Source organism: Perna viridis, chromosome 6 (genome assembly GCF_037379345.1).
Source record: "Perna viridis isolate PV_CMFRI_1.1 ecotype Kerala chromosome 6, ASM3737934v1, whole genome shotgun sequence".
Taxonomy (NCBI): Eukaryota; Metazoa; Mollusca; class Bivalvia; order Mytilida; family Mytilidae; genus Perna; species Perna viridis.
In genome coordinates, this window is record NC_142450.1 from 43236280 (window position 1) to 43380458 (window position 144179).

General features: G+C 32.6%; 3 protein-coding genes and 1 pseudogene across 13 annotated transcripts; 1 reads left to right on the forward strand and 3 right to left on the reverse strand.

Moving 5' to 3' along the window:
- Positions 1-30730: 30730 nt before the first annotated feature.
- On the forward strand, positions 30731-37895 carry LOC148615076 (uncharacterized). The gene is made up of 4 exons (XM_088589752.1): positions 30731-30926; positions 32196-32681; positions 33146-33311; positions 35905-37895. The coding sequence occupies exons 1-4, from the start codon at positions 30863-30865 to the stop codon at positions 36023-36025; spliced, it is 837 nt and encodes a 278-aa protein (XP_088445878.1). The 5' UTR covers positions 30731-30862; the 3' UTR covers positions 36026-37895.
- A 4185-nt stretch (positions 37896-42080) lies between these two features.
- LOC148615077 (uncharacterized) lies at positions 42081-72178 on the reverse strand. 5 transcript variants are annotated; one of them, XR_015923831.1, is made up of 15 exons: positions 71641-72176; positions 65033-66202; positions 64224-64470; positions 62920-63123; positions 62005-62289; positions 61690-61790; positions 56925-57082; positions 55960-56268; positions 55456-55572; positions 52521-52643; positions 49338-49430; positions 46550-46697; positions 45721-45798; positions 43742-43857; positions 42081-43382 (listed from the first exon to the last, which is right to left on the reverse strand). XR_015923831.1 is itself a non-coding variant. In XM_088589749.1 (15 exons), the coding sequence occupies exons 2-15, from the start codon at positions 66186-66188 to the stop codon at positions 43266-43268; spliced, it is 3261 nt and encodes a 1086-aa protein (XP_088445875.1). In that variant the 5' UTR covers positions 66189-66202; positions 71641-72178; the 3' UTR covers positions 42081-43265. The 5 variants fall into 5 exon arrangements, 2 of the variants coding, with proteins under 2 accessions (XP_088445875.1, XP_088445876.1); XM_088589749.1 differs by lacking the exon at positions 49338-49430 and adding an exon at positions 48520-48621 and having other exon boundaries at positions 71641-72178; XM_088589750.1 differs by lacking the exon at positions 49338-49430.
- Positions 72179-72642: 464 nt separating this feature from the next.
- Positions 72643-73566, reverse strand: LOC148615078 (uncharacterized; annotated as a pseudogene).
- A 7062-nt stretch (positions 73567-80628) lies between these two features.
- On the reverse strand, positions 80629-119357 carry LOC148615079 (transient receptor potential cation channel subfamily A member 1 homolog). 7 transcript variants are annotated; one of them, XM_088589753.1, is made up of 25 exons: positions 119224-119357; positions 111280-111570; positions 110244-110415; positions 108229-108323; positions 107042-107068; positions 104175-104375; positions 103331-103549; positions 101886-102175; positions 101265-101451; positions 100573-100680; positions 99875-99963; positions 99240-99386; positions 98840-98951; positions 98285-98421; positions 97744-97865; positions 97147-97299; positions 96011-96108; positions 93594-93763; positions 93086-93224; positions 90939-91070; positions 90327-90527; positions 88275-88469; positions 87088-87156; positions 86612-86791; positions 80629-86249 (listed from the first exon to the last, which is right to left on the reverse strand). In XM_088589753.1, the coding sequence occupies exons 1-25, from the start codon at positions 119332-119334 to the stop codon at positions 86058-86060; spliced, it is 3837 nt and encodes a 1278-aa protein (XP_088445879.1). In that variant the 5' UTR covers positions 119335-119357; the 3' UTR covers positions 80629-86057. The 7 variants fall into 7 exon arrangements, with proteins under 7 accessions (XP_088445879.1, XP_088445884.1, XP_088445881.1 ...); XM_088589758.1 differs by lacking the exon at positions 119224-119357 and adding an exon at positions 114795-114910; XM_088589755.1 differs by lacking the exon at positions 119224-119357 and adding an exon at positions 114739-114848.
- Between the last annotated feature and the right edge of the window lie 24822 nt (positions 119358-144179).

Here is a 144179-nt window from a genome sequence, read left to right on the forward strand (position 1 = left end):
CTCTGGACTTTACCTTAACTTTAACCTGCAGAAGACTATATATCAGCATGATTCTACATATGTCAGCTCACAATCCTCAGAATGGCATGTGGGGTTAGCAGACTTGCAGTGCAGTACTGGTCACCGGAAGTGAAGGGTCTATAAATAGCATGGGAAATCCCAGTGTTTTCACAAGATAGGGGTATATTTAAAAATCATTATGGAGATTAGGCTTCACATCACAAGAAGCAAAATGCACCTATAAAATGTACAGAAATGTTTTTCCTTTCAGAAACTGTTTAAATTTTTTAAATAAGATGAGAACTTTTTTCACAGCACTATGAGGAACAGGGGTAATTTCTGCGTAGGACTATTTTTGCGTACGTTCCAAATGCTCATTGGTTGAATTGGTGGTCTGTAACCTAAAGAGTCACTTTTTGTCTTAGAAAAAATAAATAACTATACAGGTATCTTCCTACACACATACTGAATGCATTTGCAAAGTTTCAGTGAAATGTGACAAGCACTTTTTTAAATATTTGATTTTTAAATATAGGGTAACCAAGTTGTGCGAGCAAAAAAGTGACAATATTCTACCATACTTAAATGTATTAAATATTTGCAAAGAACTTTTTCTGACTTTTCAAATAAAAAATATCAATCACAACTTGTTTTTTAACAATATTAATGAAAAAATAGTTTTAAAAGTAATCATTTTCTGAGAAATTGGTCTATTTTTAAAAAATTATTTCTGACATGCCTCCCCCTTTTTCTTGATCACATGTCAAAAATCCTAAATCTTTAAATTTTCACAAAAGGTGATATATTTGGCTTTAAATTTGTAAATACAGTGTTTTCACATTAAAACATGACCAGTAAAGGGCACCTAAAGCAAAAAAAGTGCTCAATAATGGATTTTCCATGTTGCCATAGGGGAATGCTGATATGGCCTTAACCACAGTAATGAAAGTGAGTTTTTCCTCATTTCTAACCTAATTTTTGCTCAAATCTACACAAAACTTGATTTCAAGTGCTTATTACCACCATATTTAGGTAAATATAGCCCTCAAAGTTTAATATTTGATATTTTTACTAAATTTTCTACACTTTTTACAAGATAGGACATAAAAATCAGCCAAAAAGACCAATTTTCAATAATTTGGACCTATAACTTAAAAAAATGCATATTTTGAAGGATTTTTGTAGTGTATTCCTCTCATGGCAAAGTTAACAAGATCTTCAAGTAGTTTAAAGCTATTTCAAAAAACTTTTCATTTTGCCATGGCTTCTCCTTAAGGCTAAAAACCACTAATTCCACTTTCCATAGGCTTCTATGCTAATTTCACAATATTCAATGGCTTCTCTGGACTTTACCTTAACTTTAACCTGCAGAAGACTATATATCAGCATGATTCTACATATGTCAGCTCACAATCCTCAGAATGGCATGTGGGGTTAGCAGACTTGCAGTGCAGTACTGGTCACCGGAAGTGAAGGGTCTATAAATAGCATGGGAAATCCCAGTGTTTTCACAAGATAGGGGTATATTTAAAAATCATTATGGAGATTAGGCTTCACATCACAAGAAGCAAAATGCACCTATAAAATGTACAGAAATGTTTTTCCTTTCAGAAACTGTTTAAATTTTTTAAATAAGATGAGAACTTTTTTCACAGCACTATGAGGAACAGGGGTAATTTCTGCGTAGGACTATTTTTGCGTACGTTCCAAATGCTCATTGGTTGAATTGGTGGTCTGTAACCTAAAGAGTCACTTTTTGTCTTAGAAAAAATAAATAACTATACAGGTATCTTCCTACACACATACTGAATGCATTTGCAAAGTTTCAGTGAAATGTGACAAGCACTTTTTTAAATATTTGATTTTTAAATATAGGGTAACCAAGTTGTGCGAGCAAAAAAGTGACAATATTCTACCATACTTAAATGTATTAAATATTTGCAAAGAACTTTTTCTGACTTTTCAAATAAAAAATATCAATCACAACTTGTTTTTTAACAATATTAATGAAAAAATAGTTTTAAAAGTAATCATTTTCTGAGAAATTGGTCTATTTTTAAAAAATTATTTCTGACATGCCTCCCCCTTTTTCTTGATCACATGTCAAAAATCCTAAATCTTTAAATTTTCACAAAAGGTGATATATTTGGCTTTAAATTTGTAAATACAGTGTTTTCACATTAAAACATGACCAGTAAAGGGCACCTAAAGCAAAAAAAGTGCTCAATAATGGATTTTCCATGTTGCCATAGGGGAATGCTGATATGGCCTTAACCACAGTAATGAAAGTGAGTTTTTCCTCATTTCTAACCTAATTTTTGCTCAAATCTACACAAAACTTGATTTCAAGTGCTTATTACCACCATATTTAGGTAAATATAGCCCTCAAAGTTTAATATTTGATATTTTTACTAAATTTTCTACACTTTTTACAAGATAGGACATAAAAATCAGCCAAAAAGACCAATTTTCAATAATTTGGACCTATAACTTAAAAAAATGCATATTTTGAAGGATTTTTGTAGTGTATTCCTCTCATGGCAAAGTTAACAAGATCTTCAAGTAGTTTAAAGCTATTTCAAAAAACTTTTCATTTTGCCATGGCTTCTCCTTAAGGCTAAAAACCACTAATTCCACTTTCCATAGGCTTCTATGCTAATTTCACAATATTCAATGGCTTCTCTGGACTTTACCTTAACTTTAACCTGCAGAAGACTATATATCAGCATGATTCTACATATGTCAGCTCACAATCCTCAGAATGGCATGTGGGGTTAGCAGACTTGCAGTGCAGTACTGGTCACCGGAAGTGAAGGGTCTATAAATAGCATGGGAAATCCCAGTGTTTTCACAAGATAGGGGTATATTTAAAAATCATTATGGAGATTAGGCTTCACATCACAAGAAGCAAAATGCACCTATAAAATGTACAGAAATGTTTTTCCTTTCAGAAACTGTTTAAATTTTTTAAATAAGATGAGAACTTTTTTCACAGCACTATGAGGAACAGGGGTAATTTCTGCGTAGGACTATTTTTGCGTACGTTCCAAATGCTCATTGGTTGAATTGGTGGTCTGTAACCTAAAGAGTCACTTTTTGTCTTAGAAAAAATAAATAACTATACAGGTATCTTCCTACACACATACTGAATGCATTTGCAAAGTTTCAGTGAAATGTGACAAGCACTTTTTTAAATATTTGATTTTTAAATATAGGGTAACCAAGTTGTGCGAGCAAAAAAGTGACAATATTCTACCATACTTAAATGTATTAAATATTTGCAAAGAACTTTTTCTGACTTTTCAAATAAAAAATATCAATCACAACTTGTTTTTTAACAATATTAATGAAAAAATAGTTTTAAAAGTAATCATTTTCTGAGAAATTGGTCTATTTTTAAAAAATTATTTCTGACATGCCTCCCCCTTTTTCTTGATCACATGTCAAAAATCCTAAATCTTTAAATTTTCACAAAAGGTGATATATTTGGCTTTAAATTTGTAAATACAGTGTTTTCACATTAAAACATGACCAGTAAAGGGCACCTAAAGCAAAAAAAGTGCTCAATAATGGATTTTCCATGTTGCCATAGGGGAATGCTGATATGGCCTTAACCACAGTAATGAAAGTGAGTTTTTCCTCATTTCTAACCTAATTTTTGCTCAAATCTACACAAAACTTGATTTCAAGTGCTTATTACCACCATATTTAGGTAAATATAGCCCTCAAAGTTTAATATTTGATATTTTTACTAAATTTTCTACACTTTTTACAAGATAGGACATAAAAATCAGCCAAAAAGACCAATTTTCAATAATTTGGACCTATAACTTAAAAAAATGCATATTTTGAAGGATTTTTGTAGTGTATTCCTCTCATGGCAAAGTTAACAAGATCTTCAAGTAGTTTAAAGCTATTTCAAAAAACTTTTCATTTTGCCATGGCTTCTCCTTAAGGCTAAAAACCACTAATTCCACTTTCCATAGGCTTCTATGCTAATTTCACAATATTCAATGGCTTCTCTGGACTTTACCTTAACTTTAACCTGCAGAAGACTATATATCAGCATGATTCTACATATGTCAGCTCACAATCCTCAGAATGGCATGTGGGGTTAGCAGACTTGCAGTGCAGTACTGGTCACCGGAAGTGAAGGGTCTATAAATAGCATGGGAAATCCCAGTGTTTTCACAAGATAGGGGTATATTTAAAAATCATTATGGAGATTAGGCTTCACATCACAAGAAGCAAAATGCACCTATAAAATGTACAGAAATGTTTTTCCTTTCAGAAACTGTTTAAATTTTTTAAATAAGATGAGAACTTTTTTCACAGCACTATGAGGAACAGGGGTAATTTCTGCGTAGGACTATTTTTGCGTACGTTCCAAATGCTCATTGGTTGAATTGGTGGTCTGTAACCTAAAGAGTCACTTTTTGTCTTAGAAAAAATAAATAACTATACAGGTATCTTCCTACACACATACTGAATGCATTTGCAAAGTTTCAGTGAAATGTGACAAGCACTTTTTTAAATATTTGATTTTTAAATATAGGGTAACCAAGTTGTGCGAGCAAAAAAGTGACAATATTCTACCATACTTAAATGTATTAAATATTTGCAAAGAACTTTTTCTGACTTTTCAAATAAAAAATATCAATCACAACTTGTTTTTTAACAATATTAATGAAAAAATAGTTTTAAAAGTAATCATTTTCTGAGAAATTGGTCTATTTTTAAAAAATTATTTCTGACATGCCTCCCCCTTTTTCTTGATCACATGTCAAAAATCCTAAATCTTTAAATTTTCACAAAAGGTGATATATTTGGCTTTAAATTTGTAAATACAGTGTTTTCACATTAAAACATGACCAGTAAAGGGCACCTAAAGCAAAAAAAGTGCTCAATAATGGATTTTCCATGTTGCCATAGGGGAATGCTGATATGGCCTTAACCACAGTAATGAAAGTGAGTTTTTCCTCATTTCTAACCTAATTTTTGCTCAAATCTACACAAAACTTGATTTCAAGTGCTTATTACCACCATATTTAGGTAAATATAGCCCTCAAAGTTTAATATTTGATATTTTTACTAAATTTTCTACACTTTTTACAAGATAGGACATAAAAATCAGCCAAAAAGACCAATTTTCAATAATTTGGACCTATAACTTAAAAAAATGCATATTTTGAAGGATTTTTGTAGTGTATTCCTCTCATGGCAAAGTTAACAAGATCTTCAAGTAGTTTAAAGCTATTTCAAAAAACTTTTCATTTTGCCATGGCTTCTCCTTAAGGCTAAAAACCACTAATTCCACTTTCCATAGGCTTCTATGCTAATTTCACAATATTCAATGGCTTCTCTGGACTTTACCTTAACTTTAACCTGCAGAAGACTATATATCAGCATGATTCTACATATGTCAGCTCACAATCCTCAGAATGGCATGTGGGGTTAGCAGACTTGCAGTGCAGTACTGGTCACCGGAAGTGAAGGGTCTATAAATAGCATGGGAAATCCCAGTGTTTTCACAAGATAGGGGTATATTTAAAAATCATTATGGAGATTAGGCTTCACATCACAAGAAGCAAAATGCACCTATAAAATGTACAGAAATGTTTTTCCTTTCAGAAACTGTTTAAATTTTTTAAATAAGATGAGAACTTTTTTCACAGCACTATGAGGAACAGGGGTAATTTCTGCGTAGGACTATTTTTGCGTACGTTCCAAATGCTCATTGGTTGAATTGGTGGTCTGTAACCTAAAGAGTCACTTTTTGTCTTAGAAAAAATAAATAACTATACAGGTATCTTCCTACACACATACTGAATGCATTTGCAAAGTTTCAGTGAAATGTGACAAGCACTTTTTTAAATATTTGATTTTTAAATATAGGGTAACCAAGTTGTGCGAGCAAAAAAGTGACAATATTCTACCATACTTAAATGTATTAAATATTTGCAAAGAACTTTTTCTGACTTTTCAAATAAAAAATATCAATCACAACTTGTTTTTTAACAATATTAATGAAAAAATAGTTTTAAAAGTAATCATTTTCTGAGAAATTGGTCTATTTTTAAAAAATTATTTCTGACATGCCTCCCCCTTTTTCTTGATCACATGTCAAAAATCCTAAATCTTTAAATTTTCACAAAAGGTGATATATTTGGCTTTAAATTTGTAAATACAGTGTTTTCACATTAAAACATGACCAGTAAAGGGCACCTAAAGCAAAAAAAGTGCTCAATAATGGATTTTCCATGTTGCCATAGGGGAATGCTGATATGGCCTTAACCACAGTAATGAAAGTGAGTTTTTCCTCATTTCTAACCTAATTTTTGCTCAAATCTACACAAAACTTGATTTCAAGTGCTTATTACCACCATATTTAGGTAAATATAGCCCTCAAAGTTTAATATTTGATATTTTTACTAAATTTTCTACACTTTTTACAAGATAGGACATAAAAATCAGCCAAAAAGACCAATTTTCAATAATTTGGACCTATAACTTAAAAAAATGCATATTTTGAAGGATTTTTGTAGTGTATTCCTCTCATGGCAAAGTTAACAAGATCTTCAAGTAGTTTAAAGCTATTTCAAAAAACTTTTCATTTTGCCATGGCTTCTCCTTAAGGCTAAAAACCACTAATTCCACTTTCCATAGGCTTCTATGCTAATTTCACAATATTCAATGGCTTCTCTGGACTTTACCTTAACTTTAACCTGCAGAAGACTATATATCAGCATGATTCTACATATGTCAGCTCACAATCCTCAGAATGGCATGTGGGGTTAGCAGACTTGCAGTGCAGTACTGGTCACCGGAAGTGAAGGGTCTATAAATAGCATGGGAAATCCCAGTGTTTTCACAAGATAGGGGTATATTTAAAAATCATTATGGAGATTAGGCTTCACATCACAAGAAGCAAAATGCACCTATAAAATGTACAGAAATGTTTTTCCTTTCAGAAACTGTTTAAATTTTTTAAATAAGATGAGAACTTTTTTCACAGCACTATGAGGAACAGGGGTAATTTCTGCGTAGGACTATTTTTGCGTACGTTCCAAATGCTCATTGGTTGAATTGGTGGTCTGTAACCTAAAGAGTCACTTTTTGTCTTAGAAAAAATAAATAACTATACAGGTATCTTCCTACACACATACTGAATGCATTTGCAAAGTTTCAGTGAAATGTGACAAGCACTTTTTTAAATATTTGATTTTTAAATATAGGGTAACCAAGTTGTGCGAGCAAAAAAGTGACAATATTCTACCATACTTAAATGTATTAAATATTTGCAAAGAACTTTTTCTGACTTTTCAAATAAAAAATATCAATCACAACTTGTTTTTTAACAATATTAATGAAAAAATAGTTTTAAAAGTAATCATTTTCTGAGAAATTGGTCTATTTTTAAAAAATTATTTCTGACATGCCTCCCCCTTTTTCTTGATCACATGTCAAAAATCCTAAATCTTTAAATTTTCACAAAAGGTGATATATTTGGCTTTAAATTTGTAAATACAGTGTTTTCACATTAAAACATGACCAGTAAAGGGCACCTAAAGCAAAAAAAGTGCTCAATAATGGATTTTCCATGTTGCCATAGGGGAATGCTGATATGGCCTTAACCACAGTAATGAAAGTGAGTTTTTCCTCATTTCTAACCTAATTTTTGCTCAAATCTACACAAAACTTGATTTCAAGTGCTTATTACCACCATATTTAGGTAAATATAGCCCTCAAAGTTTAATATTTGATATTTTTACTAAATTTTCTACACTTTTTACAAGATAGGACATAAAAATCAGCCAAAAAGACCAATTTTCAATAATTTGGACCTATAACTTAAAAAAATGCATATTTTGAAGGATTTTTGTAGTGTATTCCTCTCATGGCAAAGTTAACAAGATCTTCAAGTAGTTTAAAGCTATTTCAAAAAACTTTTCATTTTGCCATGGCTTCTCCTTAAGGCTAAAAACCACTAATTCCACTTTCCATAGGCTTCTATGCTAATTTCACAATATTCAATGGCTTCTCTGGACTTTACCTTAACTTTAACCTGCAGAAGACTATATATCAGCATGATTCTACATATGTCAGCTCACAATCCTCAGAATGGCATGTGGGGTTAGCAGACTTGCAGTGCAGTACTGGTCACCGGAAGTGAAGGGTCTATAAATAGCATGGGAAATCCCAGTGTTTTCACAAGATAGGGGTATATTTAAAAATCATTATGGAGATTAGGCTTCACATCACAAGAAGCAAAATGCACCTATAAAATGTACAGAAATGTTTTTCCTTTCAGAAACTGTTTAAATTTTTTAAATAAGATGAGAACTTTTTTCACAGCACTATGAGGAACAGGGGTAATTTCTGCGTAGGACTATTTTTGCGTACGTTCCAAATGCTCATTGGTTGAATTGGTGGTCTGTAACCTAAAGAGTCACTTTTTGTCTTAGAAAAAATAAATAACTATACAGGTATCTTCCTACACACATACTGAATGCATTTGCAAAGTTTCAGTGAAATGTGACAAGCACTTTTTTAAATATTTGATTTTTAAATATAGGGTAACCAAGTTGTGCGAGCAAAAAAGTGACAATATTCTACCATACTTAAATGTATTAAATATTTGCAAAGAACTTTTTCTGACTTTTCAAATAAAAAATATCAATCACAACTTGTTTTTTAACAATATTAATGAAAAAATAGTTTTAAAAGTAATCATTTTCTGAGAAATTGGTCTATTTTTAAAAAATTATTTCTGACATGCCTCCCCCTTTTTCTTGATCACATGTCAAAAATCCTAAATCTTTAAATTTTCACAAAAGGTGATATATTTGGCTTTAAATTTGTAAATACAGTGTTTTCACATTAAAACATGACCAGTAAAGGGCACCTAAAGCAAAAAAAGTGCTCAATAATGGATTTTCCATGTTGCCATAGGGGAATGCTGATATGGCCTTAACCACAGTAATGAAAGTGAGTTTTTCCTCATTTCTAACCTAATTTTTGCTCAAATCTACACAAAACTTGATTTCAAGTGCTTATTACCACCATATTTAGGTAAATATAGCCCTCAAAGTTTAATATTTGATATTTTTACTAAATTTTCTACACTTTTTACAAGATAGGACATAAAAATCAGCCAAAAAGACCAATTTTCAATAATTTGGACCTATAACTTAAAAAAATGCATATTTTGAAGGATTTTTGTAGTGTATTCCTCTCATGGCAAAGTTAACAAGATCTTCAAGTAGTTTAAAGCTATTTCAAAAAACTTTTCATTTTGCCATGGCTTCTCCTTAAGGCTAAAAACCACTAATTCCACTTTCCATAGGCTTCTATGCTAATTTCACAATATTCAATGGCTTCTCTGGACTTTACCTTAACTTTAACCTGCAGAAGACTATATATCAGCATGATTCTACATATGTCAGCTCACAATCCTCAGAATGGCATGTGGGGTTAGCAGACTTGCAGTGCAGTACTGGTCACCGGAAGTGAAGGGTCTATAAATAGCATGGGAAATCCCAGTGTTTTCACAAGATAGGGGTATATTTAAAAATCATTATGGAGATTAGGCTTCACATCACAAGAAGCAAAATGCACCTATAAAATGTACAGAAATGTTTTTCCTTTCAGAAACTGTTTAAATTTTTTAAATAAGATGAGAACTTTTTTCACAGCACTATGAGGAACAGGGGTAATTTCTGCGTAGGACTATTTTTGCGTACGTTCCAAATGCTCATTGGTTGAATTGGTGGTCTGTAACCTAAAGAGTCACTTTTTGTCTTAGAAAAAATAAATAACTATACAGGTATCTTCCTACACACATACTGAATGCATTTGCAAAGTTTCAGTGAAATGTGACAAGCACTTTTTTAAATATTTGATTTTTAAATATAGGGTAACCAAGTTGTGCGAGCAAAAAAGTGACAATATTCTACCATACTTAAATGTATTAAATATTTGCAAAGAACTTTTTCTGACTTTTCAAATAAAAAATATCAATCACAACTTGTTTTTTAACAATATTAATGAAAAAATAGTTTTAAAAGTAATCATTTTCTGAGAAATTGGTCTATTTTTAAAAAATTATTTCTGACATGCCTCCCCCTTTTTCTTGATCACATGTCAAAAATCCTAAATCTTTAAATTTTCACAAAAGGTGATATATTTGGCTTTAAATTTGTAAATACAGTGTTTTCACATTAAAACATGACCAGTAAAGGGCACCTAAAGCAAAAAAAGTGCTCAATAATGGATTTTCCATGTTGCCATAGGGGAATGCTGATATGGCCTTAACCACAGTAATGAAAGTGAGTTTTTCCTCATTTCTAACCTAATTTTTGCTCAAATCTACACAAAACTTGATTTCAAGTGCTTATTACCACCATATTTAGGTAAATATAGCCCTCAAAGTTTAATATTTGATATTTTTACTAAATTTTCTACACTTTTTACAAGATAGGACATAAAAATCAGCCAAAAAGACCAATTTTCAATAATTTGGACCTATAACTTAAAAAAATGCATATTTTGAAGGATTTTTGTAGTGTATTCCTCTCATGGCAAAGTTAACAAGATCTTCAAGTAGTTTAAAGCTATTTCAAAAAACTTTTCATTTTGCCATGGCTTCTCCTTAAGGCTAAAAACCACTAATTCCACTTTCCATAGGCTTCTATGCTAATTTCACAATATTCAATGGCTTCTCTGGACTTTACCTTAACTTTAACCTGCAGAAGACTATATATCAGCATGATTCTACATATGTCAGCTCACAATCCTCAGAATGGCATGTGGGGTTAGCAGACTTGCAGTGCAGTACTGGTCACCGGAAGTGAAGGGTCTATAAATAGCATGGGAAATCCCAGTGTTTTCACAAGATAGGGGTATATTTAAAAATCATTATGGAGATTAGGCTTCACATCACAAGAAGCAAAATGCACCTATAAAATGTACAGAAATGTTTTTCCTTTCAGAAACTGTTTAAATTTTTTAAATAAGATGAGAACTTTTTTCACAGCACTATGAGGAACAGGGGTAATTTCTGCGTAGGACTATTTTTGCGTACGTTCCAAATGCTCATTGGTTGAATTGGTGGTCTGTAACCTAAAGAGTCACTTTTTGTCTTAGAAAAAATAAATAACTATACAGGTATCTTCCTACACACATACTGAATGCATTTGCAAAGTTTCAGTGAAATGTGACAAGCACTTTTTTAAATATTTGATTTTTAAATATAGGGTAACCAAGTTGTGCGAGCAAAAAAGTGACAATATTCTACCATACTTAAATGTATTAAATATTTGCAAAGAACTTTTTCTGACTTTTCAAATAAAAAATATCAATCACAACTTGTTTTTTAACAATATTAATGAAAAAATAGTTTTAAAAGTAATCATTTTCTGAGAAATTGGTCTATTTTTAAAAAATTATTTCTGACATGCCTCCCCCTTTTTCTTGATCACATGTCAAAAATCCTAAATCTTTAAATTTTCACAAAAGGTGATATATTTGGCTTTAAATTTGTAAATACAGTGTTTTCACATTAAAACATGACCAGTAAAGGGCACCTAAAGCAAAAAAAGTGCTCAATAATGGATTTTCCATGTTGCCATAGGGGAATGCTGATATGGCCTTAACCACAGTAATGAAAGTGAGTTTTTCCTCATTTCTAACCTAATTTTTGCTCAAATCTACACAAAACTTGATTTCAAGTGCTTATTACCACCATATTTAGGTAAATATAGCCCTCAAAGTTTAATATTTGATATTTTTACTAAATTTTCTACACTTTTTACAAGATAGGACATAAAAATCAGCCAAAAAGACCAATTTTCAATAATTTGGACCTATAACTTAAAAAAATGCATATTTTGAAGGATTTTTGTAGTGTATTCCTCTCATGGCAAAGTTAACAAGATCTTCAAGTAGTTTAAAGCTATTTCAAAAAACTTTTCATTTTGCCATGGCTTCTCCTTAAGGCTAAAAACCACTAATTCCACTTTCCATAGGCTTCTATGCTAATTTCACAATATTCAATGGCTTCTCTGGACTTTACCTTAACTTTAACCTGCAGAAGACTATATATCAGCATGATTCTACATATGTCAGCTCACAATCCTCAGAATGGCATGTGGGGTTAGCAGACTTGCAGTGCAGTACTGGTCACCGGAAGTGAAGGGTCTATAAATAGCATGGGAAATCCCAGTGTTTTCACAAGATAGGGGTATATTTAAAAATCATTATGGAGATTAGGCTTCACATCACAAGAAGCAAAATGCACCTATAAAATGTACAGAAATGTTTTTCCTTTCAGAAACTGTTTAAATTTTTTAAATAAGATGAGAACTTTTTTCACAGCACTATGAGGAACAGGGGTAATTTCTGCGTAGGACTATTTTTGCGTACGTTCCAAATGCTCATTGGTTGAATTGGTGGTCTGTAACCTAAAGAGTCACTTTTTGTCTTAGAAAAAATAAATAACTATACAGGTATCTTCCTACACACATACTGAATGCATTTGCAAAGTTTCAGTGAAATGTGACAAGCACTTTTTTAAATATTTGATTTTTAAATATAGGGTAACCAAGTTGTGCGAGCAAAAAAGTGACAATATTCTACCATACTTAAATGTATTAAATATTTGCAAAGAACTTTTTCTGACTTTTCAAATAAAAAATATCAATCACAACTTGTTTTTTAACAATATTAATGAAAAAATAGTTTTAAAAGTAATCATTTTCTGAGAAATTGGTCTATTTTTAAAAAATTATTTCTGACATGCCTCCCCCTTTTTCTTGATCACATGTCAAAAATCCTAAATCTTTAAATTTTCACAAAAGGTGATATATTTGGCTTTAAATTTGTAAATACAGTGTTTTCACATTAAAACATGACCAGTAAAGGGCACCTAAAGCAAAAAAAGTGCTCAATAATGGATTTTCCATGTTGCCATAGGGGAATGCTGATATGGCCTTAACCACAGTAATGAAAGTGAGTTTTTCCTCATTTCTAACCTAATTTTTGCTCAAATCTACACAAAACTTGATTTCAAGTGCTTATTACCACCATATTTAGGTAAATATAGCCCTCAAAGTTTAATATTTGATATTTTTACTAAATTTTCTACACTTTTTACAAGATAGGACATAAAAATCAGCCAAAAAGACCAATTTTCAATAATTTGGACCTATAACTTAAAAAAATGCATATTTTGAAGGATTTTTGTAGTGTATTCCTCTCATGGCAAAGTTAACAAGATCTTCAAGTAGTTTAAAGCTATTTCAAAAAACTTTTCATTTTGCCATGGCTTCTCCTTAAGGCTAAAAACCACTAATTCCACTTTCCATAGGCTTCTATGCTAATTTCACAATATTCAATGGCTTCTCTGGACTTTACCTTAACTTTAACCTGCAGAAGACTATATATCAGCATGATTCTACATATGTCAGCTCACAATCCTCAGAATGGCATGTGGGGTTAGCAGACTTGCAGTGCAGTACTGGTCACCGGAAGTGAAGGGTCTATAAATAGCATGGGAAATCCCAGTGTTTTCACAAGATAGGGGTATATTTAAAAATCATTATGGAGATTAGGCTTCACATCACAAGAAGCAAAATGCACCTATAAAATGTACAGAAATGTTTTTCCTTTCAGAAACTGTTTAAATTTTTTAAATAAGATGAGAACTTTTTTCACAGCACTATGAGGAACAGGGGTAATTTCTGCGTAGGACTATTTTTGCGTACGTTCCAAATGCTCATTGGTTGAATTGGTGGTCTGTAACCTAAAGAGTCACTTTTTGTCTTAGAAAAAATAAATAACTATACAGGTATCTTCCTACACACATACTGAATGCATTTGCAAAGTTTCAGTGAAATGTGACAAGCACTTTTTTAAATATTTGATTTTTAAATATAGGGTAACCAAGTTGTGCGAGCAAAAAAGTGACAATATTCTACCATACTTAAATGTATTAAATATTTGCAAAGAACTTTTTCTGACTTTTCAAATAAAAAATATCAATCACAACTTGTTTTTTAACAATATTAATGAAAAAATAGTTTTAAAAGTAATCATTTTCTGAGAAATTGGTCTATTTTTAAAAAATTATTTCTGACATGCCTCCCCCTTTTTCTTGATCACATGTCAAAAATCCTAAATCTTTAAATTTTCACAAAAGGTGATATATTTGGCTTTAAATTTGTAAATACAGTGTTTTCACATTAAAACATGACCAGTAAAGGGCACCTAAAGCAAAAAAAGTGCTCAATAATGGATTTTCCATGTTGCCATAGGGGAATGCTGATATGGCCTTAACCACAGTAATGAAAGTGAGTTTTTCCTCATTTCTAACCTAATTTTTGCTCAAATCTACACAAAACTTGATTTCAAGTGCTTATTACCACCATATTTAGGTAAATATAGCCCTCAAAGTTTAATATTTGATATTTTTACTAAATTTTCTACACTTTTTACAAGATAGGACATAAAAATCAGCCAAAAAGACCAATTTTCAATAATTTGGACCTATAACTTAAAAAAATGCATATTTTGAAGGATTTTTGTAGTGTATTCCTCTCATGGCAAAGTTAACAAGATCTTCAAGTAGTTTAAAGCTATTTCAAAAAACTTTTCATTTTGCCATGGCTTCTCCTTAAGGCTAAAAACCACTAATTCCACTTTCCATAGGCTTCTATGCTAATTTCACAATATTCAATGGCTTCTCTGGACTTTACCTTAACTTTAACCTGCAGAAGACTATATATCAGCATGATTCTACATATGTCAGCTCACAATCCTCAGAATGGCATGTGGGGTTAGCAGACTTGCAGTGCAGTACTGGTCACCGGAAGTGAAGGGTCTATAAATAGCATGGGAAATCCCAGTGTTTTCACAAGATAGGGGTATATTTAAAAATCATTATGGAGATTAGGCTTCACATCACAAGAAGCAAAATGCACCTATAAAATGTACAGAAATGTTTTTCCTTTCAGAAACTGTTTAAATTTTTTAAATAAGATGAGAACTTTTTTCACAGCACTATGAGGAACAGGGGTAATTTCTGCGTAGGACTATTTTTGCGTACGTTCCAAATGCTCATTGGTTGAATTGGTGGTCTGTAACCTAAAGAGTCACTTTTTGTCTTAGAAAAAATAAATAACTATACAGGTATCTTCCTACACACATACTGAATGCATTTGCAAAGTTTCAGTGAAATGTGACAAGCACTTTTTTAAATATTTGATTTTTAAATATAGGGTAACCAAGTTGTGCGAGCAAAAAAGTGACAATATTCTACCATACTTAAATGTATTAAATATTTGCAAAGAACTTTTTCTGACTTTTCAAATAAAAAATATCAATCACAACTTGTTTTTTAACAATATTAATGAAAAAATAGTTTTAAAAGTAATCATTTTCTGAGAAATTGGTCTATTTTTAAAAAATTATTTCTGACATGCCTCCCCCTTTTTCTTGATCACATGTCAAAAATCCTAAATCTTTAAATTTTCACAAAAGGTGATATATTTGGCTTTAAATTTGTAAATACAGTGTTTTCACATTAAAACATGACCAGTAAAGGGCACCTAAAGCAAAAAAAGTGCTCAATAATGGATTTTCCATGTTGCCATAGGGGAATGCTGATATGGCCTTAACCACAGTAATGAAAGTGAGTTTTTCCTCATTTCTAACCTAATTTTTGCTCAAATCTACACAAAACTTGATTTCAAGTGCTTATTACCACCATATTTAGGTAAATATAGCCCTCAAAGTTTAATATTTGATATTTTTACTAAATTTTCTACACTTTTTACAAGATAGGACATAAAAATCAGCCAAAAAGACCAATTTTCAATAATTTGGACCTATAACTTAAAAAAATGCATATTTTGAAGGATTTTTGTAGTGTATTCCTCTCATGGCAAAGTTAACAAGATCTTCAAGTAGTTTAAAGCTATTTCAAAAAACTTTTCATTTTGCCATGGCTTCTCCTTAAGGCTAAAAACCACTAATTCCACTTTCCATAGGCTTCTATGCTAATTTCACAATATTCAATGGCTTCTCTGGACTTTACCTTAACTTTAACCTGCAGAAGACTATATATCAGCATGATTCTACATATGTCAGCTCACAATCCTCAGAATGGCATGTGGGGTTAGCAGACTTGCAGTGCAGTACTGGTCACCGGAAGTGAAGGGTCTATAAATAGCATGGGAAATCCCAGTGTTTTCACAAGATAGGGGTATATTTAAAAATCATTATGGAGATTAGGCTTCACATCACAAGAAGCAAAATGCACCTATAAAATGTACAGAAATGTTTTTCCTTTCAGAAACTGTTTAAATTTTTTAAATAAGATGAGAACTTTTTTCACAGCACTATGAGGAACAGGGGTAATTTCTGCGTAGGACTATTTTTGCGTACGTTCCAAATGCTCATTGGTTGAATTGGTGGTCTGTAACCTAAAGAGTCACTTTTTGTCTTAGAAAAAATAAATAACTATACAGGTATCTTCCTACACACATACTGAATGCATTTGCAAAGTTTCAGTGAAATGTGACAAGCACTTTTTTAAATATTTGATTTTTAAATATAGGGTAACCAAGTTGTGCGAGCAAAAAAGTGACAATATTCTACCATACTTAAATGTATTAAATATTTGCAAAGAACTTTTTCTGACTTTTCAAATAAAAAATATCAATCACAACTTGTTTTTTAACAATATTAATGAAAAAATAGTTTTAAAAGTAATCATTTTCTGAGAAATTGGTCTATTTTTAAAAAATTATTTCTGACATGCCTCCCCCTTTTTCTTGATCACATGTCAAAAATCCTAAATCTTTAAATTTTCACAAAAGGTGATATATTTGGCTTTAAATTTGTAAATACAGTGTTTTCACATTAAAACATGACCAGTAAAGGGCACCTAAAGCAAAAAAAGTGCTCAATAATGGATTTTCCATGTTGCCATAGGGGAATGCTGATATGGCCTTAACCACAGTAATGAAAGTGAGTTTTTCCTCATTTCTAACCTAATTTTTGCTCAAATCTACACAAAACTTGATTTCAAGTGCTTATTACCACCATATTTAGGTAAATATAGCCCTCAAAGTTTAATATTTGATATTTTTACTAAATTTTCTACACTTTTTACAAGATAGGACATAAAAATCAGCCAAAAAGACCAATTTTCAATAATTTGGACCTATAACTTAAAAAAATGCATATTTTGAAGGATTTTTGTAGTGTATTCCTCTCATGGCAAAGTTAACAAGATCTTCAAGTAGTTTAAAGCTATTTCAAAAAACTTTTCATTTTGCCATGGCTTCTCCTTAAGGCTAAAAACCACTAATTCCACTTTCCATAGGCTTCTATGCTAATTTCACAATATTCAATGGCTTCTCTGGACTTTACCTTAACTTTAACCTGCAGAAGACTATATATCAGCATGATTCTACATATGTCAGCTCACAATCCTCAGAATGGCATGTGGGGTTAGCAGACTTGCAGTGCAGTACTGGTCACCGGAAGTGAAGGGTCTATAAATAGCATGGGAAATCCCAGTGTTTTCACAAGATAGGGGTATATTTAAAAATCATTATGGAGATTAGGCTTCACATCACAAGAAGCAAAATGCACCTATAAAATGTACAGAAATGTTTTTCCTTTCAGAAACTGTTTAAATTTTTTAAATAAGATGAGAACTTTTTTCACAGCACTATGAGGAACAGGGGTAATTTCTGCGTAGGACTATTTTTGCGTACGTTCCAAATGCTCATTGGTTGAATTGGTGGTCTGTAACCTAAAGAGTCACTTTTTGTCTTAGAAAAAATAAATAACTATACAGGTATCTTCCTACACACATACTGAATGCATTTGCAAAGTTTCAGTGAAATGTGACAAGCACTTTTTTAAATATTTGATTTTTAAATATAGGGTAACCAAGTTGTGCGAGCAAAAAAGTGACAATATTCTACCATACTTAAATGTATTAAATATTTGCAAAGAACTTTTTCTGACTTTTCAAATAAAAAATATCAATCACAACTTGTTTTTTAACAATATTAATGAAAAAATAGTTTTAAAAGTAATCATTTTCTGAGAAATTGGTCTATTTTTAAAAAATTATTTCTGACATGCCTCCCCCTTTTTCTTGATCACATGTCAAAAATCCTAAATCTTTAAATTTTCACAAAAGGTGATATATTTGGCTTTAAATTTGTAAATACAGTGTTTTCACATTAAAACATGACCAGTAAAGGGCACCTAAAGCAAAAAAAGTGCTCAATAATGGATTTTCCATGTTGCCATAGGGGAATGCTGATATGGCCTTAACCACAGTAATGAAAGTGAGTTTTTCCTCATTTCTAACCTAATTTTTGCTCAAATCTACACAAAACTTGATTTCAAGTGCTTATTACCACCATATTTAGGTAAATATAGCCCTCAAAGTTTAATATTTGATATTTTTACTAAATTTTCTACACTTTTTACAAGATAGGACATAAAAATCAGCCAAAAAGACCAATTTTCAATAATTTGGACCTATAACTTAAAAAAATGCATATTTTGAAGGATTTTTGTAGTGTATTCCTCTCATGGCAAAGTTAACAAGATCTTCAAGTAGTTTAAAGCTATTTCAAAAAACTTTTCATTTTGCCATGGCTTCTCCTTAAGAGTCACTTTTTGTCTTAGAAAAAATAAATAACTATACAGGTATCTTCCTACACACATACTGAATGCATTTGCAAAGTTTCAGTGAAATGTGACAAGCACTTTTTTAAATATTTGATTTTTAAATATAGGGTAACCAAGTTGTGCGAGCAAAAAAGTGACAATATTCTACCATACTTAAATGTATTAAATATTTGCAAAGAACTTTTTCTGACTTTTCAAATAAAAAATATCAATCACAACTTGTTTTTTAACAATATTAATGAAAAAATAGTTTTAAAAGTAATCATTTTCTGAGAAATTGGTCTATTTTTAAAAAATTATTTCTGACATGCCTCCCCCTTTTTCTTGATCACATGTCAAAAATCCTAAATCTTTAAATTTTCACAAAAGGTGATATATTTGGCTTTAAATTTGTAAATACAGTGTTTTCACATTAAAACATGACCAGTAAAGGGCACCTAAAGCAAAAAAAGTGCTCAATAATGGATTTTCCATGTTGCCATAGGGGAATGCTGATATGGCCTTAACCACAGTAATGAAAGTGAGTTTTTCCTCATTTCTAACCTAATTTTTGCTCAAATCTACACAAAACTTGATTTCAAGTGCTTATTACCACCATATTTAGGTAAATATAGCCCTCAAAGTTTAATATTTGATATTTTTACTAAATTTTCTACACTTTTTACAAGATAGGACATAAAAATCAGCCAAAAAGACCAATTTTCAATAATTTGGACCTATAACTTAAAAAAATGCATATTTTGAAGGATTTTTGTAGTGTATTCCTCTCATGGCAAAGTTAACAAGATCTTCAAGTAGTTTAAAGCTATTTCAAAAAACTTTTCATTTTGCCATGGCTTCTCCTTAAGGCTAAAAACCACTAATTCCACTTTCCATAGGCTTCTATGCTAATTTCACAATATTCAATGGCTTCTCTGGACTTTACCTTAACTTTAACCTGCAGAAGACTATATATCAGCATGATTCTACATATGTCAGCTCACAATCCTCAGAATGGCATGTGGGGTTAGCAGACTTGCAGTGCAGTACTGGTCACCGGAAGTGAAGGGTCTATAAATAGCATGGGAAATCCCAGTGTTTTCACAAGATAGGGGTATATTTAAAAATCATTATGGAGATTAGGCTTCACATCACAAGAAGCAAAATGCACCTATAAAATGTACAGAAATGTTTTTCCTTTCAGAAACTGTTTAAATTTTTTAAATAAGATGAGAACTTTTTTCACAGCACTATGAGGAACAGGGGTAATTTCTGCGTAGGACTATTTTTGCGTACGTTCCAAATGCTCATTGGTTGAATTGGTGGTCTGTAACCTAAAGAGTCACTTTTTGTCTTAGAAAAAATAAATAACTATACAGGTATCTTCCTACACACATACTGAATGCATTTGCAAAGTTTCAGTGAAATGTGACAAGCACTTTTTTAAATATTTGATTTTTAAATATAGGGTAACCAAGTTGTGCGAGCAAAAAAGTGACAATATTCTACCATACTTAAATGTATTAAATATTTGCAAAGAACTTTTTCTGACTTTTCAAATAAAAAATATCAATCACAACTTGTTTTTTAACAATATTAATGAAAAAATAGTTTTAAAAGTAATCATTTTCTGAGAAATTGGTCTATTTTTAAAAAATTATTTCTGACATGCCTCCCCCTTTTTCTTGATCACATGTCAAAAATCCTAAATCTTTAAATTTTCACAAAAGGTGATATATTTGGCTTTAAATTTGTAAATACAGTGTTTTCACATTAAAACATGACCAGTAAAGGGCACCTAAAGCAAAAAAAGTGCTCAATAATGGATTTTCCATGTTGCCATAGGGGAATGCTGATATGGCCTTAACCACAGTAATGAAAGTGAGTTTTTCCTCATTTCTAACCTAATTTTTGCTCAAATCTACACAAAACTTGATTTCAAGTGCTTATTACCACCATATTTAGGTAAATATAGCCCTCAAAGTTTAATATTTGATATTTTTACTAAATTTTCTACACTTTTTACAAGATAGGACATAAAAATCAGCCAAAAAGACCAATTTTCAATAATTTGGACCTATAACTTAAAAAAATGCATATTTTGAAGGATTTTTGTAGTGTATTCCTCTCATGGCAAAGTTAACAAGATCTTCAAGTAGTTTAAAGCTATTTCAAAAAACTTTTCATTTTGCCATGGCTTCTCCTTAAGGCTAAAAACCACTAATTCCACTTTCCATAGGCTTCTATGCTAATTTCACAATATTCAATGGCTTCTCTGGACTTTACCTTAACTTTAACCTGCAGAAGACTATATATCAGCATGATTCTACATATGTCAGCTCACAATCCTCAGAATGGCATGTGGGGTTAGCAGACTTGCAGTGCAGTACTGGTCACCGGAAGTGAAGGGTCTATAAATAGCATGGGAAATCCCAGTGTTTTCACAAGATAGGGGTATATTTAAAAATCATTATGGAGATTAGGCTTCACATCACAAGAAGCAAAATGCACCTATAAAATGTACAGAAATGTTTTTCCTTTCAGAAACTGTTTAAATTTTTTAAATAAGATGAGAACTTTTTTCACAGCACTATGAGGAACAGGGGTAATTTCTGCGTAGGACTATTTTTGCGTACGTTCCAAATGCTCATTGGTTGAATTGGTGGTCTGTAACCTAAAGAGTCACTTTTTGTCTTAGAAAAAATAAATAACTATACAGGTATCTTCCTACACACATACTGAATGCATTTGCAAAGTTTCAGTGAAATGTGACAAGCACTTTTTTAAATATTTGATTTTTAAATATAGGGTAACCAAGTTGTGCGAGCAAAAAAGTGACAATATTCTACCATACTTAAATGTATTAAATATTTGCAAAGAACTTTTTCTGACTTTTCAAATAAAAAATATCAATCACAACTTGTTTTTTAACAATATTAATGAAAAAATAGTTTTAAAAGTAATCATTTTCTGAGAAATTGGTCTATTTTTAAAAAATTATTTCTGACATGCCTCCCCCTTTTTCTTGATCACATGTCAAAAATCCTAAATCTTTAAATTTTCACAAAAGGTGATATATTTGGCTTTAAATTTGTAAATACAGTGTTTTCACATTAAAACATGACCAGTAAAGGGCACCTAAAGCAAAAAAAGTGCTCAATAATGGATTTTCCATGTTGCCATAGGGGAATGCTGATATGGCCTTAACCACAGTAATGAAAGTGAGTTTTTCCTCATTTCTAACCTAATTTTTGCTCAAATCTACACAAAACTTGATTTCAAGTGCTTATTACCACCATATTTAGGTAAATATAGCCCTCAAAGTTTAATATTTGATATTTTTACTAAATTTTCTACACTTTTTACAAGATAGGACATAAAAATCAGCCAAAAAGACCAATTTTCAATAATTTGGACCTATAACTTAAAAAAATGCATATTTTGAAGGATTTTTGTAGTGTATTCCTCTCATGGCAAAGTTAACAAGATCTTCAAGTAGTTTAAAGCTATTTCAAAAAACTTTTCATTTTGCCATGGCTTCTCCTTAAGGCTAAAAACCACTAATTCCACTTTCCATAGGCTTCTATGCTAATTTCACAATATTCAATGGCTTCTCTGGACTTTACCTTAACTTTAACCTGCAGAAGACTATATATCAGCATGATTCTACATATGTCAGCTCACAATCCTCAGAATGGCATGTGGGGTTAGCAGACTTGCAGTGCAGTACTGGTCACCGGAAGTGAAGGGTCTATAAATAGCATGGGAAATCCCAGTGTTTTCACAAGATAGGGGTATATTTAAAAATCATTATGGAGATTAGGCTTCACATCACAAGAAGCAAAATGCACCTATAAAATGTACAGAAATGTTTTTCCTTTCAGAAACTGTTTAAATTTTTTAAATAAGATGAGAACTTTTTTCACAGCACTATGAGGAACAGGGGTAATTTCTGCGTAGGACTATTTTTGCGTACGTTCCAAATGCTCATTGGTTGAATTGGTGGTCTGTAACCTAAAGAGTCACTTTTTGTCTTAGAAAAAATAAATAACTATACAGGTATCTTCCTACACACATACTGAATGCATTTGCAAAGTTTCAGTGAAATGTGACAAGCACTTTTTTAAATATTTGATTTTTAAATATAGGGTAACCAAGTTGTGCGAGCAAAAAAGTGACAATATTCTACCATACTTAAATGTATTAAATATTTGCAAAGAACTTTTTCTGACTTTTCAAATAAAAAATATCAATCACAACTTGTTTTTTAACAATATTAATGAAAAAATAGTTTTAAAAGTAATCATTTTCTGAGAAATTGGTCTATTTTTAAAAAATTATTTCTGACATGCCTCCCCCTTTTTCTTGATCACATGTCAAAAATCCTAAATCTTTAAATTTTCACAAAAGGTGATATATTTGGCTTTAAATTTGTAAATACAGTGTTTTCACATTAAAACATGACCAGTAAAGGGCACCTAAAGCAAAAAAAGTGCTCAATAATGGATTTTCCATGTTGCCATAGGGGAATGCTGATATGGCCTTAACCACAGTAATGAAAGTGAGTTTTTCCTCATTTCTAACCTAATTTTTGCTCAAATCTACACAAAACTTGATTTCAAGTGCTTATTACCACCATATTTAGGTAAATATAGCCCTCAAAGTTTAATATTTGATATTTTTACTAAATTTTCTACACTTTTTACAAGATAGGACATAAAAATCAGCCAAAAAGACCAATTTTCAATAATTTGGACCTATAACTTAAAAAAATGCATATTTTGAAGGATTTTTGTAGTGTATTCCTCTCATGGCAAAGTTAACAAGATCTTCAAGTAGTTTAAAGCTATTTCAAAAAACTTTTCATTTTGCCATGGCTTCTCCTTAAGGCTAAAAACCACTAATTCCACTTTCCATAGGCTTCTATGCTAATTTCACAATATTCAATGGCTTCTCTGGACTTTACCTTAACTTTAACCTGCAGAAGACTATATATCAGCATGATTCTACATATGTCAGCTCACAATCCTCAGAATGGCATGTGGGGTTAGCAGACTTGCAGTGCAGTACTGGTCACCGGAAGTGAAGGGTCTATAAATAGCATGGGAAATCCCAGTGTTTTCACAAGATAGGGGTATATTTAAAAATCATTATGGAGATTAGGCTTCACATCACAAGAAGCAAAATGCACCTATAAAATGTACAGAAATGTTTTTCCTTTCAGAAACTGTTTAAATTTTTTAAATAAGATGAGAACTTTTTTCACAGCACTATGAGGAACAGGGGTAATTTCTGCGTAGGACTATTTTTGCGTACGTTCCAAATGCTCATTGGTTGAATTGGTGGTCTGTAACCTAAAGAGTCACTTTTTGTCTTAGAAAAAATAAATAACTATACAGGTATCTTCCTACACACATACTGAATGCATTTGCAAAGTTTCAGTGAAATGTGACAAGCACTTTTTTAAATATTTGATTTTTAAATATAGGGTAACCAAGTTGTGCGAGCAAAAAAGTGACAATATTCTACCATACTTAAATGTATTAAATATTTGCAAAGAACTTTTTCTGACTTTTCAAATAAAAAATATCAATCACAACTTGTTTTTTAACAATATTAATGAAAAAATAGTTTTAAAAGTAATCATTTTCTGAGAAATTGGTCTATTTTTAAAAAATTATTTCTGACATGCCTCCCCCTTTTTCTTGATCACATGTCAAAAATCCTAAATCTTTAAATTTTCACAAAAGGTGATATATTTGGCTTTAAATTTGTAAATACAGTGTTTTCACATTAAAACATGACCAGTAAAGGGCACCTAAAGCAAAAAAAGTGCTCAATAATGGATTTTCCATGTTGCCATAGGGGAATGCTGATATGGCCTTAACCACAGTAATGAAAGTGAGTTTTTCCTCATTTCTAACCTAATTTTTGCTCAAATCTACACAAAACTTGATTTCAAGTGCTTATTACCACCATATTTAGGTAAATATAGCCCTCAAAGTTTAATATTTGATATTTTTACTAAATTTTCTACACTTTTTACAAGATAGGACATAAAAATCAGCCAAAAAGACCAATTTTCAATAATTTGGACCTATAACTTAAAAAAATGCATATTTTGAAGGATTTTTGTAGTGTATTCCTCTCATGGCAAAGTTAACAAGATCTTCAAGTAGTTTAAAGCTATTTCAAAAAACTTTTCATTTTGCCATGGCTTCTCCTTAAGGCTAAAAACCACTAATTCCACTTTCCATAGGCTTCTATGCTAATTTCACAATATTCAATGGCTTCTCTGGACTTTACCTTAACTTTAACCTGCAGAAGACTATATATCAGCATGATTCTACATATGTCAGCTCACAATCCTCAGAATGGCATGTGGGGTTAGCAGACTTGCAGTGCAGTACTGGTCACCGGAAGTGAAGGGTCTATAAATAGCATGGGAAATCCCAGTGTTTTCACAAGATAGGGGTATATTTAAAAATCATTATGGAGATTAGGCTTCACATCACAAGAAGCAAAATGCACCTATAAAATGTACAGAAATGTTTTTCCTTTCAGAAACTGTTTAAATTTTTTAAATAAGATGAGAACTTTTTTCACAGCACTATGAGGAACAGGGGTAATTTCTGCGTAGGACTATTTTTGCGTACGTTCCAAATGCTCATTGGTTGAATTGGTGGTCTGTAACCTAAAGAGTCACTTTTTGTCTTAGAAAAAATAAATAACTATACAGGTATCTTCCTACACACATACTGAATGCATTTGCAAAGTTTCAGTGAAATGTGACAAGCACTTTTTTAAATATTTGATTTTTAAATATAGGGTAACCAAGTTGTGCGAGCAAAAAAGTGACAATATTCTACCATACTTAAATGTATTAAATATTTGCAAAGAACTTTTTCTGACTTTTCAAATAAAAAATATCAATCACAACTTGTTTTTTAACAATATTAATGAAAAAATAGTTTTAAAAGTAATCATTTTCTGAGAAATTGGTCTATTTTTAAAAAATTATTTCTGACATGCCTCCCCCTTTTTCTTGATCACATGTCAAAAATCCTAAATCTTTAAATTTTCACAAAAGGTGATATATTTGGCTTTAAATTTGTAAATACAGTGTTTTCACATTAAAACATGACCAGTAAAGGGCACCTAAAGCAAAAAAAGTGCTCAATAATGGATTTTCCATGTTGCCATAGGGGAATGCTGATATGGCCTTAACCACAGTAATGAAAGTGAGTTTTTCCTCATTTCTAACCTAATTTTTGCTCAAATCTACACAAAACTTGATTTCAAGTGCTTATTACCACCATATTTAGGTAAATATAGCCCTCAAAGTTTAATATTTGATATTTTTACTAAATTTTCTACACTTTTTACAAGATAGGACATAAAAATCAGCCAAAAAGACCAATTTTCAATAATTTGGACCTATAACTTAAAAAAATGCATATTTTGAAGGATTTTTGTAGTGTATTCCTCTCATGGCAAAGTTAACAAGATCTTCAAGTAGTTTAAAGCTATTTCAAAAAACTTTTCATTTTGCCATGGCTTCTCCTTAAGGCTAAAAACCACTAATTCCACTTTCCATAGGCTTCTATGCTAATTTCACAATATTCAATGGCTTCTCTGGACTTTACCTTAACTTTAACCTGCAGAAGACTATATATCAGCATGATTCTACATATGTCAGCTCACAATCCTCAGAATGGCATGTGGGGTTAGCAGACTTGCAGTGCAGTACTGGTCACCGGAAGTGAAGGGTCTATAAATAGCATGGGAAATCCCAGTGTTTTCACAAGATAGGGGTATATTTAAAAATCATTATGGAGATTAGGCTTCACATCACAAGAAGCAAAATGCACCTATAAAATGTACAGAAATGTTTTTCCTTTCAGAAACTGTTTAAATTTTTTAAATAAGATGAGAACTTTTTTCACAGCACTATGAGGAACAGGGGTAATTTCTGCGTAGGACTATTTTTGCGTACGTTCCAAATGCTCATTGGTTGAATTGGTGGTCTGTAACCTAAAGAGTCACTTTTTGTCTTAGAAAAAATAAATAACTATACAGGTATCTTCCTACACACATACTGAATGCATTTGCAAAGTTTCAGTGAAATGTGACAAGCACTTTTTTAAATATTTGATTTTTAAATATAGGGTAACCAAGTTGTGCGAGCAAAAAAGTGACAATATTCTACCATACTTAAATGTATTAAATATTTGCAAAGAACTTTTTCTGACTTTTCAAATAAAAAATATCAATCACAACTTGTTTTTTAACAATATTAATGAAAAAATAGTTTTAAAAGTAATCATTTTCTGAGAAATTGGTCTATTTTTAAAAAATTATTTCTGACATGCCTCCCCCTTTTTCTTGATCACATGTCAAAAATCCTAAATCTTTAAATTTTCACAAAAGGTGATATATTTGGCTTTAAATTTGTAAATACAGTGTTTTCACATTAAAACATGACCAGTAAAGGGCACCTAAAGCAAAAAAAGTGCTCAATAATGGATTTTCCATGTTGCCATAGGGGAATGCTGATATGGCCTTAACCACAGTAATGAAAGTGAGTTTTTCCTCATTTCTAACCTAATTTTTGCTCAAATCTACACAAAACTTGATTTCAAGTGCTTATTACCACCATATTTAGGTAAATATAGCCCTCAAAGTTTAATATTTGATATTTTTACTAAATTTTCTACACTTTTTACAAGATAGGACATAAAAATCAGCCAAAAAGACCAATTTTCAATAATTTGGACCTATAACTTAAAAAAATGCATATTTTGAAGGATTTTTGTAGTGTATTCCTCTCATGGCAAAGTTAACAAGATCTTCAAGTAGTTTAAAGCTATTTCAAAAAACTTTTCATTTTGCCATGGCTTCTCCTTAAGGCTAAAAACCACTAATTCCACTTTCCATAGGCTTCTATGCTAATTTCACAATATTCAATGGCTTCTCTGGACTTTACCTTAACTTTAACCTGCAGAAGACTATATATCAGCATGATTCTACATATGTCAGCTCACAATCCTCAGAATGGCATGTGGGGTTAGCAGACTTGCAGTGCAGTACTGGTCACCGGAAGTGAAGGGTCTATAAATAGCATGGGAAATCCCAGTGTTTTCACAAGATAGGGGTATATTTAAAAATCATTATGGAGATTAGGCTTCACATCACAAGAAGCAAAATGCACCTATAAAATGTACAGAAATGTTTTTCCTTTCAGAAACTGTTTAAATTTTTTAAATAAGATGAGAACTTTTTTCACAGCACTATGAGGAACAGGGGTAATTTCTGCGTAGGACTATTTTTGCGTACGTTCCAAATGCTCATTGGTTGAATTGGTGGTCTGTAACCTAAAGAGTCACTTTTTGTCTTAGAAAAAATAAATAACTATACAGGTATCTTCCTACACACATACTGAATGCATTTGCAAAGTTTCAGTGAAATGTGACAAGCACTTTTTTAAATATTTGATTTTTAAATATAGGGTAACCAAGTTGTGCGAGCAAAAAAGTGACAATATTCTACCATACTTAAATGTATTAAATATTTGCAAAGAACTTTTTCTGACTTTTCAAATAAAAAATATCAATCACAACTTGTTTTTTAACAATATTAATGAAAAAATAGTTTTAAAAGTAATCATTTTCTGAGAAATTGGTCTATTTTTAAAAAATTATTTCTGACATGCCTCCCCCTTTTTCTTGATCACATGTCAAAAATCCTAAATCTTTAAATTTTCACAAAAGGTGATATATTTGGCTTTAAATTTGTAAATACAGTGTTTTCACATTAAAACATGACCAGTAAAGGGCACCTAAAGCAAAAAAAGTGCTCAATAATGGATTTTCCATGTTGCCATAGGGGAATGCTGATATGGCCTTAACCACAGTAATGAAAGTGAGTTTTTCCTCATTTCTAACCTAATTTTTGCTCAAATCTACACAAAACTTGATTTCAAGTGCTTATTACCACCATATTTAGGTAAATATAGCCCTCAAAGTTTAATATTTGATATTTTTACTAAATTTTCTACACTTTTTACAAGATAGGACATAAAAATCAGCCAAAAAGACCAATTTTCAATAATTTGGACCTATAACTTAAAAAAATGCATATTTTGAAGGATTTTTGTAGTGTATTCCTCTCATGGCAAAGTTAACAAGATCTTCAAGTAGTTTAAAGCTATTTCAAAAAACTTTTCATTTTGCCATGGCTTCTCCTTAAGGCTAAAAACCACTAATTCCACTTTCCATAGGCTTCTATGCTAATTTCACAATATTCAATGGCTTCTCTGGACTTTACCTTAACTTTAACCTGCAGAAGACTATATATCAGCATGATTCTACATATGTCAGCTCACAATCCTCAGAATGGCATGTGGGGTTAGCAGACTTGCAGTGCAGTACTGGTCACCGGAAGTGAAGGGTCTATAAATAGCATGGGAAATCCCAGTGTTTTCACAAGATAGGGGTATATTTAAAAATCATTATGGAGATTAGGCTTCACATCACAAGAAGCAAAATGCACCTATAAAATGTACAGAAATGTTTTTCCTTTCAGAAACTGTTTAAATTTTTTAAATAAGATGAGAACTTTTTTCACAGCACTATGAGGAACAGGGGTAATTTCTGCGTAGGACTATTTTTGCGTACGTTCCAAATGCTCATTGGTTGAATTGGTGGTCTGTAACCTAAAGAGTCACTTTTTGTCTTAGAAAAAATAAATAACTATACAGGTATCTTCCTACACACATACTGAATGCATTTGCAAAGTTTCAGTGAAATGTGACAAGCACTTTTTTAAATATTTGATTTTTAAATATAGGGTAACCAAGTTGTGCGAGCAAAAAAGTGACAATATTCTACCATACTTAAATGTATTAAATATTTGCAAAGAACTTTTTCTGACTTTTCAAATAAAAAATATCAATCACAACTTGTTTTTTAACAATATTAATGAAAAAATAGTTTTAAAAGTAATCATTTTCTGAGAAATTGGTCTATTTTTAAAAAATTATTTCTGACATGCCTCCCCCTTTTTCTTGATCACATGTCAAAAATCCTAAATCTTTAAATTTTCACAAAAGGTGATATATTTGGCTTTAAATTTGTAAATACAGTGTTTTCACATTAAAACATGACCAGTAAAGGGCACCTAAAGCAAAAAAAGTGCTCAATAATGGATTTTCCATGTTGCCATAGGGGAATGCTGATATGGCCTTAACCACAGTAATGAAAGTGAGTTTTTCCTCATTTCTAACCTAATTTTTGCTCAAATCTACACAAAACTTGATTTCAAGTGCTTATTACCACCATATTTAGGTAAATATAGCCCTCAAAGTTTAATATTTGATATTTTTACTAAATTTTCTACACTTTTTACAAGATAGGACATAAAAATCAGCCAAAAAGACCAATTTTCAATAATTTGGACCTATAACTTAAAAAAATGCATATTTTGAAGGATTTTTGTAGTGTATTCCTCTCATGGCAAAGTTAACAAGATCTTCAAGTAGTTTAAAGCTATTTCAAAAAACTTTTCATTTTGCCATGGCTTCTCCTTAAGGCTAAAAACCACTAATTCCACTTTCCATAGGCTTCTATGCTAATTTCACAATATTCAATGGCTTCTCTGGACTTTACCTTAACTTTAACCTGCAGAAGACTATATATCAGCATGATTCTACATATGTCAGCTCACAATCCTCAGAATGGCATGTGGGGTTAGCAGACTTGCAGTGCAGTACTGGTCACCGGAAGTGAAGGGTCTATAAATAGCATGGGAAATCCCAGTGTTTTCACAAGATAGGGGTATATTTAAAAATCATTATGGAGATTAGGCTTCACATCACAAGAAGCAAAATGCACCTATAAAATGTACAGAAATGTTTTTCCTTTCAGAAACTGTTTAAATTTTTTAAATAAGATGAGAACTTTTTTCACAGCACTATGAGGAACAGGGGTAATTTCTGCGTAGGACTATTTTTGCGTACGTTCCAAATGCTCATTGGTTGAATTGGTGGTCTGTAACCTGTACATCTAAAATTCCGGAAGGAAAACTAAAACTAGAACGAGACTTACCAACGCATATAAAAGGAATATTTGAAACGCGCGCATGCGACCGCAAGGATTTTGAATTTAAAATGAGGATGGATATGTTTTATGCGTTGGTAGAGGTTATTTGTTATATGTTCTCAGGTTGTGTAGGTGAGTATGACCAAGTGGGGAATTACTTAAAGCAGGGACAATATAATACCAAGTACAATAAAGTCCCTGCTTTAATGTGGTTAAAGTTTTGAAAGTAAAACAATGTCATCATACACCTGTAATTAATGTTATGTATAAATTTGCTGATATATGTCGTACTAATTAGATAAACTACCATGCAGAGACATAATATTCATTGGCGGATCCAAACATTCTGCCCGGAAATTGAGGCGCACTGACTAGCCTAAGAGGGATCCGCTCATGTGATTTCCAGTGATTTTCTGTAATTGACAAAGATTTTCCAGCACAAATGAGCCCCCCCTTTGGATATGTCTATGCTTCAAATTCAAATACCCCTTTTAGGATCTATAATTAAGAAAGGACTACATACTCCATTTGCTTACAGAACGCACAGTATCGATTCAGGAGTGGGTCTAGAAAATTACAAGAAGAAAATTATAAGGAGGGCTCCAGGCTGTATTTTGTTCATTTAAGTTTTGTCCAAAAATTATTGCAAAATTAACATGATTTTCCAACAAAAAAGAGTCCCAACCACCGACCCGACCACGGATTTCTATATTTACTTTTCCAATTACTAAAGAAGAAAAAACAATTTTCACGCATGTAGATATATAAACTGTATGCAATAATCGTTTCCATTACACGATCATTAATGCTGTGCATACCGGCAGTTGTATTCGGGTACTTGAAAGGTAATATTAAAAACGGTTTGTGTACGGAGTTAATGTAATAAACAGTTCATACATTTCTATAGACATCGCAAAATTACCAATTTTTCAATAAAAAGAGGGGTTGCCAACCCCCTGCACTGGGATCCGGCACCGAAAAATGGGGTGTAATTTATCAAATTAAGGAGAAAGTTTCACACATTGTTTCGAAAAAAAACCAATAACCCTACTTTGAGTAAACGATAAATATGATAAAACTGACATCTCATAACACGTTCAGGAATCGGGTTTCGTTTATCGACACTCCTTAAAAAAGTGATATATATATATGATTTTTTTTTGTAATAGTCAACTGTACAGGATTCTGCATATTTACTTGCGTATTCTTTGTGAATGTTTTCTGAAGTTTGCAAGTTTTTGTATGTGTGTGTGTGTTTTTTTTTTGTTTTTGTTTTGCTTTTGTTGCTTTGTTTTGTTTTGTGTTTTTAGGGGAATGTATGGCTAGGTATTGATATTAATCTGTAATTTATGTGTTGAATGTATTATATAATCTTTAGTTTCTGGTGATTTTTAATTCAAGGGATTGAAATGATTTATAAACTGCATTCACCAAACTGTGGAGATAAACTCGTAGATACAACACCAGATATTTTACAGCATGTGATTGATATGCAGAATCATGCATTCAATGCTGCAAACACATCAGTATTTAAATTTGAAGTAAAGGCATACTCTGACATTGCCGTGTATGGAACAGACACCAAAGTCGTAGCTCATGGAGTTGACTTCTTTTGCATCTATATTGGGTCAGATAACAATGACAAGATATATTATAAAACAGATGGATTAATCCAACAGCCTTCGAGTTCGTATCCATCTCAAGCAAATGGTGCAAAATATACCAAGTTTTGGATCAGCTGGGAAGGCGGAGATGTTAGTTTTGGTGCAGGGGATACAGTGGGTAGACAAGAGATACTTGAGGCTAATATACCTTTTTTAAAGGTAAAAGGCTTGGGATTATCTACATGCCAAGGAGAAACAGGAGAATGGAAATTTACAGTTGACGGTAAACTTAATTTTTAGATGATTCTATATCGAGAAAGACTTCCATACTTTTATTTACTCCTTCGACGTAAGGGGTTGGAATTCCTCTAGCACCACTGGAGTATACTCTTATTAAAAAAATACAGCCGAAATCTTCTCTTTCACAACCATGATTGTATTGATATAATTACTATTGTATAATAACTAGGTTTCAAATTAATTAAATTCAATGTATTTTATTTCCTGCTCACCATTTATACATAAATATTAAAATGTTTAAAAAAATAAGTAAAAAAATATAAGCATAAGCCATATTTATGAGAGACGATAAAACATAAAATACACATTTACAAATTCTAATAATGATGATGTACTATTTGTTACCAGAAATGTCTAATACTCTTCCAGTCATAACAATACCTACTGCAAAGTTACTGGATTTTCTCTTGCATTCCATTTTGATTCACCATAGTTCTGTGATTTCAGTTGAGGAACGATTTACTGGATACTTTAACAAGTGCAATATGACAGACGTGAGAGCGAACCTACCATTTATCACCTCGTCATCTGGAAAGCCCATAATACATTGTGCCACTTGGTGCAAAACCATGCCTTTTTGTTTAGGTTTCAACTACCATGATTATGGACAGAGGTTAGTTGATTAATTGTGATAAAAATCATCAATACCCTAGCTACATTCTTTGTTAAGATAAATCACGCGTGAAGTCCACAGAAATCGCTGCAACTTTTCTAAGGAATGTCATCATAGGTTCTTCAATTTCAATTAGGAATGGCTTGACAATGCCATACATCAAAAGTATACAACAAAGCATTAGGGATAACCATTTGATTTTCTATCCTGCCTCCTTTTTATATGAGAAAATATAAGAAAATATAGGTCATATTCGATTTTTTTTTATTAATTGTTTTTTGCCAAAAGACCTGAGCATTGTAGGAATTAGAGACCAAAAAAGGGGCATGAAACGAGCATTTTCCTTATGTCCGTATAATAATTTGAGTACAAAATAAATGGATCTTATGTATATTTTACTACCAGGTGCCATATCACAAAAGGAAAACTAGGATTGATTTTTAGGGGATGTGACTTGAGCCAACTAAGAATAAGGGGCAAACATTTTTTTTTCTGATATCTGGACGATAACTTGAGTGACATGGAATGAATCACTTTGAAATTGTAACACACGGTGTCATATCCCTCTGGTAAGGACTGGTTTGGCAGGTTTTTACTGAAACCAATTAGGAATGAGGGCCAAAATGTGACCAATTTAGTTCTGGTTAAATTTTTATCCTTTGTCAAATGTTCAATCATAATTAAAATTTAAAGTTGTGTTAAGTTTGAATGGTGTGTTCATACTTGTCTCAACTGTTCAAGGTTCTACTTCTTCAGTCTTATTTAGCTGTGCCCTGTGTAGCATTTTTTTTAGCAAATATCTTGAAAATTATAACAGGTAGAAAAAGCCTTTACATTATGAATTGATTCTTATGATTAGACCTACTAGTCTTTAGGTAGTATTATACGGATAGGCAATTCTGAAAATTTGGTTTCATTTTGTGGAAATAAAGATATTTTGAGGCAGCCAAAACAGAAATTTCAAGTGTTTTTATATAATCAAAGTACTGTTAGCACTGGAGGATTTTGATTCTTGTAAAATAGTAGCATACACTGTCAATTTCAAAGATCATATGATGTAGAATAAAATTTTAATTGTAAATTTGCATTTCCCATTTAATTTAGAACTATTTTTTACCTTTTAGATATTTGAACTTAATGTAAAATCTTCAATACTGATTTCAGTTATAGGCATACCTGTTAACCTTTGGAACAATTTATGTGGACGATTCTCCCCCATTGAAATTGTCTCATGCAGCAGATATCTGCCTAAAAGCAAAATTTTAATGTTATTATTTCATATATTTTTTACAGAAAATTGAATTAATTACAACAAAAAAACTCCCACAAATCTTACATTTTTATGGGGAGATATTACATTTTTTATTTATTTTGTGGAAGTCTCCCCCTTATGTTGAGGGTTAACAGATATGGATATGATCTGTAGATCAGTAGTTAAACAGTATCCAAGTTCATATACTTTTACCAATTTTGTTTCATTCACCCTTTTCACATTTTTGAACCCGTTAAAAAATTGATTGACAATTACATTACAAAAAAATGCTTGAGAATATGATTTCCTAGTTGTACCTATTTTAAGATCTTAAAAAAAAATAAACACTTTTTATCAAATTGAATTTTCCTGCCAATTTTCCTTGGTTAAAATTAATGCTCTTCACTTCCTGTTTATCAGTTATAAGACAAAGATTTTGATTAATAACAGTGTTAAATAGAACATGCTTAACACATTCAATGCTTCTTGAAGAAACAAAAACCCCAAAAAGTACATAGTTTTCTAATCCTTGGCATGCGGAGGTTTAAGTAATTTATAAGTACATTAGTGAATATTTTCAAACAAATCAGTAGTCATGGTAACATACTGTAAAAAGAGATATTACTGAGTTTTGGTTCATACCAGGGGTGTCTTTCTAAAGCTAATAGCCAAACACTATGCATTTTCAAAATATCAGGCTCTTAGAAACTATTACAGAATGAAAGTATGCATGGAGGAGGTGGAAAAAAGGTAAAAATAATATCCCCTTTTTTGATTTATTTTCTTCGTGTGAAATAAGGAATTTGTAAATCAGCCAGCTGATGCTGAGGAGATAACCTAATATGGAAGGGGACTAAAACATTCCCGATACCTTCCTTCTTTTCAATATCACTTGTTTACCATCACATATTTTAAATATGTTTATATATAAAGGCTCAACTACAATTAATCAATATATCCACCAAATTTCAGCTATTTACTTTAAATTAATAAACCAGGTCAACTTGGTGTAGGAAAGAGTATGCCTAATTGTTACTGTGTACCCTTATGAGTTATAGTTGTTGAAATGCGAAAAATGATATTTGAGTGTTTTGCCAATATCTTGAAAACTATAATAAATAAAAAAAAAAAGAATGTCCATTTGATGATGAAAAATGATCTGTAAGATAAGGCAAAAACATTCTCAGGCTCATTGGAGCCTCTAGTTTTAAAATTTCACTTCAATTCTGCTCCTAGCAACCCCCCCCCCCCACCTCATGCAGATATAAACATCAAATGGTAGTTCCCTAAGCATCAATTGTCATGTTCTATAACAAACTTTACAATAACTTAATTTTGTAGATGTGAACTGCTGTCTTTTGATGAGAACCCAGTAGAATTAACCAAAGATATACAAAGTGATTGGAATTTCTACACTAAATGCTACAAAAGGAAGGAAGAGTGTGTTGGATGTGTTTTCTAAACATCTTATGAAGAGAAATATACATGATTCCTTATTTAATATTTTTAAATGTTGTACAAAAATGTGCGTGTTCATGAAAGTGGTATGTAATTACTAGTATGCAATTAAAAAAAAACTCCAAACAATTAAGCATGGTCTGATAGGGGTTCAACCTATATGTGCTCCACTGTTTACTAGAAATAATATCTTAAATTTATTAGTGCAAAAAGAAACCAGTTGCTTTGGTATAATAGACTTCTCTTAGTATGAAATCAAAGGAATAAACTTATTGAGATGCATTCGAAGAGGATCCCATCCATATACACATGAAATCCATAACCTTTCCACTGGAGTTTCCCTAGGATATGTTTTGGATGCCCATATAATTTATATCAATGATATCTTCAGTCTGAAAGATTCCACCTTGGTGTATAACTTTTTACAGGATAATTATGATACCCATGTTATACCAACTCCTATTTACGTACATGTTTCTGTGGAGTTTTCTCGCCATGCAGCTTTTTGTTGTTGTATAGATGGTTATTTAATGTGTTCACGAGTATAAACCTTGTACATTGTGTAATATCTTAAATAAAGTTAAAAAATTTTTTATGTATACAATCAATGAAGTCATACATAACCATCATAAAATCAATAAAGTCATACATAACCATCATACAATCAATAAAGTCATACATAAACAGCATGCATGTCTAATAACATTTTTCTTTTTTCTGTCAGAAAAAAAAAAAAAAAAAAAAAAAAAAAAAAAAAATGAAGCTTTAGGTCCGTTTGTCAAAGTCCAACTTGAAATGTGTGACACTCGATTGAAAGATTCTGTTTGATGTTGACCTGGAGTAGATTTCAGATTCTCCTAGAATGGTACCAACATCACACCTACGATTAGGCACATAACATGAACAAGTTCAACTTGAAACACCGAGAACTGTGACAAAGTTACAAAATCAGAAATTGTATACCATGATCAGATAACTCCAGCATGGAGCAGACAATATCAAATGTTATATGATGGTCATGGAGAGATTTATGGCATTACAATCAGGATGGTTCTAAATTCTTGGTGGAGGCTCCTGTCACTAACTGTACCAACTATAACAGATTATCCGTTAAAAGACAGATATAACCATTAGTAAATAGATGTCTCTTACACAAGATTCTTTTTCCAATTAACTATTGGAAGATTGGAACACACTTGATCCATCAATAATATAGATTTTATGACCTGAAACAATGGGGTTCTTATAAATGACTACATTCAAGTTTGAGGATTGCTCAGTTTTCTCTCTGTTTGGTTATAAATAGAACATGGAACCCATCCAGTCACTACACTTTTGACATCTAGCAGCAACAAAAATATACAATTATCTTGGGTTACATTTTTAAGTACATTTATACAGGAATAAAGAACACTGACCACTAAGTTATATGTTGGAAGCAATTTTTCTTTTTTCTTTCCTTCTTTCATGACCTTCTTATCTTCCTTTCTCTCATTATAATTATTTGTTATTTTAATGATCGCACATATTATGACTTGTGAATATGTTGTATTTCACTGCATAAAATATCTTAATAATTATTTGGATATGAAAAAAAGATTTCCTATAATTTTAATCTTACTGGATAATGAAAATGTTTTTAACATAAATCTTTTAAGTCGTACTTCATACATGCTGAAATACTGACAACAAAGCCCCCCAGACATTCAAAAGATTGCATGCCTGCATATACATTTCATCTAATAGACTACAATGATCCATAAATGGAAAATAGTAAACTTCCTTCTTCGTATCAATTTCTAAAAATTTCTATATTGATAAAAAAAAAAGTGCATACCAGGAATGTTATGAAGATGAGATATAGTGGAAATAAGGAATACAATTATTCATAAAATATTCATCAAAATGTATGCATCATGTCTAATACAAAGCATTTAATTCTGACAAGACATGACCAATACTTAATTGACCCCAGACACATGCCTGTACAAGAGGACATTCTTGATGCCAAAAAAAGCCAGATTTTTTAAATAGAAACAATAAACCCTTTTGTGTTAAATACAGAGTAGTTGATCAGTATGCACTTCCAAATTCTACACCAAGCATACCGAAGTGTATCCAACATAACTAGTCAGTTCAGTTGCTTTATCAGTATATTTTCTTCTCCTGTACTTGCACATTTTATATTCAACCTCAACATGTTATTTGATCAATAAAATGTTTTGCAAGGAGCAGGTTAATACTTCAACAGACATCAAACCCTAAACAGTTTGGACAAGTGTAAATACTTCAAATTGAATATAGCTCTGGGTCCAGTTTCACTTTATAAATAATCTTAATTTAAGATTTTCCTCAGATCACTGAATACTTCAATATTGAACCAATAAAATGGCTTGAAATTGAATAAATAAGTAAATTTGCATGAAACCTAGGCCTGAATTTGAAATATTTGATACAGTATAACATACTGGCCAGAATGAGAATAGTCAAAGACCATGAAGTTAGAAACGAATTTACACTTAAATATTTATTTGTCATCCCTTTTGGTCCCTTAACATAAGAGCTATGAACCCTTGAAATCCATCAAAAACTCCTCTTGTGATATGAAACCTTCTACTATATACACATCTGTTCATTTGTACTCAAGATTTAGGAAAATATTTGTTTTTAGCTCACTTGTTCCTGAACAGTTTAAGTCATGATATCCAAAGATAAATCTAGCTTTTCTTTTATGGTTTGGCACCTTGTGATACAATGTCAAAGAGATCCACACTAAAGTTCATTTCCAGACATCAGGTATATGCTTGTTTCTGGCTCCTAAACAGTTCATGTCTCAAAACCTTAAAAAAACAACCAAGTCCTCTTTTTGTAGCTGTATATTTTTAACTGTTAGTATGTAACTTTTTAAAGGCTGGATACCTGGATATTTCAAAACTATTTTTCTGTCTTGCACAATAATAGCTGGTAAGTACAGTGTACAAGGTCTGAATAAATTAAAGACAGAATCAATAAATAAAATGCACAGTTGTCTTTGGAATCACTAAGGACAGAGTCAGTTATAAAATAAAACTAAGAACAATAAATCAATATATCTTTATTGTCATGGCAGTTACCTGACATTAATCACCTTTCTTATGCACATCTGCATATGATTTCTGTCTTTTCTATAAAATTTCATTAAATCTGTGTAACAATTTAGGAGTTTTGAGTGTAACCTGTAAAACCCTGATTATCCTTTAGTAAACATAGAACAATAATCATCTTTCTCATACACATATACCAGTATATACCTGGTATTAAAACTGCACCAAAATCCATACCACAGGTTAGGATGAATTGCACTTACAAGATGTGTGGACAGACAAATCAATGTACAGAAAGGATGTTTGTATCAAATAAGAAAAAAACTAGAGGCTCAAGAGAGCCTGAATCGCTCACCTGGTTAACCATTTGCTTATTCCAAAAACTTGAGGAATGAGGCAAGCCAAGTTAAAATTAACTTAATTGTCAAATGGCATTTTTATGACCTGGACCAGAATTTTGCTAAAGACAACAGTTTTTGAATTATTTTAAAAAAATGTCTTCCAACCACTTTGTTCAGTTTTTAGTAGAGGCAGCCATATCTATTCACGAATTAAAAATCTGATGTCATAGCACAATATACTTAAGAACGAATATGCTTATTTTCATTAAATGATCTTAAATGGTTTTAGAGAAGATTTCAAAGTTGTACATGTGGAAAAAAAAATTTCAGAATTATTTCAGGAGCCAAAACACCTATATCAGTATACAAATCGTTTTTAAAATATCAGCATTGGTAGGACTCATGATGTTGAACAATATTACCATTCCAAAGCTTTTGCAAAAGGTAATGGTTTTTGAATTACATGCAATATCAATATGCTTATAAGGCAACAGGTTTTGAATTAGTTGCCAAAGAAAGATCTTCTGACCCCTATGTTTCATTTTTAGTAATGTCAGCTGTATCTTATCATGGATTAAAAATCACATAAGTCAAGTTGAACACATACCCTATCGAACAAATATGCTAATGATTGTAAATGGTATAAGAGAAGATTTTCAAAGGTGTACATATTTGGTTAAAAAAATTCAGAGGCTAAAACTCCTACTTCGGTTGACTAATTCTTTTGAACATTTCAGTGCAAGTCCATTATGTTAAATACTATAATTACCCAGCTAGAATTTGTTAAAGGTAACGGTTTGTCAGTTAATTGCAAAAAATTGCCTTGTGATGCCCTTGTTCTATTTTTAGTAACAAAGACTGTTTTATCATGGATCAAAAATTCTAAGTCATTTTGTGTGACATATCCTAAGGAACAAATATGCCAACTTTCACTGAATTCTCTCAATGGATTTTGAGAAGATTTTCAAAGTGGCACAGGGAAAAAATGCATGGTTTATTTGAAAAAAAAAACTGCCATCTGACCCCTATGTTCTATTTTTAGTAATGGTGGCCATGTTTTTTCATGGATCAAAAATCCCAACAGTCATTTTGTGTGGGGTACACTATGGAACATATATGCCAACTTTCATTGAATTCTGTGCAATGGATTTTGAGAAGATTTTCAAAGTTGCACATATGAAAAATGCAAAAAAACTGTTTCAGGGGCCTAACTCCTACATCAGTTGACGAATCGTTTTGAAAGTTTCAGCATAAGTCCGTCTCATGATGCTGAACAATAGTGCCTTTGCCAGGAAATTGCTAAAGGCAACAGTTTTCGAGTTATTTGCAAAAAAAAACTGCCATCTGACCCCTAAGTTGTATTTTTAGTAACGGCGACCATGTTCTTTTATGGATAAATTATCCCAACAGTCATTTTGTGCAGAACACCCTAGGGAACAATCCTGCCAAGTTTAAAACCTGTCAGTCTAGTGGTTTCAGAGGAGAAGATTTTTGAAAATTTGTCCACAACGACGACTGACGCCAAGTGATGGCGTAAGCTCACCTGGCCTTTGGCCAGGTGAGCTAAAAACAACATAAAGTTGCATGTGTTGTTGTGCTAGGCATATCCCCACTTGTACAGAAATTCGATATTGGGCAACATCCAAAATTCTTTATATGTGCCATCTACATAAAGTCACAAACCAAATTTGAAATTAATCCATCAATTTGGTGTGGAGATTATAGCTGAGATATTGCTGCTCAGATGTTAAACCCCAACAAACAAACAAACAAATAAATTAATCCATCAATTTGGAGTGGAGATTTTTGGGAAGAATATTTTCTCTATCCTTCCATATCATTGCAAAGTCCCACAAAACAAGAAGTTGATCAAGAACAGTACCCAAAGTCGCTTACAACGTATGCCACATCTATATGATGCCGCATACCAAATTCAAATCAATCCATCCATTTGGACATGCAATAATTTGAACAGTCAGATGAACCAATGGACAAGGTGATTCCAATATACCACCCACTCTTTAAGTGGGGTATAAAACATGAACCATGAAGATCTTCAACATTTCTGTCCAATGGATTAAATTTACAAAGTTACTGATATGTGCACAATTCTTTTTGATATAAAAGAAGTTTAACTTTGGAATCTGATATCAATTGACCTGAAATTAGGGCCAAATAGAACCCTGAACAATTGGAGGAAATATGAACACACCCTTTAAGCTTGATACAGCTCTGAATTTTCATGACACAGGAAAAAAATTGACAAGAATCTAGAGGTCCCTTTTTTTAGCCTTAATTCATAAATGGTTCCAGTCACAACCAACAACCAACCAATCCCGGCCTCTTTTTAGGGTATGCACTTTGTGATACAATTTCAAAGGGATTGATTCATTTATTCAGATAACATAAAAATGCTTGTTTGTGGATCCTTTTTGGCCCTCATGCCTGAACAGCTCTAGTCAAATCCCCAATACTCTTATACTCAAGGTATTCACCAAACATGAAATTACTATGACCACGATGCTGCCGACAGCATGATACCATTATACTATCACAATTGTGAAAGTGGAAAGTTAAATTCTTTGAATGAAATCAAACCAAGGTCTAATTGACATTAAAAAAAACTAACAAAAACTTGTTTGGATCTGATACTAAAATTTAATACAATTAGAAAATGCAACAAAAATGAGGCTGGAGAAACAATATTACACATCTTAAGGTAAACTATTGAGACTTATTATTTTATATGAATCATCACAACACTATTAAGCTCACCGAAAGGTATTTTAACTGAAAATACAAGTCAAAATGACTATTCAATCTAACATAATGGAATCCATACTGCTGATTCAAGTCAAATGACTGGTGACATTAATAACATGAAGGAAGAAATTAGCAGTAGACCTATGGACCGAGTCTATGTAAAATCAAGCAGATCTATGTTGAAATTGGCTCAAGTTGCTTTAAAATGTACAGTGCTGTCTATGTAAAATAATCATGGGTCTATGTTGACAAAAAAATCAGTTTCTAACACTGATTTAAGGACTGAATTATGTAATATAATAGTGACCTTTTACTGTCAAAATGACTGACCACAATACTGAAGGGAACTAACTTCCAATCCAACTTACATTTACTTGGCACATTACAAATGATAATTATACTGCTGTTGCAAGTCAAAAAGACTGAACACAATACAGTATATAACTAACACTTCCCATGCAACTCAAAATGATATTGCACATTACAGAATGACACTTATACTGCAGTTACAAGTCAAAATGACAAGTCACAATCACCATGGAACTTACAGTTAGTGTAACAAATCAAAATGACAAGTCACAATCACCATGAAACTTACACTTAGTGTAACAAGTCAAAATGTTAAGTCACAATCACCATGGAACTTACAGTTAGTGTAACAAATCAAAATGTTAAGTCACAATCACCATGGAACTTACAGTTAGTGTAACAAATCAAAATGGCAAGTCACAATCACCATGAAACTTACATTTATTGTAGCAAGTCAAAATGACAGGTCATGATACACCATGGAATTTACAGTTAGTGTAACAAGTAAAAAATGACAGGTCATAATACATCGTGGAAATTACACTTAGTGTAACAAGTCAAAATGACATGTCACCTAAGTACCATGAAACCATTTCTACTGTTACATATAAAACTAATCTGTTACATTACAAATTAAATTTTATCCTGAACACTGCTCCCTCTGAAGTGCTCATTCTAGTTTTGAGCTTTCTGTTGCTCATGATAACATCAACACAAGGAGAATCCCTATCTGGTAAATCTGTTGCAGTTAATCCCTGGGAACCAGTCCCATTTCCTGTAAAACAGCGGTAGCAGCTGCAGCCTTAGCTAACTTTTTATTCTGACTTGCAGATGATGGACGATATTCCACTCCATTTACAATTACCTAAAGATAAAGTTATATCCATCAAATAAAGTATTTTTTCTTTATCATAAAACCTTACCATCAATTTTATAACATTGACAAGTCTGTCCATTTTAACAGACTATGTTATATCAAGTTTGAACGAAGAAGTGTGCTAGTTTAAATTACAATGCATGTTTATAACAGTGAATTAACGAAATTTAAAGATTGATATATGTTTCCATTCAATGGCAACATTGTACTAGTTCTCAAATAAATCTGCAATTTAAACAAAATTTTAGAATTATGGCAAACTATATTACATGTCATTTCAAAAAGGTATTACAATACATTTATAAAGTGATTAAGGAATGGCTTATAAATTGGTGTAATTAGTCTACCTTAAATAGGAAAGTCTTTTTATGATCAGGTCCACCTTCCTGAAGCAGCTGGAAGTCAGGTGATCCCCATCTTCGCTTGTTACACAGCTCTACTAAAGCTGATACTGGATGTTTACCTGTATATACAGAAAGTCTTATGGTTATCTTTGAATAATTTAATTGAATTTGTAATAGTGTAAACCAACTTATTTTCACATTTAAGTATGTGACTTCGATTTTGCAGCTATTTAATTATATGATAGTTACTCTCGATAATATATATTCTGTTCTTGCTGAAATTGTCTGGTTTTTTTTTCTTGTCTCACTAAATAAACAAAAATAAATCGCTGTGTGAAAATAATTGGTTTACAGTAAGGCTTCTGATTGATTGGTTCTCTTCATACAACATAGGTTATAACTAATTTGGTAACATCAATGATGGTGATTGGTTCACAGTCCATGATTCACATACTGTAAACATACTAATTTCCGCTATTTTGCGGTGGACAGATAATCGTGAAAAATAGTAGCACTAAAAATTGATTTTAAACATTATATAACGCTTATCATTTTTTTAAATTGTGAATATTGATACTCTCAAATATGACAGAATCTGTGAAAATTATTATGTTTACAGTAATTAAAGTTTTGATCTTTGATCAAATCTTAGTTTGGACCAGCATAAAGTAGGAGTTAAATCATAAAGACTGTTTTTAATTTTTAACCATGTTATGCTGGCATAACCAACTTAAAGACAATTTATACTTGTTCATAAACTGCTCCCCCTTGAAGGAGATTTTAAAAATTTAACGTTTCAATGCCACTATCTGTCCAAGCAGAATTTGGTGTTACAACCAATTGGGCAATAAATTGAGTTTGATAAAATAAACCAAAAAAAACCCAGAAGTTTGCATAATGACAATAGTATTGGAATGATTGAAGGACTAATATCCGGAGATGGCATGACGGTTTATTTTGACATACATGTATTTGATATGGAGATAAATTTAATTTTATTGTGTGCGTTTGAAAAATTACTGTGTTTATTCACATTGCCTTGTTTGTCATGTTTTTTATTCCTTTATGATACAAAATTCATGCCAAATAAAAATTGGCCAGGGTACCCAGCCTATCGTCGTTGTTGTTGTAAGTCCTTATTAGATAAAATATCACCAACAGTTTTATGTTGAACTGGTAATTCCAATAAAGATGTGAAACAACACTTGCTGCTGTGTGTTATAGGGTGTTTAGCAGCATAGCCTATAATTTCTCTTTTTTGATGAAAATTATCAATATTTCGCTGCCTTTTAGGTGTAGACATTTTGAACAAATAACACCAACTCAACTAATCAATCAGTGGTTGTAAAATTTTATTGCAAAGAAAACAAAAGTGTGTTTTCACAAGAATATCTGAATTACTTAGACCGCTTATTGTGATCCTCCTGACAGGTTGTTTATTTTTGAACTAATTAAGACCACACACTTCTGTAATCAGTGATGTGTAAATCTATTGATTGGCATTGTAACTGAGATACAATTAACTGTAAAATGGTCCCTAGATCTTTAAGTATGTGGGCGGACGGTGATGTGCAAGTTTGGCGGTATAACGAGGTTGTTTGCATCTACAGAAATAGGAACAATGAAAACTTATGCAATATGCAAGTTAGGTGATAATTTGAGGGGCATTAAATCAGAATTTGTATGAAGATAATTTTTTATATAATTTCAAACATTATTTGCTCATTAAAATACATACTTCTGTCTGATTTTGTATGGTGACAGAAAAGTCTGTGTAATAAGTTTGATCACCTTAAAGTTGCCTTGGACATAAATTTGGTCATAATGTGCTGCAACTAATCGTACCTAAAACAGGTAGTATTAAAATCTTGTGACTGAATTAAGGATATTAATTCAAGTAATCTATATGAAGCAAACTGATGAAAATGACATGGACATGTTTTGTAAGACATATTGAAGTTTTATGTTTCCTATAAACTCACCAGACAAATCTTTCCTGACAGGTGCATTACCAACATTAACACGTTTACTTGGACGATATTCATCCTGAGATGACAAACCTGAAATATCGGTACATATAACACTATGACAAGTTTTATTTTTAAATCAACAGCTTTTGAAATTATTACTTTTTTTTGGATGAAAAGAAAGCCACTATTTTTTAGATATGAAAACAACTATATTTACTGAACCATTTACTTCATAATTTTAAATCATTCATTTTGATGTTCTTCTTCTTGTGTATTTGTTGTACTTCCAAATTATGAACATTTTACATCATCTTATTACATAAAGTGATGGTTCTTACCCTTTTTCTATTCTTGCATCATGATTAAAAATAAGCTTGATTGATAAAGTTTGCTTAAACATTTAAAAATCTTTGAACCAAGCATATTCAAAACCAAGAATCAACCCAGAAATTGTGCACTCATGATTTTCAGTCTAAAAGTATAAAGTTAAGAGACACATCAAATACCAGGGAAGTTATTCAATTTTTTTGACACCTCTAGTTATTAAATTTTCAAGAATTTTTCATGACTTTGTATTTATAATGCCAGGAGCATCTCGAAAGTCCCAGTACTGTCCTGTTTTCCTGGCTGCATGGCAACCCTCAGGTTAATAATAGAGGGAAAATTTGATTTTATTGGTCCTTTTTATTATATGTTGAAATAAAATATTAATTTATATGTTTTAATAACATTGTATTGGGGTTTGCCAAATAGACGGAACACTTAGAGATATATGTTAATAACTTCTTAATTCATATAAAAATAGTAATTCTATAATAATTATTTTTTCCTTACAACATACCCTTCCTATCCATTTTGAAATCTAGAGCCAGAGGTTCCAGTCCCCCTTCATTATTTTTACCAAGGCCAGTACCCTGCTGCCAGCCCATTTTCTGTAATAATGCCATACCAATACCACTTTTAACAGGAGCAGCTCGGTTAAACTGGTCCTGTAATGACAACAAACAATTTCTTTTAGCTTATCTTATGTATGCGTCTAATGAAATCAACATAAATTAGGTGAAATAGCACCAGTAAAGTATTTTTATGATCTTTGTGTTAACTTGTGGTTTCTATACGTGTAGCCAGATCTTCAAAATTGGAAAGCCTACATTTCACCTTCTGATCATCCAACTACAGATCATCAATTAAGGACAGATCAGTTATAATCAACAAACAACTATATCTCAGAAATCAATTACAGCCCCTGAACCGATCCGTGCAACGATTTGACAGATCGATGACTGATTGATCGCTGATGAATCGAGGACAGATCTGATCACAGTTTTGTTATGTAAAATGATGGATGATTTGTTAAAAATAAAACAAATGTACCGTAAAATAAATGTATTAATTGATGTTTTTATCTACTGCATTATGTTTATACTTGTAAAATTGACATATATAACAACGGAATCTTTAAAACATATTGACCTCACTGCGGTCATATGATGTGATCACTGGTTTGACGGACTGATGACTGATTGTAAAATGATCGGTAAACAATGACCGATTGCAACTTAAGTTGCATGGGCTGGTTCAGGTACTGTATCAGTCACTATAAAATATTCATGAAATATCTGGGTTGGATGATCAGCATTGAAAGATTTGGTCAAAGTAATCTCTGATTAACATCTGAAAATGAAGGACATTTGTTAAAGGTATGAAGAAACATGCACTGTGGAGTTAGAATGGTCACATAAATATAGTGTTTGGTTACATCACAATACCAACTATTTACTGATCTACAATACCTTTGAATGTTTAGTAAAATATAGTAAACATATTTTCAATAGGATAGGAGAAATGGAACTAGTTTCATAAGAGTTCAATATAGAATAAAACTCTTTCCTAACACATATGTATTGTAATAAGAATAAACAGATATCCCAAATTTCCCACTTTTTTTGGTGTTTTAAGTCAAGTAACATTAGAAACAAAACATCCATATACAACCAAAGGAGTTTCATATCATTTCACAGCAAAATATTGTTTTGAACTTTCAAATATCATTAAAATTACTTTTAATTATGTTATGAAGTGTCATAATATATGCCAAAAAAGGATTGCTTAAAAGAATACAGTTTCTGTGTTAATCTTTTACACCCCTGTTTTAACCTTGATACTTATTCAAAAGAGTAATCAAGGGAACCAAGATGATAGCGGTAATCAATAGAATGTAATCCAGGGACAAAGACCAGACATGGAAAACAGACATACACAACAAAGAACATAAGGGTAGGGAAAGCGTCCTCTGTCTTTCTAGAAACATCCGCCAAGTTGCTCATAAAAAGTCAAGTCTGGGGTAGACAAACGAAAAAAGGAAAACTATGACCCGTTGAATAAATCAGTTTTCATGGTGCAGATGGATACATTGCTCAATCATGTTCTAACATAGGATTAAGAGTAATGAAAAGGTTTTTTTCTTTTACAATAACATAACAAGAATGGACACAGTGACCTCATCAAAGAGACAACAACCTGAAAAGGCTCCAGTGAATGAAGAGGAAACCCTCACCACAGGGCAGGCAGCAAATGACCCGAAAACTACATTATACATAGGCACAGTGAAATAATAGCCCCTACACCCCCAGCAACATAAAAATAAATAAAAAGTGAAAATGAAACAATAAATACAGAGGCCAGAAATTCTTTGGTAAAAAGTTCATATGTCACTGAAAATATGTTTGACAAAAAATTAGATTCTTTAATTAGTTTTCCCTTTACAGATCATGACCATTACTAACTCTCAATTAGTGCATGCTTCCATACCTTTGATCCAATAATACCCAAACTCTTTAAGACAAGTTTTCGTACAACATCAGTAGAAAATTTCTTTCTGTACTTCCTGTATCTTTTGACTTCACTTATTGCCTACAACATGAATTATCTAAATGGTAAATTGCCTTTGCGTGACAAAATTACCACTATAAAGCTTAAAACACAATAGAATTTTCCCAGAAGTTTTTACTAAAGTAAGCAATAAAAAACAACCCACTTTGTCCAAAAGTTCATTAACCGAAAAAATAACCAATTTGGAATATTTTCTTGTGCCAACTATCTATAAAAGTTCAGCAAAATTTCAAGATGATACTATTAAAAACTAAGCTAGAAGATGTTGATTGTTAAAACTTTAAAATAATTTTTTTTCTTCTGTAAAAGTCAGTTGAAAAAAAAAATATGTGATCTTCAATATCTTACTTTACAAATAACTTATAAACAAACACAAAATATTTCTTAAAATCTGAATACACTGTTTAGATTCAGCATATGATAAACTCCAATGATTCAATTTTTGAATTATCAAACAAAGCTAAATTAAGAAACCTAGTTTGACACTTTGAAAAGTCAACCCAAAATCTAAAGCCTAAATATGGATAAGATACCATTTAAGAACCCCATCTTTTTCATAGTGATCCATTCACTTATACTCAAGTTATTTGTAGAAAACTAAATATCTACAATGAAATCATCACAATATGTACATATGTGAAACAGCAAAGTTACAAAAAAAAAAAATGCATGATTTTTTTTTATCAAACACTAACACAGATCATTTAAACCACTTCCTTCAGTTCTTCACTACTCACCTATTAGTCTCCTGAGACACATCAGAGTACACATGGCTCATGTGTCATGGTTCAGCAAACATCAAAAGTAATCAGTAGCTGTACAAAACTCATCTACAGTAACATATGTATTTACAGAGACATTGGGCACATAGTAGTTATGGAAGCACTAATTATCAATGTACCCAGGAAATAAAACATGAAAGCGAATTTCAAATGAATATGTATTTAATTTTAACATTAAAACACTAGAACAATTTGATTCCAATTGCTTCTATAAATTCTATGACACCAATCTAAACTTGCAGCTTGTTGAAAGCAAGAAAGCAGTAATAAGAATCCAGGGTATAGAAAAATAAACTCTTAGTATGCAGATATCAAATGCTTCATAAGCACAGCTTGATATGACCACAGATGCCTAATCCTGATATTTGGAACAGTATGGATACTTAATCACAGCTTGACACATTTCTGAACTTGGATTTTGATTAAAATAATATGAAATGAGTTTGGGAGTAGAGAAAACTTCTGTGTACTTCAGTTGCATTTTCAACCCCATTAAAAATCTAAACCTCACATGCCACTTTAAGGTAAAAACTAAATATTTATAAATTTAGTTTTGTGTTTTAGATCCAGATATTGGCTAATTGACCATCAGTTGTTACAAAACAAGTTCAAAATGATAAAATAAAGAAGCAGTTTAATTCAAGATTTACCTGTGATAATGGTGATTAACAAGATCAGCAGTTATTTTTTTCAGTAACAATATTCATTTCAATGTTTTCAGTTCTTCCAATATAATTAGATAAAAAGTAATTTACATATAAGCCAGATCTATACTAATAAATATTTAAAATAAAAACAAAATAAACATCAAAATTGACAAAAAAAAATCCCCAAAAATCTACTTTTATGGTAAAATGTTGCGGTAAATTTTCATTTAGATCAAACACATAACATTCAAGCTATTGCACAAAAACTTGAAAGAATGGACAAAAATAGCACCATACCGTTATACTGCTGAAAATATACGTCAGACTATACACCAAGGAAAAACAAAAGCTTTCTTACTTCTATGAGTTTTACATAAACACAATGAAATATAAAATACGTTTTTTCTCAAAACTGCCTATTGAATGCAGAAACCTTTACATAAGAAAGAGAGCTACAAAATATTGAAGTAACAAATTAGAAAAATAAGCAAAGGCGATAAAACAAGCTGCATCTCTGTTATACATACAACAATTTCTAACAATAACCACCTGTGTAAATAAATACAAAATTCACACAGCTGAATACTGAAATGTAAGTGGACCCTAATGTATGTTCAACTACTAACTAAAAAGAAATAAAACATAAAAAGTTTAAGCTTGAACATATAAAAGAGTCCAATTTGGCAAATTTAAATAGCAAGGCCAGAAAAGTACTTCACTGACCAATGACTGGTTATCTTCTGTGAAGCACTAAAATGGCCATGCCTTAAGTACAGCAGCTTGAGTACCTGAAAATATACCAACTTTTAGTATGCAGGAATAATTGCTACTTCTCTGTTAATATATGATAATGCAAACTTTTATCAACTTCTTTTACAGTAAAAAATAAAATGACAGAATAGTGATGACAACCAAATCTTAACATCATAACCTTTACGATATTTAAGCTTATACACAAAGCCTCATTTTTGTAAATAATATTCTGTAAAATAGCTGTTAAAGAGGAAAACAAATTGCAACCTTGTAATGTATTATACTATAGTTATTAGAATTATCTATTACCATGGAAGAACAATTTGTGGGAAACAATTTTAGCATTTTTTCATGGTAAAGTCAAATTCCCAAGGAAATGTCAAACTTTTGACCAAAAACTACAATGGTCTGATGAAATAAAAAAAATTAAGAATCCATGAGATAACAAAATTTTGACAAACAATAAAAATGGATTACTATTAATATAACTTCTCTTTCACTTTAATCATTCAAATCAGAAGATTTTTTTCTAAAATACCTCTGAACAAGGCATAACTACATTTATATCTGTAATGACACAATTGTTTACAAAATCAAATCTCATATTTTAATAAACAAAAAAGTTTTTTTTTCATTTTCCCATGATTTCAAAACTGCATAACTAAATTAAATATTACAAATCATGAAAATGATGACTTAATATATGTTGTAATCAAGTGTCCGGAAATTTTGACAGCCCATGCCGCACAGCTGACGTTTTTGTCAGTCTTTTTACATGCTCAGATCAAAAATAAACTTTGTATGTAGTTATTTTAAGATAAATATTGGAAAGTGTGTTATTTCATCACATACTCTGTCCTTTACAAAATATCAGAGTGAGTGAACAAGTTTGGTGTCGAACACACGTGGATGTTCCAACATGTAAACAAAACATGGTATCTCTCGGACTTTTCATCACATAGGCAAAACGCCAAAAACTTCCGAGTGATGAAAAAATGTTGATTACTTCAAGAACACATTTTGTCTGTTGATTTAAATGGCCTGTTGATTTCTGTGTTAAAATGATTCAATCAACGAATTAATAACTATAAACTACAGGTACGACTGATTCGAAGTTTCAGTTCCATGTACTTTCATTACCTCTGAAAGATCAGCAGGAAAATTGTGGACTTGTCAATCTTTTTTCTTACTTAATAAATGTATGACGATTCTCTGAGTTACTTCAATTAATTTGTATAGGCAATGGGGCTGCTCGTGTACCATTAATTCAATTACCCAATCAACTAATCAGTTACAGGTAAATCACAGTCACAAGTGGCTGCACATTGGCTAAAATTGACACACACCTGTCAATTAATTTCCAATAAACAATTAGGAGACTGGTAGACAGGATGTTTATACACTAATAAAACCACACACTGTAATTTATAAGTGTTTGACAGTTTTTTTTATGTCCGATATTGGAAAATTGTCATCGGTCATTTGCAAAATTTGTCGGTCAATGACCGGCATTTTTTACCGTTTCCGGATCCGTGATGGTAATATATAATTTCACAGTATTTCCTTATAAAAATTTCTAAACTTTTGGTATCAGTGGTGAATTTGAACCTTATGAATGATTTTTACCTCAATTATATAGAAAACAAAACAAAACAGTGATATGAGATATTTAATATGAGACAGTAGCAATTACACCTGCATGAGTTTTTTGTTTTAATCAAAAACTAGTAATTTTTACCTTCTTGGCCCAAGCCTGTCGCTTCTTATCAGGACCAATGAGCTCATCCTGAGACAAAATCTGAGCACCAGTACTTCCCATGAACTTGCCCGGCAAATTTTTTGATGTTGCCCATAGACTAGCCTGTAAATTGAAGAAAAGCTGAAAAATAGTTTGTTATACATGTACAATGATCAACCATAAATAACAACTGGTTTGTGGTATATTCTAATTCCACATCAATATCAAGCTATGGAAGGTCTTTAAATTTTAGCACTAGACCTGCCTTTATTGAAACCCCAACTTAAGCTAGACATAAACTCAACATTTTGAATTAAATTAGGGAAGTAACTTATGATTTTTCTGAGTGGAAAGAGTGAATAAAATAAAATGACCACTTAAATATAATATTATCTAAAAATAGATATGATACATCTATGATGTAGTAAACAGTTTCAAGTAAGACAATTTTATATTCAAAATAATATTATCTAAAATAGATATTATACATCTATGTAACAGTAAACAGTTTCAAGTAAGACACTTTTACATTCAAAATAATAATGCAATTCTCATTCCAACAAGCTAAATATGACAAGAATACTTGGTAAAAATGGCCCTTTAAATTCCAACAAAATGAACAGGTCTTTCAGAGTTTAAAGAACAGACCATTTAAACATCATTTTATTGAGTATAAAAATAAATATCCATAAAACTGACAAATTTGTTAAAGATTATACTTCATATATTTCTAAATATGGTGTTTAACTTCGATATAAATTGTCAGAAGCTACAACAAATGGTTTAAGAGAAGTAATTTTTACAATCATGATACTGTGCAAATCCCTAGTTTAACCTAAGTAAAAAAATCTCCCTTTTATTCATTTTTTTTCCAATACTGAGGAAAGGGGACATCCCTTCCAGTCTACTTAGATTCCACTATTATCTCCATGTAAAGCCAAACCTTCGTTATAAATAATTCAAACAAAATCAAACAGAGCATACAAATTAAAAAAATATATATACTAAGGCTTTGCCTTTTTTAATGATTAATGTGCATTACCTCCCTTGAGTCAAGAGTTATTCCAAACATTCAATTTAAAAAAAAAATCTTCTATTTTAGATTAGTTCCATGGTTAAATTATCATGTAAAAATTATTTTCATGAGGAGAAAATTATGTATTGGTGTTAAAAGGTATGATAAAAAAAACATATTTGTAAAAACAGGATTTTAAATCACCACAACCATCCAGTTAAAATTCGACATATAGGCAATTTAGAAACCTTAATCCATTAAGCTGAATTAGCTTAATATGACGTCAAATTTTGAAATTTGGCCTTACCATAGTGGGAAGGCATATACAATATATGCAGATAGCTGAAACTGCCCACTTAAATGAATAATACAGTGAACCAAGGATATAGAGGAAATCAAAAGAATGCAATCCAGGGACCAGACATGGAAAACAGACATACACAACAAAGAATATCAAGTAACTAAAATCATGCGTACAAAGTAACAAAAGCAAATGAGCAACTCGGACTCCACTAAAAACTGGGACCATGGACCAGGTGCACCAGTAGGGTAAGCGTCCTCTGCATTTCCAGAAACACCCACCGAGTTGCTCATAAAAAGTCAAGTCCGGATAGACGAAAGAGGAAAGGAAAACTATGACACTTTAAACAAATCAGTTTTCATGGTGCAGATGGATACACCGTAATGATCCACGAGTTCATGATGACGTCCATAAAACTTTTGTAGAGATGACTTCAATCTTGTAGCGCCCCATGCAGGTCTGGGTGTCATAAGAATAAGCCTGCAGCAGCACTAAGCTTGTTGTTAAAGGCGACTAAATAGTGCCCACAGAGCAACTGGGATGTGTGCCCCAGGTGGTGGAATGGGGTACCCCTGACGTGTTACATGCTGGGGTTGTCAGGCTATAATACGGAAAACCTGATCGCAAACCATAGTGGTGCACCGTGTAGGGAAAGATGCCACGTTCCTCGCACGTTAAAGAACCCTGCTGTGGTATTTGATAAGAGTAGGAACCTTTGCGCTCCGCCACAAGAGGCTAAATTGTCCGACCTTCCCCATCCCTCCCTTTTTTCTAGTGGCAATCAAAATTTGTCGACCCTATTATCCTTGTGTCCCATCCCATTTTTCATTTCATTCATTTCATGTTCATTATATCATCCATTTCATGTTCATCGTCTGAATATAGCTGAGATATTGCTGCTCGGACGTTAAACCCCAACAATCAATCTTGTAGCAACATAACCCTCCTCCACAAGCCCATTTGTTAGAATTCTAGTGCGATACAAAAAGTCTGCATAGTCTCGGCAAGCTCAGGCATAATGTATGAGTTGTGATACGAACACTCCATATGCAGGTGCTTAAGGGATGTGGCCACAGATGAAAGGAAAGTTGACAATTTTGAATGAAAAGTCATCACGTTTGTCATAAAGTTTTCCTTTACCATCAATTTCTAAGTGTAGGTAAAAATAATCAAGTAAATGAACTGCATAAGGTCCAAAGCAAGCAAGTTCAAAACACTGATGTGACTTGAGATCAATCTCTCAAACTACAATTTAGTGGATTATTCTCTTACTAACTTATTAACTTACACTATGATTAGCGGTATCAAGTGTTCGTGGTCTTTATTTTCTGTCTTCGGATTTAATGAAATGGAAATCATATGAAAAAAATCTGGACAATAATCAGCAAGCTTTTATTTTTGCCATTTCACAAATCTCACTAATATAGCAAAAATTTCCTGCTATAGGGTAAAAGACTGATAAATTAAATTGGTTCATATGAGAGTTTCTGTTATTCTGAACATCTATAACCAGTCATTATGTACTCTTGAGCTGAAAAACTCATATTCACAAAAACCAATATCACTGAAAAAAGTAAACTATTAAAATTGGTTTAACCTTGACTTAACACTAAACCTACATTGTGTTGCGCTTTCTGCATAGCTGACATAGCTGCAGAATCTCTTGGGTTTTCAGCCAACTTTCTAGCTGCCTTTATTCTTTCGCCAATAATAGCTGATATGTCAACAGGGGGTGGCTGTAAAAAGTTTTCATATTAAAATATTTGCTTTAGTTATTACTAAGACTTTTTTATTATTGACATGGTTACCTGAAAGTTGATAACTACTCTTGATAGTAGCTAGATTAATATAGAGTAATGAAAATGCTAGAATGCTTATGTGAATAGAAATTCAGAAACATTTTCCATTAATTTTCTTAAGAAAGAAAATATGAAACGCAAACAACCAATTCATTTTTAAACAAAATCATCACATTTTGGACAAATCATTATGTAACTTTAGATGAATTTTAGTTTATTGCAGCTTTAAAAGTCATATCGTTTAGACATTGAGAAAGTTGGAGACCATAAATTCCTTACACTATAATGATGAACAGAACAGTTATTACCCAATTAAGATCTTACCTCCTGTGCTGGTGCTGGATCAGTGAAAACTTTATCTTCCTCTCTGACAGGCATCAACTTGACCTCGGTTGCTACAGTGGGTATTACAGCAGTACTTTCTATGGCTGTACCAGTTGTTGTAGGGACTGATACAGTTGTTGTTGTAGCTGATACAACCTGTGTCTTCACTGTCTCAGTCTTTTCAACTGGTACCCATTCTATCTCTTTTGTTCTATGTACATTACCACTAGAGACAGGGAATGTCAACCTCAATGTGGCTTGCTGAGTTATCTTTTCCTGAGCTGACATGATTGGTACGGATGTGGCATTCTAAAAAGATGAAAAACAAATTGTTTTAAGGTGTTGGACGAAAACATACATGCTGGTAACTAGTAAGTTATTTCCAAAAAACTATGAAACATCTTTTTTATTTGGTTAAAAAAGAACTTTAAATGTAAGAAACTCCATCCTAAAAAATTGACATTTTTAGTAATAGATGTTTTCTATAAAGTTAAGGCATTCAATATCATTTCATTTAGCAATCACTTCTAATGCTAATTGTACACATTCATAAAGGAACATTCCTTGTTAGTTGAACTGAAAATGTTTTTTTTTTCATTATTAACATTTGTAACTACACTTTCCAATGAGGCCTAAAACAATTTTGCATTTCTTATAGCCCAACAGATACTAGTCTTTTTTATATCATACAAATCAAATTCTGGAATTCGTCATTTTGCAACTCCAATCCTACGGTTTTGTTTCTGTTGAATCTGTACAATGCAGAGGATAAAAATCAATAAATGAAAATATCCAGCATGGCTGTCACCAGTGACATTTCAATATTAGATATGTATTAGTAAAATGTTTCAGAAAGTCTAACTGTTATTGGCTCTTAAATATTCATGTTTTTCGTTTAACCCTACCCACTACCCCATAAAATGTTACCAGACACACAGACTTTTTTAGGCTCAAACCCCTCATACCCTGATATTCATGGTGATATTTTTATCTACAACTTTAAATGGATGGTGTATCAATGAATCATCATCACTCTTATCATCATCTGATGAAGATGAACTTGTTAAACCTTCCGGGCGGTCTTTCTTCAGCTTCTCCTTAGAGGCAATTCTTGCACAAAATTCTACAGAAAAGAAAAAGCTCCATTTGATGATAACAGTCATGTATTCACATTTTTACTATTGAACCAATAAAAAATTTATCTTTAGTTAGAGGCACACACCCTTGTTGTAATTCATATCATTCATTTTAATGTTTCAAACTTTCATTCATCCCAGGAGCCTGAATCGCTCACCTGGTTAATTTTTTGTCCTTTAAAGGCAATAACTCTAATATGGCTTTCCGACAATTTGACTAAATAAAGTATTTTGTAGGACTTATCATAAGCCTTAAGGATCATTTCATCAATTGAAAGTTCATTCTATGTATTATAGTTATCAAGATATTGGTTGAAAACTTAAAAATATAATTTTTTGGCTTTCAAGGGCAATAAGTCTAACAAGAGAGTGGTCCAACAAGTTTGATCCCTGCAAACTTCCATAGGTCGTATCATAAGGATCATTTCAGCAATTGAAAGTTTCATGCATCATAGCATTGGCTGAAAACTGTAAAAAAAAAACATTATTTTTCATCTTTTAAGGGCAATAACTCTAACGAGGAGTTGTCTGACAACTTTGATCCCTGAAGACTTTTATAGGCCTTATAATTAGGATCATTTCAGTATAAAAAGAACTTGGCTTAACCTAATGGTTTGGGAGATATATGTGAAAAACTACTGTCTGACTGCAATGTTCTATTTTTAGAAACAGCAGCCATGCTTTTCAATGGATCAAAAATCCCCACAACAGTTCTATGCAGGATACACCAAGAAACATTCATACTAAGATTGGTTCCAGTCAGTCAAGTAGTTTCAGAGAACAATTTAGAAAGAAATGACATTAAAAAGAGCAAAAAAATGTTAAAAAAAGGGCAATGACTCAAACATGGCTTAATAGATTAACTCAAAAATTTGACCACAGATAGATCTCATCAAGCTGAAGACTTTAACCCCATCAAAAATTGATTAAACCTAATGTTTTCGAGATATATGCAAAAAACTTTTGTCTGACGGCTGTCTTCTATTTTTAGTAACAGCGGTCATGTTTTTCGATGAATCAAGAATCCCCACAACAGTTCTATGCAGGATACCCCAGGAAACATTCATACCAAGTTTGGTTCCAATTGGTCCAGTAGTCTCAGAGGAGAAGAGTTTTGAAAAATTGTTAACGACGGATGACAAAGACGGACGCCAAGTGCTGGCAATAGCTCACATGGCCTTTGACCAGGTGAGCTAAAAAGGACAGGGTGCAATATTGTAAAAAAAAGTTATGTCATTAGTCTCAAAATACAGTATCCAGACAAAATGGAAAGGAAATGCCACCACATTGTCAGTAAAATTGGGTAAAACTTATCTTTAACATAGAAAATTAGACCATCAAATGTCTACAAAGTTAGTTTTATATCTACCGTCCTTTTACCATAGTTGTGGCTTTAATACCTTTAATGCATGTCATAATAGAAAAGACAACAGTTTACCTGTTAATTTGGGTTTAAGCAACAATTGTTTACCTGTTAAATTGGGTTTAAGCAATAAATGTTCACCTGTTAACTTGGGTTTTAGCAACAGTAGTTTACTTGTTATTTTGGGTTTCAGCAACAGTAGTTTTCCTGTCAATTTGGGTTTAAGCAACAATAGTTTACTGTTATTTTGGGTTTAAGCAACAGTAGTTTAGCTGTTAATCTGAGTTTAAGCTACAGTCATTTATCTGTTACTGTATATACTCACCTATAAGTCAGATTTTTGGGATTAAATTTTTAATTGCTGGGAAGGGTTCAGACTCATAGATGTTATCTCAACTATGAACTAAAATTTTCAGCTTGATAATGTCAAAAGCATGCCCGGCGCCGTTAACCCCAATATTAAATTGTAAATATTAGTTTTAGGAAGACTATCTTCATCTTCTACCTTTAACAGCTAAAATATGACGCAGTAAAAGAATATTTACTGTTTAGTCTTTATTTTGCCATAATACTGATTTTATTCTTATTTCCCACTCATCCATTTATTGTATTGATTTTTTTCCTGTACACTCAAATAGCCAAAAACCCAAAGGCGTAATAGAAACATGACCCAATAAAGTACCATATTCAATACAAAAGTAATAATGTTTTATAATAATAATAGTAATAAATATTTTAATTGGTAATGAGAACTCTTCTTATGAATTCCTTTTTCTTTAAGATAAAACCACTTAACTTACTGAAATATCTTTAAATGAGTTGTTAGAGTATCATAAACTTTCTGTTTTATTCTTTGTTGTTCACTGTATTTATGATTTTAATTTGGGTTATTGGTTGTACCAAAATTAGAATGAATGAGAAAATGGCCATATCAAAACAATCCACATGGCTTGTTAAGAATTTAATTACTTGCTACTATAAATACAACTCTGGCTTGGAATTATTTATTTTAATATTTATTGAAGTCATCAAAACAAACAGGTATATTCATTGTAATAAGGGGTAAGGAATGGTAGTGATGCAGCTGTCAGAAATCAGTTCAACTTAAAACGCAGGTCAAGGCTTGGTTCCAGAAAAATTGGGCTGAAGAGGGGGTCCAACTTATAGGCAGATTGATTATATACGGTAATTTGTTTAAGCCACTGGCAATAAAAATTAGAGGTAATAAAAACATTAATGGACTTCACATAACACAAATTGAACATAAACTGTCACAATTCGCAGATGACACTTCATTAATTTTAGACGGAACTGTAAAATCTTTACAAGAATCATTGTTAGAATTAGATTGGTTTGCTGGAATCTCAGGTTTGAATATTAATTTCTCCAAAACCCAAGTAATTTGGATTGGAAGTAAAAGATATTGTGAAGATATCTTGTGCAAAAACAAGAATCTTACTTGGGGTGAAACATCATTTAAGCTCCTTGGTCTGAATTTTGATGTTGATCTAGATAGAATGATTAAACTGAACTATGACGAAAGACTTGTACAAATTAAAAACTTAATAAATCAATGGTCAAAAAGAAACCTTACAGTTATTGGTAAAATAACAGTTGTAAAAACACTTATATTGCCTGTGTTAAATCATCTTATTATTTCATTACCTAACCCAAGCAGCGATATTATCAAAAAAATTAATGACATGATTTTTACATTCATATGGAATTCTCCTATCAGTAGAGTAAAGAAAGATGTGTTGCAAAAAGAGTATCAAGATGGGGGTCTTAAAATGATTAATCTGTTTTCATTCATTACAGCTTTAAAAACTACTCGGATAAGACGAGCTTTTCAAAATAATTCAAAGTGGCTAAGCATCTTTATGTCATCTTTAGATTCTGAAAAACTGTTTAATTGTGGGGATGGATATGTACAAAATGTTCAAAAAAACTTAAAAAATAAATTTTGGAAAGATGTTCTAAATTCCTGGGCAATGGTCTTGGAGAAAGAAAAACATGTAGATTGGGAGTTCTTTCTTGCCAATCCAGTTTGGTATAATAAATTAATTAAGATTGGTGGTGAAACTGTTTTTTACAAAGATTGGTTTGTCAATGGTGTTCATCATATAAATGATTTAATAAATGATGATGGATCATATCTTTCTTTGGAACAGTTACAACACAAATATGGAATCAATATTAATTTTATGAAGTATAATAGTATAATGTCGGCAGTAAAACATGCTGCTAAAGCTTTCTATGTAGGAAACTGTAAATTACAGCGTCCATTTATTCCATCTTTTTTGCAAACTATTTTAAGAAGCAAAAAGGGCTCAAGAGATATGTATAAAGTACTAAACCAAAATGATTCTACTCCAAAAGGACAACTTAAGTGGACTGAAGTACTTGATAACGATTCTTTGAATTGGAAAAAGATTTTTGTGCTACCATTTACAGTCACAAATAATACGAAATTGCAATGGTTACAATACAGAATAAACCATCGTATAATAGCCACAAACAAATTTTTATTTAAAATAAATGTTATCAATGATTCTGCTTGTACATTCTGCAATGTAGAACCAGAAACTATTGAGCATTTATTTTGGAATTGTGAGTTTGTACAAAATGTTATTAGTGAAATTGATAATTGGTTTTTGATACATGGCATAAGCATACCATTAACTAAGTTAAATTTCATTTTTGGAAACACATCATATACTTCCAAGGGAGAACCATATAATATTATAATTTTAAATATCAAACAATATATTTATAACACACGCTGTTTTAAACAAATGTTATCTTTAACTGCTCTGAAAGAAAAACTTAAATACATGTATAAAATAGAAAAAATGTTATCTGTAAAAAACAAAAGAGTTGAACTATTTAACAAGAAATGGCAACAATTCCAAAATGTTTTAACATAATTGTGTCAATATTGTAAACAGGACAACAACTTATTCATTTAATTTTTTTTTTCTCTTCTTTTCTAAATCTTTTCTATATGCTATCCCTAGTTCCTTTTTTATCTTTCTGTAGCTCATTCTTTTCCTATAAATTGAAAAACACCAATTTTTGAACATTTATATATACATATTGTGTTAAAAGATGATTATGATGTATAATTGTGTAATGTATTGTATGTATATTGTATGTTGAAAATTTTGGAAAAAAATAAAAAATTATAAAAAAAAAAAAATAAAAAATTTGTTTAAGCCACAGTAGCTTTACCTGTTAATTCACCAATAGATTTTCCACCAGCCTTAATGGCCGTTAAGTCCACACCTGCTACTGCATCATGTCCAGACTTGGCCATGGCTAAAGCATTTTTCCTACAATAGTTCATAATAATGTACATGAGTGGTAGATTTCATTTTTGTCACTTGGCAGTTTATCTTTTAACTTTTAATCTAAGATATATTTCCCATATAAAACTAAAATAAAGCTGATCACTGGGTCTTCCATATTAGTTTTCAGTTTTGGTAACAGACATGCAACATTTATATTAAGAAAACATGAAAACTGTACAGTCTATAGTAAACATACATGGCAATCTCTCTTAGTTTAGCCTTATCAATCTTTAGTCGAAGATCTTCTTTACTCTTTTCTTTTTCCCTTCTCCTTTCCTTCGATCTTGACCTACTTCTTGACCTCCACTTTCCATATCTTCTTTCTGAATCTCTCTTATCATAATCTCTGTCTCTACTGCTTTTCCTCCTACCTCTATCATAATCACGATCATGATCTTGTTTCTTGTGCCTCTCATGATCACGATTATGATCCAAATCCTTTTCTCTATCATATCTCCTGTCCCTATCCCGGTCTTTCTCTCTAAAATTGAGCATGTCACTTAATAATTAGCAAACAGAACATTTTCATATTAGAAGCCAGTACAATTAGGTTTATCTAGTGCAAATCTTCTGTGAAGAATTTCATGAAGGTAATGTTAAATGTTTTTTCAATGTGATGCCAACGACTACTTTTAGCTTCAGAAGTGGTTGTGTTCTAGGAATTTATTATTTGTTTCTGGGGGCAGGTGAAAGTGGATCAGGAATAGCCATATATAAGACTTCACTTTCCATCTTGTAAGAAGAAAACTTGAATGCCAAGAAATTTGTTCAGTTTTAATGTAAACATTGGATGTAGAAAAGTCTTAATTTGAAGCTACATGTAACATACGGAATCGTAAAAAGATACCTTCATCTGATGTGTGTTAATTTTTGTTATATTAGACCATTTATTCTGAACCATATGTGAGATGAAAGTTCAGAAATTTGTACCTCATTATGTAAAAAAGTCAATTTCTTTTTTTTTTCAGGTAGAAAATATTGACCTTTTTTGTTTCATTACATTCTGTTATGCATTGGCTTGAAAAAATCTAATGTTAGTTGGAGGTCAGTGTCTACAATATTATGAAATAAATTCTGGAAGAATAATATATTTCTACAAGGATTAACAAACCTTGATTTGTCCCTGTCATGTTTGTATCGACTGGATCTCCAGATGCCATGTTCAGGTGAGAATGACTTGCTGCTACCTTTCTCCTTTGATCTACTTCTTTCTCTCCATACTCCATGGCCAGGAGAAAAAGATTTGCTTTTAGATCTTTTTCTCCTCTCTTTTGACCTACTTCTTGACCCTCTATGCTTTTTAGGAGATTTTGACCTACAAAAAGCAAAGTAGCAAACACGTTGTTATAAAAAAATTATCTTTACTCAAGAGTTTTTCTAATAGTTTGTTTGTTTGTTTGTTGGGGTTTAACGTCCGAGCAGCAATATTTCAGCTATATTCAGACGATGAACATGAAATGGATGATAAAATGAACATGAAATGGAAAAAAAAAGGATGGGACACAAGGACAATAGGGTCGACAAATTTTGATTGCCACTGGAAAAAGGGAGGATGGGTAAGGTCGGGCAATTTAGCCTCCTGTGGCGGAACGCAAAGGTTCCTACTCCTATCGAATACCACAGCAGGGTTCTTTAACGTGTGAGGAACGTGGCATCTTTCCCAACACGGTGCACCACTATGGTTTGCGGTCAGGTTTTCCGTATTATAGCCTGACAACCCCAGCATGTAACACGCCAGGGGTACCCCATTCCACCACCTGGGGCACACATCCCAGTTGCTCTGTGGGCAGAGTGCCTAGCCCCCGGCTAGGTTTCTGAGCACTATTTAGTCGCCTTATACGACAAGCTTAGCGCTGCTGCAGGCCTATTCTTTTAACACCCGGACCTGCACGGGGCTTTTCTAATAGTGAAAGTACATTCCCTTAAAGGTTATTTCCCTAGAATCAGTCAACCATAACTCTATTCATACAAGCTAATCATGTGACCTGAAATTAACATTCTATTATTAAGTACCAGTCCATAGCAGGTAGCAGGAAGCAGGAAAATTACAATAAGGTGTTTTCAAGGGTTCAGTCAGACTCAGTTATAAGTTTCTTTCCCCGAGCTGAAAATTACTCTCTGTAAACAAACTTGACCAGTAAAATCAATGTGCATGTAATAAATTATTCTTACTGCTACATTATACCGTCCAGTTCACTGCCACACTAAATCGAACTACACGGCCGCCATATTGGTTTCAAGTTGACTGGCGTTCATGCATGTATGAACTTTCTGGCAATGATGTTCTCGACCAATCGAAAATGGCTATAAGCATGAAGAATCTCATGATTAGAATTATAATGAAATGAACAAAATCAGAAATTAGTGGTAAGTTTTCAGATTGCATTATGTAATAAGTAGAAGAAAATCAGATACCGTGATGATGATCTATGTGAGGAATGTTTTCTCTTGTTTCTGTTTTCAATGGTGTCATCTTTATCTCTTTCAACTTTGTGCTTCTTCTTTTTCTTTTTATGTTTTTTCTTCTTTTTCTTCTTTTTTGACTTATCCTTTTGATCTTTATCTGAATCACTAAGTGAGCCTGTTTCTGATATTTCACCATCGCCTTCATTATCAGTGTCAGAATCAGATGACGACCCATGTCCAGAAGACAACACTTCACCTGTTTAAATCAAAAACTTTACATGACAAAATGCAAACTTTCTGAAAATGTATACAGTTACTTACTGCTATCTTATAAATCTGATGTTTTGTATGTCATTAAATAATTATATGATTTTTAGAATGTATCAACATACAAAATCCTGGCAGGTCTTACACAAAAGAGTAATACACATTATTTCAGTCTTATCTATCTTTTAAAACTAAAATCATGTTCTTAGTTCCACTTACATTGAATTATTATATAAAAGCAAGAAAAGTTAAAATTAGCATAGCGTTTTATCATAGTTTTCCTTAAATGCATATAGTGTGCCCATAAAATTTTAGATAAGCATGCCGAAGTGCCATCTTCCTTCTTTTCTAATTTCCAGCTTTATTACTGACATAAAAACGATATATTTCAACAGTAATGAACAACAGCATGTACTAAGATAAAATGTATTCCTACAGAACACAATACAATGTAATTGGTATAAAATGTGGTTCTGACCTGGAGTTACTGAAAATATGGACAAAGATCAACACTTATTTAAGGTGAAAATTTATTTATCAGAAAAACTTACCTTCTTCAAGTTTAAGATCCTTCTTGGAAGGATCTTCAGCACCTTTAGAGATAAGTTCAGCACTTGTTTGACTAATTTTAAATGCTAGTTGCAGTTTTCCTGGTTTTTTGCTCTCTAATGCAACCTTTGGTTCTGGTTCTGGGCCTTCTAACTTAGTATCTAAGGGAGGTAGTGGTGGAATCTCTAATGCAATATTATTTCCTTCAATCCTTGGCACTTTTGGTGGTAGTAATGGTCCTTCCATTTTATCTTTTTCTGTAAGTATAGAACTTGGCACTACTTTGACATCATCTATTTTATCCATTTGCAATGTCTTATAAACTTGAGGTTGCCCACCTAAATGTTCTGAGGAATCTTGGGATTGAACTTGTTTCACTACTGATGAGATCAAAGTGTTACTTCTAGATTTAGAAGATTTTGAGAAGTCAGGTATTTTAGGAACTTTAATATCCTCTATATGTGATAGTGATAATGGTTCAAGTGGTTGTACTAAACCACTCTCACGCTTTGATGACCTATAATGACTTTTGCCTGAACTGTTTTCCCTTTTAGAAGATCCAGAATTTTTGCCAATACTTTTATCAGAATGAGATTTGGATGATTTTTCTGATTTTGATGCCTTTTTAGCAGGTGAGGTAGTATTCTGACTTATAGTATCTAATTCATCATCTAATAACTTATTCATTTCTTCCACTGATGTGGCAACATCTCCACCAGCAGTCTTCTCCTCAGCAGCTTTTTTATAAGCAGACTCGATTTCATTCATCTTAGCTGCAAGGAAATCCTTAAACAAGTCGTCAACAATTGACTGAGAAAGCTCAGCATCTTTAGACTCTCCTTGCACTTCTTTCAACATGGCTGCTTTGATAGCTGAAGCATGTTGGGATAGAACTTCTGGTGTTATCAAAGGTTGTTGTTTTTTCTTCTTGTCTTTTGATTTATCCTTATCCTTTTCTTTGTGTTTATGTTTATGCTTGTGTTTTTCTTTTTTATGTTTCTTTTTGAGAGATTTTGTTCCATTTTCTTCATTGTCTTTCATTACTGTACTGACAGATCTTTCGCCATCAGTTAATGATGATATGACAAGTTTAGGGGCACTGTCTGCTGGTAGAGGAATGGAACTAGTTGGAGGCAGTGGAATATCTAAGCTGTCCATCACTATCTATGATCCTGAAAAAATACAATAAGTATGTACTCATTCAGAACTTTGTATCTTATTTTTATGTGTATGTATATGTCTTCAACAGTTGACAATTTTGAAACAATACTACATAGTGTAACTACAAGCTTTGAGAAGTGGAATTCAAGTAATAGATTGCAAACCAGAAATGTCCACTTTTATCTTAACAAAATGCTTTGCTGGGTGCAGCATGATATGACTGCTGAGGTCTAACACACAACAGTTCAGGCAAGCATGAATATATCATTCAAGCTTGACACAGATCTGAATAGTGTATTGGTGATATTAATCTTGACTACCTTTGGCCTAAAAAAATACCTACTATGCATACAACAAGCAGATAGATTTTATTTCTAAATTAAGATGCTTAAATTTGAAGATCCCTATCAAAACCTAGAGATTGGGTGAAATTCAAGAGATGAACGAATAAGCTTCTTATGAAGAAACGGTAGAGGTAATGAATTTCTTAACCTGTTCACTTGTCATAAGAGAAATTCTATATCTTAGGCAAAAATAAATACCGTTATTATTTACAGTATCCATCTGAACAAAAACTAATCCATTTATGAAAAAAATTTGAAAGTTTTCTGTACACCTGTGTGTCTGAGGTTCATAAAATTATGAATCGTCTATTATTACAAATTCATTCATGCAAAATACTGAAGTGCAGCTGTGCCTTAGATCCAGGCAGAATCTTATGATAAGGAATTCATGCATTTCTTAGTTTTTGTTTAAAAATCCTTCAGTAGACCTCATAGAAACTGTATTCAAAAATAAAAGTGCAAATGAAAATTGCCAACAGGAGATATGAACGCTTATTAGTTTGATTACATTCTACTACAGAAAAGTACTGGAAAATTTCTGGCCAGAATTGTAACACTATAACCAGTCTAAAAATATCTCATTATATATAGCAGATCTAAGGTATTGAACAAAGGAAAAGTGTTGTTTTTAGGACCTAACAAATGTATTTGAAGTTTCATTGATTATCTTGGGATATGATCCAAAAATTATATAGACTCAATGGCCTGGATGGTTCAGACGGATTTATGGACTGACATGAAAGTTTATAATCCAAATATGACATTCAGATTACATAAATCTGTTTTATAGTGAAAATCAGCCACAAAAATGAATATTTTATTTTGTATTCCGTAAATGCACTTTTCTGCAATCCCACTTTTTCTTTTATTTTGACATTCAGGTTCCAGGTAGGTACTCAGTCTGCTTCTACAATATGATTGAGTGGCAATGTAAAAAAGATGTACAAAATGTAGTAAAAACAAGGTATTATTTTAATTTGGAATTATTTTGGATATATGAAAAACAAAAAAAAAACAAAAAAAAACCCAAAAAAAACAAGAGGCTCCCAGGAGCCTGAATCGCTTACCTGGTTGAAGATTGGTTCTAATTGGTCAAACAGTGTCAGAGGAGAAGAGTTTAGAATAATTGTTAATGACAACAGATGCCAAGTAATGCAATAGCTCACATGGCCTTTGGCCAGGTGAGCTAAATATCAAGGGTGTACATTCCTTTTTCAAGACTTTTACTACAATTTTTATGACAATGCCTGATGTTAAAAGAAATTCTGTGAATCAAAAGTGCTAATATTTTGTCTTAATGTAAAATTTTAAAATATAGAAATAGTTGGTCATCACCCATTCACATGAAATAAGTATTCAGTCCAGAATAGTCAGAATTTTATTGTTATTTTTCCTTTACAATTGCCCCAGGTTAGGCTACCAGGTTTTATCAATTATATGAATACCAGATGGATAAAAAATGTTGTTTTGGTATAGAAATATTACAGCAATTGCCATGGATCAGTTTGTATAGTGGATATTAAATAAAAACCCCTAAGGAAAAGAATGAAAAAGTCGAAGATAAAGAGTCCAAAAGGTTTGATATGCCAGAACAAAGTCAGTCTAACAGACTGGGAATATAACCAAAAAAATCGGAAAAGGGAATTGAAAAGTTCTGGCTATTCGAGTTTCCCAAACTGTCATATGAAGAAACTTTGGAAAATGAAATTATTATAAAATGAAGTTATTGTAAAATTTGTGAGCAATGGTGTAAGCATTAAGGACTTTGATCCTAGACCTGCAGTTTTCTATTGGTTAAAACCAGGCGATAGAAATATTGATCACAAGAATCCTGTCAAATCAGCTATTAAACAAGTTGTTTGAGAACCTGATAATGTTTATGTCAAGCCTCTGTTAAAGAATTTGGTTAAATCTCTTGGTGGGGAAGAGGCTTTAAGAGCTAAACTCAAGAATACACTGTGACATACATGTATGAGGCATTGCTATTACTATATGCAATTATATCTATTTTAAAATCATTTAAAAAACATGGGCAAGTAATATATTTTCCATACAAGTAAAATTAAGAATGGAAGTTGCCCAGGGACAAGTGATCTAACAAATATTTCCACACTGTTTCATATTTATCTATCTAATAATAATTTGGAAATATTTGGCTGTGTAGAACTGTAGTGTGCTTTCCAATAAAAAAATCTTGCACATTCTCCTCACTGGAGACTTCACCCATAGCAACATGGCAGTGCACTGTAAACAAAGACTTAACATGCCATTCACAACCGATAAGTGAAATGTGTTTGAACGAAACAGTTAGAGGGCACACACTGAGCTCCTACCAGGGATTGAATTTAAGAATTTTTTCCACTAGCTAAATTTAGCAACTACTGAAAATTTACACCCACTAAATTTAAGTTTTTTGGGTTATTTCTGGACTTTATCTATGACATATAGAATTCCACTAGCAAATTTTAGCAAGTGGAAATAATTTGCTCTGGCTTCCAAATTCTGTCGCCAGAAAAATTGCTAGCCGCCATTTTTGTTCGCCAATTTTCAGAAATATGAGCCAAAATGGGTGCCCAAAAAAATTACTCAATTTTTTTTTTAAATATGACAGTATTAAGTCCACTGATGAGTCATCTTTCTCAGTTCATCAAAATAACACCTTCATTCATACATGTACCCAAGAGTCAATCTTGATGCATGTACATGTATAAAGCAGGTTTTTAGCTCTAGTACTTATCAGGATCTAAACTATTTGTCACTTTTCATATGCAAAATATTGAAGTACTACTCCAGAAACAGGTGTTTTATTTATATCAAGGACTTTATGCTCATACAGTCCCAGATTCTAAATCACGTTGACAATTGTTCTTTGTGGTCTAATTAAATTTATCTTAAAATATAATTTGATTTTTTATTTATAAACTTTTAACTATTTATAAATTTTTAACTAACTTGATTTTTTTTTCAAGTAAAAAAATTTCTAGCAAAATTCCATGGACCATAATGGGTTAATCATTGTTAATTGGATATAATTTATACTGTTATACAGTAAATCTGTTTCTAAATGTATCACATGGTTTAACTGGACTGTGAAGCTTGTATGTAGCAACGTGCACATGGCAATGATTGTGTTTATCTTTGACCAGATGATGTTAGTTTTGATTGGCTCAATAATATATTTTCATCTGATTGAAACCTCCCATGAGGATATTGCGAGTCACAGTCACCTGGTATAATTACCTTTGATTGGCTTCAGACGTAAACTGGTTATGGTCAATTAACTCTGACCAAGTGTCAACACAATTATTTAATTGGAGAGAATATCCGCTGCAGACAAACTTCTTGTCAATTTTAATATACAAAACCTAGGCACAAAGAAAATCGCCAACTGGTTATTTTTGTCACAAGATCAAATAAAAAATTCGCAAATTGTGACACTGGTGAAGCCCATTGTGATCCCTGCAAGTATTTCCACTTAAATTCGAGCACTGCCTACCATCATAGGCATATAGCCTAAAATTATATCATAGTCTAGCTTCTATATAAAATGATTGGGAAAAGACCCTCAATTTACATGTAATTATAGCAGTATTATTATTGGCTCCTCGTCCACGCATTTGAGGACAGAAAGCCTCTTCAGGCTAATCGTCCACACGTGGTCTGTGTCAAAAACATACAGAATCGTGACAGAAATGCCCGGTTTGTTGCGAAAATGTTGTCTGCAAATGTACGACTATTAATGTCATCACAAACTGTATTCACATTTAATAAACTGAGCAGTTTTATGTTCGTGTTATATACTAGCTTGACTGCATATTTGATATGTGGTTAAACATGTACAGGTTTTATGTTGGTAAAACACAGAACAAGTCACGGAAGTTATGATGACTAGTGCCAAAGTCGATAAAAATAAATAATTTTGGCTGATATCATAAATATCCTATGTGTTAAAAAACACATTGAATGTTCTTAATTTTTTAGTTTATACAAAGAAGGGCTAGTGCGAATTGATATGTTTCACATCTGCCATCTGGAATGGCAGCATTATGATTTAAAATGAGCTAGACTGAATCATGTGCCAAAACAATCTTTCTTGATGTGCAAATATAGTCTTCCAAGTTTGTTAAATGTGTATTTTGTATTAATTCTGAATGATTTTTAATCGTTATTTGTTACATCAGTTATGATCTAAATTATATTTGTATCATTTTGAATATAATGTATAAAAAAGTATTTCTCACAATTTCCACATTACTAACGTAAATGAACCATTTCCGACATGATTACATGTGCTACTGACTCAAAACGGATATGTCGATGATAAGCCTGTAGAGGCTCCCCATCCATGAATGTGTGGACGAGCAGCCACTGCCATTATTATTTGATACAGTGGATGATTTGCCCTCAACAGAGGAATTATTTTGAGGGGTCTGATGGGGGGGTTTTCATCAAGATTCACAAGTTGATTTTTTTGTCAATCACGATTCATAGAAAATAAATTTCCATGATCACGGATTAGGAAAATATAAAAAGAGTATCCCCAATCAATCTCGAAAATAGATTCAGAAGCTGGTTGTTTGTATTGTAGATTGGTTCAATTAAGCTACAATCAAATAAATTACTGGCTCATTACTTGTTTACATGTTGAATTCTCCCAAGTTCTAAATTAAATCGCGGCACTTCAACTTTTTAAGCCAAGAAAGACAACTCAATGGAACTCTTTATTTCCGTAATGGAAAAAAAATCACGGGAATGAAATATATGTCTCAATCACGAATACTGAACATAAAACTCCAACGAAAACGATACACAAACGATGCTCTCATCACGAATCACGAAAAATAAATCTGTAGAAAAACAGATCACGATAATGTGCCAATCACGAAGAACGAAAATAACCCATCAGGCCCCTCCATTTTTTCCCTGTATTAATGGACCAAAAAAATGGGTATGTGCAGATAGCCATGCCATGCCATTGATAGATACAAATGCCTGTGGAAATGCTCGAGCCTAGAATTTTAATCAGGTTGTGAATTAATTACATGCCTGTTTAATCAAGTGCATGTCTGCCTGTGGCTGTGTAAAAATGCATCGGTGGTACTCACCAGAAATTGACAAAAGCAGTATTTGGTAACAGTTTGAGTGAATAAATTAACTTCTACTGTAAGTCATCTTCAAACAAGACGGACTACATGGCAAGACAAAGTGTTCAACCAAGGAAACAAGACAAATGCAATGGTTAATCGGGTTCAATTCCTCCACGGTGCGATTGATGCAATGGCGACAAAGGGCAGGTAACTTTGGGTCCTACGCAAATATTCGGTACCAGTCTTTACCAGACTTTTGTGCTCTTTACCACTCTGTTAAGTAGGACCGGGTAACTTTAGGTGATAAGGTTTAGAACCGACGCATTTATTCAGAATAACAACGAACAACAAAGCAACTGTGATGGTTTTCACTTATTGTTGACTTATAGTTATATTTATATTCTTGTTATTGTTAATTTAAAGGCCGCTGTTATAGTCAATAAACGGTTTCCTATAACCATGTTGGCTTTCCGGGATCGTCAATCGCGACCCGGGCAGCTGGGTTGGCCCGGTACATGCCTGGACAGCTAATTTCGTGACGTCAGGACAAACGGTACTTTCGGCTTGGACCTGAACACGAGCGCTTGGGGACAATTTGTGGTTTCTCGGTATTTTTCCTCGAAACCCGCGTATTTTATAGTGTTCCCTCATATTTGGCCATTATACCCATGTCTGACCTGTTTTTAGCTTGTTTTACCATCTCTGACATTTTCCGTCTATCTCTAACATAAACCGTCTAAAACATTGTTATCAAAATCACTTCTTTAGGTGAGCTTACGATATTAAGGGTCTCACTAATTGCTGACAAGTGGCGTAAAGAAATTGATATAGCGAAAGAAAGCGACAAGAAACTTGAATTAGCGACAAGAAACTTTGAATTAGCGACAAGAAACTAAAAAAAAAATACCGACAAAGAGGAGAATGGAAAAGATTGTAAGAAGCTATATTAAAAAAAAATTTTGTACACGCATAGTTGATATGAATTTGCCGTGCTTAAAGTTAACCAAAGTTCCAAAATGATTATTGTGGTTTTTTTAATTTATTTTTGTTTAGTTTAAAATGAAGAGATATTGTGCACTCCAGCATAGAAGCAATGTGCGTAAAGTAACGCTGGTACGTGTGATATGAGCTGTCCCAGTGCAAATAAATTGGACCCATTGTAATGGGACTCGTAGTTTTTCCCTTTCGTTTCAGTTTGTTTTCTTGAAACATAGTTGTCGTGACATAACAAGCACCAAGGTTAAATGTTCTGTCAACACCAATGATAGAAGACCTGCAGGCACTGGCAAAATGCTTCATTTGAAAATCGGTATAGCAAATAACATTTGGAGGCTTGCCTGAGGTCTGAACTATCTCTTTTATAAAAGGACGTTTGGCAGAATTCATGCTAATAATGCTTTGCATATCATCAGCGACATTCTCTTTGTTCGGAGGATTATCGTTTTTATGCATCAGATACTTTGGATTCTGAATATATTTTGAGTCTCTAGGTTGTTGGTCAGAGTTAAAATTTTCAGTGAAAACGTGTTTCATTGTTTTACCACATTCAGTATCATTTTGCACTTTACTTTTGGTAGCTGGCGAAGTGCGAGTGTGCTCTTGCTTTGTAATTCTTGCGTTCCCATGTCTATTTATGTCATCAATGGGATAAGAGCCAATATATTCGACAACTGCTTTAGACATTGTGTCATTTGAATGGCAGCTTATTCTCTTCTTGTATTGCTTATCCCTTTTCAGGGATGCGTAGTAACGCTTTAGCACAAATAAATTAGAATCGTCTGGTTGGGGTTCTGAAGGAATAAATTCCTTTTTTATTTCTTTGCAATAAAGGCCATTCTTTTTGACACATGACAGAAGAGTGCCGTCAACTTTTCGTAGATAATATGTAGTTTTGGTGGATGTTGTTTAGGAATCCCATGTTCCACAATCATCCCAATACTGCATTTATTGGTTACAAGTTCAATGCACGTTAAAACCCTGAGCCGACTTGCTAGGTTTTCATTGCCGGTAATATCAACCGTTTGTTTGTTTGTTTGTTGGGGTTTAACGTCCGAACAGCAATATTTCAGCTATATTCAGACGATGAACATGAAATTGGTGATAAAATGAACATGAAAAGATGATGAAATGAAAAAGGGATGGGACACAAGGACAATGGGGTCGACAAATTTTGATTGCCTCTGGAAATAGGGAGAGGTGGGTAGGGTCGGGCAATTTAGCCTCCTGTGGTGGAGCCCTATGGTTCCTACTCCGGGAAAATACCACAGTAGGGTTCTTTAATCTGCGAGGAACGTGGCATCTTTCCCAACACGGTGCACCACTATGGTTTGCGGTCAGGTTTTCCGTATTAAAGCCTGACAACCCCAGCATGTAACACGCCAGGGTACCCCATTCCACCACCTGGGGCACACATCCCAGTTGCTCTGTGGGCAGAGCGCCCTAGCCCCCGGCTAGGGTTCTGAGCACTATTTAGTCGCCTCTTACGACAAGCTTAGCGCTGCTGCAGGCCTATTCTTTTAACACCCGGACCTGCACGGGGCAATATCAACCGACAGTGCATTAGAGACAATTGCCATTGCTAGAGACATTGATAGGTTTTCTGTCAATGAAAGACATTTTGTGCTCATACAGTATCTGTTTAGATGCATTGTCTTTTACCAAAGCAGATTGAGCTGAATAAGTTAAGTCAGTCTCATTTATAATGCCTGTCAGAGCTTTGCCCCGCAATAAAACCTTTTCAACTTGCACTGCCTCCGTAAGCAAATTTCTACGTGCATATTTCTCTAACCGCGTTAGAGAAAGATCGTAATCAAAGGTGCCATTTGTGTGACAACAGTTCGTACAGACGAAGTCTATACTTCTGCATTGCGTTAAGACAGTGAACTGGTCTTTCTTTATTTTTTGACATTATTGTGAAACCATGATTCACACAATTCACCGTAAACACAAAGGTTAGTGCAATTTTTGGCCACAGTCTCCACAAGGAAACTTTGCCATTCTGATTCCCTTGCTCAAGGGGAAAACCCTGTACCAAAGGGTTTGTAATACCGATGGTATTATACAACTTCACTCACTTGCCCAAGGGGAACCCTGTTCCTAAGGGTTTGGACTAACACCGATGGTATTAATCTCACCAAGTTTGTATTCCCTTGCCCAAGGGGAAGCCCTGCTCCTGAGGGTATCTATTTATTAACACCGATGGTATTAATGTCAGCGTAACAAAGTGAAACCGTATGATAATACGTAGCAAAGATTCTTACAAACGCACAGAGTCGTACTTTTACTTTGACTGCTTTGGGTCCGGTATTTATATTAAAGATGAGCAAAAAGTGTCGCTTCTTCAGCTTGGGTGTATTGAATGCATGTATAAGATGAGTTAAGTTTTGGCTTGGTAGAAAAACAAGTTTTGTACTAGTAACCCTTTGAACGTAAATGACTAACAAAACAACCACGCTTGGAATCATCAATAGTGTTTTTACTTTACTTAGTCATGGTGCTAAAAAAAAACTTATTACCGCCAATATTATTTTCAATTTTTACATCAAAATAACCAGTGTGTTTTGATTCTGAAGGTTACAATAACAATTCTAGCTACCAAAACTTTTGATTGTGAGATCGAAGGGTGACTGGCTTCTTTTAGGTAATTAATATCATAACTACCTCAATTAACAATTTAACGACCCACGTGCCGGGATTTTTTTTTAAAGAATGAACTACATATTACATAGTTAAAGAGAAACATATCTACAATAATATATAACAATTATATGCATGTGTGGAAAATACAATACGTAATAAATTTAGAAGATTAACCCGGAGGACTGACTTTCATATTTATCAACCTTACAAATCTGCTTAATTTTTCTAAAACTATAATATTTGTCGTGTTGAACAGATTATCAAACTTAAAAATATTAGGATTTTTCCAACAATACTCAGGAAGTATTTTTTTCTAACTAAAGAAAAATATTTGCAAGATAGAATGTAATGGAATTCGTCACCGATGTCACTCGAGTCGCAAAGTTGACAGTCTCTCGTTCCTAGGAACGCCTTGCCACCTTCCTGTCTCGATTGGCAAACGGAGACTACCGCGTCTAAATTTGCATAGAGTAAAAAACAAATTGTCTGGTAATAATTCAAGATATTTTTCAAATTGAACATTTTTTTTTTTTTTGTATATTCTATAACAAAGACATTTTGGTGATTCGTTTATCTGAGATAAACACAATTGAGCAAACTGATCCTTATAAAACTGTTCAATATATTTTGAAGCACCTTTGTCAGCATATTGCACATTCCATAAAACAGACACGCCACAGTTGTCTAAAATGTTTTTTATAAATGATAGCCACTTGTTATCAATACCATAGTCATTATAGTTAATAAACAGTTTTTGATAAATGATAGCCACTTGTTATCAATACCATAGTTATTATAGTTAATAAACAGTAACTTGTACAACAGACTGGAAATTTTGCTGTCTTTCCCTGTTATAAGGCTACCCCAAAAATTTACCAATCTAGCCTTTGCCGTTTCTGTCTCTGGGGTCCTCTGCGGGGTCTACCACGTCCTCGAGTTGGTTGAAATTCAAACTTAGGTCGGGCTCCTTGTTCACGGGTAGGAAGTCTCTCATTTGTTTCCATATCGGCTTCGCTCGTAACTGGTGCTCATTTACACCGAATCGGGTACCTTGTAGATTGGCAGCGGCACTTCGAACTGTTTCACGATATTTATAGCATTTAAATCTGTATACTATAGGTCTGGTTGCGTACAATATACGGTCGTTTTGTGGATCTTTGACACCGTACTCTTTACCAGAACGATGAGCTCTATGGAATTCGATAGGGCTTTCCATTTGCATTTGGTTTGTCATAAAATTATTGATAATTACTTCAGTGTCTTCTGTTTCACCTTCGACAGGAACAGGGATTCCAGTAAAGACTAAATTATCACAGTTTTCCTTTCCTCGTTTGTCTACCCCGGACTTGACTTTTTATGAGCAACTCGGCGGGTGTTTCTAGAAAAAACAGGACGCTTACCCTACCGGTACACCTGGTCCATGCTCCAAGTTTTGGTGGAGTCCGAGTTGCTCATTTACCTTTGTTACTTTGTATGTATGAATTCAGTTACTTTATGTTCTTTGTTGTATATATCCGTTTTCCATGTCTGGTCTTTGTCCCTGGATTACACTCTTTTGATTACCGCTATAACCTTGGTCCCTTGATTACTCTTTGACCTTGTTTGTAAGTCAATGTGTCTTTCAAAAAGGTTATCTAAATCGGTTCTAAGTTTATCCACATCTTCTGATACGTCATCGTGTTCGGCCTGTAGGCTGGCGATCGAAGATGTCATAGTTTTACAATCAGTTTGGTTTTGTTCAAATTTTTCGTTCATGAATTCCATACTTTTTTTCTATTTCGTTCACACGGTTTGTAATTTCGTCGACTATTTGGCCAGGCTACTCATTGTGCTTTCGAATTTCTTCAGTTTTTCGCTCAGTTTGTTTAAAATGTTAAGTTTTGTGGACATTTGTTCGATCTTACTGATGAGAGAATCCATTTTTGCATTTGAGTCAGGTCCGTGACTCATGGTGGACTGTAACATAGGTTGCATAGGGGTCGACATTGGGCTTGTCATTGCTCCATTATAATCAGGAGATCTGACCATATGTATATTCGACTGAGAATTGTATTGGAAAGGAATCTGCTGCATAACAGGAGTCTGACAAAAACTGTTCATACCTGTTGTGTATTGTGATGCCATTTGATTCAACGAGTCATTGTTCAGAACATTTTGTGACTGAGTAGTGTTTATATTCCTTGGATTATTATTGTCAGCATTTTCATTGTGAAAGCCCACGTGCCACCATAAGTCAGTGATTAACACCTTGTTGACTGGCACTTGGATAAATAATGTCATAACTTCATTAATCCGATTGGCTGATATGCGTAAATATACAAATCTATCAGAATTTAGAATGGTCTAGAATTCTGACATATCTGCATTCTTTAAGAATTATTTCAAATATTTAAAAATAATAATAATAAAAATAGCATATAACATAAAAGAAATAGATTAAATATATCTTAATCTTATGATAAAAACATAGCATTTTTTAAACTCAAATCTTTGCAAATTATGTTATTTTTCACCCTTTTCGTCAATTTATTTCTTTATTATATTTTAAAATGTCATTTTAAATGATATTTTTGATTAATATTAGTTTCTCGAAATGTTAAACCTTATAAAATAAATATAGTCTCTCTCCTCTTGTCGGTATTTTTTGGTTTCTTGTCGCTAATTCAAACTTCTTAATTGTCGCTTCTTGTCGATAATTAGTGAGACCGCAATATTAAGAGCCAGATTGCAATATAAGTATCTTATGACATTATTTCGTCTCTCTTAATAAATTATCGTAACTTTACTGCTTGTATTCAGTGCCAAATATTCCGAGAACTCGGGGAAATTCTAATTCCCGCTACACAACAAAAGCAAAAACTGTTACATTATCTTGGATTTACAATATTTAAATATATAAAATAAACACTCAAATTTAACAAATGTTGCTTAATAACCGCTGTGGGAAGAAAGAAGTAACTAATTTAGTTCCACAATTTTAAATCAGACTCAGACTCCACTAAAAACAGGGAATATGGATCAGGCGCACCAGTAGGGTAAGCATCATCTGCTCTTCAAGTAACACCGCCAAGCTGCTCATAAAAAGTCAAGTCCTGGGTAAACGAAGAAGGAAAGGCAAACTAGGACACATTGAACAAATCAGTTCTCATGGTGCAGATGGATACACTGTAATGATGTTTGAGTTCATGACGTCCATAAAACATCTATAGTGATGACCTCAATCTTGAAGCAACATAACCCTGTTCGAGAAGCCTAATTGTAAGAAGTCTAGCGAATCACAATAAGTCTACATAGTTACAGCAAGCTCTGGCATAACGTACGAGTTGTGATAATGAATATTCCAAATGCAGGTGCTGAAGGGATGTTGCCACAGATGAAAGGAAAGTTGACAATATGGAATGAAAAGTCATCACACTTGTTGTATAGTTTGGTCAATAGTTTTCCTTTACCATCGATTTCTAAGTGAAGGTCAAGATATGTGGTTGACTCCACAGTGTCTGTAGTATCCTTTATCTAAAATTCATAACTAGGATAACAATAATACATCATCTATAGGCTAAAAACCACTAATTCCACTTCCCATAGGCTTCTATGCTAATTTCACAATATTCAATGGCTTCTCTGGACTTTACCTTAACTTTAACCTGCAGAGGACTATATATCAGCATGATTCTACATATGTCAGCTCACAATCCTCAGAATGGCATGTGGGGTTAGCAGACTTGCAGTGCAGTACTGGCCACCGGAAGTGAAGGGTCTATAAATAGCATGGGAAATCCCAGTGTTTTCACAAGATAGGGGTATATTTAAAAATCATTATGGAGATTAGGCTTCACATCACAAGAAGCAAAATGCACCTATAAAATGTACAGAAATGTTTTTCCTTTCAGAAACTGTTTAAATTTTTTAAATAAGATGAGAACTTTTTTCACAGCACTATGAGGAACAGGGGGAATTTCTGCGTAGGACTATTTTTGCGTACGTTCCAAATGCTCATTGGTTGAATTGGTGGTCTGTAACCTATATAGCGGAAACCATGATCAAAGGATCTGGGTAAACAATGTTCCTTCCTTTTGCTATATAGTCAGCCTCTTAAGACTTAAAGAATGAAGAAATAGGTAGGTGAGTAGAGGAACACAATTTGTTACCGTTGGAATGCCAACCATTTGTTTAAAAACGGTCGAACAGGATAAATGTATAATGTATTCATGATCCAGGGAACTGTTATCTTTCCTTTTTGTATTTTTCTCTGTCCTCCATCTTTTCAAACTGACAACAACAATTGGAAATAATCCAACACAAGCATTTGGAGCAGATTTAATCAATGCCCAAACGAAAGCCCATTGAGCTAATTTTCGTAGACTTAAAAATTTTTTGTTGTTGTTACAACAGGAAACTTATGCGAGTTTTCACTTAATAACGGAAAACTTTTCCAAAATATCGCGAATCTTATGCATATTTACGTGAAACTAACGCGAAATAACTTGAAACTTACGGGAATTAATGTGAAATGTTTGTCTTATTTGTATATAAAAAGGAATAAGAAAACATTTCATTTGTGCACCTGTATTTTTACACAGACTTTCTAATTTTTTTCCTAGAATTTTCAATTTTCCTTTTTTTTTGTGTTGGAGGTTGAAATGGGGAAATTTAAGACTATTTTGTTCTTTATATAAAGTAGTACTTATATTTTGTTTGGTCAAACAAAGTCATTTACGAAACTTTTAGATCAAGGATGAATATGGGACGAAAAGGAACCAAAAACATCAAACAAATTAAGAAAAAAAAACAAAACAAAAACAGAATGTAGGAGTAACAATCATGTATGGTGTATGGTCATGACCTCTAAAATATCAACCACAACAGAAAAGTATTTCATTCGTTTTATTAATGCAAATACGTGCTTGCTACTAGCAGGGCATACAAATAACCTAGTGCCTCACAATGATTATATAGCTATCACCAGTAGGCTTTGATATAAAAAATTGTGGCCACTAAATAGGTTCTTGCTTGTCATTGATTCAAAATGGTTTCACTTTCAAGGAGAAATTTATTCATGACCATCATGGCAGCAAGGGAACTCACTGTTACATGTATTTTAACTAAATGATAGACATTCGAAAAAAAAAATCTTGGTTTCCATAATGCATGTTTTCATTAGATATATAAAATATTACACATTATAAATTTTTTTTTTCATAGTCTAGAAAAATGAGCTCCATGGGCTTTTGTACATGTACATTCCTTAAAGGGTTGTGAAAAAACCAAATCTGTTGTAAACTGTAAAAGCATTCAAGATAGAACTCCAAAGCACTGTACTCCACACCATTTTCAACAACAAATCAATAGCAATAGGAAAACAAGAAACATTTTTAATACATTTTATTAAAAGAGCTTTAATCTAAATACAACTTGCAATAACACAGTGGTTAACTTCAGCAAGTTAAGGCCTTCCCTAGGTAGTAACTAGACAACTGAGAAGGAGATTTAAACTTTCTATCACACAAAGATTTTTAAAAATACCTATGCAATGATAGAAAGATTAAGTCTCTGTCTATTGTTCAGTAAACTACTTAAGGAAATTACCAGGCAATGGTCATTAAACCAAGGGAATACCAACTCTATTCCCAGAAGTTATCTATGTTAACTACTGCACAAGAGGACAATATAAAATGAAAATAATACATTAGCAGAATAAACTTACTACAAAATTAGTACAGTAAAAAACATGAATTTGATACTTGAGCAATTAATAATAGTCTACCAAATGATAACATGGAATAAAATGTTCCACAGGGCACAGCTTGATAAGACAGTAGATGTTGAACCCTGAACAGAAGGGGCAAGTATGGACACTTTTCAATTTTGAATGTGATCAAATAATTGACACAGTTATTAAGGTTTTTGACTCAGAGTGAATGCTATTGCTTAAAATTAGAAATTTACATCTTATGATCCAAAATAAAAATAAGAAATTCAGCATTAAATTACATATTTTACAAATTCAAACAAAGTTTAATTTTGGTACCTGATTAAAGCACCTTGAAAATGTGGCAAAAAATATTATTTTCAATCAATGGTAAGATTCAGCTTATCAAAGAACCCCTAGAATTCAAGGCTTTAAATAATTCTAACTACCGTACTAGTAAAAAAAGCAGCAAATCACAGACGTTTTCTTAAATGCACGTTTTTGTTGACTTTTGGACCCAAAAAGTCAAACTAAACATTTGTTTTTAAAGTTGTGTTTCATTGTGGTACAATATCAAAGAGATCCATACACTAGTCATTGTTTTACAGGTGAAGGAAACATTGCCATAACATAATACAACTATATTTTTGTGTAGTCATGTATAAAAGCTTTTTCCTAAGAACTTGATTTTTATTTTCATGCTTTATATAATAAACTGTTGTTTTAGTTGCATGCAGACAAAGAGTGGAAAGTTAACCTTGTTTTGCCTGCTGAAAGTGTAGTTAACAAAAGATTGAAAACTAAAGAGGTGCAAAATCATATTTTAATTCCTGTTTACATATAAAGTTAATGTTTCTTATTATATACTCTTTATTATTTTTGTTTCAAAGAGGGAACAAAAACCCAACCTAATGCAAAATACTGGTAGGTTCATTCAACAAAAATGAAGCAAGAATTGCACACCCTTCTGGAGCACATGTAATTCTGAGTTCACCCAAGATTTTCTGATGGATTTGAGCTGCTTGTCTCTGTGTAAATATTTGATTTTGTCTTACTTATTGCTTGTCCATATCAGTTTAAATATCATCAAATGTGTTTCTGCCCATGTGTTTTAAATTTTTGACCCCCTTTCAGACTTTTCTGTATATTGGCTTTACATGAATTATGTGAAAATATGCTATCATGAAAATCAATAGGTTTACAGTAATCAACCTCCACAAATTAGAGTTCTCTTGAGTACATGAGATTGATTTATGTCAATATAAATATGTACATATAATAAAAGGGTACACTCACTAGGTCAAGTATATTCAAGAAATATTTGTACTTTTAATGTAAATACATAAACATTTTGATTAGAAGTACAAGTTTATATTTATAAATACAATGAAATCTGTCTATTCTGAACATCTTTCAGACTTTGAAATTTGTCTGGTTTAGACAGGTGTTCAGTTTACTCAGGCTCAAAATACATATTACCAGATATGAAAGGACTTCATTTTTAATATTGACTGGTTTTCGATTTATTCAGGGTTCAGATTACACATGCTTCACTCTAATGTGATTAAAGTGTTTGTTTTGTTACATAACTTTCAGTATTATAAAGATATAAATATCATATGAAATAGTATTTTTCATACATTATCTTTCCTATTTTTATGTGAAATTTAACATAGGATATATACAATATAGATTTCTGTATAAATAATAAATAGAAACAACAAAACATAAACAATGATTAGGTCAAAATCAGATCTATTTCTAATTGGCACCACCCAAGGAAGGTTTTAAAATAGCTTCTACATTAAATAAATATCCCACAAAAACATACCCAGATAATTAAAGATTTATAAAGCACTTTATATTACAATCAACCTTGTGAATTTCTTCAAATATATGAATTTCCATAAAATAACACTTCAAAGAATCAGTAGTTATTGATTTACGGTCAGTAAAATAACAAATGAAATTTATTTACCCCATTCTAACCATAATTAAACAATGTTCCATAAAACATGGTAAGACAAATTCTTATTGATGCAACTTTTCTTTCACAAATAAAAATTGAAATTAAAGATTTCTGTTCTATAAATCTACAAGTTGCGTCATATTTCAAAGAATCTGCATTAAATTGCTATATGCTGTATCATCTTCCAACAAAGGATTCAAATTTTAATTAGTATCTTCATAACAAAAACAACTTGTAAATTATCTGACACTTCCTATCAACAAAAATTCAAGCACTAGTACTTATAAAGAAGGAATAAATTGTATACTATAATCCTTATACTTTCTTTGGAAGGAACAACATAAAATGTGTTTAAAAATTACATATAAACAGGTCAAATGTATACATCACAAATTACAACAAATCACATATCAACCAAGCCTTTATGTTAATATGATATAAAATCATAATACAAAAATAGTATTTATGTTTATTTAATTGTATTTTGTATCAAAGACAGAAAAAAAAGTATAGCATTCAATATGAATTAACTATCAATATAAATTAACATTGTAAAAATACTACAAATATATAATCAATGACTGCAATTCACTACATGTTTTCATAAATAAAAGTACAAGAAACATGTCATAGAACTAGGATGCTCACATCAAGGAGCTGTTGTAAATCACAGCACATTTTAACCAGGCTCCATTTTTGGGTGTTTAAAGCCCGTAATTGGGAAACAAAAACATCAAATAATAGAATATAGACACAGGTAGCTTTCTTCACAAACTGTGAAAATCAAGAATACACTGAAAAAATGGATACCAGACAGAAGTCAATCTTCTATACTCGGCGTCACATAAATAACATACTGTTAAAATTTGAATAAAAATATTTTCTACGACTTTATTGACACCTACTGTCGTTTAAATTGTTTTAAATGACTTGCTCATTCCTTTAGCCAAACGGCTTCTCCCTAAACAAGTCGCTTATTAGCTTAAATCATGCGTAACAAATCCTTACGGGAAAATCCCATACTAATATCCGCCATGTTGGTTTCTACGGGACAATTTGTTTACAAACAAAGTTCGTAAGTTCCCGTCGAACTCCGGTGACAATCGTCTGCTTGATCAACTTCTCGGTATTGTATGTTGTTCGCGTAAAATAAATCTGAGATATCCGAAATAACGCCGAAATGCATTCTGGGTTCTTCGGTTTTTGGACAAACCATTTAAACGTAAACAACATCTCCTAGCAACCCGATCACTGTAAACATGGCCGACTTTTTACAATGTAAATATTGGCACCGAGAATTAAAATCTGACCGGAATTTAACGATTCAATGTTTAGGGAGAAGCCGTTTGGCTAAACGAATGAGCAAGTCATTTAAGACAATTTAAATGAAGGTAGGTGTCAATAAAGTCGTAGAAAATATTTTTATTCAAATTTTAACAGTATGTTATTTATGTGATGCGGAGTATAATGAGAGTTAACATAAAAGTAAATTAATATGTATAGTCACCAAAAATAATCAGAAATGTCCCCCCTATTTTCCAAAGGTATAAATTCCAGATAATTTAAAAATCATTAACTGATCAATACTGAAAAAAATGAGAAAGAAGTCAACAGCCTTCCATTTAAATCACATTTCAATAATAAATAAAAAAACAACATAATTTCTGCATGCATGGATTTTTGAAATATGTACAGTATACCACTAACATTAAACAATGTAATACAACCAGCAGTCTGTTTCCTACTCCTATGACATGATATTTTTATTACCTTCAACATACCATATGATTTTCTATCTTAGTCTAAATACGTATATGCTATATCATATATATAAGATTAAAATCTACTGTGTACAAGTCTTGTATGGCAATCTAATTAAAAATATACATAATTACCATTCCTTAACAGAGCTAAGTCTATAAAGTCTTATAAATGTAAGTAAATATTATGTAGTATAAAATGGATTTCATGAAGGAAAAGCACTGCAATGCACCAAGAGAAAAAAATTCAACCTACAGTATAATATCAAACAAGTATTGAAACATGTTTCTGCATACATAATGTACAGGAAAACAAATCCTATTGCAGTTTTGGACCCGAGACACCAAAATAAAATTAATGTTGAAAAACGAACAGTAAATGGTTAAATATCACACATAAAATACAACCCATCGTATGTTCCATCTTGGTAATCCTTGTTACCTGACTACAACATAGTGAACAGAAACAGTGAAGAAAATACAAAGCTGTGACATAGAACCTAAAGTGTAAAGGAAGAAAAACCACTTATAAATGGTTCCCGGGATTAACTTGCTAGTAGAGCAATTACCATCTCTGTGTAGGTCACACTTATCCAATAATTATATTTTACATAATTGGAGATTATTAATAATCATTATGTGATATCGACATACTCATGCAATTGTCAAAAAATGTATTTTTTATAATTACACATTATTGTTGATCATTATCTGAATATTGATTTTCTTGCTTGAGCTGAGTTAAAGTACTTCTAAGGATAGATGGTCATTGATACTATGAAGGTACTTTAATTTGTGGTTGTCAACATATTTGCTAATTCATAGAGTTTTGAATTTGTCAATTTCAATTTTACACTGTAGCATCTAATTTTTCCAAAGAAATATTACATTTATTGACAACTTGTGGTTTGATCAAAAGCCACAAAAACAAGATATTTGGTTCTATCACAGTTTTCTATTTTACAGTATTTTGCCTATGAAGATCATTACAAAAATAATTCCAGTTTCTATCAATAATTTCTACTCTCACAAATGAAAGTATTAGTCAGTAATTACAAAAAAGAAACAAAAACACACAACATAATATTGTTTTAGTACAGGGAAACATTTGTGCTATGCTATCAATATACATATTATACATAGTAATACGTAAACTAAGACAGCTATAGCAGTCTCACAAACACATACAGCTTTATCTCAATATTTCATCTAAGTAAATACCCTGACATCAGCAATACAATCACGAGGTATTTAGGTACTAGGAAAAAGTCACTTATCAAACATAAAAATGTATAAAATTTCATTTTCATTCCGATCTATCTAATTAAACAACAATAATTCTTAATAAAACTGTTAATGTGACAAAATCCATTTCAATTTATATGAACTGTAGAGCATCAGCTTCCTGATAGTCTTCGTCTTCATATTTGATGTCCTCCTTCTTCAGCAAGGCAATTATCATGTTCTCAAGACGGCTGTTCTGAGCCTGTATGTCTTTGATGTGTGATTTCAACTTCTTCACATCCTTTTGTAGATCTTCTTGGCTTTCTTGCAATTTTTCAATTACATCCTAAATTTAATTAGAAATTTTTTAATGAAAAACCTTAATTAGAAATATAATATATGATAGAAGAAAAAAGAAAATATGTCAATGCTGAACTTTCCATTTTTGTTGTTGTCAAAGCATATATCAACAGGTTTTAAGTTTCATGCTAATAAAACATCATCTTCAAGTCAAAAACAGATGATTAAAAGCATCAACAAAGATAACATATCTGGGAGTGATGACTTGACAGCATATACCTCAATTACGTTTTGCCACAGCATAAATAACACAATGCATATAGAGTCAATGTGAGATACTTGTGGCACACATTTTTATTACAAATGATTACTTGCTTTTATTCGATTTGACATGTTAGTTTAGCTTACCAATTCGGGGTTTAAAGCTTTAGAAATTGTTGCCGATGACAAATCTCCTGCCTCAATATTAGATAACTTTTTCAGTGGATTTAATGTTCTCTCGTTAGGTTTGATTTTCTGTTTCTGTATAACAAATCGCCTCCTAAAAAATTCAGGAACAATCCTCTCTACATCCAATGCTAGTTCAACCTGAAATTAAAAAAAAAATCCTTGATGTCTTACAACAAAACTTGGTAATTCCAGTAACTACACATTTTCCATGAAAAAAGAAAGGTTTTGAAACATTGTATGAATGACATGAGCAATATCTGCATAAAATAGAAACAACCAGTAAAATCAGTCAAACCCAAATCAAATAGTGACAAAAACTATATAGTGGAAACAAAATGTATATAGAAACTGATAAGGGTCACTGGTGAAAGACATGTGATGTTTTTTTTATACACAAGTCAAAATACATCAGAAAAAAAGATTCAATACAATACCTGCATAGCCATTCTCTTTAATGCAGCTTGTTCTTGTACAGCTTTAATATCATCTACAGCCAAACCAACCTGTCACAGAGTATCAAATACTTCATTATAAAGTAGTATTATATTATTTTTATACAGAAATTTGCAAGAACCTATATAAAACAGTTAGAAAAAAAAAGTATTCATAGAATTGATTTTAAATCATACACTTCATTTTCCATGTTCATTGTATTCAAGTCTGTAGATACCAAAAACTTATCTGATTCAATTCATATATTTACAATTTGACATGTTTCTCTTACCATATTTCATCTGCATTTGTGACAGTGAAAACCAATTCAGTTATTTTTTATCTTGTTTTCAGAAATGCAATACACAACAAATCAATAAAAGTAGTTTGGTAATTGTGGGCGTGGCCTATATAAATAGCTAGAAATACATCCTATTTACTCATGAAACATCAATTATAACCCTAATTAGGTTACAGACCACCAATTCAACCAATGAGCATTTGGAACATACGCAAAAATAGTCCTACGCAGAAATTACCCCTGTTCCTCATAGTGCTGAGAAAAAAGTTCTCATCTTATTTAAAAAAATCAAACAGTTTCTGAAAGGAAAAACATTTCTGTACATTTTATAGGTGCATTTTGCTTCTTGTGATGTGAAGCCTAATCTCCATAATGATTTTTAAATATACCCCTATCTTGTGAAAACACTGGGATTTCCCATGCTATTTATAGACCCTTCACTTCCGGTGACCAGTACTGCACTGCAAGTCTGCTAACCCCACATGCCATTCTGAGGATTAAGAGCTGACATATATAGAATCATGCTGATATATAGTCCTCTGCAGGTTAAAGTTAAGATAAAGTCCAGAGAAGCCATTGAATATTGTGAAATTAGCATAGAAGCCTATGGGAAGTGGAATTAGTGGTTTTTAGCCTAATTAAAGATAATCATATTTAATGATATGCAGTGGCTTGGAAGAAAACTTTGAAAAGTGGCCATTTTTCAGGATTATTTAAAGATATTTACAATCTGAAAGGGCCATTCGTTAAGAAACCATATAGTTTTCTTTAAGATGAAGGGTCATTTCCAGCCAGAAAGGACCCCTTACATTCCCAACCCCCGGATATGTACAGTGAATGTAATTATTCTTATTTTAGATTTAATTGTAACAATAACAGTAAACTTACCAGTAAGTTCATGATGATGATTGACATGATCACCATGAATACAATGAACAATATGTATGTAATTTCTTCTTGAAACACCTTGTTCTCAAAAAGATTGTCTCGGTCTTCATGGTTGAAGATAGAATCATACTCAAATTCTCCAATCATCATGACTGTGGTCTTTATTAGTGCTTGCCACACAGTGTCAAAGGGTTCCTGATAAAAGTAATATGATGGCTTTAAGATAGTGTTTAATAAAACAAAGAAATATGAAAAAAATAACACTGAACCACAAAAAGGTTTACAGTACAGATTTTTTTAATTGATAGGTCATCTTAAACATTTTAGAATAGAATGTTCTCAAGAATTTTTTACACCACAAGGAATGTAAATAAAAAGCTTTGCCGAGTGCAATATGATATGACCCCAGCCAGTCGAACTCTGTTTACTTAAGACAAGTGTGGACACAATATTAGTTTTTGACACATTGAACACAGGGAGTAACAGTTCATTAGAACACAATATTGCGCAATATTTTGAAATTCAATTTAAATGCATGTACAAATGTCTGCTTCAGGATGAATTCATGGATTACTGATTACATTCTTTTGATTACCACTATAACCTTGGTTCCATTGATTATTCTTTTGTACCACAGTATCTCAAAAACAAAAAATGGTAGGGTTAAATATTTCTCAAAGCTCCTGTATTAAGACTAGGATTTTCATATAAAATCCAATTATAAAATATTTTCAAAATCACAACAAAAATTTTTAAAAAGTCAATTTTTTAGAGTTGTGGTTCCCTTTTGCTCCATATAACTCGGAAACTGTAAAAGATATCCGAAATCTGATTAAAAACCGCAGGGAAGATTTTCATGAGGAATTTATCAAAAAGAAATTTTAAAATCATATCTGAAATAAACAAGCTATCGTCAAGATAACAGAAAAAAATACATTTTTCTGGCCCCTTTGTGACCCCTACTTGACCCAAGTCACAACACCAAAAATAAATTTGTTATTGGAGTTAAACAGTTGAATCACATAAAATACTTGTTTTTGGCCGCTTTTTCACCTCTAATTCTTAAACAGTTGGGGCCATAACCCCCCAAAGATCAATATTAATCTTCCTTTTGAGGTTTAAAATATAGTTATAAAGTTTAAAAAGATCAACAAACTAATACTCAAGTTATCACAAGAAAAACTAAGTGTCTAGGGACAACTACGACTACTGTGTCATACTAATATATGTTTGCAAATTTTCTGCAGCTGTTAAAAAATGTAATGATTGGGTTATTTACAATCACTATCAATCAAAGAACAACGTAAGTTGTCACGTGGGGTCTATAAGTCTTCTGTCCAAGGTGTTAGTAATTACACAATTGACTGATTTTAAGTACAATAAATGTGTCTTTGCGATAACCGTCAGCTTGGATCATTATTGCCTTTATCCAACTGCATCGTAATAAGTCACATCACAGTTAAAACATGCACATTTACCTCAAAAAGCGTGTGTAAGTTCGCGAGTAGTTTTTATTTCTGCTGATATTGGTCAATCACAAAATCAGTGAAAATTTATACACCAGAAAAAAAAGTACAATTACAGTAATCAAATTCTATAAAACACTTGATTTTGGCCCCTTTTTCTAAAACAGTTGAATCCATAATCCTCAAAATCATTGCCAACCTTCCTTTTCTGGGTTGGAATTTTGTTATGAAATTTAAAAATTAACTAATATTCAAGTTATTACATGAAAACAAAGTGTCTACAGACGACTGACTGTGAAGACATGGGACAACAACAAGAAGGACAAGTACAGAACCATACTATAATAGGTGTATAAAACCTACTCAATCTTTGGTTCTGATTCATTTATGTCAGCTATAGCATCAAAACAAGTATCTTTGAAAATATTGAATGAGGGATTTTTTTTGTAACTTTAGAGTAATTGCTGAACAATTAGATCAATCATACTCTTTCTTTTGATCCATTTTTGTTTGAGTTATACTGTAAGTATCCATCTAAATTCAAAGAAATTCTTCCTCCATCTGTATAAGAGATCTATCATCATACCTGATTTTGTAGGAGTGTGTAGAATCCAAGGGCAAAGGCCACAATGAATAACACAAATACAATGAAGAATTGTATGAATGTGTTCAAAATGTCCTTAAACATCACCACATAGATTCCCAATGCTGGAAACTTCTGGAGGAACAACACTAGCTCAATCCACGCTAGAAATATAGCAACAGCTCCTAATGACCATTGCCAATCCTGTTAAAATTATTATCAAAGTAGTCAATTTTATATATAGATCAGTATACATTGTATTAAAAATATGACTGCTCAACTACATTCAAACCAAAAGAAGTTAATATTAGAAAGAAAAATCCCAAAAATTGGGTTTGTCTTAAACTGTTAAAATTTAGTTGTTGAGGTACATCTATTCTATTTCCAAAACTATATGACCCATTCATAATTTGTAAACAATCAGCTTGCACACGATAAATCTGAACACATTATCAGCATTTTAAGTCTCATTAAAATGAAAACAAGGTAACCATGACAATATGAAATGATGTCTTCTTTAAAAATTCTAAGGTCTAGCATTTTACCACAATTTACTACCAAACCATTTTTTAGTTATTAATATTATATCATATTGACAAATGTGCACAAACTTACATATCTGTATCCTGAGGTCCTTTGACATCCTGAAAAGTCTATCACCAATAATAGAGCACACACATATGTCACCCATTCTATCAAATTCTCCCAACCTAAGTAGTTCAGCTTTGCTTGGTATACTTGTAGGAGCTAATGGATAGAAAGAATAATAAATCAACCAGTACTTTTAATAGCAAAAACATCAAGAATTTATTAGGAAAATTATTTGTATAAAAAATTGAAATGCAAGAATGTTTTTAAGCCTGTTTAAATATACTACATGCCCTCATAATAGACAGTTAGTCCCTGGAAGTTGTCCCCTTCTGAGATTTCTGTGAAAATCAATCCAAGTCAGGCTTTTCTATGATAACATCACGTCACATAAGTTTGAAAGGAATCCGACAAGAAGTGAAGGTTCTATACAAGCTATTAGCTTAAATGTGCGATATATACCGAACTCCCAACAGATTTCTGTGAAAATTAATCCATCAAAGTTTTTTGCTCCCCAAACTTTGAAAGAAATCCAAAAAATTGAAGACTGCAGCCAGCTAACATTTTAATGACATTGGAAGGAATGATCATTAAAATTAATTCTCTTTGTTTCTAAAGGTATGATAAAACAAACATAATGAACAATTCTGCTGTGTATAATCATGAATTTCAAAAAGTAATTGATTAATTGTGATTTAACATCCTATGACAGATATTTTAAGCATTTAAGAATGAGAATGTTTGATCATTTAAGCAGACTTTGCTTTGTGTCAGTCTACACACTGAGCACCATTCTTTGATATGCTAGCTGACAGATTACAGTCCTTAAACCAATCTGCGCAACAATTAGACAGATCGATGACCGATCACCAGTGACCGATCTGATCACAGTTTTGTTATGCAAAATGACGCAAGACCTGCTTTAAATAAAAGAAAAGTAAAATAAAAGTATGAATTGATGTTTAAATCTATTATATTGTGTAAATATGTGTAAAATTGACAAAGAAAACAACAAAGAGTGTAAAATACATTGACCGCTCTGTGGTCACATGATGTGATCACCAGTTAAATGGATCGGTTTGACAGATCGATGACTGAATGGAAACTGATCGGTGATTAATGACTGATCCCAATTTTTGTTGCATGGATCGGTTCAGGTACTGTACAACAACCTACACCAATTTGTACATATCATTCTGAATCTGAGCCAACCCATCTTCACTCTATCGCCCCGTGCAGGTCCGTGTGTAAAAAGAATAGGCCTGCAGCAGCGCTAAGCTTGTCGTAAAAGGTGACTAAATAGTGCTCAGAACCCTAGCCGGGGGCTAGGGCGCTCTGTCCAAAGAGCAACTGGGATGTGTGCCCCAGGTGGTGGAATGGGGTACCCCTGGCATGTTACATGCTGGGGTTGTCAGGCTATAATACGGAAAACCTGACTGCAAACCATAGCGGTGCACCGTGTTGGGAAAGATGCCACGTTCCTCGCATGTTAAAAAACCCCACTGTGGTATTCTTCCGGAGTAGGAACCATAGGGCTCCGCCACAGGAGGCTAAATTGCCCAACCCTACCCACCTCTACCTATTTCCAGTGGCAATCTCAATTTTTTATTGACCCCATTGTCCTTGTGTCCCATCCCTTTTTCATTTCATTTCATTTTATCATCAATTTCATGTTCATCGTCTGAATATAGCTGAAATATTGCTGCTCGGATGTTAAACCCCAACAAACAAACAAATCTTCACTCTATCGCAAATATGTTATGTACCTGGCAGAGAAGCAGCAACTACCAATCATAGAGTCTTTGGTATATTTCAACCAAGGCATCTAACCCACATTCTTCCACACTTGAGGAGAAAACACTACTAAAGACCACCCAGGCAATTAAAATAGTGACAAAATCATCAAAAGATTGAAATGAAAAGTACATGTATTTGATTATCAGTGTGAAAATTCTTTCAATAATTCTGATTTTTAGACGAAAAAAATCCACATTCTAATCTATTTTTTGAAACAATAATACTTTCATGGTATATCATGTATATGATAGTGCAGTCTAATACATTGTGTCATGGCATAATAAAGACATAATGAGTAAAACAATCAGTGACAGGACAACATATGGGTTACAATAAACATAAAAGCTGTTTTGTTTGGCCTCTAAACAAATACTTACCTCTCTTAGAAGATTCCAAGCAGCCAATGCCATAATGACATACTTCCCAATCTTAGCAAATATATGTTGTTTCCATCCCAAATTGTCCACATCTTCACATGAATACAACGTGTAATTACTGCTAGAAATTTTCAGAGCACTGAAATAAACATAAAAATGTATTAATATTGTATCAAAAGTGATAAACATGTTGCATACTAATGTACTGTATTTTTGCTAAAATTCAGTCTTTATTAAGTCAAAATCTAAAAAAAAAAAAAAAACAAGTTAAAATCCTTGATGTTATGATTATACATGTCATGCTCATATTGAATTCTGAGAAAAATTGGATAGTAGTTCATTTGAAAGATAAGATAAGAAGTTAAAGTTCAAAATAAGAAGTAAACATTTATGAATGGCTAATTGCATCTAGTTTTCTATGAAAAATTGTATAAAAAAGTGAAGACAACATCATGAACTAAAAACTAAGAAAGAGTTTGGACTAAATAGAAAGAGAAGATAATTTTACGATTCAAATGGAGCTTTAGTTGTAACAATGTATCCTGTCAGGAACACTAGGAAAATGGCGTAGACGAAGAAATTGATGTAGTAAAATAATCTTCCAAAACTGTTCCACTTGTGTCGTAACAAGGCTGTAACAAGAGGATGTGCCAGTAAATCCTCTCTCTTTGAGGTCACCTACAAAGTTTAACATAGAGGTCAATAAATGCTCTCTCTTTAAGGTCACCTACAAAGTTTAAAATCAGTAAATGCTCTTTGAGGTCATCCGCAAAGTTTAACAGTAAACGAATGCCAGTTTCTTTTTTTATTACCAGTGATTGTGGAAGGTTGTTAGGATTTTCTACCATTTACAAGACCAGAGTCATATTCTGAGAACAGTTGATTTCAATCAAAGAAATACAATAAAAAATTAAAGTTTGTTTTTATGTCTCCCCTAATCCCGCAAACTGGATCCACTTGCAGTATCCACATTTTGTAAAATTTTTCAATAGTTTCAGAGGAGTTGCAATGAAAAGGTAACTTATGAGGATTTTTGGCAAATTTCTAAGTTAAAAGGGGCATAACTCCTACAAATATTGAAGTAACAAAGTTTCCTGGTAATATGCAGAACATATTATGTTCTTGCTACATACCAAGTTACATAAAAATGATTTGGTAGTCTCAGAGAAGTTGCACTGACAAGGTAATTTATGAGGATTTTGGCAAATTTCTAAGTTCAAAGGGGCAATACTCCTACAAAAACTGGGGATCAAAACTTCCTGGTAATAAGCTCAACTACATATGAAGTTCTTGCTTAATACCAAGTTTCATAAAATTTGGTTCAGTAGTTTCAGAGGAGTTGCATTGACAAACTTTGTGATGGACAGACCAAAAACAATATGTCCCCTCACCTAAGTGGGGGGGGGGGGAGACACAACCATGTTTTATTAAGTACCAGTCCACATAATCTTCTGACATTGCCAATGGTTAAGTGATTCATGGTGTAAAAAAACCCACCAAACAAATAATGCTTTTTCAGTCTACATATGATATATCTTTAGTAACAATAGTCCTTTCTGTATTCAGATCTGTATTACATTCATCCCCTAATAAAATTAACCAAAATCTTAGCAAATCAAGAACAACAAATCTTGCAAAGTTCCAATTTCATACACAATCTATATCTTTTTTTCTCAAAAGAGCAACAACCAAATAAAAAACTTGAATATGTGATCAACAACTGTTTCTCAACAAGAATTAGGAGTGAGTTTGGTGGGTTTTTGACATGAATTGCCTAAGACATAAAACAAAAACTTCAATGAAGAATAAAGAGCCTGATACTCCAGTTGCCCTTTCAACTTGTCCTTATGTTTTAATGAATTTACATGATCAACTAGAAATACTGTGAGCCCTGTCAAATACTCCCCCTTAAAAAAAAAGTAAATAAAAAATGCACAAAAAATTTGGCACTATCATGGCTATCTCAGGTTTAATTTTAAGTTTGTTGTCTTGATTTTTCACCCATACATTTCTGTCTTGTTTAAATCACACTTTTCTGACAAGGTTACCAAGTACCTTTTATATCTATTAGTCTATCATCATTACCCTTTTTAAGTATAAAAATTCATAACAAGGAAATGAAAAATCTGAAATTTATAAAAATTGAAACAGAGCTTATGTCCATAGATATGACCAATTCACCACAGTTTCATAAAAGTTGGTAAAAGTGTTTTTGAGTTATTGACCCGAAAACTTGAAAATCCCCCTTTTTTAAGTAAAAAAATTCATAACACGGAAACAAAAAATCTTAAATTTATAAAAATCGAAAGGCAGCTTGCGCCAATAGATATGAACAATTCACCAAAGTTTCATAAAAGTTGGTGAAAGTGTTATTGAGTTATTGTCCGAAGTGTTGACGACGGATGTATGGCATGACGGACAATGGTATACCATGATACGTCCCATCTTATATGGGGGTATAAAAACTTGAAAGCTCCTCCTTAAGTCTTTCCTGCCAAGTATGCAAAACCTTGGTTTGGTAGAATTCTACAGGTGCACATATGCAAAAAATGTGTTTCCACATGGTGTTTTAAGGCAACTTTGAGTGGTAACAGCCACATGTGCCAAATAAAAAGTGGATTATTTGTTGTGGATTTAGAGGTCAACAACTCATTAAAATTTCAACCCACTGGCACCTGTGTTTGAAGAAAAGTTTATCTTAAAAAATTGGCCGATCAGAAGTTGAGATAGCATATGACAATCATTTGTTCCACCTAATAACAAAAGGGAATGAAGTTAAATTTTTTTCATTGACAAAACTTGACTAGCAATAAAAGAATTGAAGAATTGAATCAATGAACTAGGCATGGAAATATATGCAGCTACAAAATGCTAAAATGTGTTAAAGATAAAACATTGCTCTGTCATTTAGGGATGGACACATACCATTATCATTAAAGGATGGTTTTTCTTCATTTCAGATGAATCTGATGTGTAAGCTCTGGCACCTTTGGTTAGTTTGAAGTCTTCTCCATACACACTTCCTACATAAAAATAATAGAATACTTCAGCATAATTACTACAGTAAAACCTGTACTAGCAACCCCCTCCTGCCAGCTGCAACCTTTTTATATCCCTCCCAAGAAATGTCCATGCATTTTACCCCTATATAAAGACAGTCTGTCAAAATGTGACTATCGACAATCAAAAACCGTTCCTCCAAATGAAAATCCTTGTACAGAGTGACTTTTTTGGTGCTATGACATTTTTTTTATCTTGTTCAAAACAAGATCTTGTATGAAACAGAATTTAGGGCAGCCAATGAAACCATTCTCATTTATGCCTTTTTTATACAGTTAGTGAACAAGATTAAGATTTACCAATAAAAAACTGAGTTAAAAATAATCTTCATTAATGAGTGAATATATTTTACATAATTGCTAAGGAAAATCATCTTTCAAATAGAATAGCTTTGGATACATGTATATATTAATATCAGAATTGTATTTAATGTGTTTTAATGTAAACATTGTGCTAATATTGATTTTTAAATAATGAAATTGCTTATTCAGGCATTGTAGTACCTAAAAATACATTATAAATGGTAATAGAAAAAGAAAAGATATGGGAAAATGTAACAAATACAACTGTGTGTCAATAATGAAATAAATGTAATGACACAACCCATGTTTTCAATACTTTAAACAAGGAAATATATTTTGTTTTGAAAATCTTGATTACCTGCATATAGTGATTTTTTATCAATGGCCCTTGAGAAAGGTCACTATGGACAGGTTTAACTGTATCAATATTTAGGTAATGAGATTACAAATTACTCAGTCAAAGGGATTCAATAAAGACAAGTGCGAAAGTCTTATACAGAACTTTATAATAAACTTATCTTCATAGAAAAAAATATCATTTTTCACATATGATATTCCAAATGCCATGTGATATTCCAAATCCATCCATCCCATGGGATATAATAGACATCAGCCACTATTGATTTGTTTTTGTTATCTACTTATTAATTTTTTCATTTATGAAAGAATCATCTCTCATGATAAATCAAGATTTCATACCTGAACCTGAACCAATTTCACTTGCTCCCTTCTCTCCCCAACAAGCATAGGCATCATCCAGAAATTCATAATTAAACACAACAGCATAGTCTTTATGTTCTGGATTCTTCCTGTTGTCAGTCATACAGCGAAGAAATACTGCTTCGGCCACATCTACAAGCAATAAAACAAAAACATTTACTCAATAGAATTACGATATATTGATGGAGGTTCAGTCATGAAAAGCTTAAAAAATGTACAAGGTCAGATGTACAACTACTTATATTTATCATATTTTTATAATAAAATTTCTTTTTTCCATGATAGTGTGATGTAGAGAAACTTAACAAGTTGAAAATTGCTTTTTTTTAAGATGCAGAAAACAGTAGCTCAATTGTTTGCTGAGTAAGATGTTCAATTCTTAAAAACAAGGCATTAAATCCCCTTATATCACAATATATTTACATGGTTATACTTAGCCATAATCAGCATTCAATCAATCAACCATGCAATACAGTAAAACAAGAATCCATTTTTAGGTTGAAAAATTTTCTACAAGAATTAAAAATAGAAATAACAGGATGAGAATTAGTTTCAGAGGGAAGCAAGCTGTGTTACCTGGCATCTTCTTGATGAGTTTTCTCATTGGAGTAGTCCTACTTCCTGTGGCAATGTCAATAGTTTCATTTCTCAATGCCTCCTCCCAGTGATCAGAGTTCACTATTTCATAAGCAACATCACTGAAATATGTAAGTATTGTAAATAATGTATGTATACTATGTTCTGGAATAAATTATTGTGAAAGTATTATTGTTCATGGGGTACCAATTTTTGTGGATTTCATGGATTTGGTTAACCATGAAATTTGGTTCCAGACGAAAAAGAAATTTCCCTTTTGTTTGTATGATAGAGTTTTCAAATCCATGAATTTAAGATTCTAAAAACTGACCATTTTCCCCTATACCACGAAAATTGGTACCCATGAAAAAAAAGTACTTTTACAGTATAATGCTTTCTATTTTCTCCTCTTTACATAAAATATTCCGTAAAATATTTTAAAAAAAGACAAATTCAATATTTCAATATTTTGTTTTCTGCCAAATGTTCTTTGTGCTAGTGAAATAATGTTTTTTTTTATTTTCTGATTACTCCTACTTACATTTTATTACTGTCAATGGCTAAATCCAGACAATTATTTCCATCTGAGTCACATTGAGCAACATTGGCATTCCACTGAATCAGAAGCTTGACCACATCAGAATGACCATATCGACAACCAAGATGGAGTGGTGTTGTCTACAAATCATATGCAAGGGAATGAATAGAACATAACTCCACTTTTTTTTTACTTTTTTTTTATCACAAATTAGTTCAATGCTTAATAATCATAATGGTTGACGAAAATTGTCCATTGACCTTTCCCAATGTTTTACTAGTAAGTGTACATTTATAAATCAAACAGCAAAGCTTTATAATTTTTAATGTCTGTGATTCCTTTAAGGTTTTAAGACAAGAGAAGTGCATACTAAATCTATGATGTCCTGCACAAAGTACACAAAATATATAAATCTTTGATATGATGAGACATTTCAAGTAATTAAACTTTTTTTAAGATGACATATAGAAATGAGAAGTTGGAGTATCAAGCAATGAAATTCTAACCTCTTACATCGTAGAAATAAATATCTAGTGTATAATTTTTACACTTTGTTACCTTAGTTTTATCCATAGGATCTACAGGTGAATCAGCCTCTAGTAGGACACGAGCTGTTTTGGGCCATCCTTTAGCAGCAGCACAATCAAGTGGGGTCCATAAACTTCCATTTCTGATGTAATGCAAGTAAAATATTTGTTGAGAAATACAAGAATGTACAAAATAACAAGTACTCCAGGAAGCATGAATCCTGGTTTTAACTTGACATGGGAACAATAAAAAGAATATTAGGAATATCCATCAAAGAACAACTTTTAATAAAATCTGAGTTTGCTGTAGCCAATGAAACATGCACATGAAAAGCAGATATATTATACAAGTTGGTATTTTGTTTTTAATTATGGTTAACAATATCATGTAAAGACACTAGGTAAAAAAGAAACACCATTATAAATATTACCTAGCACTGACATCAGCACCATTCTTTAGAAGTAAATCAGCAACTTTAGAATGACCATTGAGGGCAGCCAAATGTAAGGGTGTGTTGGAGTTCTCATCCTCGTCATTGGCAGCAGAGTGATCCTTGGCCAGTAACTCTCTTACACAACTAGAAATAAAAGTTAACATACATGCAACTAAACATATTTTGATTTATATAATAAAAAAAATATTTTACCAATGTTTTACAGATTAAAAAAGCTTTATGAAAAAAAATGATGACAAAACACTTATCATAACATTTGACATTTTTCCTGAGGAAAACTTTGCCAGAAAACTGTTGTATTAAATTTTTTCACCCTGACTAGTGTCAGTAATCAGAAATAGCACCCAATAATGTAAAGATACTTTAATTTGTGAATACCAATTTTCATGGATTAGGAAAGAAACACAAGCTCGTCAATTCTTGAATTCATGTTTTTGAGGTTTTAAGTATAAATGTCAAAGGAAATCATCTTTTCATTGGGGAAAAATTTTGTGGTCTGACCTACCAAAAAAAACCCACGAAAACTGGTACCCCCACAAACAAAAGTACTTTCACAGTACAATATAATTTGCAATTTAAACTTTTCCAGATAAAAGAAAATTAGTGCCTACTTGGTTCTACCATTATCAGCTGCCAAATGTACTGGTGTCTGTTCTTCCTCATTCTTACTGGTTATATCTGCTCCATTCTCCAACAATATCTACATTAATTATTCAAAATACTATACACAAGTGAAGAAAGTGTTCATTAATTTTTATTTTTGAAAGTAGGAATGAAATATAAAATACAAATTAAGTATCATGAGCTTAAGCACATATCCACAGGTTTCCCTCCCTTTTCCATTGTTAAGTCCCATAACATAGAAACAAAAAATATGATAAAAGCCTAAAGTGAAAATCAATTACTTCTACATAAAAAAAATTGATTACTGTAAGTCATTTCTGAGCTTTAGTGGAATGACAGAACCACCAAATGATAACAGTGTACAAAATCATAGTCTGAGAGATAGGCAGTATTATACATTTACCATTATTCCTCATAAAAAAGATGGGCATATAAAAGGAAAAATGTATCCATTGAATATTTGATGTCTAACAGTCCAAGTAAGCACTATCAATGAAATGTAAGCTGTCCCTTAAGTAAACAGTACTATAAGTGGATATAAATAAAAAAGGCATTTAAATTTATGTTGACAAGAATTACAAAACAGAAGCATTCAAAATGTTATATTTGATACACAAATGCAGGGACACTCAAAAGTATTTATCCCAAAAATAATCGAGATAAAAGTTATTTTAAATGATGATACCTTAAGAACATTAGAGTATCCCTTCTGTGCAGCTATATGAAGTGGATCGTTGTCATACCGGTCACCAATGTTGATCATCTGTCGTACAGCCTTGTATTTAAGCAAAGCCTGATGAAGAGAAAAAGTGATAATAGAAACAAGAATGGCTAACACACACCTTTCTTTTTCTAAAATAGAAGTACAAATTTTAAATCCCCAAATTCAGTATTTGCAAAAATAAAATTTTGGTTAAACCTTAAACCAAGGTTTAATTTTTGACACTAATTTGGATCAACTTAATGGCAGTCCCCAAAATTGAAAATCTGATTGAAAAAAGGTTCAGTTCATGTTTATCAAGAGCTTAAAGAATTTAATACTTGAACTACTTCTATTACTGTAAAAGTACTATTGATCATGGGGTACCAATATTCATAGTTTTTGTATGTAGACCAAACCACAAAATTTGGTACCCAACGAAAAGGAGAATCCCATTAATGTGCATATTGAAAACCTAAAACATCCATGAATTCAAGAATCCACAAAAATTGATATCTACAAAATAAAGTACTTTCACAGTAACTTTTTATGGTAACAAATACACAGAAAATATCAGCTAATACAAATGTACTTGCCTTTTGGGCAAAATAATTGAATTGAATTTCTAAACCATATCCCCTCGCAGAAATTATTTTACCAATTTTATTACTACTTACAGCTAGAGCCTCTGGTTTGTCTTCCTCACAAGCCAAATATATAGCTGTCTTATCATTCTTCTCTACAGCTTCAAAATCAGCTCCTTTCCTTAGTAGGAGATGAACAGTGTCAGCATGGCCATATGTTGCAGCAATTAAAAGAGGAGTGTAACCATCCTTGTCTCTGTACTCCAAGGGAGGGTTTGGTCTGAAATAGAGTTAATAGTGAATTAACAGTAACCAAAAGAGGGTTTGGCCTGAAATAGAGAGTAAATAGGGAGTGAAAACTCAAATAGAGAAAGAATTAAAAGTAAACAAATTAGGGTTTGGACTGAAATAGAGAGTAAATAGAGTGACCTGAGAACAACCAAAATAAGATTCAGCTTGAAATGGAGGTAGAGTTACCATGGGAGGGTATTACCTAAATTACATGTAGATGAAAGTTTTTGATGTCAAGAAGAAGCTGGACAATATAGATCATGGCATTTGTTGAAAGAAAATTTATAAAATATACTCCAGCCATGGTTATATATTGATATATTTTTCTTTCTTTCACATTCTTCCAATACTTCAGTTTATTTAAACTTACACACAAGAAGAGTTATTTCATTAATTAAGTAACATAAACAATATCAATCTTACAGTTTTACAAAGTAGTCCACAATATCCTTGTGATTAAATTGTGCAGCTATATGTAATGGAGTAGCCATCTCAATGTTTCTGACATCAATACGAGCTCCATATCTGACCAAAAGTTCTACACTCTTTATGTCTCCTGCTTTTGAAGCCAGATGAAGTGGGTACATGTAGTTATCAGCTGGTGTGTTGATGTTGGCCTTCTTTTGCAAACACAGTTTAACAACCTCATAGTTTCCATTTTCAACAGCCAAATGAAGTGGTGTATTGTAATCACAATCTCTATCTGCTAACATCTGGAAAATATTAATATTGTAACTCTGATCAAGGATTTGTCAGCATTTGGAAAAATAGATGTACTGAAATCAGAACTTATCATCAAATTTATCATTAGGTAAAGTGCTGTCAGCACTGGAGGTTTTTGATTCTTGTGAAAATTGTAGCATGAACAAAATTTTGAAGATAACATGATGTAAAATAAAATTGTGATCATACATTTGCATGTTTCATGTATTATATCAAGTACTGGTTTTTCCCTAATATGTATAAACTGCATGTCAGTCCATACCTCACACACAAAAAACAATTTTTTTCCATTTAACCTTTTCCCTAAATTTTTAAAACTGTCCAAAAGTTAATTCATATAGTAATAGACTATTTATTATACTCAAATAAAACCAATTTCAGCTGAAGAAAATAATTTCCTTGTTGAATATAAGATTTCCAAAAACTTGATATTTTTATCAATTTGAATTTTCAAGCCCATTTTACTTGGTTAAAATCACTACCCTTCACTTCTTGTTTATTGATGGTAAACTTTTAATGAAAGGATAGAGAATTTGACTAATAAGTGTGTTAAATGGAACATGCTTAACACATTTTATTCTTCTTGACACACTACAGCAAGAACAAAATTTCATAAATGCAAATTTATTACTAAATATCTTTTAAGGCCAAAAAGGAGTCCCTCAAATCTTCAGCTGATATGAAGACTAGAACTCAATTCTATTTGCAGAAATAACAGAATATTACTGAGCTGAATGCTTGCAAGAAAAATATTTACTGGTTATAAAAGAGGTATTGAATTATAAAAAAGGAATTACATTTGGACTACATTTTGTGTAGTGTTCAGAAATAGTAGGGAAGTTCCAGAGATAGCCCAGAGAAATAAGGTATCAAAAACCCAAAAACAAACCAATCATCAAGTTAAAATTGTTAAACAAAAGTTTAAAAACTGAAAACATCATATAAAAGTCTTTAAATAAGTTTACTGGTAACAAAATCAAGTACAAATGTGAGAAAAAGAATCAAGAAGACCATGTATTCTTGGACTCCTAAGCGTAGCTGTGATTTTTTAAATATTAATTGTACAAACAAACATCTGAAACTCATTGAAACTTAATGTCTAAATTTTGACTTTGAAGCCATCAAGGCATTAGCCATGAACTTACATCAGAAACTGATACCCAACTACCTCTGGATTCAGCAGCTTCAAACAGTATCTTGACAATGCCCAACTGTCCCTCAGTGGCAGCACAATGTAGGGGAGTTATCTTCTCATTATCTTGACACCGTAGTTCACACCCAGATTCCAGTAACATACTACAGATATCCTGCTGGTTGTGAGTGGCTGCCATATGGATTGGTCTCATTCCTTGTTTGTCTTGAGCCTACAGAGAATAGTAAATTAGGTGTAGGGAGAGATCAAGTAATCATGAAATAGCGAAGAACGTGAAAAATCAATGCACCAACTAATGCATTAGGTAACATACAATGTACCTAGATATTAGGTTATGAAATAGATTAAAAGGTGCAACAAAATGCTTTTTTAACCTAAATTGCTGTTTGAAAGCTAACTGTCTATCCATTTAAAAAGTTACAATAAAAGTTATGATTATATTGGTAACAGTAAAAAATTCAAAGGACAAGAATTACACATTTCCTTTTAGAATTTTTAGGTTTTTGAATAATAAAGATCTGGTCTATATGATGATAAGTAAAACCTTAAATATAACTGAAACCTATTTTTGTCATTTTCTTTCAGTATATTTGTTGTTTATACAACATATCAAATCATCAACATGCAAGACATATACAGTGAAACCTGTCTAATCCAAACTCTTATGCTATTGTTAAAAAAAATGTTTGGTTTATACAGGTGTTCAGTTTAGAAAGGTTCAATTTACATTAAAACTGACACAACATGACTTTAAAAAGTGTCTGGTTTAGACATGCTTCTTCAGGGTTTAGTTTATGTAAGTTTCACTGTAAATGTATCTTGAGTATATTTGTTACCTCTACATTTATACCAGGCAAGGCCAAGAGTTCCTTGGACACTATTTCATTGCCTCTCATGGCAGCATAATGGAGTGGAGTCTGTCCATATCGGTCTTCTATGTTAATCTTGGCATTCTTTTTTATCAAATAGGCACATACACTGTTGGCAAAATCATCTACAGAATCTACATGTCTCATAGGCAACTCATTTTCTGAAGGCTGCAAGTATCAGTATATATATAAATAATGATTTATCTAGAATTAGATGTTATTGTTTACAAGCCAAAGGAATTTCTGACAAAGGGAACTTTGATGAATGACCTATTATGCTAATATGAGGCTCATTCTGGCATGCCCCAAATGAATTCTTCAGCTGAATATTCAATTTTAAACCATTTTACTGATAAAATTTGAGAGATACAGGTAAAAAAGCATATGAAAAACAGTTCTGTAAAACTCATTTGAGTAACTAATTAACCAATATTAGATAAACAAGTTTACATCTGACATGTACTTATAATATGCATCAAGGATGTAAAAACACTGTTAATTTCTCAGAAAACTGGTACTCGTGTGTATTATTCACAAGGATAGGTTCTGTGTAGGAGACATACATTGTATAAGCTACTTGAACATGAAGGGAAATAGTGAGGCTTTCCTGTGGTATATGTATTTCCTCCTCCTAAGATATAGGACATGATAGTATGTATGCTGAAGCATGTATTCCAGTATTGACTTATAAAACATACATAAAAACTGTCCTTATCTAGTATGCATGCAATTTAAGGATCAGTATCTTTGCCCAATTAAACCTGATTCCATTACTCAAAAAATCATTTTTACCCATCATGCAAATATCCTCCAATGCAATCTGACTAAATTATTACAGCATTTTTACTTACATGAAGGGAAATAAGATTCTACATGAAAATATGAAGTAATGAATTTCAAAGTGATGCAAAATGAAATAAAATTATTATGTGAAGTTGCATCTCAGAATGCATGGTCATGATGAAAGTCTAATAATTAGTTCAAGGGTTAGAGAACATGCTTAGTTGGTGGTCGTGAAACCTCACCAAATCTATCAATGAACCAATGCGTTTAGATCTCAAATCCTGTAGAATTCATCACATAAAAAGTATAACTAGCAAAACTACTGATTAAGTTCTGCTATACTATGAGTGAAATATTCTGTGGTATCATTTTTTGAGACATTACATATAACATTATAACAGTAAATTTTAACTGAAAAAAAACCCCATAAAGTTACCCCTAAAATTTAGAATTAACAGCCCTGAAAGTTACAAATACTGTCACTCATGAATAAAAGCACATTCCCAAACATAATCAAATATTTTGCATGCATGTATAGAAAACTAAACTGAAAGGGGAAATAAACAGTGTAACTAAACTAGAGGCTCAAGAGAGCCTGAATCACTCACCTGGTTAACCATTTTGCTTATTTGAAAAACTTGAGGAATGAGACAGCCTAAGTTAAAATCAACTAAAATTATTCATAGCATTTTCATGACCTGAACCAAAATTTTGCTAAAGGCAACAATTTTTGAATTTTTTTCAAAAACCTGTCTTATGACCCCTAAGTTCCATTTTTAGTATAGGCAGCCATATCTATTCATGGATTAAAAATCACAACAGTCATTTTGAGCACAACACACTAAAGAACTATCATGCTAATTTTCATTCAATGATCTTAAATGGTTTTAGAGAAGAAGATTTTCAAAGTTGTACATCTGAAAAAAAAAACAACAAAAAAATTGTTTCAGGGGTCGTAACTCCTACATTAGTCAATGAATGGTTTTGAAAATTTCGGCATAGGTCCTTCTTATGATGCATAACAATTTTACCCATGCCAGAAATTTGCTAAAGGCAATGGTTTTTGAGTTATTTGCAAAAAAACTGCCATCTGACCCCTTTGTTCTATTTTTGGTAATGGTGGCCATGTTTTTTCATGAATCAACAATCTCAATGGTCCTTTTGTGTGGGATACCCTAAGGAACAAAAATGCCAACTTTCATTGAATTCTGTGCAATGGATTTTGAGAAGATTTTCGAAGTTGCACATGCAAAAAAGGCAAAAAAACACTGTTTCAGGGGCCGTAACTCCTACATCAGTTGACCAATTGTTTTGAAAATTTTGGCATAGGTCCATCTCATGATGCTGAACAATATTACCCATGCCAAAATTTGCTAAAGGCAACGGTTTTTGAGTTATTTGCAAAAAACTGCAATGTGACCCCTATGTTCTATTTTTAATTTCAGTGGCCATGTTTTTTCATGGAACAAAAATCCCAACAGTCATTTTGTGCAGAACACCCTAAGGAACAATCATGCCAAGTTTAAAACCTGTCAGTCCAGTAGTTTCAGAGGAGAAGATTTTTAAAAATTTGTCGACAACGACGACGATGACGGACGTCAAGTGATGGCATAAGCTCACTTGGCCTTCGGGCAGGTGAGCTAGCAATGACAGAAATGTACAACGTAGTCATGACCTATATTGAAACATTTACAGTGATTTTTTTCAACCTAAAAATCATTTGGTTAATAAGAACAAATAATGTAATTACAAATGACTTGTGTTTGTTGTTTTTTTTTTGCTGGTTGCACATTAATGTCATATAACAATATATGTTTGAAAAAAGCAAAAACTTCTCTCAAATCATACATAATAAAACTTGATGTATAGAACATATAGGCAGAGTACCTATTCTCAAATGTTGTGAAACAGGACAAAAACAAAAATCTGAGTCATAGAGAGAAACATGTGAACATGTTAAAGAAAAATTAATGTATCACTAGCAACTTAAAATATGGTCAAAAGAACATTCTAATGTTAGATATTAAGACAACACAGAAAATTCAGAATACCTTTGATGTCATTGATGGTACCGAGTCCTGTAAAAATGACAGTATTTTACTTCCTAGAAAGTCCACATACATTTGATTTATTTATTCATTGAAGTAACATTTAAGGTTTCCAATGGTTCATGGAATCCTACACACAATTTACCATCAAAACTGGATTTTTACCCCTGATAAATAGACCTACTGACAAAATATAAATATCCAATTTACTTTGCTCACATAAATCAAAACAAATGATTAAATGAGCAGACCTTCACCAATTCTTCAGAAACCAAAACTATGAGCAGATTTAATGTAAAATGATAAAGTTGGAAAAATATAGCCATTCAAAGCTGTAATGAAACTTACAATAGCCAAGACAGAAGCTTCAGCTATAACCTTGATAGAACAACTGTCAAGGTCATAATTCTAACTCAATACATATCAAAGGACATGACTAAGAAGAATGTTTCCATCTAATAGTTTGCGACAAGTAAAAGTTAATAGCTGCTGTTCTTTTGCCATGCATTACTAAATTCAAATTTGTTCACTTTTTTTGTAATTACTTACATCCTTTTGTGTTATGGAAAAGAATTAAGAGACATTTTAGATACATTGTACAATCATTTCATTACTCGAAAAGTGGTCCGAGTTCATTAAAAGGTCAAGTGATGTTCACCACAAATGTTTGCTTTCAAAGATAAAACTGGGATTCAAATTTACTTTTAAGGGTGAAATGTCATGGACTTTTTTGCATTCTAAATGAAATGCCCTCAAAAAGAAAAAAAAAGATCTTTGAATAAGTAAATGTAAATATGATAAGTCCAGTGCCTAGTTAAATGATATTTCAAAGGTACTGCATCAGAATTTGAGAGACCTGGCGTCAATTTCACAAGAAGTCCAAAGTTGATTGTAAGTAATGACATTACAACATAAAAATAGCATAGTTATGTCATAATTTACGATCCATTTTATACTTGCAAATTTTTGTGAAACTGATGCCTGGACCTCAGATTAGAGATAATTTGAACCCCTGAAAAAAGTTAAAATTAAGAATTGAGGTTTATATTTTGAAGAACATACATGTAATTTAAGGAACAAACTGTGAACCATTGCAAGAGTTTACACATTTTATAATTATAATACATAACATGAACTTTAAATCTGCATATTTTTCTATCCATGCCCTACTATAATTCCATATTACTTACATCTGTGTGTATTTCACTTCTTCTTGTCTTCTCTCTCTTATATCTAGCTGCATAATGTAATGGAGTTAGATCTTCCTCATCTCGAGCATCAACATCTATATAAAGTAGAAGTTTACATTGTAGATAACAGGGATAATAAACAATTACATACTTATCAATCACAGAAACCTTAATATTTAGTTCTAACTAAAATCTACCTTTTATTTTGTCAAAAACCTGTAGAATAGGAATCATTTTCTTCTTAATAAAAGCCAGGTAATACAAAATGTTGTATCAATCAAATGATTAAATATATGTGATAGATGTATAAATGAGGCATGGAATGAGTCAAAATACTAACTGTTTAAGGTACTTAGTTATTTCAGAACCTCCACAATGTGATTAAACATTTCTGGTTCTTGTAAATTAAATTCAGGACCAACATTAATCTTCTTTGGTACCTTACTAACATTTTACATACAACTATTCATTAGTTGAATGGTGTTGTGAGTTTTCTCATTCCATATTCTATATTGACACAGTACATGAGTACTTTGAGTATAAATGGTATTTCTCTTCATGGTCCCATTATTTTTTAATGTTGCCTTCTTTTTGTTTACACATAAAAATGCTTCACAGGGCACAGCTTCATATGAATACAGAGGTGTAACCCTGAACAGTTTGGGCAAGTATGGACACACCATTCAACTTGGATACAGTTAAGAAGCTGGATTGCAATTACATTGTAAATATTTGACAAAGGAAATTAACTTGACAAGAACTGCAGTAGCTCCTTATTCCTAAATAAACTTAAAATCACTCCCATCCTTCCTCTGGAGGATGGCACCTTTAGTACAATTTCAAATAGATCCATTCACTTTCACTCAAGTTTTTATCTGTACTTCAGGAAAATGCTTGTTTCAGGCCCCTTTTTTTGGCCCCTCATTCTTTATCACAACACCAAAAATCAATAATACCAACTATGCTTCTGAGGTATGGCACATTGTACTACAAGTAATTTTGAAAAAATCCATTCACCCATAGTCTAATTATTGTCCAAACATTATGAAAAAGCTTCTTTATGGACCTTTTTAACCCCTTATTCCTAAGCAATTTGAGTCACAATCCCCAAAAATCAATCCAAGCCTTCCTTTTGTTGTATGACACCTTGTAGTAAATGTACAATTTTAAAGTAATCCATTCACAATTAATCAATTTATGGGCCAGACATCATGAAAATGATTGTTTTTGACCCCTTTAGGACCCCTAATTCCTAAACAGTTTGAGTCACAACCCAAAAAATCTATATCGGGTTTCATTTTGTGTTATGGCACCATGTGGTATAATTTCATGAATGCCTATACACTTATACTAGAGTTATTGTCCAGACAACAGCACAATACATTATATGACAGCATTTTTTTTGCAATTGTGTAAAAAGTGGAGTAGGCATATCATTAAACTTGCTACAAGTCCCTCTCTTTATATTAAAGAATTTATGAAAAAGTTCATTGATTGCATGTATCCCTCTCATAGCAAATCTACTAATCATTATGGAGAAATTAATAGTGGTGTTATCAGAAAGGTTAATTACATAGATTTTCTGTGTCAAATATATAATAAAGAGGGACTTGTAGCAAGTCTAGCATATCATATGCTTTACCACACCAGTTTATGTATAAAGCAACAGTACAAATTTTTGTAACCGTTTTTGAAATGTTGTATGATGGCGTTGAAATTACCCAACATTTTATATTCTGGCCAAAGTGAACACTTTGAATGAATCTTTAATATATATGTTCACTTACAGATACAGTTTGTACAATCAGGGACGGGTCCAAGTGAGGGCGTAATGGGTGTACGCCCCCTTTTAAAAGAACAAAAAAAACGAACAAAAAAACATCGCCTTAATATTGTACTATGGCAATTCTTCATATTCATTCATTAAAGATGTAATTATCAGAATTCCTTTTATACTGATTCTTGTAATTAAGCCTTCCCTTCATCAAATCATCGACCCTCCCCTGGTAACTTACTAGCTCCACACTCTATGAGTTTCATGGCAACCTCTAAATGATTGTAGCGAGCGGCATAATGAAGTGGGGTTATTCTGTTTTCATCTTTAGCATTGACCTTTTTCCTCAGTAGACCTGGGGGAACTGTCTTCAAGTATTCTTCTAATGATCTTATGTCACCAGTTCTAGCACTCTAAAATAAAATAAAACAATGAAAATAGTTTAGTCATTATCATTTTTTTTTTATCAAATTTGAATTAAGCACTGTATTTGTCTAGTACCATTAATCATAAAGTTTTCATAAAATTGTAGAAAGTCATCCATACATTTGTACATTTGTCATGTGTAAAACCACTATAAACATGTACATCATGTTCATCAAGAATCTGAATTAAGCATCACTGTTTTGCGTTAATTGGAAAATTCTGACTTAAAGGTGATTGGGTGAATTTAAATCTAAAGAATTCTCACTGGTCATATATTGTATCATCATGACAGGACAACTCTATAACAAGAATAGGTATGGTGAATATGACAAAGAAACAACAATGTCAGCCCAAGGCCACCCATTGGTCTTCTGCACGTTTTAATCTCAAAAATTGACTTCATCATTGGATTAAACACTGTTTTTCCAGAATTTAACGATGTGTAGAATCAGACCACTCACTCACACAAAAAAACAAATTAAAAGTCTGAAGGACTTTTATGTCAGGTTTGTGAGTTAATGGTCCAATCTTACACAACACATCCATAAATTGGGGAAAACAGTGTTTATTTCTTATAGTTCTAATCCAAAATTATCTGAAATATATTAATAGTTTTTTTTTTCTTGTAGACTCTCATTCACTAAAATTGACACCCGAAATCAATATCGCAAATGGTGACATTCAACCCACAACATGACATGGTTGTCAATTTCAATATTCAGAGTAATTACAGGCTACTGATAACTATATTGTTGCTTTGAATATATAGCAAGGTTCCTGATGAATCAAGATATTAGCATGGTTCTCATAAGCTCTATCATGTGACATGTTGAAGGAACAATTCACATTACCTGGTGAATAGGAATATTAGCAAGGTTCTCAAGAGCTCTATCATGTGACATGTTTCTAGCAGCCATTCCTTCTGGTACGTTGGAATCTGGCTGTTTAGGTTCTGGTGGACGTAAATCTTCATTGTCATCTTCCTCTTTCTTTACTGGCAGGAGATTGAACATTTCTGGTTTGTCGGAACTACCATTGAGACTAAGCACAGTTTTATATGTGCCTGCTGGGGAACCATCCCCACTTATATCACTCATCTCTGTTGGTAAAGGTGCTACTGAGGAGTCAGATGAGAGAGATTTCTGTTGAAAAAGAAACAATGTTAATTACTACAATATTGTCAAATTCAAAGCTGATTATTTGTGAACAAATGGTCACAAACTGGGATTCAGGAAATAAAATCAAAGTGGATACATATTATATGTAAATTTGTAAAACCCCCATAAAATATGTAAAATACTTTTGATGTCATTGGTCCACAAACAACATTAGGACATTTATAAACAAATGTAATACTTAGGCTCAAATAATCACGTTTAGCCTTTGACAGACATAATGAATTCTTTGAGGATTTGTATTGTGTGTCCACCTCAACATTTTCTTATTCCTTACACAAGAGTTGGATAGGGTAATCTTCTTTATTTGATTTAAATTAATATTGATGTTTCATTTTCCAATTTACAATCTTGTCCAGCCTATTGCCATCTTTTATATTCACTACGATATTGATATTTCTTATGAATAGTTATGGTACTGTATGATACATGTACCAGCCATTCACCTAAAAAAATGTACTAGTTGTGCTAACGAATGCAATGATGGTATGGTAAAAAAAATAGAGGAAGGATTAACAAATTTTTCACTTTTGAAAATATATTAATATTTACATTAACAAATGTAAAATACATTACAGGTATGAACACCTATTTTCATTAACAGTCACTTTTGCCAAGTAGCATGTAATTCTCTTGTTTAGTTGACCACAAAGAACCTTCCAATTTTAAGCTGATCATAAGCATAGTCATGTTTCTGTGCACATGAAGCAAGGCTAAACCACACAGATGTTCTCCCGTCATAGTAGCACTTCCCAACAAAAACAAAACAATCTATTATTTACAAAAAATGTATTTAAGTATTGGATATGGTGAAATATGTACAGTCAAACCTCGTTAAGTCGAAGTCGAAGGGACCAGGCAAAAATGTTCCAGTTATCCGAGTTTCGAGTCATCCGAGGTTGAGTATAACCCGGAGGTTGATGATTGTATCTGCATTTACATCATTTATTTTGTTTGTACATGCTCATGTTCTTAACTTTACAGAGTTCTTCGTGATGACTTGCGTTTTATATCGGAAGATATATTTGTGTGTTGTTTATCAGGTTTTAAATACTGAACGGCATCATGTGTTTAAGGGAAATTTCCTTTTTATTTTAATACGTTGAAAATGTCATAAGTTCATAACATGCTGCTTTGCATGTCACACAATCAGGAGATGCTCTACATTACTACAATAAAATTTCAGATTCACTAGCTAAACGAATGTAGTTGGGGAAATACACATTGTTATTACTGTCTGTTTGATTTTTAATTGAATATTCAGATACATGTACCAATATAATTCATCTGTATTTTTTAATTTTTTTGTCATCAATTTTTCCGATATCACTGTTAGTGTGAATACCGACGCGAGATCAATAAAGTTCGTTTCTTTTCACTACACACGTTATTTTGGATTAATCAAGAAATAAGGAGTGTCAACAAATAATTTCAAAAGCCACGCTAATTGTTGAAAAACCACACTTCCATTATGGTTTGTAATAAAGCAATCAGTTTTCCAAGTAATTAGTTGACTTCGAGACATCAGCATTAATTAACTTCGAAGTCCTATCGAAGGGACTGATGGGAAACCTCGAGTTATCCGAGATTTCGATTCGGTTAAATTATGAAGAACTTGTTTAATGGTATCAACAAAATGACCACACCTGCCAAAGATTTTAACTTCTCTAGAGCTGTGGACCTATGGTCAAGCCTAGGGAAGAGAAAACTTTAGTTACCTTGGTATAATTTAGTTAGACAATAATGACAAAGATTTACCATTGTTCATTGTTAATCTATGTTGTACATGTACATGTACATGTAGCTTGTGCTATTAAATAAGTCTAATTCAACCTTATCATCAGGGCATAATCTAGGATTCAGTGAATAGGAGAAGTGACTTCTCCCTTCCACGGATTTATACTTCCTTTAGAAATTCATTTTCTGTGAGAAAGGACATACCCCATGATGATGAAAATTTGGGAACATTTTATAAGCACAGAAATTTACCTGACCTTTTTATAAGCAATTACTAAGTGTTAGAGATGCTGCACCATAAAATATAATTAATGTAATGAAAGGTTTGATGTGGTTCTAACTTCAGACAAAATAAAAAAAAAAAAAAACACTTTCTTATGGCTTGTTTTTCCTCAAACTTGAAAATAATTAAATGTACAAAAATGTAACTACCTACTCCAGCAATGCTAGAGGTTGTCTGGCAAGCTATTTTCTGACTTGGTGCCATCCTAACCTCTAGCATCTGACATGTTGAAAGCAACCACAAATGTTAATTAGCTAAATGTGTTTTAAAATATTTTATGTCTTTTATTTACACAAAAGAAGTTTAACCTAACAGAAATCGAACGATAAAAATCCTATATATTTGTTAAATACATATAAAACATTTGTAATGAAGACAGTTGTCAAAATGACCAGCAATTTTGAATGAAGTCACTAATTTTATGGAATACAATATATTTTTGACAAAACAAACTTAAAAAGTTGGTAAAGGGAATTTGTTGGTTAATTTGATATGTTCATTTCCCAAATTTTAAAATCTGTAATTTTATCAACCGGAATTACACACTCAAAAAGCTAAAAACCAAATATGAAGTTCATTTTAACTGCTTTTACAAAGGATTTCCAGGATTGCTGGATTTTCTCATCGGGTAGGTCATTGTTTTTCCTTAGTTTAGTCATCTTCTTCCGTGTAATGGTAAAGAAACTGTATAAAACGTTTTAAACGGAAAATAGTTTACTATAATTCTGCTGATTTCAAGGAATGGAATTCCAACCTCTTGCGTTTTAGAGTAGTAACTACCGTGATCCGAAGTCAGTTATTGGGTCATCAAATATTTTTAGCAACATGCAACTTACTAGTTTACAGCTTTTTACACTTATTTACATCCATAATAAACAAATCAACAACTGTTCTGTCATATACTTTGTAATGTAAGTAGAAAATATTTTCCGGGTGTGGTCCCAAATAATTTTCAAATGAATTTTTGTAAACAGAAACTGACCTGTACGGACGAACGATTCTCACCTGGGCACACGTCGATATTTGTTCAGCCTTCAGTGCCTGATCATGATATTAATATTTATATTTTCTTCATTACAATTTACCGATATATATTTTGAAATACCACCACTTACATTCTACATTACACATTTTACCAAATAACTCAAGTTTCATTTTGCAATGGCAATACCTTCTTATTATAAACATCACGTGTTTCCGGCGGGAGACTTTATTTTGCGGTATCAACGCCCAAACTTGATCAACGCCCTACAGGAATGCAAGCTCGGAATGCACACCACTTGGATGAATCCGCAACAACACGGAATCGGCCGATTTAGATAATAGAGCCAGCATATTATTTATAGAAACATTTGTAGATAAACATGCATATTTTACAACATCAAACAAACACAAAATATAAGATAAATACAGTGATGAACAAAGTTTGAAGTACAAATAACAAAATAACAAGAAGTAAAAGAGATTATTACAGTGATGAACAAAGTCTGAAGTATAAATAACTAACAAAAAAGTTAGGGATAAATACAAAGAGGAACAAAGTTTGAACTGCAAATAACAAACTAACAAAACAGTAAATAAATATGCTGAATTGCCATGTAATGTTTAGTTCATATACAGTTTAGCTGCACTTGTATGCCCTATACATATTTATACTGTTTTACTAGTCGTACTCTTATGATGTGGTTTTGAAAAAAAGAGCTCAACTGAGCTTAAATTGTTACCAAATCCTGGTCATAAACAAATATTAATGAAATTGATATGTTGTACTTATTTGCTAAGACGTTGCGTACGTTGTTGGTGTCACATTGGATTGAACTGGGGCTGGTTACGAAAACCGAAATACTGCTATGGTTTATTCTGGCTATTCCAAAATTCTAAAATTTATAGGTAAAAATTATAAAATCCATGTAGGAATAGCCAAAACGGTTGTATAAACAAGGGATTAAGTTTGTGTATACTGTAAAAACAAAACTTTAACTGGAATTCTAAATGTGATGGAGTTACCTGTCACATTTTTGCTGTATGTATGAAATTTTATTTGGGATCTGTAAAGGTTTCATATGAAAATTCTTATGAATTTTAGACTTGCGAGTGTTTAGGTGTCATTTAAAGTTTTCTTTTTTAAAAATAAAAAGATTTTTTTTCACAATTTTATTAAATATTCAATATTCATGATGACAATAAGTCATTGATAATACACACTTTATAAATACATAATATTCAAGCACTGATAACATTGTGAATAAATGAACAAGCAGTAAATAAAGTTAAAGTACACATGATTTGTTTAAAAGAATCATACAATAAATGCATAAATAAAACATACAAAGCACAACAGCTCAAGCACTAATCAAAAGTTCACAAGTCTACTCTAGATGCAAAAGATGAGAAGCAGCGTAAGCAAACGACTGATGTGAGTGCCTGGTTCTGTAGACGAATCTTTAGTGTTGTCAGTCTGGGGTCGATCTCTCGGTATTTGCGTTTTCTTGGGACACGTTTACCATCGGCTTGGTACTGGAGCAAGGTGCAGGCATGGACGGCTTCTTCGTTTGTTTATTAATTAACTGAATTTAATTTTCAGTCTCTATCTTCTTTCCAATATTTCAACATTTTCAGTCTATATTTGATATGTTTATTACCATGAAAAAAGTTATAAATTTGGCAAAAATAGCCCCACATTTCTCTAAAACACTTTATAATTTTGCTAATAAAATGTTTAAATCCAATGTTAAATCCCAAATGTACATGTAAAATTAATTAGGCAATAATTACTAAAACAACAAAACCTACTAAAACAACATCCATTGTTCTCTGCATGTAGGAATATCCAGAATATATATTTTTAAAATGTTGGAATAGCTAGAAGACACCATTGCTATTAGAATGTGGAGTTGTGAAAGGCAGTATAGATATTAAAATGTTCGAAAATGGTTGTTGTTTTAGGATTACAAACATAAATCTTTGAAAGATGTCGTTAATTGTGGAGTGAAAGCATAATTCGATCACAAGAACGTCCATTTTCATACGTGGACGGGTAACATTAAGAAATGCTTGCTTCCCATTTCACCAATACATCTAAGTTGTTTCTTGGCGTATTTCGAAAAAAAAACCAAACTTTTTTTGGAAAGAGCAGTTTGTGCTGCAGACCATGTCATATTTTTCATGACGTAATGATAAGATCAAAGCGTATTACAACATCACAAATATATCCCCTTTGATGTGGACATTGTAAAAATAGAAAGAAACCGATTTGATAACGAAATGTTAAGACATTTTTTTTTTAAAGTTATGCGAACAGCTTTTTTAAATCGGGACTTTCATTAACTATATTGACATTTTATTACATAACCCGGATGAAATTATATATTAATGTTCAATCCGTCTTTTTGTTAAAACCCTTTTTGTCCGTATTTCAATTATATCACAAATCTTAATTTTTTCAACGTTGGCCATTGGCTACTTTCTTGCTTACGGTTATAAAATAAATAGATTATTTAAAAATCTTCTTGTCGCTATTTTTCTCCTTTCGTTGCTTTTCCTAGGCACCTTGAAGGTTCTTGTCACTTGACACTTCTTACTGATAATCAGTTAAGACCGTAATCTAGCAGTGCTAGAGATTGTCCGGCAAACTATTCCGTGACTTGGTGCCATCCTGACATTCAACATCTGGCATGTTGAAAGCCATCGCAAATGTAAAGAAGCTAAATATGTGTTTTAAAATATTTTATGTCTTTTTTTACACAAAAGAAGTTTAACTCATCGGAAGTCAAGCGATAAAAATCCTATTTTTCTTGGTTAAATACCTAGAAAGACAGGTATCAAACTTACCAGTCAATTTGAATTAGGTCACTAATTTTACACAATACAATATATTTTTGAGAAACGAACTTAAAGTTGGTTATGACAATTCGTTGTTTAATTTGATATTTTTGTTTCGCAAATTAAAGTTTTATTAACCGGATGTACCCATTCAAAATGCTGAAAACCAAATGTGAAGTTCATTAAAACTGTTTTTTCAAAGGGTTTACAGGATTGCTGGAATTTCTCTTCAGGTAGGTCATTTGTTTTTCTTTAGTTTAGTCACCTGCTCTCGTGTAATAGTAAATAAGCTGTATCAAATGTTTTAAATGGTAAAAAAATTTACTATAATTCTGCTGATTTCAAAGAATATCGGAACGAAAGGTTTGCAATATGGCGTAAGAGGTTGAGATATGGAGGTACTGAATTCCAACCACTTACATTACAAAACCTAGGCAGTAGTCAAAAGTAAAAGTAAACAAGAAATTCTGCATAGCAAATGGAAATTTCAGGGTAAAACCATGAAAATGGAAACCACCGCCATTGTCCTGACTTGGTGGTTTTTACGGTCTTGTCTATCCTTACGGATCTCACATGACCGGGGATTGTGTAAGTAGTTGTCTGTACGTAGTTGGAGGTAACAGAGCCCAGCCTTCGGGATACCTGACCGAAGAACTCAGTCAGAGTATGTCTTACTAGCGGATGGGCTGCTCTGTTGACGCTCTGGTCTACTCCCAGACCCCACGTGGGTCGAGGGCGTTTCCCCGCTCTGACTTTTGGGAGTACGTCAACGTGTAGAGTGAAAAAAAGAAAGGTGGGTTAAATCAGGTTTTATAGTGCGCTGAACTTCCAATTACTGTTAATTATTTCAGGTATGTTTCAACACAAATGGGTCGCATAAAATTGCCACCAGTCAAAATCGGTAAAATCAGTCGTCAAAACACTTCAGAAGATAAACAAATAAGTTAATTAAAAAAAACTAAATACAATAAAAAAAAATACGTAAATCATTTTTAGAGGCAATTTTGTCTTGTGATTGAATAGTCAACTTTTGTCGGAAAAAGTTCTCTTTTTTTTTACATATTTGAAATTCTATACATATGAACTTTACATGTAAATCGTTTCCCAATACCTACAATCATCGATTTAACTTAAATTTCTTATCGAATTGGAATGGGGTCGATTGATCTTTGACCCCTCCTCTAATTAATGCAAAATAGCAGAAATCTTTATTGTTTTTCACTCTGATAAGTACGATATTAGAAAACTGCATTGATTTATTTTTCCATTGACATGTGATATACCCGTATACCCTCTAGGTCCATTAAGCTCGAAAACTAAAGCACTTTTTGATTCATGTCCGCAGCACTATAGTGCTCGGAATTAAAAATGAGACCAGCGGATTTCTCCGAGTAGTATTATCGATTAATATTTCAGATGACAGGCCAATAATTTTAAGTAAAATGCTAAATACCACGTAAAGGACGTTTAATTTATTTTCCTCTAAAACTCCGATTTTATTTTGCTTTCATTCCACTTCACGTTTTCATTATGATGCACCCGCAAAAAAAGTCTTTGAATCAACTTCAACACTATTTAAATAATTACTCCCGAATGAGTTAAGCATATAAATAGAAATCTGCCAAGGGTAACAGAGAAACATTCAATCTACATTTATGAAGTCGCATTTATTCAACTCAAAAACATGAAATGTTTGTGCGGAAATTACGGGTTTTTGTTTGCTTGTTTATTTGTTTTGCATTTGTATTTTACACTGATTACTGCCGTGTTCAACATACCTTGCCTTTTTTCTTCTTTTTCTTTTTACGTTTCGTTTTAGATTCCTTTATATTATTATCTTCTTTTGTAGGAATTGTAGTCTCATTTATTGGAGGGAAATCGTAATCCATTTGCCATGAATTCCAATACAAGTTCGCACAACTTTCGACTGGCTATCCATGTATATTGAACAAGTTAATCGAGTGTTTCCAATGAACCGTGGACATATAATCTATGTTAGATATTGTACAATTTTAGTGAAACATTTAAATACCTAATTCATAATTCAAACTTGTAATTATAATGCTTAATTCTTTCATATCGTTATATACAGTTGAAATTTCACAGTAACCAAAGAGTAAAATACATTCAAAATTCATTTCTATTGTCAAGCGCTGAATTTCATGCATCAAACGATTTACATCTGATATGCACCAAAAAGTAACGCTCATTTATCAATTATCTCATATTTGCAAAGCTTTCTGGTATTGCTGGAAATACCTTAATAAAAGAATTGACGCTGAAATAAAATGTATTGCTTATAAAAACTCCTTATAAGTACAAAACCTGAAGTCATTCAAATTGAGTCTTACCCGCTTATCGATCGGCTACGATATTTTAAAGAGTAGACTAGCCGTACCAAAAATTTTACGAAACAGTGGACAGATCCTTCTGTCATTATAACTAAATCACTACTACATATTACTTTCTATCAAATTTTTATCTGGTTGATTTCGGAAAGTCTGATTGTAAGAGCGGAGCCAAAATAACCTACCGAGTGAAATGTTAGCCTCCTAAAGTGAAAAAAAAAATGCTCGAAACATTGATTTTTGCTGGAATAATAACCACACAAAGCAAAACTCATGTCAGCCTGAACTCTGAGATTATCTTCCCTAACCTGAACGACAGTTAAATTCATCTTTAATGTGAATGACAGTTCGCGAGTTGCTTTTATGTGGTATCTGCCTTGAAATTGACTAAACATATTTTTTAATGTAATTGATCCCGCCCATAGGTCGGTTACGAAATTTTATTATCAGCGTATCCTCCTGTCTTTATCAGTAAAACGTTACAAGATTTTACTCTTGATATTATGAAAAAAAAATAGTCCAAATATTTAAAAATACATGTTATATTTAATGCAAACAACTTATCAAACAAAGAAAAAAATAAATTGTTCCAACATAACACTTCAATTGTCGAATAAAGAAAGTGTCATGCCATTGTATGTTCCAAATGGAAATAACCTTTTCGGCAAAAAATAAACTCTACATTTAAACACAGTATTCTAAAATAGAACATTAAGTAATTGATGAATTATACCGATTTATTATATCTAAATATTGTCTAGGCTAAAAACCACTAATTCCACTTTCCATAGGCTTCTATGCTAATTTCACAATATTCAATGGCTTCTCTGGACTTTACCTTAACTTTAACCTGCAGAGGACTATATATCAGCATGATTCTACATATGTCAGCTCACAATCCTGAGAATGGCATGTGGGGTTAGCAGACTTGCAGTGCAGTACTGGTCACCGGAAGTGAAGGGTCTATAAATAGCATGGGAAATCCCAGTGTTTTCACAAGATAGGGGTATATTTAAAAATCATTATGGAGATTAGGCTTCACATCACAAGAAGCAAAATGCACCTATAAAATGTACAGAAATGTTTTTCCTTTCAGAAACTGTTTAAATTTTTTAAATAAGATGAGAACTTTTTTCACAGCACTATGAGGAACAGGGGTAATTTCTGCGTAGGACTATTTTTGCGTACATTCCAAATGCTCATTGGTTGAATTGGTGGTCTGTAACCTGAACTAGATAAGGATAATTTTAGTCAAGGAGAGATGTCTTTTACGAATAAAATCTTTCCACCGAAATTCTTAGACTTAAAAACGTTCAATTCATATCAGAGAAGAATGAGTTATTCTTACAGGTTTAAACATGTCATGTCGTATTTAAGTACCCCTCAGTGTAAGAATCAGGCAAAATGTGCATAGGGTGTGTCACATGATAAGGGGAAAATGCAAATATTTTATTTTATCATCCTTTGAGTATTTCTACCGTATAACGTCTTTAAAACATCAACAGTGTTTTAAGTAATTAACCGCAAACATTGAGTCTCTTAACTAGTAAATATCCTGATATCATCGATTGTACCCGTGGGTTGCCTTTGGCTCAGCGGTATTGCCTGAGACGTTGCTAACGCCTTAAGCCGCCAGCGATGGCAATATCAAACTTGAAAGTAACAACACTTTCCGAGGACAGTCGATTTATCGATAATGCTCACTGTGTTGCAATACTTTTAATAATTTCATACATCAAAAAACAAAAAATAGTAATAATAACCAACGAGCTAAAATTACCTTTAAATTTATCTCGAAGCATCTGACGTATACTAGAATAGATGTTTTTGTCGCTTATATAGAGAAAAAATGTGGGAAACTTTTCACGCCATTTTTTCATATTGCATCTCAACTAAATTTGACCTATCAGTGTTTTTAAAAATCAAGTTTTTGTATATGATAATTTCAGCATCTGTGCCATTAATGGATAAAAACGCACATCCAGTGGCGTTGTTTGGGCCTTCAGTCAAGTAAGAGGTCACAAAGAAGACGAGAAAGGATTTCATGGCAATTTTGTTTGTTTGTTTGTTGGGGTTTAACGTCCGAGCAGCAATATTTCAGCTATATTCAGACAATGAACATGAAATGGATGATAAAATGAACATGAAATGAAAAAAAAGGATGGGTCACAAGGATAATAGGGTCGACAAATTTTGATTGCCACTGGAAAAAGGGGGATGGGTAAGGTCGGGCAATTTAGCCTCCTGTGGCGGAGCGCAAAGGTTCCTACTCCTATCGAATACCACAGCAGGGTTCTTTAACGTGCGAGGAACGTGACATCTTTCCCAACACGGTGCACCACTATGGTTTGCGGTCAGGTTTTCCGTATTATAGCCTGACAACCCCAGCATGCAACACGCCAGGGGTACCCCATTCCACCACCTGGGGCACACATCCCAGTTGCTCTGTGGGCAGAGCGCCTAGCCCCCGGCTAGGTTTCTGAGCACTATTTAGTCGCCTTTTACGACAAGCTTAGCGCTGCTGCAGGCCTATTCTTTTAACACCCGGACCTGCACGGGGCATTTCATGGCAATTAAATGCCAGTATGATTGAAATGAAGCACAGAGAGAAAGCCGGAGTCAGTGTCAAAACCAGTTTTTGACATCTGGAAGGGAAGCTTTGTTGTTCTGATCAAAGGACCTAAAATAATGGAAGGGAATTATCTATGATTGTGAATGTCTTTAGGAACTTAGTTAACTTGAGATTGACAGAAGTATATGGTCTAAAAGTATCCACAGAAACAGAAAGAGGAAGACTCTAGACCTGGTGGCACTTTAATGATAAGGTCTAAAGGACGATACTCTTACATATTGAGGTCGGTTGAACATTAAATACGTAAGTAGTTTGGAAATTTGATTTGAATTCTCTAATTTCTAAAAATCGAGACTTTGCTATAGACTTACTAGTAATATATCATACTTGTGTAGAAATATTCGAAAAGGTTTGTGACAATTTGAAGACCGGGAAGGGGAGTTTGCGAGTCAAGTAAGGAACAAATGCTTCATCTGTTGGTTATAATTGACTGAGTCGGAATGGGCAATAATTTCAGAACAGAAACATAAACTTGAAAATACAAGATAACTCCAAATTAGGGAAATACTTTGACAAAACAAACACGAAGATAAACCATGAAACAAAAAAACAAAACAAATACAACCAACCAACAAGTAAACAGCCAGACAATCAAATAAACTTTAAAACAAAGCAAAGATTAATCAAGGGAACCCAAGGTTATAGCGGTCATCAAAAGAATGTAATCCAGTGAGAAAGACCAGGCATGGAAAACAGACATACACAACAAAGAACACAGAGTAACTAAAATCATACATACAAAGTAACAAAAGCAAATGAGCAACTCGGACTCCACTAAAAACTGGGAAGATGGACCAGGTGCACGGGTGAGCGTCCTCTGCTTTCCTATAAACATCCACCGAGTTGCTCTTAAAAAGTCAAGTCCAGGGTAGACGAAAGAGGACAGGAAAACTATGACACGTTGAACAAATCAGTTTTCATGGCGCAGATGGATACACCGTAACGATTGACGAGTTTATGATGATGGCCATAAAACTTTTGACGTGATGACTTCAATCTTGTAGCAACATAGCCCTGCTCCAAAAGCCTATTTGTTAAAATTCTAGCGCGATACAAAAAGTCTGCGTAGTTTCGGCAAGCTCTGGTATAACGTATGAGTTGTGATATGAACACTCTATACGCAGGTGCTGAAGGGATGGTGCCTCAGATGAAAGGAAAGTTGACAATTTTGAATGAAAAGTCATCACGTTTGTCTAAAAGTTTGGTCAGTAGTTTTCCTTTACCATCGATTTCTAAGTGTAGGTCAAGATATGAGGCTGACTTCACAGTGTCTGTAGTATCCTTTATCTCAAGTTATTTGGGGTAGATGCGATGTGTTTAAAGATAATACGTCATCTATATAGCGGAAACTGAGATTAAAGGATCTAGCTAAACGATATTCTTTCTTTCGGATCAGATCAGCTATATAGTCAGCCTCGTAAGATTGAAGGAATAGGTAGGCAAGTAGAGGAGCACAATTTGTTCCCATTAGAGTGCCACACTGGACAAATGTGTTGTCGATTAAAAATTCCAGCATTTTGTAAACATTTTCTTCTGTATATTTGGAAGATGATTTGGAATTATTTCTTACAAATTATGAGGAATCTCTACCAAGAACTATATATTTGTATTTAGATGCACCATCTCTTTTGGAAAAACAACGATGTATAATGTTTTTAAGTCGGGAATTTAACTGAGTATGTGGAATAGTGTTAAAAAATCATAGGTTTATCTCTGAAGTCAACAGAACAAAATGTTTAAATACAATTTACGCTCGAACTGCTCTAGGCCTTCTTATCTCTGAAGTCAACAAAACAAAATGGTTAAACAAAATTCAATTTTCGATATACTCAAACCACTCTAGACTTTCTTACCTCTGAAGTCAACAAAACCCTACTAAACATTTAAAATGTGAAAAAAAAAATACTAAAGGCCCAATTATAGACAACCTGATTAACTTCAACCAAAGTGTCGGCGAAGGACACGCTATGTTTCTAAGACTACTGTTTCAATATTCTAAACGATAACGTTTGCAAAAACATTTAACTGCCAAATGAGAGCAGAAGGTGGAAAAATATCGAAAGAGATCAGTCATAACAACTCCTTTATAATAACATAATAATCATGAAACGATACATTCAAAACATAACAGATCATCACATGTCAAATTACATTACATTTAAACAGACAGGAAAAAATACAGATATAGTGAAACACAACAAATACACTGGTCAGGATATGGGCTAAATTACAAAATAGTAAATGCTTTCAAAGATCACCCGACCAGAAGGTCTTCAACGGGTGTAAACATACCAGGTCTTTTAAGTAAGCGCTGAAAGGCCCAGTCAATACACATAAACAGGACGATGGTTTTTCTTCAAAACAAAACTGAAAAGTAATAAAACTACTCAAAGAAACATTAAAGACCAGCATCTCCTTACTGCCGAGAGGCGCATGAAATATGACTTATATTAATCACTAAGCACTGAGTCTAATCCTGTAAAGGGAAAGGAAATGGTTGGATGAAACGACAGAGGCACGACAAATATACTAACCCGAGTCTTGTTTACTTGGTACATATCTACACCTAAATAGGGCAGATTAAATAATTATATTGAATGCAGTATATTGCTACATGATTTTGGATATGTAGTTGTACGATAAAAGTCAAGGAGATGAATTCCAAAGATAACCTACATAGGTTCGTGTTTGTGTTGTAAGTTATGAGCAATCTATCTGTATTTTTATGACATTTTGGAATGGACATTGAATGAAGCTTTTTAAATGGAAGTTTCAATGTTCTTGATTCTGAACTTTTACGACTTCAAATCGATCAAAACAGTAAATGAGTGTTTCAAAGTACAAAATTAATCAATCTCAGGCATCAAACAAATGCAATGTAGAGAATTAACCGAATAATCTATGTACATCAACATTTATAAAAACAAAAGCAAAATATACCAAAGGCTATAATGTCTTGAATATTATAGACTTACCAGGCGTTTCATATCGCCATCAAAACATCATGTTTCTAAAGGTACAAATCGATAGATGAATATAACAATATTAAGGGTAGATATTGATTCTTCAGGTGGACTTCTGCTGCTATGTAGTAAATACACGAAAGCTACACGATGTCGATGGCGCTAAAATGCAGTTTTAATTCTAGCATTTGTTTCTCTTCCAAAACTGTTTTATATACTATGCTTCACATACAAATTACTTGCACTATAAGAATAATTGTCTTTTCTATAGAATTACATTTTCTGATATTTTTCGATGCCGACGACGACTTAATAATTCATTGTATAAAGACAATTACAGGTCGACAGAGGACTGATACCCTAAGTTTGTTAAATTATGGACAGGTAAGACAACAACGTGAAAACGATAAGTGTAAACGGATAACAGTTAACGATTTAAAGTTTGTTAAGCTAGTATTTACCTCATGTATGTGGACCTTACCTTTATAAATATCAGTTTTTCATTAATAAAAATATCGAATCATATAAACCCCTACCGCATAAAAACACACATTAAAATGGGTAAAAAAGGATTTTAATCAACTTGACTACTTGATTAGAAAAAAAACAAAAACAAAAAACAAACCACAAAAAAAAAAAAAACAATAACAATAACAAATACAAAATAAAAAACAAAAAGGAGGAACAAAGAAACAAACACATAACTATCCGATGTAGGTTCATCGTAAGGAGTTTTAGTCATCCTTATGTTTTAGTGCGTTTCTATTTACTCTCTGTAACATTATTTGTATCTGTCGGCATGCTTCTATAATTTGGGTCAATATTATCCTTTATTTACATGCAGTAGTGTATTAATATTTAAGGATTACCTTTAAATTATAATGGAACATCAATTGAAATGTTTTACACGAAATAATACACTCAAATAAAGAAGTAGATATTTATGCATTGTCTTTACGTTCCGTTAGTAATGGAAGAGATTTTTATGTTGGAATAAATAAACGTCACTAGAATTTCAACTCTGGACCTGCTTTTTATTGGTACTTTCAATTCAAATTTATGCAAGATCCATGTTTTAATCAAAGTACTCATGTACTGAATCAATCTATATCGTTTTGTTTGAATTTTTAGGCTGTAAATAATCGTCAAATTGCAAAAATTGGGCCGGATAAAAGGAAAATTTTGGGAACGAATTCAAACGTATCTAAACATAAGCATATTGTTGTAAATGGTCGGTTTACATGAAACACCTAGATGAATGAACACAAAGCTCTCCGACATACTGTGTAATTGAACAACAAACTACTAGTTGGCCTTTCCCAGTTTCTAAATTTTTCAAGTCGAAATTCAATTTATCAACCTCCATGGTCGAGACTGTCTGTCAAATCAATCAAACTAAAATAAATCATCTCCTTAGATACATGTCCCTCTCAGCTAACTACATTCTTCTGTCGATAAGTTATCGCATAGACATCTATGTGGTATTTAAAGTGCTTAGTTTGTTAGGCACCTAGTTCCAGACACATGTACATTAACATAAACGCCAAAGTCTTAGAATATAATTGAAGCATTATGCCTGGTGTAGTTACTAGTTATGCACTTTTAAGGCCCTGGGTCACCCGCAGCTCTATTATCTTCACAAATGGCCAATATAGCCCAAAAGAATGATTATTACAAAAAGCAATATCACCAGTCTACAGACTGACACCATCACGAGAAATGCTACCCTTTTGTATAACATTTGGTCAAAGCAAAGAGTGGCAAATGTTAGCTCGGAACTTTTTTCTCTATGTAAGTTTCTTGATCGGATCCAATGCTCCTTTATTTGCAAATATTTTGATCCGTTAGGGCCTGCATGGAATATATGAATACAGCTTCAGCATTCATCTTTATATTTCATTTCTATGATCAGTGAAAATTTATAACCTCGCAGGGTTTTCATTTCTAGCTTAACATTAAATAGAAAACTTGAATATATTGACAGTGGACGACTTGTTGCATAGAAATAAACAGGTACTGGTAAGAGGTTAGAGATCAACCGTTTTTAATTTGATCGTTGTTAATACAAATGTACAGTCCTAATTAATCAGCATATTTAGTTCACGGTAAAAATTGTTGATTGGGTTTGTTCATTGGCGTAAATAACATCGAACTAAATTTTATATATTAAAAATACCTGTAAAATGGACCTAATTATCTGTATTTGATCCTAAATGGGGGTATGCCAATGGGACTAATTTACTGCGGTAGTGTCAATTAATTACAGATGCTATCAGGCTTAACAAATCTAAAGGCTCTGGCGACTGCTATATCAATTCTGATCTTCGATCTTCGAAAAGAAGAACTGTCAAAACTGAAATTCCAGAATACTTCTCATTTGGTCCAAGAAAACTTAATATCATACTTACACAACTAAGATGTTCTGCCTCATTTTTAACCAATGATTAATGTAAAGCTAACAATATCTCAGATCCGGCTTGTCGCTGTGGATATTCAATTGAAATGCCCAATACTATTTTTTAGAATGTCCTTTGTATAGGGAATACAGGGAATTACTTACCAATGATCTCATTTGGCTACCTAACAACATCCCGTTTGATATCAATTTATTAGTTTCTGGGAATCAAGAGTTATCTTTAGCTGAAAACAAGAGTGCGTTTAGTCACGTTTTTGCTTTCAGAAAGCGGTCTAAAAGATTCATAATAGTCTAATGTACTACTAGCGAACATGTCTTAAATGGGCTATGCTCATCAACACCGTCAAATCTGTACAAATCATTTCTTCTCCTTTGTAGCTAACTTCTCAGAAGAACTTGTTATATGTTTAATGATATAAACAATTACTCGCATGCTCATATGTACAAATGTTTCATTGTCAATATTGTATTGCGGAAAGGACTTCATAAGTATGATTTACTTGTGTCCGATCCATTTTATTTTGAACAAATAAAATATGTTTAAACTAAAATTTGTTGTGACACGTATTGTTAATTTGATCCTTTATCCTACATTACAACACATAGATGAGCTGTCCCGTGCTTACATACACCGTGTACTAAGTTACAACCCTAGATTTATCCTACTAGGAGGAATCCCGGCCTGCGAAAGTTACATATTATATAGCCTAGCTGGCCGAGTGGTCCTTTCTACTCTGACATCTATGGCAACACAGCCTGCACTAAGTCCAACGCTCTTTTTTTAATTTTTATTGAATAAAAAGTACTAAATAACAATACAAATTAAAATGTTTTTGAAAATCATAATGCTACACGTCTAAATAATAAATAATTAATATAACAGTTTGAACTACTCCAGCAATGCTAGAGGTTGTCCGGCAAGCTATTTTTTGACTTGATGCCATCCTAACCTCTAGTATCTGACACGTTGAAAGCCACCACAAATGTGAATAAGCTATACATATGTTATAAAATATTTTAAGTCTTTTTTTTTTACATAAAAGAAATAAGTTTAACCTGCCGGAAATCGAGCGATAAATATCCTAAATATTTGTTAAATACCAAGAAAACATTTGTAATGAAGACAGTTGTCAAAATGACCAGCAATTTTGAATTAGGTCACTAATTTTACCGAATACAATATATTCTTGACAAAACGAACTTAATGTCAAAGGTCATTTGTTTTTCTTCCGTTTAGTCACCTTCTGCCGTATTATGGTAAAGAAACTGTATAAAACCTTTTAAATGGTAAACAGTTTACTTTAATTCTGTCGATTTCAAAGAACGGCGGAACGAGCGTTATGCAATATGGCGCTCGGAAGTAAGAGGTTGGGTATGGAGGAACGGAATTCCAACCTCTTACGTTGTAGGAGAAAGTTTTAAGAATCTACTTCTAACATCACAGTTGGATTGTCTGTCAAACACTTTATATCAAAGACTGAAAGTCTGTTTGTAGATTTGCAAAATATATATATAAATAACTAATATAATGTTTCAGTGTCGATTTGAAATATGCAATTAGGTTGATACCTCTTGTGCCATTTTTGAACATTTGTCTTTGCTTCATTATCCAGTCTTCGAATGGATAGAACAACATTAACAAAGTAATCATTTATACCCTATACACCCAATAAAATTTCATCATGTAGGTATATTTTTGTATCAAATTTCATCTGATTTTACAAATGATATAAATTTCAAAAATAAAATAATGAAAATCAACAATTACATGTATTTCACATGTAAGAAAAATATGAAGTTTCCTCTGCACAATCAGAATTTTGACACATACTACTGTCTATTGTTCCGATGTTACATAGTTTAACATTAGTAAAAAATCCTATTGTGACACAATTTGAAATCTAGATCAATACATTCAGATGGTTTAAAATATTACGCACTTGTTTCCACACAAACGGAAATCACTTTCATGAATATCACATTGTTCACACCAAAATTCATTACATTTAGATTTAATATAGTAACGTATAAAACCTTTTTGTTTTACATAACGTCATATCACATGCTTTATTGTCAGATTGAACATAAAATTGAGACAGTTCATCATTTTTCACATGACATTTTGTCGAAACAACTTCTTTACACTCAACAGGAATATGATTAAAAAATAACATATACAATTCTCTTAAAAGGGTGTCATCCTGGTTTGCCCACATTTAATTACAGGTATAATTAATCATAAAGGGTTATGTTGTTTTAACAGTTAAAGTTTCTTTCTGAAATGTACCTGTATTTTACCTGCAAATAATTCTATAATTTACTATTGAATTAAGTGAAATATGCACATTTTAACAATAAATCTTCCACAAACTGTAAACATTATGCTTAATTTTAACAACAAAATTTGTAAAACTTATACAATTTTGACGAAGTACTTTACAAATTTGCTAAAATATGTACATGTATGATTTTGGAGAAATATTGTTAACATGTTCAACAAAATATGCTAAATTTTGAATAAAACTTGTGCAATTTTGACAAAAAATAACCCTTACAAGTTTGCTAAAATATGTATGATTTCATAGAGGTACTACAGAAAGGCAGTTACAGAATGTACCATCATCCAGTACGCTGCAGAAGGAGCTTGCCCACCAAAAAAGACGCAGATACAGAGTAATAGACACCAGATTTCAGCTACTCAAAGACAGGTACCAGCAAGAACTCACCAATGTGGTAGGCTACGCCGACGCGGCATCCCATCTTCTTCATTTGGACTAAAAGACTGATTTCTGATTGACATTGTAAATATTGTGTTTTTGTAATATGATTCAACCGTGCGCATTTAAATATAATTTGTGATGAAATATGCATAATTTGTAAATTTATTATTTTGTGTTATGTATAGTGCTTCATATTTTTTTTGTTTTAAACATTATATGTCTTAAATTGTGTTTAAATAAGACAAAATAATTTATATGTGCTATGATTATCTGATATAATAGTTAATTACATTTTAATATTGTTATATTTATTGTTCAAGTTAATTGTAATTGACTTCAGTGAAGTATAAGTAAAGTTATTAGATATATTGTTCATCTTTCTTTTACATTTCTATATTAAAAAGAAACTACACAATGAAAACAAAATATTCTATATACACAGAAACATACAAATATGACACCTATATATTTGGTACAGACTATAAAAATTATGGTCAGTAAACCCTTTGTCTTTTTTGTTTATCAAATTTATTGTTAAATCATATCGGATATTACCCAAACTGGCAACCCCCCCCCCAAAAAAAAAAAACAAAAAAAAAAACAGGTATATAGCTTCATATGATATATCTTCAACCTGTACAACATCAGCTATTATAAAACAATCCAACTCTTTACCAGACACAAGTATCAAACTATTAAAAACAGTGGTTAATTATAAACACCACAGCCTCCTATATTAACAGTTATATCTTTTCTAATCTACTGCCATGCTTCCATACGGGGCGCCGAATGGGACTTGTAATCAAAATCAATTTGTGTACACAAAATGGAATTCCGTCATAACAAAGTCATTTTTGTCGTACATCCTCTCATTGGATATAGTAACCGCGGGTCTCGCAGGTTTCCGATTACTTCGAGCAAGGGAATATCATATGGTTGCGCTATTGTGCAAAAGTAATACTTCATTATATATTACTTACTTTTGCAGAATAGCTCATCACCCATATGATATGTCCTTGCTCGAAAGTAATCAGAAACCTGCGTCTGCGAGACTCGCGGTAACTATATCCGATGAGAAACCTTCTTACAAAATCGTGATGAGAGAAATCATTTTCATATCCAACACCGCCTGCACTAAGTTCAGCATCCTAGACCACTCGGCCAGCTTGGCTATATAGAAATATAGCTTTCGCTGGCCGGGTCATTCCTCCTCGGAGGATTAATCTAGGGCTGTAACTTAGTACACCATGTATTGTAGTACGGGACAATTCATCTAGGTGTTATGTAGGATAGAGGATCAAATTAATGATGCATGTCACAACAAATCAATATTATACAACGTCTCAGAATGTGACGACTCCATTCGCTACACTGCTCCATCGGATCAAATTGATACAGGGAAGACAACGTATACTTATAGAAGGGTCTGAAAACTTCCCAAAGATGTTACAATTGCAAAATATTTGGTCGTTCCCTCCGCGGGACTCGAACTCGTACCGCTGTGACATCTACCACCTAGATGAATTGTCCCGTACTGCCATACATACAGCCCTAGATTAATCCTACGAGGAGGAACGACCCGGCCAGCAAAGCTATATTTGTATATAGCCTAGCTGGCCGAGTGGTCTAGGGCGCTAGACTTAGTGCATGCGGTGTTGCCATAGATGTCACAGCGGTACGAGTTCGAGTCCCGCGGAGGGAACGATCAAAAATTTGCTTCCCAAATTTGACAGTTCTAACATCGTTGGGAAGTTTTCAGACCCTTCTATATATTGCAACTTCTATATAATCATCATTCTTACAAAAAACTTCAGAGAATTTCTAAATCCTATATTTCAAATTATACCTCCAAATCATCACATCATCATAAAAAGGGGGACATTTATTACTATCATCAATAATACTAAAAAAGGATAAATACTAGTCTTTATCTAACAATGCAACAGTATTATTCAAAATCCACACAGCTGAACCTCATTCTACATCGTCAAGAACTACTCTTATTTCAACAAAAGACAGATCACTTAAAATAGTGTATGTAATTTACATGCTGTACAAAATTTGAAAAAAAAAAAATCATTGAATTGAGAAAAAATCCAATCTTGGTTGCTGTCAATAAAAATCACTAACTCGTTTCTATGAAAATATTCTAACACAAGGATTTCTACATCTCCATACATCATATACATTGTTATTGTCATCAAATACAGTTTGAACTCATATCATTCCTTTGCACAGATTTACCACATCTATCTAGGTTGGACAAAGTTGTATAACAATCTATTATCACCCGACAAAATAATATTCTCATTGCGTCCTTTTGTCAAAATATCTGCATTTTCCTCAGAGTCCATTGTTAAAGTGTATGTAAGTACCCTCTAAATCATTATGCATAACTGTCAAAACAGTATTCCACCAACAAAATTCTTTGGCAGCTTGTATAATTTTTTACGCTTCCTTCGCAATATTCACAATTTTTACTGTCTTTCATTTCTCATCCCTGCCTTCGTGAAAATCTTTCCTACGTTCCGACCTTTCCGGTGCTTTGTTTTCAAAAACTCATCTTTTATTCTATGATGAACCAAAAGGAATCAAATCAAACACACCTTTCCAAGCAAATCAAACGCATCTTTCCTCCCCCTTTTTTCTATCCTTAACAAGAAAGAAAAGGGGTACAACACGCACTTATACGGTTTGTAATCTATCAATCCAGGTCAAATAATCACACAAATATCAGTGAACTCACCGAAGTGGCATATTTAACCGGCGCAACAAAATGTAAAAATACTCCTAGGGTATGTCAAATCACCATCCTCAAATTGAAAATAGTTTACTTCATTTTCTCTATATTCCGCTCAATATTTTATCCTTGCATTTGCTGTTTGACTTGTTTTGCCGAATATCATATCAAACTTCATTAACTTTCATCAATTCGAAAAACGGAAAGTTGAATGAGGACACACATGTACAACGAATGGGTCTTTTCAAGACTATTATCAGAATATAATAGCATTAAAACCTATGATTATTCAACACTGTATACTTCAAATCCCCAAACTCAATTAAAATCCCGACTTAAAAACATTATACATCGTTGTTTTTCCAAAAAAGATGGTACACCTAGACACAAATACATTGTTCTTGGTAGAGATTCCTCATACTTTGTAAGAAATAATTCCAAATCATCTTCAAAATATACAGATGTTTTTGTCCAGTGTGGTGGACGCATTTTTCAACAAACGGTCGGCATTCCAAATTTGTGCTCCTCTACTTGCTGACCTTTTCCTTCACTCTTGTGAGACTGACTTTATAGCTGATCTGATCCGAAAGAAAGAATATCGTTTAGCTAGATCCTTTAATCTCAGTTTCTGCTATATATATATATGACGTATTATCTTTAAACAATCCTAATTTTGGGGATTTAATACATCGCATCTACCCCAAAGAACTTGAGATAAAGGATACTACACTGTGAAGTCAGCCTCATATCTTGACCTACACTTAGAAATCGACGGTAAAGGAAAACTATTGACCAAACTTTACGACAAACGTGATGACTTTTCATTCAGAATTGTCAACTTTCCTTTCATCTGTGCCAAAATCCCTTCAGCATCTGCGTATAAAGTGTTCATATCACAACTCATACGTTATGCCAGAGCTTGCCGAAACTACGCAGACTTTTTGTATCGCGCTAGAATTCTATCAAATAGGATTCTGGGACAGGGCTGTGTTGCTACAAGATTGAACTCATCACTACAAAAGTGTTATGGTCGTCATCATGAACTCGTGGATCGTTACGGTGTATCCATCTGCGCCATGAAAACTGATTTGTTCAACGTGCCATAGTTATCCTTTCCTCTTTCGTCTACCCTGGATTTTACATTTTATGCTTATTTGCTTTTGTTACTTTATATGTATGATTTTAGTTACTCTGTGTTCTTTGTTGTGTATGTCTGTTTTCCATGTCTTTGTCCCTGGATGAAATTCTTTTGATTACCGCTATAACTTTGATTCCCTTGATTACTCTTTCATGTCTTTAAAATGCACATATAAATAGACCTTAATTCTTCATACCTACATTTCGTTCTACTTGCGCAGCAATGTAATAATCTCATGATATATATATATAAGTCTAAAGGATTGTACAACAATACCGATAAAGATGTTAGCACACTATAATATAATATATAATGGGCAAAATTTTGAGACAACAAATGATCTTCTTCAGTGTATTAAATAAACTGAGTGTGTATGAAAGTAAATGGTCTGTGAACACAACTCACTACCTAATCAGGTGAAGACCAGTGACATATAAAATTTTACCGACAGTAACAAAGATCTTGAACATTGTGCTATAGACACACGTTGTGTGTTGATCTTGAATACTGAACTATAAAACTAAAAAATAATTACAAACACTGTTATAAGAAACTATACATGACTGGACGATCCGATACCAATTAAGTTTGCTGGTTGGCAGATTCCTTTAGACTCTCTCTCTCTCTCTCTCTCTCTCTCTATATATATATATATATATATATGCATTTGTTGTATGACTTGTCTTGATGAGAACATACATGTACAACAAATGGATCTTTTCACCTCTTTAAAATGTACATATAAATAGACCTTAATTCTTCATACCTACATTTCGTTCTACTCGCGCAGCAATGTAATGATCTCATGATATACATGGACCGACAGCATCTCTGATGCTAACGCTGCCTAGCGTAGCGCACTGGGAAAGTGAAATGTTCTTGCAAAAATAAGACCGACGAGGATGGGATTCGAACCCACGCGGGGAGACCCCAATGGATTAGCAGTCCATCTTTTTTTTTTATCATTTATTAAAATTATAATACATACAATACAATAAAAACGGAATCGGACAATCCCCGAAATCCGCCATCACAGTGCTAAATATTAAATACTATAATGTGGATCTTATCTTGTACACCTGTGAGGGATTCCATCATTGATGTAATTAATCCAATGTCTTTATTTACTTGTATAGTATTGAATGTTGGATGCAGAAGTTATCAGTGTCGTCTATTGGTGTCTTTGTATATAAAAAGTAAAACGGAACCAATAGAAGATCCTGTCCATATGCATGCACTATCCAGGGGAGATCACAACTGTGGTCTCATTAAAGTCATAATTACTTAAGTTATTCTTCTTTGTATACTCATACTGAACCATAGCAGCGAGCAATTTTGACTTCTACTGTCACCCTGATTCTAAGAAGTTTTGGGGTGTTATCATTAGTCATCTTGTTTAATATGCATATATGACTAAAACCCTTTAGAATTCTTTCAGATGTTATTATTAGTCACCCTCATAAAGTTACATATGGTACCGTTACATTTTACTCGTAAATGTAATGTGTATACACGGCTAACTTAAATACTCTTTAATATATTTAAGGGTGTTATCATTAGTCACCCTGGTGCAAATGTAAATAATATATGGAAAACCTCATTTGCACTGTGTTTAAAATATTACAACATACCACTGAAAATATTTCATATGTTCTAAATAACATCGAAATTAATAGTTTTGAAGCCCAGTCTTAATATGTATTAACCACAAAGGAGGTACACAACACCGCAAGCCAAACCAACAAAAGTCATTTTCACATGTTATAGCCCGAAATAAACTACAGATAGAATTTTCGATGTTTTCACAGCCTTATGTAATCATTCGTGACCACATTTGCATAAGTATCATTGCATTCATTTAATTGGTTACAGGGAAAATAGATATAATCTACAGTCCCAAAGTAACTATTAACGTCATTTCTATGTGTTCATACTATTCATGTACGTGTATGTGTAATTGTAAAGCTATCCATTTTGTTTACTGTACACTGTGTAGATAAAAGACAACGACTACCAATCTACTAAATGCAACAAAGTATATCACCATCGGCCCGCACCAGACCTAGTCGAACCTAACGATAGGTGGCAAGCGCCTCTCTACCGAACAGTAAATAAGCAAATTCCGTGCAGGGCAATGACTAATGTACCAACTAAAATTTAAATAATTAGAACCCAAAAACTGCCAGACTGAAGTCTACCTCCCCTGTAGCTACAGAAATAAAACTACCTTATCATTCTGTATTTTCAATAGTGTGTTGTTTCGTAAAAAATATTTTTCAAAAAACCTCATTTGATTTTTTCATCTTATAAAATGAATATGTGTACTCTACATACTTCATACGTACTTAAATAAGCGTAAAGTATCCAAGTTTTTACCTTTAAAAACGAGAATATTCCTAACTTTAAAAATGCACAATCTAGCAATACTTAATAAAAAGTTCAAAAAATGAACATTTACTATTTTGGAAGACCTCAAATAGCCAAAATATATCAGTTCGTCATAATTGATCATGTTCACAATATCAGGTGGGACATTAATAAATATGTTATGTAATAAATCTTTCAGGTAATCATGTACTGATTTTAATTTCGTACAAAAAATAAACAGGTGTGCTAAATCCTCAGTACAATACCCGCACGCTTTACATGTATTGGTATCTACCTGACTAAATTTAGACAGTTTATCAAGTGTGAAAATTGCTCTATTAACCAGCCTATAATTCAAACAATGAAGATCTGGACAAAGTCCCACCTGATTGGCTACTGAGTACACTTGTCTAAAATTGATCGATGGAAATTTCTCCGCCCACTTTAACTCAGAGGTCGGTTTTTCAAAGAAAGTGGACATGAAGAGTTTGTATATTTGTTTTGTTACAGCCGTTAATAATGGAATTTCTGCATTATTTTCAAAGCAAAACATTATTTGTGGGACGCAATTAGCATTGACCGGATTGTTATGTCGGAGCAATATTTTCCATTCGTCAGGAATACAACGCAATATCTTGTTAAAAGCGGATTCGATTGTGTATGGTTTTCCGTCCGGAAATCTACGATGAATAATTTCTACTATCGCATCAGAAGTGAAAAATCCAGGAATGAATTCATAACACACATCCTTAATTTGAATCAAACCGGCTTGTGCAAAGTCGTCAAAAAGAAGCATCTTACCGTTGTGTGTTATTTTCGGGTTACAAACTATCGGATTACTGTAGGCATGTTGAACTTCAATTTGAAATTTCAACTTGGGTTTTATTCTGTAAAAAGCTGCAAACATCTCCTGATAATAAAGAGGCAACCTTTTCAGCTGAGCAGAATTCAAAAATGTGTACACAATATTCTGCTTAAGATTCATGTGATCAATTTTGAAAATAAAATAATCTAGTGTTACTTTCCAAATGGATGTACAATCAGGATCTAAATATTTCCGGAAAAATTTTATCCGGAATGCTTGCATCTTTATAAAAATATCAGGGATATTTAACCCACCGGAAAGTTTTTCACCAACTATAGTTTGATATTTCACTAAATGCGCTTTGTTTTGCCACAGAAACTTCATGACGGCTACTCGAAGTTCATTTTTTTTACATATTCCGGTAGCGAACAAACTGTGAGAGTATAGTAAAACCGTGATATAATTAACGATGTCAAAAACGTGGCTCGACCGGGTAATGTTAAATCTCGTTTTAGCCAGAAAAATAAAATAGTTTTTATTTTCTTAAGCTTGTCTCTCCAGTTGAGGTCGTCACACGCATTTCGGTTTTTACCAACGTAAATGCCTAGCACTTTTGTAACATCTTCACATCTTTGTATTTCTAATTTATTTAGCTCGTTATCAGATAAAGTTCCGGACCCGAGACACATAATTTCTGATTTTTGCTTGTTGATTTTCGCACCGGACGCATCACTATAAAGTTTCAAAACATTGAAAACCTCATCTATCGAGTTTTTGTCACTTGTGAAAATATTCGTGTCATCTGCGTGTTGAAATATTCGCGCATCTCTTTCAGATTTCGGAATTGTTACTCCTCGTATTGTTTGATTTTTTGCTATGGCTTGTCCTAGTGGTTCTGCGGCGATAACGTACAATAACGCGGAAAGCGGACATCCTTGTTTTATAGAATTTTTAAGCTTAACATACTTGGTCAAGAAGCCATTGCATTTGACACTACTGTTAACATTTTTGTAAAATATTTTAATCCACTCTATAAATTTTGGACCAAAGCCAAATTTCTGTAAAACAAGAAAAAGGTAATCATGATCAACTTTATCAAAGGCTTTCTCTTGGTCTACTTTGATCAGATATGCTTCTCAATTATCGTTTTCAATTATTTCTATCAGATCTCGAATACTCGAAGTCGTATCAGCAATATCACGACCTAAAATACAACACGTTTGGCTATTCGATATTAATTTAGGCAGAACGAATTTTAGTCGGTTCGACATGATGCGAGCCATTATTTTGTAATCAACGCATAATAAAGAAGTCGGTCTGAAATTCTTTAATGAATTTTTATCACCTCTGTTTTTATAGATTAAGGTTATAACCCCATGTCTCATTGATCTAGTCATAATCTGCTCTTCTTGAATAATACTAAATATTTTCATAAAAATATTTTCAAACAAATGATAAAACCTGCAAAACAATTCCGCAGTTAAACCATCCGGACCCAGCGATTTATTTTTTGTCATACTAAATAGTGCCGTTTTAATTTCGTCGCAAGCAAAATCAGCTTGTAAATTTTCCATATCATTTTCCGGAACTTTTTTGGTAATAAAATCTAAAATCTCATGTGCGCTATTCTTGTTAATGTGCGTACAGGAATACAACTCCTCATAAAAGGACCTCACTTCTTCTAAAATTTGTTCAGTTGTATTTACAATGATACCTTCTTTTGTTTTCAACTCTTTGATAGCATTACTTTTTTGCTTATATTTTTCAAGCTCTAAAAAATACTTAGAATTTTTATCACCTTCAATAGCCCAGTGAGTTTTAGAGCGTAATATAGCTCCTTTGCAGATTATGTCCTCGTGACTTTTAAGTTTTAATTTAATTTCTTCAAATTTATTTATATCAACCTCTTCATCATTTGCCACAGCAAGAGAGAACTTTTCGAATTCTCTTTGAATTTTAAAATATTCCGATCTTTCGGCACGCTTTTTATCTTTTGAAACTACTTTAGATAGTTGTTTAATCTTAAATTTTAAATTATCATACCAAATCAGTGGCTCGTCATCATATAGTCTACACTATTTTTCAGTTTCTATTAATTTCTCAATTTTTAAAACAAACTCTTCATCATTTAACAGTGTGTTATTAAACACCCATAATCCTGGACCTCTCTCAACTTCACAAAATTCTATATTTAAAACTACTAAAGAATGATCACTGAAAGTGCTGTGCTTATGATAAATATTTTTGACAAAAACAGAAAAAGATTTTGGAATAAAGATGAAGTCAATCCTACTCTGAATGAGAATATTTTGAACCACTCGGCGCCAAGAGTACACTCGAGCATTTGGATTCCTTGAGCGCCATACATCATAAAGGTTGAAATTGTCACAAAATTTACTAACAGATTTATAAGCTTTGTCTTCAGTGTGTTGTGATTTGCCACACATATCAAGTGTTGACATAGATGTATTCAAATCCCCCAACAGAATGACATTTTCGGGGTCAGATAACTTATCTAATATGCTGTCAAAAAACTTGCTCCTCTCAAGGACTAAATTAGGAGCATAACAATTAACAATGTCAAAAACTTTGTCATCCAGGTGAAGCTGTATTTGAATACACCTACCATCGAAACCCTGTATATATTTTACTTCATTTTCTATTTTTTTGCTTATTAAAAAGGCTACACCTTGTCTGTGAATATCACTACATGAATGAAATATTTGACCACTTCAGAACTTAGACAAATTATCAATTAAATCTTCTGACCAAAAAGTTTCTTGTAACCCTACAACATCATAATAATTTTCAGAACAGTAAGTACATAACTGCTGAAATTTTGACAAGTCTCGAAGACCATTTACATTGAAAGAAACAATACTTATCATCTGAAAGATAATAATAAATTGAAAAAGATTTAATCGGATGAATTTGATTCTGTTAATTTGTTTCTGGGATCCATTCTTATTTTTTCAATTCATCTTTCGAAAACTTTGGACCATTCACCAATCTTTTGCGGCGAATTTTCACCATATTCACAGCCAACTCCTCATCAGTCATCTCATTATCACTATTTATACCAGAGGGGGCAGACTTAGTGTGATGAGGAGGGGATTGTGAAGTAGAGGGGGGAGGGCTAGTTTATTTTTCATTACTTTTTTTAACAGGTAAATCAACAAAAGAGTTATTGTCTAATTGTTCCGTCTGATTTCCACCAGAGGCCATCAGGTTTAGTTCCTCGTCAGATTGTCCATTATCATCACCATTTTCTCCAGATTTATGTGTATCATCATGATTGTTATCATTTATGCTCTCATCATGTTCATTTGTAACAGGATCATCACCTTTAGCATTAGCAACATCAACACCATCATCTTTGGTATCATCATACTCATCATCACTGCCTATCTCATCTTTTTCGACATTCTCATCTGTGTCGATCTCCTCATTATCATCATTGTTTTGGGACTCGTGTGTGTCATCGGGCCAACTGGGGCACTTACATCTCGTCACATGCAGATCACACTTACTACATGGAGGAGTGTTACAAAATCGGGCTAAGTGCCCAAGCCTTAAACACTTGAAACATCTGTTTTCTGGATATTTCGAAAACACATGATCGGTTTCAAAGCATTTGGTACAAACTTTTCTCTGGTTATCGTGTGTCACACGAATATACTCAAACGAGTTAACACCTGTTGGTAATTTCATCTTGTAAGGGAGGCTTTTAATTTCATTGTTAAATTTCACCACAACATACCTCGTGCCATTTTCCACTTGAGTGCATGGGTGAACGTTTCGTTTCATCGATGACTTCACTTCAAGGCCAAGATTAACTAATTTATCTGTTATTTCCGAGTCTGCAACGTAGTGCGAAACATTGAAGAAACTAACAACTTTTTGCTCGGAAAAAATCTGTTTGGGTTTAAAAGATTTACTTTCAACCTTAAAACCAGTATCAACCAAATACTCCACAGCATCAGTTTGTTTGAGTGTTATTTCAAAGAAATTACCGCTTTTTGGTACACACGCTTCCACCATTCCATCCACAACTTCCTTTTCAATACTTGCAATGACATCAGCTGCCTTTATACGTTTATTATCACCAACATCAACTGACACTGTGTGTTCCTTCAGTTTTCGGGTATTGGAACCGGGCTCCCCCCTTTCACCCGACATGGTGAGGGGAGGGCTAAACTGTCACAAAATTTTAAAATATGGACAAATGAAGTTCTATACTTCACCAATAATGACACTAAATCAATACATGGACCAACCATTAACTGATGGCTGGTTTTAAACAGCAAAAACTTCGGATTTTCTCTCAGCGAAATTAGGTACGTCCGCTCGCCTTGAAAGCTTAACCGGAAGCGATTAGCAGTCCATCGCCTTAACCACTCGGCCACCTCGTCTTGCCACAACTATATCTTAAAACCCATGCCATATCATATCAAACTTGATTAACTTTCATCAATTTGAGAGAAACGGAAAGTTGGATGAGAACATACATGTACAACAAATGGATCTTTTCATCTCTTTAAAATGTACATATAAATAGACCTTAATTCTTCATACCTACATTTCGTTCTACTCGCGCAGCAATGTAATGATCTCATGATATACATGGACCGACATCATCTCTGATGCTGACGCTGCTTAGCGTAGCGCACTGGGAAAGTGAAATGTTCTTGCAAAAATAAGACCGACGAGGATGGGATTGGAACCCATGCGGGGAGACCCCAATGGATTAGCAGTCCATCGCTTTTTTTTTATCTTTATTAAAATAAGTCATCATCATGTTCACAAGTAAAAACATTATTATATCACAATAATCTGAAATATCACAGTTAATCTTTCACATATTATATGTTAAACATTAATACATTCTCAGTCTTTTCCAAAAGCGGATTGTACATTAAAAATCGTTTTTCAAAAACTCTACTTAATATCTTATTCTGACTCATGTACATATGGAAGTAATAAATATAATGCTTAAAGGTAAATTGAAAAAAACTGGATCAAATTGACATTTGTTTGACCATTCATCACAAGATTTCTTCTTCTATAGATACAAAATCTCACTGTTGACATGAGGAAATTAACAAACACATCATTTACTCCTTTCATTGACCAGCGTAAACCTAAGAAAAGAAGTTGGTCACTCTCAACTAGGCTTATTCGATCGGAATCACAATTTTCAAAACATTTTGTCAACAGTAATGAAATATAATCAAGAAATTCATCTAACTCATCACATTCTAAAAATAAATGTAAAATGTTTTCTGGTTTTTGTCCACATACATCACAAATATCACTATCAGATAACCCAATTTTCTGTAGTTTAACTTTGGTATACAAAGTACCATGTAAAAGCTTAAAATCTAATTCTATCATATTAGCAGGTTTCCAGTACATATTCAAATATTTCCAGATTGGAACTAAATCAACATCTTCAATATTAAAAATTGTTTTCCACATGAGAGTACCAATAGGTTTTTCAGTACATTGACCAATCACACAGTAATACAATGTCTTTGATGTACAACTAGTTAATGCACATAAAACATTTCCATACTCAATTAATATGTCAATAGTCCTCCGAACATTTCTTCTATGAAGTTCTATATTAACAGTTCGTTTCCATTCCTCTGGAATAGCACATATTAATTTATAATATCTATCAACAATTCTGTCAATATCATAGTTTTCACATACATTTTGAATAATTTCTACAATGGCATTAGCTGGCAAAAACCCAGGTTTTACTTCATAACAAATGTCTTTCACAGATACAATACCAGCTAAAATAAAATCCTTGTAAACAATTATTTTGTTATCACTAAGTATTCTAGGATTACTAAAAAGAGGCTGGTCATAAATGTTCTCAATACTTAAATCAAAATGTATCTATCTTTTAAAAAATACATAGCTTGAAACATTTCTTGATACACAACAGGGATATGACGCAACTCACAATTAGGTACTTTCATATACAATATATTTATCTCTATTCCCATATCATATATCTTGGAAGCAAAATATCTAAAAGTATGTTTCCACAACACATTATAATGTTCATCTATTAACCTACCTAAAAACTTTAAAAACTTTAATCTAAAAGCAAACATTTTACAATTCATATCAGATAATTGTAAACCACCATTATCTTTCGAGTCAATAATACTCTTATATTTTACAAGATGTGTCTTTTGACTCCAGATAAAATTGACACATAATCTCGTCACCTCTTTGTTAACCCAATCAGGTAAAGGTATCACAAACAAAGCATACCAAAATTTTGACATCATTAATGAATTTATAACAGTAACTCTATCTTGTATTGTTAAATGTCTTTGTGACCACATGTACAATAAACGCTTCAATTTGTCAATTTTTGATTTCCAATTCATTTCTTCACAAAGCATCTTATCATTACCAATAAAAACACCTAAAAGCTGAATTATATTTTCACAAATTTTTAAACCATACTCAGTTTTTTCTACATCAGATAGCAAACCACTACCAATACATAAAATTTCTGATTTCTGTCTATTAATTTTTGCACCACTTACTCTACCATACAATTCAAATTCATCAAAAGTTGC

Excerpts from the sequence above, each read along its gene's own strand:
- LOC148615076 (XM_088589752.1), top strand. The coding sequence starts at position 30,863 with ATGAGGATGGATATGTTTTATGCGTTGGTAGAGGTTATTTGTTATATG. Across the intron at positions 32,682-33,145 it reads ATGGAAATTTACAGTTGACG|TTGAGGAACGATTTACTGGA; the intron begins GTAAACTTAATT and ends CTGTGATTTCAG. Across the intron at positions 33,312-35,904 it reads TACCATGATTATGGACAGAG|ATGTGAACTGCTGTCTTTTG; the intron begins GTTAGTTGATTA and ends TTAATTTTGTAG.
- LOC148615077 (XM_088589749.1), bottom strand. The coding sequence starts at position 66,188 with ATGGACAGCTTAGATATTCCACTGCCTCCAACTAGTTCCATTCCTCTA. Across the intron at positions 64,471-65,032 it reads GGATCTTAAACTTGAAGAAG|GTGAAGTGTTGTCTTCTGGA; the intron begins GTAAGTTTTTCT and ends TGATTTAAACAG. Across the intron at positions 61,791-62,004 it reads AAACTAAGAGAGATTGCCAT|GAAAAATGCTTTAGCCATGG; the intron begins GTATGTTTACTA and ends GAACTATTGTAG.
- LOC148615079 (XM_088589753.1), bottom strand. The coding sequence starts at position 119,334 with ATGGATTACGATTTCCCTCCAATAAATGAGACTACAATTCCTACAAAA. Across the intron at positions 107,069-108,228 it reads GAAGTGAAATACACACAGAT|GACTCGGTACCATCAATGAC; the intron begins GTAAGTAATATG and ends TCATTTTTACAG. Across the intron at positions 99,387-99,874 it reads GCTGATAATGGTAGAACCAA|TTGTGTAAGAGAGTTACTGG; the intron begins GTAGGCACTAAT and ends TTTTATTTCTAG.